This window comes from Oncorhynchus mykiss, chromosome 9 (assembly GCF_013265735.2).
Source record: "Oncorhynchus mykiss isolate Arlee chromosome 9, USDA_OmykA_1.1, whole genome shotgun sequence".
Classification (NCBI taxonomy): Eukaryota; Metazoa; Chordata; class Actinopteri; order Salmoniformes; family Salmonidae; genus Oncorhynchus; species Oncorhynchus mykiss.
Window position 1 is genome coordinate 36,975,469 of NC_048573.1, and position 106,626 is coordinate 37,082,094.

Sequence of the window (106,626 nt, forward strand, 5' to 3'; positions counted from 1 at the left end):
ATAGCCTCCTGGTATTGTCAGTGGCATTAACAAAATCAGTAAGAGCCCTTGACAGAGGTCGTATCAGCTCTCTAGGGGACTTTCAAGGAGACATTCAAGTGGAGAATACTGGCCCGTTCTAACAGCCCCTGTGGTTGAGAAAGCTCCTGAAATATGTAATCAGGACACAGTAATGCATCTGAGAAATGAGACCTTTGAGTGCACTGTTTAACGACTGCCTTTGATGATTGTGAATGAGCTGTGGAATATAATGCAGTATCTTCAAAAGATCAGAGCGGCCCCATATGATACTTTTCCTTTTTTTCTCTGCGAGTGGTTTGAAACAGGGTAGGTTATGGAGGACCCTCATGCCTGCCCCTCTCTGACAACGTCACCTGAGTCAAGCTTACAGTAATCCGCTGACGTCCTGGGCATCCTGACACGGGATGTTTTGAACAAAAACACTAAACTCAGAGACTCTTGGGAAATATCCCTGATCTTCCTCCAGCAACGTGCCAGCCAGCCAGCAAGCCAAGCTGCCCTGAAAACAATAAAAACTGTAATCTCCTATCGTTGGATTTTTCCTCTTTGGTTGACAGTGCAACAGGTTCATAACTAACCTCAGAGTCGCGCAGGCTCACTTTTTTGTCAGTAGTTGCCGACGGATTACAAAAGCCCTCTCCAAATAGGCTTCACCTCACCGGTTCAACACATAACCCTGTGATCTGGGAAGAAGAAAGGAACAGTATCAAGCTTCAAATTGAGACTGAGCCAAATCTTCTCCACATTTTAATTACAGAGACTCATACTCTTACGACTACGTACATATTCATAAACATATCAAATGTCCCGTTTCTTTGATATTCAAGTGGTGATGACCTGCTTAAGGAATGACGAGCAAAGGTGCACAAATAAGTCATTGTGAAGTAAATATTCTGTGTGTTCTTTACCGATGGTGTCATTGCTTCCAAACCCTGTCACTTGGCTGAGGGGTTCAGAGGGAGTTGCAAGGTATTCTCTCCTCCAGCATCTTGCTACCTGCCCGGACTTGCTCCTAAATGTATCATTGCAGGGAACCATGAAACAATTTGAGCTGATGCTACCAGTTTAAATAACTAAACCGTGTGGTCAGAGCTATTATATCATTCATCTTCTGATCCTCTACTCATCCTGTGCCAAGCGATGGATAACACCCTCACGTTCACCCTAAATGATACTCTAAAGTATTTTGTTTGATACACAACACCTTCACGTAGGTATTGAATGTGTGCTAACAATTCTTGAAAACCTAGAACACTTCGGGCAAGTTTCAACTTCATATTTTAGCAGACACTCTCATCTAGTGTGATTTACAGTAGTGTGAATACATATATTTTCATATGAGTCACCTGTGGGAATTGAACCCACAACCCTGGATTTGCAAGCACCATGTGCTACAAACTGAGCTACATGGGATCCTCAAACAGCATAATAACAGGGGAATTTCAACTTGGTAGGTGTTTTCAGAGCCAAGCCTTATTTAGCTGTAACAACACAATCTGTTAGCAGAGAAAATGTGTTCTGCCCAATTAAAAAGAGATTGAAAATCACCCTAGAATTCAAATGATAAAAGAGTAGAAACATAACAGTAGATCTGTTAAGGGGAGAATCTTCCCTCCAGAGTAGTTCTACATTCCCGATTCCCTCCCTGTAAATAATCGGGCAAGTGTTTGCTGTAAACAGCTGAAAGTAGAGAAGAGCTCTGATGAGTGGTACCTCCGGTCATTCTCTCTAGAGACACTGGACTGGTTGTTAGGCTATTCAAAGAAATATCCGTATCCACCATGTAACAGTGTACTGAATAAGGTCCAGTGTGGGAACGGCCCCTTGTGACAGTTCTAGATGGTTCTACAGTTCAGATGGAGGCCAAAGGTTGTTGTGTGGGGCAGAGTACCACAGCTGGATGCACTGCTCTGAGGTCAGCCTAAGTAATGGTAATAAGATAATAAACGGGACAAAAGATGGAGGATAAAGAGAGAGATGGGGGAGAAGAGGATAATTGTATCATCCAGACACTAATCAGAGGTTAGTTTGTCTCTCCAGAATGATTCCATTGATGTATTCTAAGAACCATATGTTTCTTAGAGCTAGGTGAAGGCGTAGTTGTCTTATGGTTATTTTGCATACAACTTTCCCACAACTTTCTGGGAATGGTGCATACTTCCTAAAATGAATGTAATAAAAATGTTGGTAATGTTCTAGGAACGTTCTCCAACTGGTTTTACATTGGGAAGTTTCTCAAATAGTTCAGAGAATGTTAAGAAACAATTTTCTTCTGTGAGAGTTTCAGTACTTCAGCATAACGTTTCCTACAGGTTTCCTCAAGGTTTTATTTAATGTCATGTTCTCAAATTGTTCTGGGAACATTAAGAAAACTTTCCATAAAAAACACAAGAAAACTTCAGTCATGTTCAGAGAACGATCTAAGAATTGTGTTTAAAAACACTCCGTTCTCAGCATCAACAAAACTCTCTCTGTCCTCTGTCTTGTTAAGTGTGTTCATGTGTGTGTGGGCCACACCTGAACCCTTAATGAGTGCTTGTTTCCTTTGAAATAGGGTCTGTTTGAATGGAATAAAATGAACAGCTTTGTATGCGTTAAAAAAAACACAGCACACCAGCCCCATCCTGGCGGCACAGTGGACTAATTCAATGGATAGGAACAGAAGATTATAGGTTTGAATCTCACTGATGCTATGTCGCAATATAAAATAAATGTGTTTGCATGATTAATGCCTTATGAAATTAATTTCCATGTGTCCTATCTGTGGTTGTAGTTTACAAAAGTAACCCAAAATAAGGTGTTATTATATTCAAAAACCTCCAAATAATTTCCGTTGTCAGTGCGTTAATAAAACCTTCAAAGATAACTTTCAAGGAACCGGAATAAAATGTTCTCAGAACCTCCCTGCAACCTAAAAATAAATGTTCCCAGAACAGTCAAAATCTTGACTTCTAAAATATGTTTAGTTTAACCGGTCACGAAACATATGGCTTAGCTCCTAGAACCGATGGGAAACCAAAAACTTATGTTCCCACAACTTCAAAGGAACCAAATGTGCTAGCTGGGTCTGTATCATTAGGATGGACATGATCAATCATGAAAAAGAGATGTTGAGTCATAATTACAGTACTTGGTATTTAGGCATACATTATTTGAGTATGACAACCACAGGCTGGTAAACGGTGACACTGCATTAAGAGCTAGACAGTTCCAAACTCCCCATGAGGGGTTTCTGACAGGAAGTGTTAAGACTGGAGGCTGTTCTGCAATCAAGAGACCAGCCCCTCTGACATGCACTGAGGAGAGGAAGACATTAGTGGCACATGTCAGGGTGGTTAGAGCGAGGCTTAATAAATGAGACGGTGTGGAAGGATGTGTCTATTGAAAGGCCCGTCCCACAGGGGGGAAGGTATACTCTTATCACTATGAATTATTGGCACCACTGTCTTCTTCAGATGAAAAAGAGAGGTTGAGTATTGTCAGCCAGCACAGATACCAGTGCTATCACTTCCATCATAAATTATACTTCTTCAAAAGCACTGATCTCTGATTACAGGAAGAGTAGTCCAGCTGGTAGTCTGGTAGTCCAGCTACAGTAGCATCTCAATGGGAGGAGCGGGATGGTTTAACACCACAAGTAATGGCAGGTGTTAGAGGGACAACTCACTGAGTTGAATCAGGTATGTTTGTGTGGGGCTACAACAAAAATGTGTGCTGTTGGGGATACTCGAGGACTGGAATTGGGAACCACTGCTCTAATTCATAGAATTTCTACTTTAACGGTTTCCTCTCACAGCAAGCCTACCTTGATGATGACACAATATTTCCTGACTGAAAATCTTCCCTGAAATACAGTGCCTTGCGAAAGTATTCGGCCCCCTTGAACTTTGTGACCTTTTGCCACATTTCAGGCTTCAAACATAAAGATATAAAACTGTATTTTTTTGTGAAGAATCAACAACAAGTGGGACACAATCATGAAGTGGAACGACATTTATTGGATATTTCAAACTTTTTTAACAAATCAAAAAGGTCACAAAAAAAAAAAAATTGGGCGTGCAAAATTATTCAGCCCCCTTAAGTTAATACTTTGTAGCGCCACCTTTTGCTGCGATTACAGCTGTAAGTCGCTTGGGGTATGTCTCTATCAGTTTTGCACATCGAGAGACTGACATTTTTTCCCATTCCTACTTGCAAAACAGCTCGAGCTCAGTGAGGTTGGATGGAGAGCATTTGTGAACAGCAGTTTTCAGTTCTTTCCACAGATTCTCGATTGGATTCAGGTCTGGACTTTGACTTGGCCATTCTAACACCTGGATATGTTTATTTTTGAACCATTCCATTGTAGATTTTGCTTTATGCTTTGGATCATTGTCTTGTTGGAAGACAAATCTCCGTCCCAGTCTCAGGTCTTTTGCAGACTCCATCACGTTTTCTTCCAGAATGGTCCTGTATTTGGCTCCATCCATCTTTCCATCAATTTTAACCATCTTCCCTGTCCCTGCTGAAGAAAAGCAGGCCCAAACCATGATGCTGCCACCACCATGTTTGACAGTGGAGATGGTGTGTTCAGCTGTGTTGCCTTTACGCCAAACATAACGTTTTGCATTGTTGCCAAAAAGTTCAATTTTGGTTTCATCTGTGGCTTGTGGCAAACTTTAAACGACACTTTTTATGGATATCTTTAAGAAATGGCTTTCTTCTTGCCACTCTTCCATAAAGGCCAGATTTGTGCAATATACGACTGACTGATTGTTGTCCTATGGACAGAGTCTCCCACCTCAGCTGTAGATCTCTGCAGTTCATCCAGAGTGATCATGGGCCTCTTGGCTGCATCTCCTTGTATGAGCTGAAAGTTTAGAGGGACGGCCAGGTCTTGGTAGATTTGCAGTGGTCTGATACTCCTTCCATTTCAATATTATCGCTTGCACAGTGCTCCTTGGGATGTTTAAAGCTTGGGAAATCTTTTTGTATCCAAATCCGGCTTTAAACTTCTTCACAACAGTATCTCGGACCTGCCTGGTGTGTTCCTTGTTCTTCATGATGCTCTCTGCGCTTTTAACGGACCTCTGAGACTATCACAGTGCAGGTGCATTTATACGGAGACTTGATTACACACAGGTTGATTGTATTTATCATCATTAGTTATTTAGGTCAACATTGGATCATTCAGAGATCCTCACTGAACTTTTGGAGAGAGTTTGCTGCACTGAAAGTAAAGGGGCTGAATAATTTTGCACGCCCAATTTTTCAGTTTTTAATTTGTTAAAAAAAGTTTGAAATATCCAATAAATGTCGTTCCACTTCATGATTGTGTCCCACTTGTTGTTGATTCTTCACAAAAAAATACAGTTTTATATCTTTATGTTTGAAGCCTGAAATGTGGCAAAAGGTCGCAAAGTTCAAGGGGGCCGAATACTTTCGCAAGGCACTGTATGTGTCTGTTTAAGACTGAATAAGCACCACTATTTCTTTACTATTTTCCTTCCTTACCCACTATAATGTAGTACATCATAGCCCAGTAAGCAGTATGCAGGTTGATACAAGATTATGCACTGCAGCATGTGGCTTCTTTTGTATTTCAATCATCCATCTATGAAAAATACACAATTTGGCCCAGGGGTTGCTGATTTTCATATGATTGGTTCATAAAATTGACAGATTCTCACAGAATGTGAGTCCCTTACTAGAGCTTGCATATATCTGGCTTGCTTTGATTATGATATTTATGAAAATGGTGATGAGCATTGGCAAGAGAGCTACAATCCGCTACAAGATGAAGCATGACACAGAGTTCTTCCAGGTGAAGGCTGGAAACATCTACACTACTGATGCCTTTAACAGGTGGAAGCTTGCTGCAGGTGGAAGGCCTTCAAAGGCAAGAAAGGGAGACAAGTTTAGACATCAAGAAAACGCTAGGCCTACTGTAATACATGCAGTCTATGGGGGAGGCTGCATGCAAAGATAATGTAGTCATACACACATAGTGATTCACTAAAATTGAAGGTAAGATGAGAACTACAGTATAACCTTTACATGTTTGATATGGTATATGGGTCATGGGTCGTGGACGCAAAAACAGTATCTTTCAAAAAAGTATTACATTTACTTATTTAGCCATACATAATAGTACACTGCCCAGAATAGAGATGCCATGAATGTAAAATGCCTTGCCCCAGTGATCATAAATACTCCCTTTAAAAATGTTGTATGAGGAACACAATCTGAGTTGTTATCATCATTTGAGGGCATGAACTTTCTCATGATAGATACATCATGGGTTTCTAACCCAATAGTGTATTTCTAAAGGGCTCTACATGTTGTTTGTCTGGCAGGCAGATTCAGTCAAATTATTTATAAGCGTTGTACTCCAAGTTTCAGAAGGCTATGACAAAAGTCTATGGTAACTTCTCCACTCCTCTGTCCCGGGTAGTACTGTAGGGCAACCCTTCAAAGACCTGCTGAAGTAAAGGCATTAATAAACAGCCTAGAGTGGTTACACTCCATCAGCCTGTATGGAGACAGGGCCCACTTTTTCCTAGGGGATTCATTCATAAAAGTCTGAATGAGTGACTAGTCATCACAGGACAAATCCCTCCCATTCGATGGGTAATACAGACATGTTCAGAGATCTGGGCTCCTGGTTGTTATTTTGGAATAGAGAGAAAGGCTGGCCACTTGGAGCCTAATCCACACCCTTGAAGGTGTTTTTTTTTAAGTGCACTGAAAGGGAGAGTATAAGACAAATAAAGATAAAGAAGATGGATGAAAATACTAGTCAGTCTCAAATAAAGGAGTTCTGCTGAGAGAGGGGGCGCTGCTTGCGTGGCAGAGAGAATGGAAAGGGAGTGTCGCCCCCTTGGGTTATGGACAAGTATAACATCACCCTGTACTCAGCATTTCTGCCTATTGTTTGTCAAATATGTCAGTACATTAACCGTGTCAATACAGTATTACTTACCATGAGTAATTTAATTACTGTATCAAAGACAGAGGAATAACAATGCTAGGATGTGAGCTAGATCCTCAACACTCCAATAACTGGATGAGACTACACCACAGGTATTTCCCAGGTGATTGAGAAGGTGACAGAGACAAACAGACAACAAGCCGTCTGTGGTTGTTGGAGCTGAGCTCTGCTCTAACCCAAAAGACCGTGAGCAGCCATCTATAGACAGTAGAGATCTATCCTGGGGGGAATTCCATTCCACCAATGCCCCTCTCTGAACAGACTGCAGTTGTCAACATTTGGTCATATGATGATATATATATGTGTACAATGTCAGTGGAAAGATTCCACTATTATTATTATTAAAAAAAAAAGAATTTATTGGCATTTTTTACAATTTAACAATCAGCAAAATATTCCTTCCACCTACACAAAACAGTGTGCCTTCCCTCCACAGCACATGAACACCCTGGCAAAAAAAAAAAAACTGGCATCAATGATTGTTTAATTTTTTTATTTTACCAGGTTAAGAACATATTCTTATTTTCAATGACAGCCTAGAAACAGTGGGTTAACTGCCTGTTCGGGGGCAGAACGACAGATTTGTATCTTGTCAGCTTGGGGGTTTGAACTTGCAACCTTCCGGTTATTAGTCCAACGCTCTAACCACTAGGCTACCCTGCCGCCCCAGGGTGACAACAAAAAAAGAAAAAGATTCACCTTCACATTCAATGCTAGAAAATAATTTATTCAATGCAAAAACAAATAATAATAATAATATATTAATGAAGAAAATAACAATTAGGAGGCTAAGGTGACGTCTCTAGAAACTGCTGAAAGTCCCCCTAGACATCAGTAAATTCATAGGGTTATTTCAGATGGAATATAGGAAGTTAGTTCTTTTAGCCACATCTGCTTGCTTGGCAGAGTGTCACTCTTCCATATACTAGTTGTGCATTTATTGGCTGCAATGACTGCCAATGAAATGAATCTGGTTTTGCTACCAATATTAACTGGTAGAACAGAGCCATCTCCAAGAAGAATAAGGGAATGATCTGCTGGTATCGTCATATTAGTAACCTCTGATAAGATCTGAACAATGTCTTTCTAATAATTACCTAGTTCAGGGCAGGACAAAAACATATACATAAGTGTGCCCACCCCCGTTTTACACCTTGGGCAAAATTTAGAATGTTAAGAATTGATCTTATACAGTCTCTCTGGTATAAAGTAGACACTATGTAAAATACTTAATTGCATCAACTTGCCTTGTGTCAATCTAAAAAGAGCTTTCCCCATTTCTCATCCTCAAAAATGAGACCAAGGTCATCATGCCACTTCATGCAAGCCTTGAGAGCTTCATCGTTCCCCAACAGAGCTTGAAGACTAGAGTACATGTAAGAAATGAAACCTTTTGCCCCTTTCTCCCCCAGCCACAGATTATCAGTTTTAGGTTCACTCATGGGCTAAATCCTACCTCCCTGCTGAGTGGCAATATAGTGCATAACCTGTAGGTACTTGAAGAAATGCGTTTAAGGTAACTGGAAATGAGATGCCTGTCACGTTCTGACCTTAGTTCTTTTGTTATGTCTTTGTTTTAAGTATGGTCAGGGCATGAGTTGGGTGGGTTGTCTATGTTCTTTTTTCTATGATTTGGGATTTCTGTGTTTGGCCTGGTATGGTTCTCAATCAGAGGCAGCTGTCAATCGTTGTCATCTGATTGAGAACCATACTTAGGTAGCCTGGTTTCACTTTTGAGTTGTGGGTGCTTATTTTCCGTGTTAGTGCCACACGGGACTGTTTTGTTTGTTTCGTTCATTCTCAGTTGTTATTTTGTAGTTTAGTGCTCTTGTAAATAAAGTAACGTTATGGACACTTACCACCCTGCACATTGGTCCGATCTCTCCTACTCCTCGTTAGAGGAGGAAGACGAACGTTAAAATGTCAGTTGTTGAAAGGATAGTAGTCACTTTCTCTGAACAGATGACCAAAGGTTCTAAATCCTTTGTTCAACAAAGAAAATGTAATACCATCTCTCAGGGCTTTGGGTAAGATGTGGTTATTATAGAAAGGTGTTTGTTCATATATACAGTTGAAGTCGGAAGATTACATACACCTTAGCCAAATACATATAAACTCAGTATTTCACAATTTCTGACATTTAATCCGAGTAAACATTCCCCGTTTTAGGTCAGTTAGAATCACCACTTTATATTAAGAATGTGAAATGTCAGAATAATAGAAAATATAATTATTTATTTCAGCTTTTATTTTTCATCACATTCCCAGTGGGTCAGAAGTTTACATACACTCAATTAGTATTTGGTAGCATTGCCTTTAAATTGTTTAACTTTGGTCAAACATTTCGGGTAGCCATTACTCCTGGCAGAGCTGGTGTAACTGAGTCAGGCTTGTAGGCCTCATTGCACACACACACTTTTTCAGTTCTGCCCACAAATTTTCTATGGGACTGAGGTCAGGGCTTCGTGATGGCCACTCCAATACCTTGACTTTGTTGTACCTCAACCATTTTGCCACAACTTTGGAAGTATGCTTGGGATCATTGTCCTTTTGGAAGACCCATATGCGACCAAGCTTTAACCAAGTGACCAAGCTTGAGATTTTGCTTCAATATATCCACACAATTTTCCATCCTCATGATGCCATCTATTTGTGAAGTGCACCAGTCCCTCCTGCAGCACAGCACCCCCACAACATGAACATGATGCTGCCACCCTGTGCTTCACAGTTGGGATGGTATTCTTCAGCTTGCAAGCGTCCCCCTTTTTCCTCCAAACATAACGTTGGTCATTATATGGCAAAACAGTTCTATTTTTGTTTCATCAGATCAGAGGACATTTCTCCAAAGAGTGCAACTTTTGTCCTCATGTGCAGTTGCAAACAGCAGTCAGTTTTTTTATGGCAGTTTTGGAGCAGTGGCTTATTCCTTGCTTAGCGGCCTTTCAGGTTATGTTGATACAGGACTAGTTTGTGGATATAGATACTTTGTACCGGTTTCCTCCAGCATCTTCACAAGGTCCCTTGCTGTTGTTCTGGGATTGATTTGCACTTTTCGCACCGAAGTACGTTCATCTCTATGAGACAGAACGCGTCTCCTTCCTGAGCGGTGTGATTGCTGCGTGGTCCCATGGTGTTCATACTTGCGTACTATTGTTTGTACAGATGAACATGGTACCTTCAGGCGTTTGTAAATTGCTCCCAAGGATGAACCAGACTTGTGGAGGTCTACAATTCAGTTTCTGAGGTCTTGACTGATTACTTTTGATTATTTTCCCATGATGACAAGCAAAGAGGCACTGAGTTTGAAGGTAGGCCTTGAAATACATCCACAGTTACACCTTCAATTGACTTAAATGATGTCAATTAGCCTATCAGAAGCTTCTAAAGCCATTACATAATTTTCAGGAATTTTCCAAACTTTTTAAAGGTACAGTCAACTTAGTGTATGTAGACTTCTGACTCACTGGAATTGTGATACAATTAGTTATAAGTGAAACAATCTGTCTGTTAACAAATGTTGGAAAAATGTACTGTGTCATACATATAGTGATGTCCTAACCGAATTGCAAAACTATAGTTTGTTAACAAGAAATGTGTGTAGTCGTTGAAAAGTGAGTTTTCATGACTCCAACCTAAGTGTATGTAAACTTCTGACTTCAACTGTAGATCTATAGCCTTCTGTTTGTTTACATACTTCAATCCAAATATTTAAAGTGTTTTTAATGAAAGGGTTGTTTATGAGACCTAGCAAAGCTTTAGGTGGGCTAATATAAGGTATAGATGCCGATGTAGCAGGGTTCAGACACCCTTCCTCTATCTGTCTCCAAGAGGGTGAACTTGTTGTATTTTTCCATACCCACACAGTCTATTAACTGAGAAGACCAGTAATAAGTCAGGAAGAGTAAGTCCTCCTTCTGAATATGGTTTGCATAAAGTTGTAAGATTCACTCTGGGGGGCTTCTCTTTTCACAGAAATTAAGAAAACTTCATATTAAGTTGTTTGAAAAAAAATTTGGGGAATAGGAAAGGACAATGTTTGAAAAAGGTACACGAATTTTGATAATATATTAATCTTTATACAATTGACCTTCCCAATAAAAGAAATTGGTAAATACCACCACTGTCACACCCTGATCTGTTTCACCTGTCTTTGTGATTGTCTCCACCCCCCTCCAGGTGTCGCCCATCCTCCCCATTATCCCCTGTGTATTTATACCTGTGTTCTCTGTTTGTCTGTTGCCAGTTCGTCTGGTTTGTTCAAGCCTACCAGTGGTTTGTCTCAGCGCCTGTTTTTCCCTAGTCTCTCTTTTTCTCATCCTCCTGGTTTTTGACCTTTGCCTGTCCTGACCCTGTACCCGCCCGCCTGACCAATGCATGTACCTGATCCTGAGCCTGCCTGCCATCCTGTACCTTGGCCTCTGCTCGGAGTGTGGTGTCAGGAAAATAACCTCACACTCAACGTTAACAAAACTAAGGAGATGATTGTGGACTTCAGGAAACAGCAGAGGGAACACCCCCCTATCCACATCGATGGAACAGTAGTGGAGAGGGTAGTAAGTTTTAAGTTGCTCAGCGTACACATCACAGACAAACTGAATTGATCCACCCACACAGACAGCATTGTGAAGAAGGCGCAGCAGCGCCTCTTCAACCTCAGGAGGCTGAAGAAATTCGGCTTGTCACCAAAAGCACTCACAAACTTCTACAGATGCACAATCGAGAGCATCCTGTCGGGCTGTATCACCACCTGGTACGGCAACTGCTCCGCCCACAACCGTAAGGCTCTCCAGAGGGTAGTGAGGTCTGCACAACGCATCACCGGGGGCAAACTACCTGCCCTCCAGGACACCTACACCACCCGATATACTGTACTCTATATCATCTACTGCATCTTGCCATCTTTATGTAATACATGTATCACTAGCCACTTTAAACTATGCCACTTTGTTTACATACTCATCTCATATGTATATACTGTACTCGATACCATCTACTGTATCTTGCCTATGCCGCTCTGTACCATCACTCATTCATATATCTTTATGTACATATTCTTTATCCCCTTACACTTGTGTCTATAAGGTAGTAGTTTTGGAATTGTTAGCTAGATTACCTGTTGGTTATTACTGCATTGTCAGAACTAGAAGCACAAGCATTTCGCTACACTCGCATTAACATCTGCTAACCATGTGTATGTGACAAATACAATTTGATTTGGATTACCAACCCCTGCCTGCCTTGACCTGTCGTTTGCCTGCCCTGTGGTTACAATAAACATAGTTACTTCACACAGTCTGCACTTGGGTCTAACCTTGATTTCTAGTATAGTTCAGTTGATATGTCTTAATAATTTCAGAAGGAATTTGCAATCCAAGATATGTCATTTTCTGAGTCCTCCATGAAAACGGCTGCTCTAAGATTGGGATCTGCATAGCTGCCCTGTTAAAAGGCATAATTATACTCTTTGATATGTTTATTTTTTATACTGAAAAGTTCCCATATTCTTTCAGGGTGTCAACTAATGCTCGGAGTGAAATGTCTGGTTCAGTGAGGTAAAGCAAAATGTAATCAACATATAGTGACACCAGATGTTCATGCCCAACTATACGAACACCATGGATGCATGAGATCTAAAAGCTAACTCTGGATTTTCCCACAGCAGTGTTGAAAATGGATTCTCTAATTTCCCTGGACGTAATCTCTTTCTCCAAGTACTCTCTATCCTCATCAGTTACATTGAGTTTGTTCAAAACTCGTGCATTGTGACAGTGGCATCCCTTTCAGACTTGTACAATGTTTCATAAAACTCCCGAAGACTAGATTAATTTCCCCAGGACTGTGAACAACTGTGTTATTGGGCATCTTAATAGAGCTAATAACTCTACTAGCTTCCTCTTGCCTTATCCGCCAAGCAAGCAACTTTCCTGCGTTATCTCCATGTTCATAGTAGTTTTGTTTTGTTCTCCTAAGAGCGTTTTTCGCTTTGTGGGTCGTCAGGGTGTTATTTTCCAATCGCTTTGAGTCTAATTTTTGTTGAGTTGAGTCGTTTCCAGATCTCTAATTTCTTTCTCCAAAAAAATCTACTTGAGCCTTATACATCTTACGAGCACCTGAACTAAAGTATATTATTTGCCCCCTCAGATATGCAAGGAGAGGTGCCCATAAAATTATAGGGGAGGCAGAGTTGTTATTGGTGCTACAAGATATGTCAATATGAGTGTTCAGAAATGTTACAAATGTGAGATTAGTACTTACACCAAGTAGTTAAGCTTCCCTTGCCTGCAGGAATAAGAAACAAGTAAATTCTAGAGTAACTGATGTGGACAGGGGAGAAAAATTAGTATTATTTTACCTTTTGGTTGTGAAATCCAACATTTTTCATTTCTGCTTTTAACATTTTAGCTGCCTGTGTGAGGTTAATACTATAAGAGGAAGATCTATCACTGGAAGGGTCCAGTACCAAGTTAAAATCATTATTATGCCATTATTATCTCTGATGATGAGCATGTTAACTTCAAAAAGATGTCTTGGTCAAATTTAGGATCATCATGGTTAGACCCTTACACAATCAAAATGATAATGGTCTCAGTGTTAGTGAAACCTTGAATGATCACAAACCTACACCTTTGTCTTTAATCTGAGATTGTAGCTGAAAGGGACAATGCTTATTAATAATGAGTATGGCCACCACTCTTGCCCGAGAGGTGAAAGATGAATACACTTGACAAACCCACTGTCACATTCTGACCTTTATTTCCTTTGTTTTGTCATTATTTAGTATGGTCAGGGTGTGAGTTGGGGTGGGCAGTCTATGTTTGTTTTTCTATGATTTGGGTATTTCTATGTTTCGGCCTAGTATGGTTCTCAATCAGAGGCAGGTGTCATTAGTTGTCTCTGATTGAGAATCATACTTAGGTAGCCTGGGTTTCACTGTGTGTTTGTGGGTGATTGTTCCTGTCTCTGTGTTTGCACCAGATAGGACTGTTTTTTGGTTTTCCACATTTATTGTTTTGTAGTCTGTTCATGTATCGTCGTCTTTATTAAAAACATGAATAACCACCACGCTGCATTTTGGTCCGCCTCTCCTTCACCTAAAGAAAACCGTTACAGACTCATTAAATACATTGTATTAATCCAAATCAAGGTGAGTAAATCGCTGTTCTGATGTCCAGAAGCTCTTCTCGGTCATAAGAGACGGTAGCAGCAACATTATGTACAAAATAAGTGACAAACAATGCGAAAAAAGGCACGGTTGGTTAATAGCCCATAAAACGGCAGCCATCCCCTCCGGTGCCATCATAATGATACATATCTGAGTGAGAGTAACTAACAAAATCAATGAGGGCCCCCTGGAGGTCAGGGCCCCTGGGCATGTAACCTGGGTGCCAGGTCGGTATATGGCTATGATTACTACAAGTTTAGATAACAGACTGGCGGCACTGGCGGCTCCTTGCAGACTGGCGGCTCCTTGCAGACTGGCGGCACTGGCGGCGCTGGGCAGACGGGTGGCTCAGGCGGCGCTGGGCAGACGGGAGGCTCAGATGGCGCTGGGCAGACGGGAAGCTCCGGCAACGCTGGAGAGGAAGGCTCTGGCAGCGCTGGACTGAGTAGCTCTCGTAGCGCCGAACAGGCGGGAGACTCCGGCTGCGCTGGAGAGGAGGAAGGCTCTGGCAGCGCTGGAGAGGCGGGAGACTCCGGCAGCGCTGGACAGGCGGGAGCCCCTGTAAGGATGAGACGGAGAGACAGCCTGGTGCGGGGGGCTGCCACCGGAGGGCTGGTGCGTGGAGGTGGTGACGGATAGACCGGACCGTGCAGGCGCACTGGAGCTCTTGAGCACCGAGCCTGCCCAACCTTACCCGGTTGAATGGTCCCGGTCGCCCTGCCAGTGCGACAGACAGACAGACAGACAGACAGACAGACAGACAGACAGACAGACAGACAGAGAATGAGAAAGAAATAGAGACAGACCTGGCTTTAAAGGCTCTCCCATCCCTCTTCTTTAAGGTGTATTGGCCCTATTAGATACCTGAACTAGACACAAAAGGAGGTTCAAGCTGAAGTAATTACAGTAAAAAAATATGCTTGAAATGAATGATTAATGAATGATGATTATGTGAAGCATGACACTTTTATTTGACTTTACCTTATGATGGTTTCGACTAAAAAACAATGATATTTTGGTCAAAAAAGACCTATCAGACATATGTAGAAAATCCATAAATAAAACAAGCCTGCGGTAAAAGTGGGCAATAAAATCTCCCCTTCAATTGAAAGTGCACAGCAACGTTTTCAGTGTAAAATGTCTAGTGTTGAGTCAGGAGTTACATTAACTCTAAGTGTTAAATTAACACTCCTTGGTGCAAAATAACCCCAGTGTTGGTGTTAATAACCAGAAAACCATCATCACCACCATCATTATCATTTCTCAGCATGCTCTATTGCAGGTTGATTTTTAGAATTGTTTGTTTCAATATCTATGTTTTTGTATGTACATTTATTGATTAATTAATCTTATGCTACTCATATATAAATAACCTGATTTATATATGAGTAGCAAGTAATCTAATCTGTGACTTGGATTTATTGCACCTGTTACTGAAATGGTTGTTCCAGTTTAGATTCTTTAGGTAGTCTCATATCTGATAATTCCATTTTGACTTAGGATCTCACTACGTGAAGGCCACAGAATTGAAAATGAACAATGCAACAACCATGTCTCCGTCACAAACAAATACAGTCATGGGTAGTAACTCTACAATTCACTTGAAAGGCAAGGCACACTGGGAAATATGCAAATAAGGCTTTACACTAAGCATATTGTTAATTTAATACTGAAATGTGTGGACCAGTATAGACACTGGAACAGCGTTTAAATTACCACCCTCAGTGTTGATTTAAAAGTGGAGAATTTGATGTGTACAGGACTGAGAAAAGAAATGAGAGGGCCCAGACTACATAGAGAGATGTATGTGACCCATTATCCTCTGGCCTACAAGAAATTCAAAGAGTTTAATCAGTCGATTGATTTCAAAATGATTTTCTGTTCAGGAGTGTACACATGGAAACAACATACAGTGCCTTGCGAAAGTATTCGGCCCCCTTGAACTTTGCGACCTTTTGCCACATTTCAGGCTTCAAACATAAAGATATAAAACTGTATTTTTTTGTGAAGAATCAACAACAAGTGGGACACAATCATGAAGTGGAACGACATTTATTGGATATTTCAAACTTTTTTAACAAATCAAAAACTGAAAAATTCAGCGTGCAAAATTATTCAGCCCCTTTACTTTCAGTGCAGCAAACTCTCTCCAGAAGTTCAGTGAGGATCTCTGAATGACCCAATGTTGACCTAAATGACTAATGATGATAAATACAATCCACCTGTGTGTAATCAAGTCTCCGTATAAATGCACCTGCACTGTGATAGTCTCAGAGGTCCGTTAAAAGCGCAGAGAGCATCATGAAGAACAAGGAACACACCAGGCAGGTCCGAGATACTGTTGTGAAGAAGTTTAAAGCCGGATTTGGATACAAAAAGATTTCCCAAGCTTTAAACATCCCAAGGAGCACTGTGCAAGCGATAATATTGAAATGGAAGGAGTATCAGACCACTGCAAATCTACCAACACCTGGCCGTCCCTCTAAACTTTCAGCTCATACAAGGAGAAGACTGATCAGAGATGCAGCCAAGAGGCCCATGATCACTCTGGATGAACTGCAGAGATCTACAGCTGAGGTGGGAGACTCTGTCCATAGGACAACAAATCTGGCCTTGATGGAAGAGTGGCAAGAAGAAAGCCATTTCTTAAAGATATCCATAAAAAGTGTTGTTTAAAGTTTGCCACAAGCCACCTGGGAGACACACCAAACATGTGGAAGAAGGTGCTCTGGTCAGATGAAACCAAAATTGAACTTTTTGGCAACAATGCAAAACGTTATGTTTGGCTTAAAAGCAACACAGCTGAACACACCATCCCCACTGTCAAACATGGTGGTGGCAGCATCATGGTTTGGGCCTGCTTTTCCTCAGCAGGGCCAGGGAAGATGGTTAAAATTGATGGGAAGATGGATGGAGCCAAATACAGGACCATTCTGGAAGAAAACCTGATGGAGTCTGCAAAAGACCTGAGACTGGGACGGAGATTTGTCTTCCAACAAGACAATGATCCAAAACATAAAGCAAAATCTACAATGGAATGGTTCAAAAATAAACATATCCAGGTGTTAGAATGGCAAAGTCAAAGTCCAGACCTGAATCCAATCGAGAATCTGTGGAAAGAACTGAAAACTGCTGTTCACAAATGCTCTCCATCCAACCTCACTGAGCTCGAGCTGTTTTGCAAGGAGGAATGGGGAAAAAATTCAGTCTCTCGATGTGCAAAACTGATAGAGACATACCCCAAGCGACTTACCGCTGTAATCGCAGCAAAAGGTGGCGCTACAAAGTATTAACTTAAGGGGGCTGAATAATTTTGCACGCCCAATTTTCAGTTTTTGATTTGTTAAAAAAGCTTGAAATATCCAATAAATGTCGTTCCACTTCATGATTGTGTCCCACTTGTTGTTGATTCTTCACAAAAAAATACAGTTTTATATCTTTATGTTTGAAGCCTGAAATGTGGCAAAAGGTTGCAAAGTTCAAGGGGGCCGAATACTTTCGCAAGGCACTGTAAGTCTAAGAGACTGAGCCTGATCTATTGTACAGACCATAGGTTGTGTTACATTCTAAGGACGTCAGGTAAGAGTAGAATCTGTCAAAATATCACCAACACCAGCTGCTTTAGTATCAACACTTCTTTCATCACTTTAAGACAGTCATCCTGCCAACCATGACAGTAATTCTGTCAGAGAGAGGGCCACACTCAATGTCTCTTCATCTTAAAAAACAAAGGACCGGATTGGCTGAGAGCTGCTGCATATATTTACAGTAGATAATGGCGTGCGTTTGGAGGTTTTCTGGGTAGCAAGTCATTCTAGATTTATGTTTTCAATAAGAAGAAGAGTGGTGCATTCCTTCGAGGCGACCGTGCTCAAGAATGCACAAATAATGTCACTAGGAGAATAAAAACAGATTGACTGCCATGATTGCAGGTTAATCCATTTATTAACACCCAGGAGCTGGATGATTTAACATCATATCTTCAGATGCTTAGGTAAAGCAAAAACAACAGAGTCAACAACAGCCCAATTATTCCTCTGGATTAGTTAAATAAACTGTCATACACAAACAACCCAACTCTTTCTCTGGCACTGTGTTAGGTTTTACAGCTATACAAACAAGTTTACACTGTGTTGCATACTATAATCAACTAATAAAGCTTCATATTTTCATATGATGTTCAGATAATCTCTCTCTTTCTCTCTTAGCAGGTAGCCTAGCGGTTAGCGTGTTGGGCCAGTAAACGAACAGTCGCTGGTTTGAATACCTGAGCTGACAAGGTGAAAAATCTGTTGATGTGCCCTTGAGCAAGGCACTTAAGTCTTGTTCACACAGCAGGCCTTTCCAAATCTATTTTGGAATTCTGTCCAAACTGCAAGTTACAAGTGACCAAATCAGATGTGTGTGTGTTCAGACAGCAGTCATTTGCTGACATGGCTACGCTAGTTGTCAAGGTAACGTCGGGTGTGTGCGCAGTGGTGTAGGCTGATTGGTGTTGGAGCTCGTGCTTCCTATCACTCAGAAGTTTTGTAGCAAGCTAACGTGACAACAATGCCTGCCATGGACGATTACCAGTTGCTTTGAGTGTTCAACATTATACTGTAAGAACGCTTTTAAAGCCTCAAAGGATCATCCAACTTTCAAAACAAGTCCTCCTTGGCTAGTCAACTAACTGCTGTGGCTAAATCAGGGTCACCCAAGTGTTTCTTGGTTGTCTTAACATATCTACTTTGAAACCTAAGTATACATACATCTCACACACATGGTTATGGGCTTAAAAAAGAGAAGACACCTGTACCATGTCATATATAGAGTTGAAATGTATCACAATTTGAGTTTGCGTCCCAATATTACACTTTATATACCTCACAGAAGGCTGAAATATAACAAAACCGTTTGACATAGAAACACTGGATTTACGAAATTATTAAAATATTAAAAACATTGCACCCATGAGGCCACTAGAAGGCGATTTGGTCATTTGACTCAGGAAAGGGTTTTAACAAGCTAGTTAGCTACCACATGTTGAAGATGGCCCGAAGGGGATGGCTGACGTTTTACATGCTCCTAACCAACTGTACTATTTATTTAGTTTTTTGCGTTGTTTGTAACATACTTTTTTTAAACTTAATTTGTACATGATGGTGCTGCTATCATCTCTTAAAACCTGTTAAGGATATGGCAGACATATGCCCCCTTTGGAGAGATTGGGTACCCCTAGTAAACTGAAAAAAAAATCTGTAAAAAATTGCTAATATATGCAAAAATATTATTGGATAGAAAACACTCTAAAGATTCTAAAACCGTTGGAATTATGTCTGTAAGTATAGCAGAACTCACAGGGCAGGCATTCTTCCAAACTAGTTTTTGTGGCCATGAAAGTTGGAGCAACTTTGACGTCATGGCCCCCACCCTTCCCAACCAGTTATGATTCTGGGAAAATAGGCTGTGCGTAGGGGCGCGAATTGGTCCCAGCCATTCCTTTGTTCCAGCACTCAAGAGAAGGGCAGACGATGGCCGATTGAAGTTTGTTTTGTGTGTCTAAAACATCATAAAGCTTGCTTCTGCACTTAGTTTGACCTGTTTAGTCGACATATAATATGTAATTTTGAAGTTTTGATGCGCAACTTTTCCGGACCAGAGGACGTTTTGGGTGCATTTCAGCTGATGTTATTAGCAGTAGCTAATACAAAGACGCAAGACTTGAAACCAAACGATGTATTGGGTAAGTATGAAGCCTTCCAGAACATTCTGAACGAAGACCATCGAAGGTAAGGGAATATTTATGCTTAAATCTGTGTTTCTGTTGACTCCAACATTACGTAGAAATGTAGCTTGGAACTGAGCGCCGTCTCAGCATATTGAATAGTGTGCGATTTCTGTAACGTTAAAAATAAATCTAACAAAGCGGTTGCATAAAGAAGCAGTGTATCTTTCTAACTATATGTAGAACATGTATATTTAGTCAAAGTTTATGATGTCTATTTACGTTATCTTGCCGCGCTACCTAGATTTCCTGGGGGAATTTTTGAGTAATTTCTGAACGTGAACTCACTGTAAATGGACATTTATGGATATAAATGGCATATTATTGAAAAAAAAAATGTACTGTGTAACATGTCATATTACTGTCATCTGATGAAGATTTTCAAAAGGTTAGTGAACGATTTATTTTTTAATCCTGCGTTTCTTGATTGCATGTTTTGGCTATTCAAATGAGCTGTGTCTGGTGGTGGTTTTACATATATATGTGCTATGTTTTCGCCGTAAAACATTTTAGAAATCTGACTTGCTGGCTAGATGAACAAGGTGTTTATCTTTCATTTGAGCTATTGGACTTGTTAATGTGTGGAGGTTAAATATTTTTAAGAATATTTTTGCGTTCCATGCGCCACCGTTTCAGCTGAACGTGGGAGGGTTGATTTCCAATTGGGAACCAATATCGTAGACAGGTTTTAATACTAAAAATAACTTCTGGACATCAGAACAGCGATTGCTCACCACAAACTGGAAGAAGCTTTTTCCTTTAACTTCTTGATGCACCCATCCCGTTAGCGGGATCATTTTCGTCAACATCCGCTGAATTGCAGAGCGCCAAATTCAAATTAAATACTAAAAATATGTAATTTTCATGAAATGCAATATAGCAAAACACAGCTTAGCTTGTTGTTAATCCACCTAGCAAAGTAGATTGGTCACAAAAGTCAGAAAAGCAATCAAATGAATCGCTTACCTTTGATGATCTTTGGATGTTTGCACTCACGAGACTCCCAGTTACACAATAAATGTTCCTTTTGTTCGATAAAGATTATTTTTATATCCAAAATACCTCCATTTGGTTGCCGCGTTATGTTCAGAAGTCCACAAGAAAGAGCGGTCACGACGGGGCAGACGAAAATTCCAAATAGTATCCGTAAAGTCCATAGAAACATGTCAAACGTTTTTTGATAATCAATCCTCAGGTTGTTTTTACAATGTATAATTTATAATATTTCAACCGGACTGTATTTTCTTCAATAGGAGAGAGAGAGAAAATGTCTGCTCCACTCTGTTGGCGCATGGAAAACGCTGCTGGCACCCAGCCATCCAATGACGCGATGTGATCTTTCTCGCTCATTTTTCAAAATAAAAGCCTGAAACTATGTCTAAAGACTGTTTACACCATGTGGAAGCCATAGGAAAAGGAATCTTGTTGATATCCCTTTAAATGGAGGGAAGGCATGCAATGTATCAGAGAGCTTTCTGGAAAAACAGCACTTCCGGGTTGGATTTTCCTCAGGTTTTCTCCTGCAATATCAGTTCTGTAATACTCACAGACAATATTTTGACAGTTTTGGAAACTTTTGAGTGTTTTCTATCCTAATCGGACAATTATATGTATATTCTAGATTCTGGGCCTGAGAAATAGGCAGTTTCATTTGGGTACATTTTTCATCCAAACATCAAAATACTGCCAACTACACTCAAGAGGTTCTGCTTTCCCGGGAATAGGCCCAAATCCCCCATCATTTGCGTGAAGAAAAGACAGAGGAAAAGAAGGCGGTGATCGAGCTGCTTTCTGAGATTCCGTAGGTGAGCGAGTTAACTCCCACTGCCATCCGTTCTACTTGCTAATATGCAATCATGGACTTCCTGATGGGCCAGCCCCAGATGGTAAGCGTAGGCAACAACACGTCTGCCACGCTGATCCTCAACACTGGGGCACCTCAGGGGTATGTACCTAGTCCCCTCCAATACTCCCTGTTCACCCACGACTACGTGGCCAAACATGACTCCAATAGGATTAAATTTGCTGACGACACAACAGGCCTGATCACTGACAACGATGAGGCAGCCTATTGGGAGGAGGTCAGACAACTGGCTGTGTCAAATCAAATCAAATTGTATTGGTCACATGCACATGGTTAGCTGATGTTGATGCGAGTGTAGCGAAATTCTTGTGCTTCTAGTTCCAACCGTGCAGTAATATCTAACACGTAATCTAACAATTTCACAACAACTACCTCACAAGTGTGAATGATTAAGAATATGTACATATAAATAGATGGATGAGCGATGGCCGAACGGCATAGGCAAGATACAGTAAATGGTACAGAGTACAGTATATACATATGAGATGAGTAATGTAGGGTATGTAAACATTAAAGTTGCATTGTTTAAGAGACTGGTGATGCATTTATTACATCCAATTATTCATTATTAAAGTGGCTAGAGATTGAGTCTCTATGTTGGCAGCAGCCACTCAATGTTAGGGATGGCTGTTTAAGAGTGTGACGGCCTTGCGATAGAAGTTGTTTTTCAGTCTCTCGGTCCAAGCTTTGGGTGGTGTAGGTGTCCTGGTGGGCAGGTAGTTTGCCCCCGGTGATGCGTTGTGCAGACCTCACTACCATCTGGAGAGCCTTACGGTTGTGGGCGGAGCAGTTGCCATACCAGGCGGTGATACAGCCCGACAGGATGCTCTCGATTGTGCATCTGTAAAAGTTTGTGAGTGTTTTTGGTGACAAGCAAAATTTCTTCAGCCTCCTGAGTTTGAAGAGGCGCTGTTGCGCCTTCTTCACCACGCTGTTTGTGTGGGTGGACCATTTCAGTTTGTCTGTGATGTGTACGCAGAGGAACTTAAAGCTTTCCACCTTCTCCACTACTGTCCTGTCGATGTGCATAGGGGGGTGCTCCCTCTGCTGTTTCCTGAAGTCCACAATCATCTCCTTTGTTTTTTTCACGTTGAGTGTGAGGTTATTTTCCTGACACCACACTCCGAGGGCCCTCACCTCCTCCCTGTAGGCCGTCTCGTCGTTGTTGGTAATCAAGTCTACCACTGTAGTGTTGTCTGCAAACTTGATGATTGAGTTGAAGGCGTGCATGGTCACTCAGTCATGGGTGAACAGGGAGTACAGGAGAGGGCTGAGAACGCAGCCTTGTGGGGCCCAGTGTTGAGGATCAGTCGGGTGGAGATGTTGTCTCCTACCCTCACCATTTGGGGGCAGCCCGTCAGAATGTCCAGGACCCAGTTGTACAGGGCGGGGTCAAGACTCAGGGTCTCGATTTTAATGACGAGTTTGGAGGGTACTATGGTGTTAAATGCTGAGCTATAATCGATGAACAGCATTCTTACATAGGTATTCCTCCTGTCCAGATGGGTTAGGGCAGTGTGCAGTGTGATTGCGATTGCGTCGTCTGTGGACCTATTGGGCCGGTAAGCAAATTGGAATGGGTCTAGGGTATCAGGTTGGATGGAGATGATATGATCCTTGACTAGTCTCTCAATGCACTTCATGATGACAGAAGTGAGTGCTACGGTGATAGTCACTTAGCTCAGTTACCTTAGCTTTCTTGGGAACAGGAACAATGGTGGCCCTCTTGAAGCATGTGCGAACAGCAGACTGGGATAGGGATTGATTGAATATGTCCGTAAACACACCAGCCAGCTGGTCTGTGCATGCTCTGAGGACGCGGCTAGGGATGCCAGCCGGGGGGGGATATACACGGCTGTGATTATAATCAAAGAGAATTCTCTTGGTAGATAATGCGGTCGGCATTTGATCGTAAGGAATTCTAGGTCAGGTGAACAAAGGGACTTGAGTTCCTGTATGTTGTCATGATCACACCACGACTTGTTAATCATAAAGCATACACCCCAGGACAACAACCTCTCCCACAATGTGAGCAAGACAAAGGAGCTGATCGTGGACTACAGGTCTTCCTGCCATCCAGGTCCTATATAATTGATGGTGTCAGAGGAAAGCCCATAAAATTGTCAGAGAATCCATTCACCCAAGTCATAGACTGTTTTCTCTGCTACCACACAGCAAGCGGTACCGGATCATCAAGTCGAGGACCAAAAGGCTCCTTAACAGCTTCTACACCAAAGCCATAAGACTGCTGAACAATTAATCAATCATTTGAATCATTTGATTTTAATCCACCTTTTGACTGTTCAGACTGCAGGAAAAATAACAGATTCTAATCAAATATGCAAAAATAAATGATTTAAGTCACCTCAAACTGCAATGCGAACAAAGCTTGAACCATGATTTGCTCCAGGGGCGCCATACTACTATGGCTGACCCTGTAAAACAACACAATTCACTGCATCTATCTGGTGTATGTGATAATAAAACATCCACAGTACTAGTCAAAAGTTTGGACACACCTACTCATTCAAGGGTTTTTCTTTATTTATACTATTTTCTACATTGTACAATATTAGTGAAGACACTATTAGTGAAGTATGAAAAGTGAAAACTATGAAATTACACATATGGAATCATGTGGTAACTAAAAAAGTGTTAAACAAATCAAAATATATTTTATATTTGAGATTCATCAAAGTAGCCACCCTTTGCCTTGATGACAGCTTTGAACACTTTTGGCATTCTCTCAACCAGCTTCACACCTGGAATGTGTTTCAATTAACAAGGTGTGCCTTGTTAAAAGTCAATTTGTGGAATTTCTTTCTTCTTAATGCCTTTGAGACAATCAGTTGTGTTGTGACAAGGTAGGGGTGGTATACAGAATATAGCCCTATTTGGTAAAAGACCAAGTCCATATTATGGCAAGAACAGCTTAAATAAGCAAAGAGAAACAACAGTCCATCATTACTTTAAGACATGAAGGTCAGTCAATACCGAACATTTCAAGAACTTGCAGTCGCAAAAACCATTGAGTACTATGATGAAACTGGCTCTCATGACAACCGCCACAGGAAAGGAAGACCCAGAGTTACCTTTGCTGCAGAGGATAAGTTCATTAGAGTTACCAGCCTCAAAAATTGCAGCCCAAATAAATGCTTCATAGAGTTCAATTAACAGACACATCTCAACATCAACTGTTCAGAGGAGACTGCATGAATCAGGCCTTCATGGTTGAATTGCTGCAAAGAAACCACTACTAAAGGACACCAATAATAATAAGAGACTTGCTTGGACCAAGAAACACGAGCAATGGACATTAGACCGTGGGAATCTGTCCTTTGGTCTAATGAATCCAAATTTGAGATTTTTGGTTCCAACCGCCGTGTCTTTGTGAGAATCAGAGTTGTTGAACAGATGTTCTCCGCATGTGTGGTTACCACCATGAAGCATGGGGGAGAAGGTGTAATGGTGTGGAGGTGCTTTGCTGGTGACACTGCTGTGGATTTATTTAGAATTCAAGGCACAGTAAACCAGCATGTCTACCACAGCATTCTGCAGTGATACTCCATCCCATCTGGTTTGCGCTTAGTGGGACTATCATTTGTTTTTCAATAGGACAATGACCCAACACACCTCCATGATGTGTAAGGGCTAGTTGACCAAGAAGGAGAGTGAGTGCTGCATCAGATAACCTAGCCTACACAATCATCCAATCTTAAACCAATTGAGATGGTTTGGGATGAGTTGAACCGCAGAGTAAAGGAAAAGCAGACAACAAGTGCTCAGAATATATGGGAACTCCTTCAAGACTGTTGGAAAAGCATTCCTGGTGATGCTGGTTGAGAGAATGCCAAGAGTGTGCAAAGCTGTCATCAAGGCAAAAGGTTGCTACTTTGAAGAATCTAAAATATAATATTTGTTTAGCACTTTTTTGGTTACTGCATGGTTCCTTATGTGTTATTTCATAGTTTTGATGTCTTCACTATTATTCTACAATTTAGAAAATAGTAAAAAATAAAGAAAAACCCTTCAATGAGTAGGTGTGTCCAAACTTTTGACTGGTACTGTATTTTTTTTTTTTTTTAACTTTCTCTCCCCATCATTAGCTATATTTCTCTAACATTTTATTAGTTACATTTAGTTGCCTGCAAGGTATACTACTTCCCCTAGCCAGAGGTGTGTTGGTGGGTAAGCTTGTGTATGCGACACAGTGTTTTATGGGAATAATAAGTGGCCCATGCACATTGTAGAGAGAGAGGAGATGACATGGTTTGGTTTGACTACTCTTGGTTATGTTCACCACTGCCAATTTCACTGTGGTAAACAGTTTGGTTTGTTAGTCGTTGTTTATTGTTGTTCCGTGTCATTAAATACAACATTTTGGTAAAACTATTGTTGTTTACCTGTCATGGCTGAACAGTATCTGGTCGGTCATTCCTTCCTGTACTTGCATTATAAACCAATATAATAAGGTTGCCTATGTAATTTGGAGCTGACTATTCAGTGTGCATCCATTAATTTCCTTATCTCAATCCTACAAAATGTTTGTATTTCAGTAATATTACAGAAAATTCCAATGACACACGATTTTCCCAACTTAAAATGATATTTGGAGATGAACATGTCGCAGCAGTCTTGTAATGTGACAACGTTTGCACCTCGAAGAGGAAAAATGCCTTTTAGAAATAACAAACACTTGATCTCATTACTCCAGCAGCGACACTGTTTCTCCTGAGACAAGCCCCAACTCTCCATCATACAGAAAATGTATTACTCTCAAATCCACTTACTGCCCTAGATCATGACTCTCAGTTACATTACTTTACACATAAGAATCAATGGACGAAGGTGTCTTCTGTATGGGGGAGTTTTGTTAAGAGCCCAGAAGCTTGGCCTGAGCATTAACATGTATCGCTTTGCAGTATGGTTTTGGAAGCATAAGGACTTTGCCTGTCATTTCAGCGAGAAATCATTTTCAAAAAACAGAAGGTTAAATTGATACACACCTTTATAGGGTTAGGGTTAGTGTTGCTCCCCGGCCATATATCCATGTTACAGCGCTTCTTTACGGAAAACAGAAGGAGGAAGGAGTACAGAGACGACCACCTGTGATAATTATCTATCTAGCGTGCTCCGAACACCTGTGTGTAAGCATAATTCTGGAAGTGTGGCTGAAGTGTAGTTTCGTCAGATGGAGGCACTCATAGCTGAATGGATCTGTGCAAAACTACTACAGTAAGTCTTAAATATTTTTTACTTAAAGGATTATTTCTTGCTGATATGAAAGATAAGGGCCATATGTTTCAAAAGTTGTATCGCAAGCAATGATTATTGAGGTTTCTAAACGTTAAAACAAAGCGTAGGGATTGTAGTTCACATGAGCCAGTTGTGGGCGACGTTGAAGGCAGAGAAATGTAAGGAGAAGGCAGAATGCCACCTAAAGCAGACAGACTGTAAGGGATTTCTTCCATTGACGGAGGAGAAGCGGACCAAAGCGCAGCGTGGTGGTTATTCATGTTTTAATAAATCACTTCACATGAACAAACTAACAAAAACAAGAAATGTGAAAACGCAAAACAGTCCTATCTGGTGCAAACACAGAGACAGGAACAATCACCCACAAACACACAGTGAAGCCCAGGCTACCTAAGTATGATTCTCAATCAGAGACAACCAATGACACCTGCCTCTGATTGAGAACCATACTAGGCCGAAACATAGAAAAACCCCAAAACATAGAAAGACAAACATAGACTGCCCACCCAACTCACGCCCTGACCATACTAAATAAATACACAACAACGGAAATCAAGGTCAGAACGTGACACAGACAGTGTGCATTCCACAGCCTTCAGAGCATAGACATTTAAACCATTAGATAGGGATGGCGCTGACGTCATCCATGTATTCCTATGGAAAACCCCCTATGGTGCATGAAGCTGGAAGTATTTGAATATAAACATCGCCATTTTGCTGAATGGAGCTAAATGGCCCGCAAAAAATCGTTAAGTATCATGGTGAAAGTGGCCGTAACTAGTGTAACCGCTGTGAAAAGGCTATCTAGTGAGCGGCGCACACTAGTAGCCTTTCAATCGGTGACGTCACTCTCTCTGAGACCTTGAAGTAGTTGTTTCCCTTACTCTGCAAGGGCCGTGGCATTTGTGGAGTGATAGGTAAGGATGCTTCGAGAGTGACTGTTGTCGATGTGTTCAGAGGGTCTGTGGTTAAAACCCAGGCTGGGGCGAGGAGAGGGATGGAAGCAATAATGTTACAATGGTGCCGAGTCCGGTGTTCTTGTCTACGCTGGACGTGGCATCGAGGGATCCACGAGTCGACGTCAAGAAGTATCATGGTTGCTGATGCACACCTAGGGTGTGCATATGAACTGTGTCAACTTTCTTGCACGAGCTGCATTCTCAGTTATGGGGAGATTGCGAACGTAAATTCTTTCCAGTCTGATATTGACATGCAAGCGAATCTACAGCCATCAACATCCTTGAGCTATGCGCATCTGATATCCTTTGTCGCAGAATAAACTACAGATCAACTACGTCTACCATGGATAGGTGAAAACAACATGACCGACAGTTCTCCGTTGTATTGCTTTCACCTATCCAGTCTTTTTCAAGCAATAAAACAATATTGATCAACTCCTGTAGTTGATCAATACTTTTTTATTGTTGCAACAGAGAGGGAGAGCAGAGAGAGCTTTTGTCACGTTCTGACCTCTATTTCTGTTGTTTTGTATTTATTTAGTATGGTCAGGGCGTGAGTTGGGTGGGCAGTCTATGTTTGTTTTTCTATGTTTTGGGGCATTTCTATGTTTTCGGCCTAGTATGGTTCTCAATCAGAGGCAGGTGTCATTAGTTGTCTCTGATTGAGAATCATACTTAGGTAGCCTGGGTTTCACTGTGTGTTGGTGGGTGATTGTTCCTGTCACTGTGTTTGTTGTCACAGGATAGGACTGTTTTGCGTTTTCACATTTCTTGTTTTTGTTAGTTTGTTCATGTGTAGTGATTTATTAAAACATGAATAACCACCACGCTGCGCTTTGGTCCGCTTCTCTTCCTCCTACAGACGAACGCCCTTACAGAATCACCCACCGCAACAGGACCAAGCGGCGTGGTATGGGCAACAGCGGCACAAGGAGGAATGGACTTGGGATGATGTGTTGGACGGCAAGGGTTGCTACACATGGGAGGAGATCCTGGCGGGAAAGGATCGCCTTCCATGGGAACAGGTGGAGGCAGCGAGGAGAGCAGAGGCATCCGGAGAGAGGAGCCGGCGATATGAGGGAACACGGTTGGCAAGGAAGCCCGGGAGTCAGCCCCAAAAATTTCTTGGGGGGGGGCTAACAGGGAGTATGGCTACGCCAGGTAGGAGACCTGAGCCAACTTCCTGTGGTTACCGGGGGGCTAGAGAGACCGGGCAGGCACCGTGTTAAGCTGTGGAGCGCACGGTGTCCCCAGTGCGGGTGCACAGCCCGGTGCGGTACATTCCAGCTCCGCGTATCAGCCGGGCTAGAGTGGGCATCGAGCCAAGTGCCATGAAGCCGGCTCTACGCATCTGGTCTCCAGTGCGTCTCCTTGGGCCGGCTTACATGGCACCAGCCTTGCGCACGGTGTCCCCGGTTCGCCTGCATAGCCCAGTGCGGGCTATTCCACCTCGCCGCACTGGCAGGGCGACCGGGACCATTCAACCGGGTAAGGTTGGGCAGGCTCGGTGCTCAAGAGCTCCAGTGCGCCTGCACGGCCCGGTCTATCCGTCACCACCTCCACGCACCAGCCCTCCGGTGGCAGCTCCCCGTACCAGGCTGTCTCTCCGGCCCATCCTTGCAGGGGCTCTCTCCTCTCCAGCGCTGCCGGAGTCTCCCGCCTCTCCGGCGCTACCAGAGCCTTCCTCCTCTCCAGCGCTGCCGGAGTCTCCCGCCTGTTCGGCGCTACGAGAGCTACTCAGTCCGGCGCTTCCAGAGCCTTCCTCCTCTCCAGCGCCGCCAGTGCCGCTCGTCTGCCCAGCGCCGCCAACGCCGCCCGTCTGCCCAGCGCCAGCTGAGCCGCCCGTCTGCCCAGCGCCGCCAGTGCCGCCCGTCTGCCCAGCGCCGCCAGTGCCGCCCGTCTGCCCAGCGCCGCCAGTGCCGCCCGTCAGCCAGGGGCCGCCAGGGCCGCCCGTCAGCCAGGGGCCGCCAGTGCCGCCCGTCAGCCAGGGGCCGCCAGTGCCGCCAGTCAGCCAGGGGCCGCCAGTGCCGCCAGTCAGCCAGGGGCCGCCAGTGCCGCCAGTCAGCCAGGGGCCGCCAGTGCCGCCAGTCAGCCAGGGGCCGCCAGTGCCGCCAGTCAGCCAGGGGCCGCCAGTGCCGCCAGTCAGCCAGGGGCCGCCAGTCAGCCAGGGGCCGCCAGTGCCGCCAGTCAGCCAGGGGCCGCCAGTGCCGCCAGTCAGCCAGGGGCCGCCAGTGCCGCCAGTCAGCCAGGGGCCGCAAGTAAGCCAGGGGCCGCCAGTGCCGTCAGTCAGCCAGGGGCCGCCCGAGCAGCTGCCCCTCTGTCCCGAGCAGCTGCCGCCCCTCTGTCCCGAGCAGCTGCCGCCCCTCTGTCCCGAGCAGCTATCGCCCCTCTGTCCCGAGCAGCTATCGCCCCTCTGTCCCGAGCTGCTATCGCCCCTCTGTCCCGAGCTGCTATCGCCCCTCTGTCCCGAGCAGCTGTCCCTCTGTCCCGAGCAGCTGTCCCTCTGTCCCGAGCAGCTGTCCCTCTGTCCCGAGCAGCTGTCCCTCTGTCCCGAGCAGCTGTCCCTCTGTCCCGAGCAGCTGTCCCTCTGTCCCGAGCAGCTGTCCCTCTGTCCCGAGCAGCTGCCCCTCTGTCCCGAGCAGCTGCCGCCCCTCTGTCCCGAGCAGCTGCCGCCCCTCTGTCCCGAGCAGCTGCCGCCCCTCTGTCCCGAGCTGCTATCGCCCCTCTGTCCCGAGCTGCTATCGCCCCTCTGTCCCGAGCTGCTATCGCCCCTCTGTCCCGAGCAGCTGTCCCTCTGTCCCGAGCAGCTGCTTCACCTCTGTCCCGAGCTGCCCCTCTGTCCCGAGCAGCCCCTCTGTCCAGTGGGGTCATTGAGAGGGGTGGTCATGGTGAGTAAGCCAGGGAGGCGGACAATAAGGCAGACTAAGACAATGGTGAAGTGGGGTCCGCGTCCCGCGCCAGAGCCGCCACCGCGGACAGACGCCCACCCAGACCCTCCCCTATAGGTCAAGGTTTTGCGGCCGGAGTCCGCACCTTTGGGGGGGGTACTGTCACGTTCTGACCTCTATTTCTGTTTTGTATTTATTTAGTATGGTCAGGGCGTGAGTTGGGTGGGCAGTCTGTTTGTTTTTCTATGTTTTGGGGCATTTCTATGTTTTCGGCCTAGTATGGTTCTCAATCAGAGGCAGGTGTCATTAGTTGTCTCTGATTGAGAATCATACTTAGGTAGCCTGGGTTTCACTGTGTTGGTGGGTGATTGTTCCTGTCACTGTGTTTGTTGTCACAGGATAGGACTGTTTTGCGTTTTCACATTTCTTGTTTTTGTTAGTTTGTTCATGTGTAGTGATTTATTAAAACATGAATAACCACCACGCTGCGCTTTGGTCCGCTTCTCTTCCTCCTACAGACGAACGCCCTTACAGCTTTTCTGTGTGTAGAGTAGGGATGAGTGAAGCAGCATTCCTGACACAAACTAAGTGAGTAACAACATGTTCTACTGTAGGTAGACTCATTTGTGGTGAGTGGCATTTACTCCATTGTTTGATAAGGGGTTTTAGAACAACACAAATCAAGTTGTTTTACAACCTAAGCTTCTCCTCGTTTCCATGATGTGTCCTTTACAAAGTTGAGTCATTGGCTCCTGTGGGAACAAGAGAACCTATAGAGGAATCCCATGTTAAAGTAAATGAGGCAGAATAGGAAAAACAGAGAGCCCTTTAGGTGGCACTGCTCATTCCAAAGACTGGGCCTGTTCAATTAGTCAATACAGCTACTACAGAAATACAACACTTCAAGTTATTCCTCAATTATGAAATCAGAGCTTCAACAAATAGCTGCATACCTAAGGAAAAAAATATTCCTAGTGATTGCGACATAACTCAGCAGCCCAGCCAAATGAGGGGTTTCTAACACGATTGATAGGCAGTGATACTTCATCACCTAGACCATGTATCACTTCCGGTGTCAAAGGTCAACATTTCTCATCCTTAGACAGCTGAGGTTTTGAAGAAAAACACATCCAACACCATTCACAACATACTATCACTACACAAGTTACATCCCACCAGACCGGGTCAATTGATATAAAAAGGGTGCCATTGCTTTAAGATAATGAACAGGTTTCCGGAGACTTCAAAGTTTGATTGAAATTTGCCTAGATTGGCAGAGTTGTATCAAAGCATCACCTCGCAAAGACCTTTGAGGCCACCCAGAACTATGTCTCTCATAAGGAAGATGAGCGCCAAGGTAAGTATGGACATTGTATCACTGTTTGTCTGGAGGGGATTGTGGTGGGAGCCAACAAGTGTCATCAGAAGGTTGCACAACACAACACAGTCATCTAGACTGGAAGATGTTATTTCTCAGATGATGCATAAAAGAGTCACCAAACCACTGATGGCCCTGTGTGGCATTTCAGTCTCATTATTGTGTAATATCATGCACATAAGTATAATTTGTAATGTTTGAACAGTAAATGTAAAATGTAATGATAGCACGTTATTGCCATGTTTTATTAGGGTATCACTGAAAAGAGGACCATGTATTGACATCAAAACATCCTGAAATAAGATGATTTCAACTACCTGTTAAGTGTTGTTGTTTTGATTGACTTTATTTAACTAGGAAAGTCTGCCGGGGACGTGGGCTGAGATTAAAAATTCAAATAAATTAAATAGAAATATAGGACAAAACACACATCACGACAAGAGAGACAACACTACATAAAGAGAGACATAAAGACAACATAGCATGGCAGCAACACATGACAACACAGCATGGTAGCAACACAACATGACAACAACATGGTAGCAACACAACATGGCAGCATCACAAGATGGTAACAGCACAAAACAGTGTACAAACATTATTGGGCACAGACAACAGCACAAAGGGCAAGAAGGTAGAGACAACAATACATCACATAAAGCAGCCACAACTATCAGTAAGAGTGTCCATGAGTCTTTGAATGAAGAGATTGAGATAAAACTGTCCAGTTTGAGTGTTTGTTGCAGCTCGTTCCAGTCGCTAGCTGCAGCGAACTGAAAAGACGAGCGACCCAGGGATGTGTGTGCTTTGGGGACCTTTAACTAAATGTGACTGGCAGAACGGGTGTTGTATGTGGAGGATGTGGGCTGCAGTAGATATCTCAGATAGGGGGAATGAGGCCTAAGAGGGTTTTATAAATAAGCATCAACCAGTGGGTCTTGTTATGGGTAGACAGAGATGACCAGTTTACAGAGGATAATAGAGTGCAGTGATGTGTCCTATAACCAGGCCAAAGACCCCTGAGAGACAACAATACTCCTTAGCCGGCCCACAAGAATGGAATTGTCTACCGTATCAAAAGCTTTGGCCAAGTCAATAAAAATAGCAGCACAACATTGCTTAGAATCAAGGGCAAAGGTGACATCATTGAGGACCTTTAAGGTTGCAGTGACACATCCATTACCTGAACGGAAATCAGACTACATACCAGAGAGAAAACTATAGACATCAAGAAAGCCAGTCAGTTGTTTATTGCCAAGTTTTTCCAACACTTTTGATAAACAGGGCAAAATAGAAATAGGCCTATAACAGTTAGGATCAGCTTGATCTCCCCCTTTAAATAAAGGACGAACCGTGGCTGCCTTCCAAGCAATGGGAACATCTCCATAGTGAAGAGACAGGTTAGAAAGGTCAGAGACAGGCTTGGCGATGATAGGGGCAGCAACCTTAAAGAAGAAATGGTCTAAACCATCTGACCCAGATGTTTTTTGGGGGGTCAAGTTTAAGGACCTCCTTCAGCACCTCGGACTCAGTGACCGTCTGCAGGGAGAAACTTTGTAGCGGGGCAAGGGGGAAAAAGAGGGAGGAGCATCGAGGCAAGTCACATTAGAAATGGTGGGAGATTATGAAATGTTGGACGGGCAAAGAGGCATGGCTGAGTCAAATAGGAATCCTGACGTAATGAAGTGGTGATTATAGAGCTCAGACATGTGTTTCTTGTCAGTAACAAACACATCATCAACTTCAAGGGACATGGGCAGCTGTGAGGGGGAGGGTTTATTCTCCAGGTCTTTAGTCATTTTCCAGAACTTCTTGGGGTTAGACCCACAGAGAGAGAACTAACCTTAGCCATCCAGATAGCCTGAGTGCACTTATTTCTCATTTGCCTGAATGAGAGCCAGTCAGCCTGAGTATGCGTGTGCCAAGCCTTTCGCCAAATCAAATTCTTGCGGGGGAGTAACTCTTCAAGATCACGGTCGAACCAGGGGCTGAACCTGTTTATAATTCTAATTTTCTTATTGGGACGTGTTTGATAACAATACCACTGAAAATATCAAAAAGTAGGTCCAAGCATCTTTGACAGAGGGTATCAAGCTGGTTCTATACCAATTTACAGTGGTCAAGTCATGAAGGAAGGCTTGCTCATTAAAGATTTTTAACAAGCGTCTATGACAAATCAGGACAGGTCGTTTCACTGAGTAGTCATTTCGAACACAAGCTGTAAAACAATGATCCCCAAGGTCATTACAGAGAACACCAGACTGATACCTTTCAGGATTATTTGTGAGGATAACATCGAGGAGAGTAGCCTTTTCTGGGTGTTTGGAGTCATACTTTATGGGATTGGTAATAATCTGAGACATATTTCGGGAGTCCCAATGCTTTAGGACTTAGTGTAAGGGGCCAGGAGAGAGCTTAGGGCAGGTAGGGTACAGACCGGTGCTGATGGGGGACGATAACTCCCAGCAACAGTCAACAAAGATCTATTTGAAGGTTTAATGCTTAAAACCAGCCAATTAAATTGTATGGGGACAGACTTGGTAGAGACAACCGAGCACTGAAGGTGATCCTTGGTAAAGACTGTCACTCCCCCACCTTTGGAAGAGCCGTCAGTAAGGTTAATATCAGTATTCAAATCACTCTTCCTTAACTACAGTACGTCTCAGTAATGACCAACACATCTGTATTGGCGCTGTGAACCCACACTTTCAATTGATCCATTTTAGGTAATATGCTTCTAGTATTAACGTGCAGAAAACACAATATTTTATGAGAGCATAAATTAGTGAAGCAGATATCAGAGCACAAGTCAGAATTGTGGCTAGCAACAGTAGATGGACCAGGGTGTACATGCACATTTCCAGATATCATCAACAGTAATACAATCAAGGCACAGAATAGGACAGGGAGAGCTCTACAGAGTTGATTTATGACATTTGGATGGCAACAATATCATATTGTACAGCAATTTCATCAGGCAACATGAATACAAAGCCGGCGAGAGGTGGTTAAAATAGGATGGGAGGCCAAAAGTCTGTGTAGCCAATAAAGAGTTAGAATCCTGAGTGTGGGAACAAACATAGTCTGTCCCACGGTTGGATAAACAAGAAAGTTCATAGTCAACAAAGCATGCAGGAGTCATGAGGCAAACATCAAAATAACAAAATGCACAAGAAAACAAATGTAACAACTTGGGGCAAGCCATTGTAAGTTCAGAGTCACTTGCACCAATAGTGCCTGTGTGCCGGAGGCGATCGAAAGCTCGGGAGAGAGGGGGGAGTGTAGTGGGGGTACCTGTACCAGACAGGGGAGACAAGCCAGGGCAGACGGTGAACAGATCGCCAGATGGAGTCCAAGCAGCAGTGCAGCAGGCAACGGGAGTAGGTGTCACACTGACTATGGAGAAGCTGTTATTTCTGGAGGCAGATTTCTTGTAGAAAATGCCAGTGGATGGTCTCTGAACAGTGGGAAAGGGCTTCAAAGGCCTCTGAATTTGGGTGGGGTAGCCTGTGAGACTCCTGCCATTTGTTGGGCTCAAAGGCTTTGGCACCTCTCACTTCACACCTCACTGCTATTTGACAGTTGGTCTGTCTCAGTTCCAGGTTGGATGGTGTCCTCAGGTCTCTGCAGTTTGTTTGCCAGAGCACCCTCTGTATAGCTTTGTAAAAGGAATCCTTGGTAGTAGTAATCCTTCAAGGTCATTTTGTCCAAAATTAGGTTGTAGGTTTGGAGTTTTGAATCTGGAGTGAAGGGTAGCATCATGTTTATGTCCCTGCTGAAAAATCCAAGTTTATCTAACTCCAAATCTATCTTTTTGTAAAAAACATGTTGAAAAATGCGAGCACTCACATGCTGCTGTGTCTCTCTCCCTCCCTCCCTCTCTCATCATGCTTGGTGTTACACAAGTTCAACAGACTGGCTATACAATGAAAAAAGAACTAAGTATAGACAACTAGAATTGTTTTTTTTGTGTATTGGTCTTTGATAGAAATTAATTCGCCATGTTACCACGGACAAGATGGAAAGGAATTCCTGTGTGCATTTTCAGTGAACAGCCCCTCTCTGTCTGGTTCAGTGCGATGCATTTGAATCTGAGTACAATCAGGTGTTTTCAGGATTCTAAGGAGATATGCATCTTCAGGCTCTGGCCACGGTACAAGGCCTCGTTTCCATGGAAACAGCTGGCTCCGAGCGGCTCTGGCTGTGTGTGTGTGCGCCTCCCTTCTCCCAGATCACACAGGGTCCAATGGCAGGTTAAAAAGACCTGTGCAGAGTAACATGCAGACAGACAAGCCATCAGGGGCCAGGGGTTTCTTTGTCACTGCACAATTATATCTGGCTGTTATGGGATATTATATGCACATAATGTCATACTGTATATCATAGTAGCTGTGTGTGTGTGTGTGTGTGTGTGTGTGTGTGTGTGTGTGTGTGTGTGTGTGTGTGTGTGTGTGTGTGTGTGTGTGTGTGTGTGTGTGTGTGTGTGTGTGTGTGTGAGTGTATGTGTGTGGTAAATAAACTCTGAAACACACATTGAACACGCTTGAATTTGCATCTCAAAGAAGCCCTTGGGCTCAACCATATTTTCACTGAAGCTCCCGACATAGACTCATATAATTTTAACATGGTGATTGAAGATTTAACGCTTTGATCATCCGTGGTAGGTCCCCTCGAACTGTAACATGACTCCTACCTTTCTTTATACTCCATTTCTATTTGATCAAGAAAATGCCTCATGCTCATCTCTGATCAAGTTAATTCCTAAAAATATTAGACTCTGCTTTTAAATCGGGCAGAATGGAATGCACGTCTACAGTCAGTTTAGCCTCGGGGCTTTGCTTGCACCAAACATGTTTTTGTGGTGGAGAAAGGAGCACTAATAGTACCCACTGGGGAACTCATTTGCTATGAGTAGCAGATACTGCTACCATGGCTCCACTCCAATTCTCATCTCAGACAGTATACAGTATTTTATAGCAATGAACTACAAATTACAAACAGAAATGTCCTATTACTGTATGTGCAAATAGACTGATTGTTGATGTACATGTTATTAATGAGATGCAAAGCTTGTGAAGGCCTGACAAAGTTCATGGCTGTAATAGAAGTCATGAAACCACCAGAAAGACAGACAGATGTGCGCACGATTATTGCATCCATATTTCCATGCAACCACTGTCATGACGTTGTCTTCTCTCTACCCTACTGAGGTTACATTTGCAAAACCCTTGGTTAACATAGAGACTCTGGGAACATCAGTAGGTGGGGGGGGGGAAATTAACTATATTCTGGTAATCCGAACAATTGAACATATGCGTTGGTACTTAATGAATATGATGTCAGTTCGGTTGTCATCTGAGACATTCTCATCCATGATAAGATGACATAAACTCTACAGTGGAAAGTCTACACATCAGTTATCAGGTTCACATGGAATTGTTGTTCAATTTAAATGTTTGAATATGAAATTATTTGGGATGGGATGAAATGTGATTTTAGCTTCTAAAATGAGAGATTTGGATTTTCATAAGATAGGGCTACTCAATCAGTGGCCCGCCCTGTGAAGGGACATGGGCTATAAAACTTTTCAAACACACTCTCCTCTCGCTTCCTATATAAGCCCTTGACGACAATATAACTTCCTGTTCCGGGGATGTAGGACGACGGTCCTATGTCAGAATGGTTCAGATAATAACTACAGAACGAAGGCAAATCAGCGTGAGCTTTGGTTGCAAATGGTATAAACTTTGAACTCTTATTCACTACAGAAGTGATACCTCCTAGCCGTTGAGTTAGCGACCGCAGCTGCAAACGCAGGTTTAAGTTTTCGTTTATTTAATTTTACAGGGACAGTGCACATTAATCAACGTTTCAGTAAAAGTGCCGGTTTGAGCCAGCCGGGTAATTTTCAGCCGCAATCCCTGGGCAGGTTATTAAAAACAATTACAATATAGACAATAGCAACATAGGACAAGCAAGACATAGCATAGGTTAGGAAGGAACAGACAGAGTATCCCGTCTACCACACAACGATGTTACTACAACATATTCAATTGACCACCAGAGACATTCTTCAAAGGACTCGGTTGGGCAACACGGCCTTCCATCTACCACCAACCTACCGAAGCGCAGCTCAGATTAAATATTTATTCTATTTCCCTTTTCCAAATGGGCGGTAATTTAGAATGCATAAGATACTGTATTTACGATAGCACAGCTTCTTCCCTTTGTTCCTCAGTCTTCCCGCTTCTTCACTCAACCCAGCCCCTTTTATTTTGTGTAACAAGCTGTCATATCTGTTCCGCCCGCTAGGGACGTTTTCCTTTATGACGTAATTTGTAATCAAGTTATGATTAATTGCGTGTATGTGTAAGTCTGTGTGATTAGTTAGGTATTAGGTAAATTAAACCCAATTTTGTATTGCTGATTCAACTTGTTGGCCAGGGTTCGTGCAGATAAAATAATTTACAACTTTCAGATGAGACTGAATTAAGATGACGATTGATATTGACTGCTATGGATGTAAAATATTACTAGGTCTTTAAGAGTTTATTTGGAAGATAACAGCTCTACAAATATTATTTTGTGGTGCCCGACTCTATAGTTAATTACATTTACATGATTAGCTCAAAAAAAAATTATTTTATAGAATAGCAATCAATTAATCCGGCATAGCCAAAGACACGACACCACGCATCCTGCGCCTTGAACTTGTGGTTTACGGGTGAACCCAGCCCTAACCATAACATTCGCAGTTTAATAAATCCCTACAGCTAAGCCATCAGACAGAGAGAGGTGGCACTCAAGTTCTCCAACACTCTCACGATTAATTTGCCTTCACACCTGAACAATCCCACAAAGAAAATCACTTAGATTAAAGTCGTTGCTCAAATTAAACATTGTGTTACACTCTGATCTGTTTCACCTGTCCTTGTGCTTGTCTCCACCCCCTCCAGGTGTCACCCATCTACCCCATTATCCGCTGAGTATTTAAACCTGTGTTTTCTGTCTGTCTGTGCCAGTTTGTCTTGTATGTTCCAAGTCAACCAGCGTGGTTTCCCGTGCGCTTGCCTTTTCTAGTCTCTTTTGCTAGTCCTCCTGGTTTTGACCCTTGCCTGTTTTCTGGACTCTGTACCTGCCAGGGTGTTTTCACAGCTGCACACACAATTCAAAGTTAGCATGGGAGAAAGGAGTCTGGGAGTATGATGGACAGCACATTCACGTGGATATGGATATTGGGTTTTCAGGGGGAAAGCTGTAATAAGTTGGCTTGATGTCTTTAATTGTACACCACTCTGTGAGTCATAACCTCTGTAAAAGTGAGGCTCTCTGAACAGTCTCAATTGTCTTGAAACTCTATCCAAACCCTCTATATTGGGGACACGCAATGTAGAATTAAATGCAATTATGAACATTTTTTCCAACCGGTGATGGGGATGTACTATGAGAGAGAGAGAGAGAGCGAGAGAGAGAGAGAGAGAGAGAGAGAGAGGGCGTGGAGTGAAAGGAGTGGGAAGCAAGAAAGGTGCATTCATTTCCTACAGTCCTGGGTTGTCAGAGAGTATATGGGACTCTCTTTCACAATGGCAGCTGCTTAACTAGCCTCGGTGCAGCAAAGCAGAGCTCTCTCTCTCTTGCTGTAGCTGGTGGTAGTATCTAAACTTCTCAGCACATTCAAAGGAGCCACCATTCTCCAAGGCACTGCAGGCGCTTTCCAAAAACACAGGTGAATTAGTTCTGCATACTGGGACGAGCATTCTCACTTTGGCCTGCATTTTTTTATTTTGCATACTGTAGGAGAAGGAATTGTTGTAGGCCTACTGACTAAAGCATCATTTTATCGTTAGAAAATTATTTTGTTGTTTTATCATACATCTTAAAACAGTGTCTATCATACTTTGAGGAAGTAGATATGCTACTATGTCCTTACCCAATCTGTCAGTATGAGAACTTGGAATGTGACACAAATACAGTAAGTGCATGCTTTGACACCATGTTGAAATTTCTGTGGAGATCTTAACTCATATCATTCATCGTCACCGAGATACAGACGTGCAAAAATAAGTATTTGCTATGGGAGAGAGCAGAGGGGAGTGGGGGGACTAATCGCTACTTCTCAACTTAACCTGTTTTAACCACGGTCACGGGCAGTGAATGAGGGGACAGGGAGTACTTGCACGTCTCTTTTTGGTGTTCATCATGGTTATCAGGACTGTAGAAGATGACTGATAAAGAAGGAGAGAGAGTGTGTGTGTGTGTGTGTGTGTGTTCATACGTACGATCTGACTGACTGCACAACAAAGCGTCTGAATGGATTTGAGTCAAAGCTCAAACAGTGATGCAGCTGCATTCCGAGAGGTTTATGATGTGAAACACCAAAGGGAAGGAAACAATGATCACATTCATGAGATGTCATTTTCCTCCCCTTTTCATTTGAGGAATTTGTTGGGGGGTTTTCATAACGTAATATGCCCACCTCAACCAAAGTGGCACTTTGTTAAAGGGCAGTGTTCGAGACTTGACCTTATGCTCACTGAAACAGGGACAGAGTGAATAGGTATTGCCCTCGGCAGGTAAATAGCCTACTTGCACAATGCTAGGCTGGCCATTTTGTTCATTACCATTTTTCTCAACCTAATAGCAATATAGCAATAATGATGTTCCCATTGAATGTCAGAATCAAAAAGTAATGTAGAATACCATGACTGTAACAGAACAGTACGCTACCAAGGAGACAACTCTAATTCAATAAAACAAATGATGTGGCTTTTTTTTCATGCTGTGCTTTTGCATTATCAACTTTATAGTGTGACACTGTGCAATTTTCTTCTCTCTACTACAATCTTCTCACGTTAGAAAGAGCAGGAAGCCACTGAAGGTGGTTCTATGATATTGGCCATCCCATATGTGGGTTCCAAGCATAAGCCTTATTTATACCACATCTCCCACTCCTAAATGCAGAACAACACCTTTGGACGCATTGGAATGGCGCTGTTTTATGGCATCATAACCAATTATGCTATTGTGTATGTTTTTTTGCGTTGTTTGCAACTTATTTTGTTCATAATGTTTCTGCCACTGTCTATTATGACCGAAAAGAGCTAATGGATATCAGGACAGTGATTACTCACCTCGTAGTGGACGAAGATTTGATTTACTTCAGACACCCGACAAGGCCCAAATCCCCGTCATTTGCATGAGAAAGAAACTGAGATAGAGGACGGCGAACTGAGATATTGTAAGGATCTGGTAATCTGCCTCTACCATCAGCTCTATTAGCCAACGTACCATCATTGGATAACAAAATAGATTAGCTACGATCACGAATATCCTACCAACAGGACATTAAAGTTACAGAACAGCTGCCTCTGGTAGGACAAGAGATGGCTGTCTGTGTATATTTGTAAACAACAGTTGGTGCACAAAATCTAATATTAAAGAAGTCTTGAGGTTTTGCTCGCCTGAGGTAGAGTATCTCATGATAAACTGTAGACCACAATATTTACCAAGAGAGTTTTCATTTATATTTTTTGTAGCTGTCTATTTACCACAAACTGATGCTGGCACTAAGACCACACTCAATGAGTATAAGGCCATAAGCAAACAGGAAAACGTTCATCCAGAGGCAGCGCTTCTAGTGGCCGAGGACTTTAAAGCAGGGAAACTTAAATCCATTTTACCTCATTTCTATCAGCATGTTAAATGTGTAACCAGAGGAAAGAAAATCTAGATCACCTTTACTCCACACACAGAGACCCGCTATGTCCTCCAACGAACCATTAGGCAAAATGTTGATAAAGGACTAAGATCGAATCATACTACACCGGCTCCGACACTCGTCGGATGTGGCAGGGCTTGCAAACTATTCCAGCGACAAAGGGAAGCACAGTTCGAGAGCTTCCCAGTGACACGAGCCTACTAGACGAGCTAAATTAATTCTATGCTCGCTTTGAGGCAAGTAAAACTGAAAGATTCATGAGACGACTGTGCGATCACATTCTCCGCAGCCGATGTGAGTAAGATCTTTAAACAAGGCAACAGACGGATTACCAGGATGTGTACTCTGAGCATGCGCTGACCAACTGGCAAGTGTCTTCACTGACATTTTCAACCTATCCCTGACTGAGACTGTAATACCAACATGTTTCAAGCAGACCACCATAGTCCCGGTGCCCAAGAACACTAAGGTAGCCGGCCTTAATGACTACCGACCCATAGCCCTTACGTTTGTGGCCATGAAGTGCTTTGAAAGGCTGGTCATGGCTCACATCAACACCATTATCCCAGAAACCCTAGACCCACTCCAATTTGCATACCACCTTAACAGATCCACAGATGGTTTTTATTGTATTTTTTATTTCACCTTTATTTAACCAGGTAGGCCAGTTGAGAACACGTTCTCATTTACAACTGCGACCTGGCCAAGATAAAGATAAGCAGTGCGACAAAAACAACAACACAGAGTTACACATGGGATAAACAAACGTACAGCTGACCACAACTCCATTTTGTTGATCCCTGCCTACAGACAGAAACTAAAACAAGAAGCTCCCGCGCTGAGGTCTGTTCAACGCTGGCCCGACCAATCTGATTCCACACTCCAAGACTGCTTCCATCACGTGGACTGGGATATGTTTCGTATTGCATCAAACAACAGCATTGATGAATACGCTGATTCGGTGAGCGAGTTCATCAGAACGTGCGTTGAAGATGTCGTTCCCATAGCAACGATTAAAACATTCCCAAACCAGAAACCGTGGATTGATGGCAGCATTCGCGTGAAACTGAATGTGCGAACCACTGCTTTTAATCAGGGCAAGGTGACCGGAAACATGACCGAATACAAACAGTGTAGCTATTCCCTCCGCAAGGCAATCAAACAAGCTAAGCGTCAGTATAGAGACAAAGTAGAATCTCAATTCAACGGCTCAGACACAAGAGGTATGTGGCAGGGTCTACAGTCAATCACGGATTACAAAAAGAAAACCAGCCCCGTCACGGACCAGGATGTCTTGCTCCCAGGCAGACTAAATAACTTTTTTGCCCGCGTTGAGGACAATACAGTGCCACTGACACGGCCCGCAACCAAAACATGCGGACTCTCCTTCACTGCAGCCGAGTGAGGGAAAACATTTAAATGTGTTAACCCTCGCAAGGCTGCAGGCCCAGACGGAATCCCCAGCTGCGCCCTCAGAGCATGCGCAGACCAGCTGGCCGGTGTGTTTACGGACATATCAATCAATCCCTATCCCAGTCTGTTGTTCCCACATGCTTCAAGAGGGCCACCATTGTTCCTGTTCCCAAGAAAGCTAAGGTAACTGAGCTAAACGACTACCGCCCCGTAGCACTCACTTCCGTCATCATGAAGTGCTTTGAGAGACTAGTCAAGGACCATATCACCTCCACCCTACCTGACACCCTAGACCCACTCCAATTTGCTTACCGGCCCAAATAGGTCCACAGACGATGCAATCTCAACCACACTGCACACTGCCCTAACCCATCTGGCCAAGAGGAATACCTATGTGAGAATGCTGTTCATCGACTACAGCTCGGCATTTAACACCATAGTACCCTCCAAGCTCGTCATCAAGCTCGAGACCCTGGGTCTCAACCCTGCCCTGTGCAACTGGGTACTGGACTTCCTGACGGGCCGCCCCCAGGTGGTGAGGGTAGGCAACAACATCTCCACCCCGCTGATCCTCAACACTGGGGCCCCACAAGGGTGCGTTCTGAGCCCTCTCCTGTACTCCCTGTTCACCCACGACTGCGTGGCCACGCACGCCTCCAACTCAATCATCAAGTTTGCGGACGACACAACAGTGGTAGGCGTGATTACCAACAACGACGAGACGGCCTACAGGGAGGAGGTGAGGGCCCTCGGAGTGTGGTGTCAGGAAAATAACCTCACACTCAACGTCAACAAAACTAAGGAGATGATTGTGGACTTCAGGAAACAGCAGAGGGAACACCCCCCTATCCACATCGATGGAACAGTAGTGGAGAGGGTAGTAAGTTTTAAGTTCCTCGGCGTACACATAACAGACAAACTGAATTGGTCCACCCACACAGACAGCATCGTGAAGAAGGCGCAGCAGCGCCTCTTCAACCTCAGGAGGCTGAATAAATTTGGCTTGTCACCAAAAGCACTCACAAACTTCTACAGATGCACAATCAAGAGCATCCTGTCGGGCTGTATCACCGCCTGGTACGGCAACTGCTCCGCCCACAACCGTAAGGCTCTCCAGAGGGTAGTGAGGTCTGCACAACACATCACCGGGGGCAAACTACCTGCCCTTCAGGACACCTACACCACCCGATGTCACAGGAAGGCCATAAAGATCATCAAGGACAACAACCACCCGAGCCACTGCCTGTTCACCCCGCTATCATCCAGAAGGCGAGGTCAGTACAGGTGCATCAAAGCTGGGACCGAGAGACTGAAAAACAGCTTCTATCTCAAGGCCATCAGACTGTTAAACAGCCACCACTAACATTGAGTGGCTGCTGCCAACACACTGACTCAACTCCAGCCACTTTAATAATGGGAATTGATGGGAAATGATGTAAAATATATCACTAGCCACTTTAAACAATGCTACCTAATATAATGTTTACATACCCTACAATATCCATCTCATGTGTATATGTATATACTGTACTCTATATCATCTACTGCATCTTTATGTAATACATATATCACTAGCCACTTTAAACTATGCCACTTTGTTTACATACTCATCTCATATGTATATACTGTACTCAATACCATCTACTGTAAATTGCCTATGCCGCTCTGTACCATCACTCATTCATATATCTTTATGGACATATTCTTTATCCCCTTACACTTGTGTCTATAAGGTAGTAGTTTTGGAATTGTTAGCTAGATTACTTGTTGGTTATTACTGCATTGTCGGAACTAGAAGCACAAGCATTTCACTACACTCGCATTAACATCTGCTAACCATGTGTATGTGAAAAATAAAATTTGATTTGATTTGACAATAGAAAAAATCTATATACAGTGTGCATATGCAATAAGACTATGGAGGTAAGGCAATAAATAGGCCATTTCTGCGAAATAATTACAATTTAGCATTAACACTGTCGAGATAGATGTGCAGATGACGACGTGCAAGTAGAGATACTGGGGTGCAAACCAGCAAAAATGAATAACAATATGGGGATCAGGTAGTTTACAAATGGGCTATTTACAGATGGGCTGTGTACAGATGCAATAAACGGTATGCTGCTCTGACAGATGATGCTTAAAGTTAGTGAGGGAGATACAAGTCTCCAGCTTCAGTGATTTTTGCAATTCGTTCCAGTCATTGGCAGAGTTGGCTTTGGGGATGGCTAGTGAAAAATACTTGCTGGAGCGCATGCTGTGGGTTGGTGTTGCTATGGTGACCAGTGAGCTGAGATACCGAGCAAATGAGAGCATACAGGTCGCAGTGATGGGTAGTATATGGGACTATGGTGACAAAACGGATGGCACTGTGATGGACTACATCCAATTTGCTGAGTAGAGGGTTGGAGGCTATTTTCTAAATTACATCGCTGAAGTCAAGGATTGGTAGGTGTCATGACGTTGGCCTCTTTGGGTATAGCAACCCCATCCCCCTCTCCCTGCCTCCCCCTTGCCTCCTTCATCTAGGCTGTTGTGGTCAGAGGTCGTAAATTCCTGAGAAGACCTCCTCATGGACACACAGTATAGAGAGGGTAGATTTTCATGGAGCACAATGGAATTTCTTCCACCTCACAGAACTTGAGGTACGAACAAATTTCATGTTCCGGAGAAAGTAGAATCCAGCTACGAACTGGTCCGTTTGTCACAACTTGGGAAGTTCATGGGAGATGGTGTGGCCACATTACCATAACGCTATTTATACAATAGCCTCAGATATGAGGTTTGCATCTAATTGTTGTATAATATGAATGAGTGAGTATGATACTGTTTGTATAATTGTGTAATATGATTTTTGACTGTTTAATTAAGAAAAATACAATTCCCTTTTGATTTGAACTAAATCAGAGGACCGCCCCTCAGCCCAGTTAGGGTCAGACATCCTGGGACAGCCCTCTTCGGCCAATCCGAATAAAACCCCCACTCGTGTTTTCGATCAGCAGACCGAGCTTACCTCAATTACGAGATGGCTAAAGGTTGCAGACCATGTTTTTCTCCATTAGGAGAGTACAAAGGATCTAGACCATTGCTGAATCTTTTAACCATACCACGTGGTTAAACTCTTAGACTATCGATACCGATAGAATAAGAACAAGTCTTTGATATTAATAACTAGTCTGCAGCTAGGAATTCGATATCATTGAACGCAAAGAACGACAACCGCCGACACATCCATTCTATAACGAATGTCACTCTGAACAATCCCCTCTAACCACAACCGAGAGAGAGAGAGAGAGAGAGAGAGGGAGAGAGACGGACAATTCTACAAAAGAAAATAACTTTTCACCAGCGATCAAGACGATACACTGAGTGTAAATATATATATTGATTGCAATTGTTCCCGAATGAGTGAGCGTTCATGTGCAAAGGATTAGCATTTCAATTGTTATAATTATCACTCTGTCGTGACTTCTTAGTCGACCCCCACTTCCCCTTTTTGTCTAACAAGCCGCCATGATGGTTTAGCCCACTAGGGCACATTCTCCTATAATTTCATGTAACCACATTTACCTTGTTTGTTTATGCATTTCTGTGACTTACTTAGTTAGTAATAAATAAATGATTTAAGACAATTGATGTATGGATGACTCATAGTGAAGACTGGGTTCGTGCAGATAACCAACAATTTACGAAGTTTGGAATGAGACTAACGGGAGGTAAAGTAAATAATTCATTAATTCAAAGACTAATTGATCAGATAAAATATCTGAAAAGTTATTTTAGGTAATGATAACTTTGTAATCTGAATATTTTTCCTTGGTGCACCGACTTCCTAGTTAATTAGTTACATGATTAATCAGTTGATCGTGTAATAACTAATTACAGAGAATCTTTGATAAAAAACTATCAGTCTCCAGTTAATGACAGTAAAGACACGACATAGGATAGTCATTTTTACGAGGGTATGTTTAGCGGTATAAGTGAAAGAGGATTTGTCGCGAAATAGAAGCTGATTCTAGATTTAATTTTGGATTGGAGATGCTTAATGTGAGTCTGGAAGGAGAGTTTACAGTCTAACCATTTGTTTACAGACAGATTATTTAATTTATAATTCACTGTATCACAATTCCAGTGGGTCAGAAGTTTACATACACTAAATTGACTGTGCCTTTAAAAAGCTTGGAAAATTCCAGAAAATTATGTCATGGCTTTAGAAGATTCTGATAGACTAATTGGCGTAATTTGAGTCAATTGGAGGTGTACCTGTGAATGTATTTCAAGGCCTACCTTCAAACTCAGTGCCTCTTTGCTTGACATCATGGGAAAATCAAAAGAAATCAACCAAGACCTCAGAAAAAAAAGATTTAGACCTCCACAAGTCTGGTTCATCCTTAGGAGCAATTTCCAAATGCCTGAAGGTGCCACGTTCATCTGTACAAACAATAGTACGCAAGTATAAACACCATGTGGCCCTGCAGCCGTCATACCGCTCAGGAAGGAGACGCTTTCTGTCTCCTAGAGATGAACGTACTTGTGCGAAAAGTGCAAATCAATCCCAGAACAACAGCAAAGGACCTTGTGAAGATGCTGGAGGAAACAGGTACAAAAGTATCTATATCCACAGTAAAACAAGTCCTATATTGACGTAACCTGAAATCCCGCTCAGCAAGGAAGAAGCCACTGGTCCAAAACCGCCATAAAAAAGCCAGACTATGGTTTGCAACTGGACATGGGGACAAAGATCATACTTTTTGCAAAATGTCCTCTGATCTGATGAAACAAAAATAGAACTGTTTGGCCATAATGACCATCGTTATGATCGAAAAAGGAAAAAGGGGGAGGCTTGCAAGCCGAAGAACACCATCCCAACCGTGAAGCATAATAGGGGTAGCAGCATCATGTTGTGGGGGTGATTTGCTGCAGGAGGGACTGGTGCACTTCACAAAATAGATTGCATCATGAGGATGGAAATTGATGTGGATATACTGAAGCAACATCTCAAGGCATCAGTTAGGAAGTTAAAGCTTGGTCGTGAATGGGTCTTCCAAATGGACAATGACCCCGAGCATACTTATGTAACAGTATAAATTTATACCGTCCCCTCGCGCGAACTAGGGACCTTCTGCACACATCAACAGTCACCCTCGAAGCATCGTTACCCATCGCTCCACAAAAGCCGCGGCCCTTGCAGAGCAAGGGGAACTACTACTTCAAGGTCTCAGAGCAAGTGACGTCACTGATTGAAACGCTATTTAGCGCCCACGCTAACTAAGCTAGCCGTTTCACATCCGTTACACTCACCCCCCTTTTGACCTTCCTCCTTTTTTTCCCGCAGCAACCAGTGATCCGGGTCAACAGCATCAATGTAACAGTACAAATTTAGACCGTCCCCTCGCCCATACCCGGGCGCGAACCAGGGACCTTCTGCACACATCAACAGTCACCCTCGAAGCATCGTTACCCATCGCTCCACAAAAGCCGCGGCCCTTGCAGAGCAAGGGGAACTACTACTTCAAGGTCTCAGAGCAAGTGACGTCACTGATTGAATCGCTATTTAGCGCCCACGCTAACTAAGCTAGCCGTTTCACATCCGTTACACTCACCCCCCTTTTGACCTTCCTCCTTTTTTTCACAGCAACCAGTAATCCGGGTCAACAGCATCAATGTAACAGTATAATTTTTAAACCGTCCCCTCGCCCATACCCGGGCGCGAACCAGGGACCTTCTGCACACATCAACAACTGACGCCTACGAAGCGTCGTTACCCATCGCTCCACAAAAGCCGCGGCCCTTGCAGAGCAAGGGGAACTACTACTTCAAGGTCTCAGAGCAAGTGACGTCACTGATTGAAACGCTATTTAGCGCCCACGCTAACTAAGCTAGCCGTTTCACATCCGTTACACTTACAAAGTTGTGGCAAAATGGCTTAAGGACAACAAAGTCAAGGTATTGGACCTCACAAAGCCCTGACCTCAATCCTATAGAACATTTGTGGGCAGAACTGAAAAAGTGTGTGCGAGCACTGTCAGGAGGAATGGGCCAAAATTCATCCAACTTATTGTGGGAAGCTTGTGGAAGGCTTCCCGAAATGCTTAACCTAAATTAAACAATTTAAAGGCAATGCTACCAAATGATAATTGAGTGTATGTACACTTCTGACCCACTGGGAATGTGATGAAAGAAATAAAAGCTGAAATAAATCATTCTCTCTACTCTTATTCTGACATTTCACATTCTTAAAATAAAGTGGTGATCCTAATTGACCTAAGACAGGGAATTTTTACTAGGATTAAATGTCAGGATTTGTGAAAACTGAGTTTATATGTATTTAGCTAAGGTGTATGTAAACTTCTGACTTCAACTATAGGTATTTGTAATTGTCCACATATTCTATATCAGAACCGGCCAGAGTAGTGATGCTAGTCGTACGGGCAGGTGCGGGCAGCCATCAGTTGAAAAGCATGCATTTATTTTATTTATTTTATTTATTTTACTAGCGTTTAAGAGCAGTTGGAGGCCATGGACTGAGTGTTGTATGGCATTGAAGCTTGTTTGGAGGTTTGTTAGGGCCAGATGTATACCGAATGGTGTCGTCTGCGTAGAGGTGCATCATGGAATCCCCCGCAGCAAGAGCGACATCGTTGATATATACAGAGAAAAGAGTCGGCCCAAGAATTGAACCCTGTGGTACCCCCATAGAGACTGCCAGAGGTCCGAACAACAGGCCCTCCGATCTGACACACTGAACTCTATCTGAGAAGTAGTTAGTGAACCAGGCGAGGCAGTCAACTGAGAAACCAAGGCTGTTGAGTCTGCCGATAAGATTAAGGTGATTGATAGTGTCGAAAGCCTTGGCCAGGTCGATGAAGACGGCTGCACAGTACTGTCTTTTATCGATGCGGTTATGATATCGTGTAGTATCTAGAGCGTGGCTGAGGTGCACCCGTGACCAGCTCGGAAACCGGATTGCACAGCGGAGAAAGTACTGTGGGATTCGACATGGTCAGTGATCTGTTTGTTATCTTGGCCTTCGAAGACTTTAGAAAGGCAGGGCATGATGGATATAGGTCTTTAACAGTTTGGGTTTAGAGTGTCACCCCCTTTGAAGAGGGGGATGACCGCGGCAGCTTTCCAATTGTTATGGATCTCGGACAATACGGAAGAGAGGTTGAACAGACTGGTAACAGGGGTTGCAACAATGACTGCGGATCATTTTAGAAAGAGAGGGACCAGATTGTCTAGCCCAGCTGATTTGTACGGGTCCAGGTTTTGCAGCTCTTTCAGAACATCAGCTATCTGGATTTGGGTCACGGTGAAGCTGGGGAGGCTTGCGCAAGTAGCTGCGGGGGGTGCGGAGCTGTTGGCCGGGGTTGGGGTAGCTAGGAGGAAAGCATGGCCAGCCGTAGAGAAATGCTTATTGAAATTCTCGATTATCGTGGTGACAGTGTTTCCTAGCCTCAGTGCAGTGGGCAGCTGGGAGGAGGTCCTCTTATTTTCCATGGACTTTACAGTGTCCCAAAACTTTTTGGAGTTAGAGCTACAGTTTGCAAATTTCTGTTTGAAAAAGCTAGCCTTTGCTTTCCTAACTGACTGCGTGTATTGGTTCCTGACTTCCCTGAAAGGTTGCATATCGCGGGGGGGACTGTTCGATGAAAGTACATTCCGCCACAGGATGTTTTTGTGCTGGTCGAGGACAGTCAGGGCTGGAGTGAACCAAGGGCTATATCTGTTCATAGTTCTACATTTTTTGAAAGGGTCATGCTTATTTAAGATGGTGAGGAAATTACTTTTTAAGATTGACCAGGCATCCTCTATTGACGGGATGAGGTCAATATCCTTCCAGGATACCCGGGCCAGGTTGATTAGAAAGGCCTGCTTGCAGAAATGTTTTAGGGAGCATTTGACAGTGATGAGGGGTGGTCGTTTGACCGCAGACCCATAGCGGATACAGGCAATGAGGCAGTGATCGCTGAGATCCTGATTGAAAACTGCAGAGGTGTATTTGGAGGGCAAGTTGGTCAGGATAATATCTATGAGGGTGCCCATGTTTTCGGATTTAGGGTTGTATCTAGTGGGTTCCTTGATAATGTGTGTGAGATTGAGGGCATATAGCTTAGATTGTAGGACTGCCTGGGTGTTAAGCATATCCCAGTTCAGGTCACTTAACAGAATGAACTCTGAAGATAGATGGGGGCAATCAATTCACATATGGTGTTCAGGGCACAGCTGGGAGCTGAGGGGGGTCTATAACACGCGGCAACAGTGAGAGACTTATTTCTGGAGAGATTCATTTTTTTAATTAGAAGCTCAAACTGTTTAGGCATAGACCTGTAAAGTATGACAGAACTTTCCAGGCTACAATTGAGACATGGATTGTGTATGTGTGCCATTCAGAGGGTGAATGGGCAAGACAAAATATTTAAGTGCCTTAGAACATGGTATGGCAGTAGGTGCCAGGCGCACCAGTTTGAGTGTGTCAAGAACAGCAACGCTGGTGGGTTTTTCACGTTCAACAGTTTCCACCCAAAGGACATCCAACCAACTTGACACAACTGTGGGAAGTATTGTAGTTCCTGTGGAGTTCCTGTGTAACACGTTCAAAACCTTGTAGAGTCCATGCCCCGATGAATTGAGGCAGGTCTGAGGGCAAAAGCGGGTGCAACTCAATAGTAGCAATGTGTACTTAATGTTTTGTACACTCAATGTACACACTGAATATACTACATAAACATGTCTCTTTTCTCAGCTCACCTTCAATCTCTGTCTGCAGTTGGTTCACGTGGCTGCTCTTAGCAGCTCCACTCTCTGCTCCACAACCATGTCTCTCAGATGCCCTCAGCTCAGCCCAGATCACAGTCTGTCCCATCAGCTCAGAACCGGTGTCATCCTCAGCTTCAGTTCCCAGCCTGTCAATCTGCTCTTCATCCACCCTACTCTGGCTTTCTACATATGTTAAGACACCTGGGGAATGATGTCTTTCACTCTTCATGGCTATCTTTCTGAACATGCGACCCAGGGACACCAGCAGAACTGGCATAGTCTTCCTATTTTAACCGGCAGCTCCAGGGCTTGGTCAGTTTTAGAGTGGTAAAACCAGCTTTTATACTAAGATTGTGTGATATGTGCACATGTAAAGGGATTTTAAGGATGAAAAGGGGGAGGGAGGATAGTGTGTTTGTCTGTTGCCAAGTAATTGATGTCTCACTCTCTCAGGTCACTGTTTGACATACTAACTAATTGAACTATACAAAATGTAATGTAAGTAAGTAGTAGCTTGATGTACAAGTATAGCCCGTGGATAGGACACGAGTCGATTACAGGGCCTTACCCTAAATCTATCTCCTTAATGCTGAATGCCAGCAGAGACACATCAGGTCCCATTTTTAGCCGTTAGTATGACTTGGCCAGGGATTGAACTCACAACCTTCCAATCTCAGGGCAGAGATAACCACAAGGCCACATAGTTCAATTACACAATAGTTCAACTGGAACATAGGAAACGTAAAGGACATGTACACTACAGCTTACTGTGAATGAGTGCTGTCCATTGGCTTAAATCAGATTATCTGTTATGTGGGCATTGTGGCATAAACACAATATTTTACAATACTTAACACAATCCATGACCTAAATTCAAAGTCTCGAGACATCCATGTGACGTTGCTGACATGCAAGACTGCTGAGGTACTGACAAGCCTACACTGTGACACTGCATAAGTCTGATGGCTCGGAGTGTGTCATGAGACATTGTTGAATGTCAAGTTTCTTGTTTTCCAAGACAGAGGTTGTGGATCCTCTAGGCTGTAGACAGGTGTCTACAGCCTAGTGATCAGTCCACATACACGTCCACAGGCTTTTGGGTAGATAAGTTAATGTGAAGAGTTAGGGAAATTTCCCCTCTAACAAAACCATTATCTGGGCGTGTTTGGTATGAGTCATAAGAGCGTGCATCAGTGACAAGTTATATAATTAGATAGAAATCACAAGGAATCAGGCTCGTCTTTAGAATAATATTTCTTCAAGCGTATTGTAAAGAAGTAGTGACAAGATTTATGCTGATTGCTATTTGTGTTTATGAATAAGCCTCTATTGAATAACCAGTCACTCAGAGAGAGGATAGATAAACACACAGGCATCAATCTCTCTAACAGAGCAGTAAACTTATGACAGAGACAAGAACAATGGCAAGTGGAAATGTTCATTTGCTAATGAATCCGAGACCCTACGGCTGCTCAGGTAAGGTATGAGATCTGTAGGTTATGTCGGTCTTTTTCAAAAACACTTCCTCTAGACCCGTGGTTCCCTACTTCAGCCCTCAAGTAACCCCAACAGCATGTATTTTTGTTGAAACCCTGGACAAACTCACCTGAATCAACTGATCGAGGGCCTGATGATTAGTTGACAAGTTGAATCAGGTGTGCTTGTACTGGGCTACAATAAAAATGTGTACTGTTGGGGGTACTCGAGGACCGGAGTTGGGAACCACTGCGTCTAGACTCCAGAGATGTAAAAAGAGGCTCCTTTCAGAACTCAATGTTCACTCTCTAAATGGAAGGCTGTCAACTGCCATGAAAAGACGTTGCTTTAGGCTTAAAAACAAACAAATGTACACATCCCGAAGAAGTGGAGGGTTTTTTGGAAGGAATACACAGAGAGAGAGCCGGAGGGGGGAGATGAAGAGAGTAATAGTTAGACTGCTCTGCGGTCACCCTGGTATGCAGACAGCCTTGAAAGCATTACAGTACCTGCTGCATCTTGTAAAATTCAGATTCTGAAATGAACAAATTTACCAGTTATCCAAACATTTATTTTGTGTTAGACAACACAACATGAATTACATTCTAAATGTATGCCTCAAAGTAAGCATTGAATATAGTAGTTTTATTTTACTTATGTCTATACTGTTTATGGAGTTGTAATTTCTCTCTAAATCACTTTTAATTTGATATTTACCGTAAATCAATAATGAAACACAATTAATCAAATGTTGTCGTTACAAATTAAACAAAACAATCTACTCTGCATGAAGTGTATCAATGGTGAAAGGTCAAAAGTCACACATGCCACAGATGTCTGGCATTGCACACTGTCAGAATGGCAGTTAACGAAGCAACTCTTCATCTTCACTTGCCTCGCTTTGAACAGAGGGCCTGCTGAGGTGTAGACCTGTGATTAGGACTGCAGTAACTCTCCCCACCCAGGGAGCAGTGGGCTGAAATCCCTCCAGGTCAGGCCTCTTCAGTGATCAACACACCTATGCATGTCTAATTAAAGCCCTACGGTGGACTCCAATATGCTCCCTTGCTCATTCCCTTGCTCTCTTGTTCACTTTCCTCTGCCCTTGTCCACTACTTCCTAGTGCTGAGCGATTAACCAGCTTTTTGTCTTCTTCTGTTATTTAACAACTAATTGACCAACATCGGTTCAATTACTTGAATTATGAATTTTTTGCCGTTTCACTAGAGAGAAAACAAATAATTCACAAAATAAATGAGTGCAGCGTTCATGTTCTAGTCGTAACTAGGAAATTCCGAAATTTCAGACTTGCTAACCTTGGCAGAAGAGTCGGATCCCAAAATCAACCAATAGGAAGCTCTATGCAAATAATTTACCTTAATTTGAATTTGGAGGTTCCGCTTTTGCGATAGCACCTGAAAGTGGCATAGGTCAAGATCTTTGTAGAACACTAGGCTGAAGGGAATTGTAGTTTTTATTAGTCAAATATTCAATCTAGTTTAGTGCAGAAATGTGCTACTTAACTACAATGACCATAACCCATTACTCCTGTTCTTCCTGGATTGGACAGAGAAGTATAGCCTATGCACAGACACATGAGAGGAATGTACACAACCCAATGACCAGAGGGATAGAGACAGTTTGTGAGGTAGGGCTACCCAATTGATAGTTGTAGTAATTGGTAATAAGCAGTCTTGAAAGTATGCCCTATGTACTTTAAAGAACTAGTAAAATTGTTTTATCAGAGAGCTCTTCAGCATACTTAGGCAGCTACTAGCTAGCTACTAGCCTAGCTAAATAGGATGACTCAAAGACGGTACGTGTGGGGAGCACAGAGATAATGTTGGATGGTTGTCTGGCTGGCTGGCTGGCTGGCAGAGATGAGATGTTGAATTTAAGGAATTAAAAATGAAATACACAACTAAAATATTTTATTATTTCATAGTAATTTCCGCTTTCTGTTCATTTGGACCTGACAATGGGATGTTTTCAATGTTTTGGCAATTTATTGATCACTATTTTGGGCTTTGGAATTTCCATTTAAAAGCTTTAAAATAATTTGAAAGTCATTATTTCATAATTAATTGTATGTTTTAAAAAAGTCATTGTCCTTAAAAGCACTAATCGCTCAGCACTTCTACCCTCTGTCCCAGATCTGCCCAGTTTGGATAGAGATGTAAGAACTATGACAATGAATAGCATTTGGCCCACCAGAAGGGTAAGTAGAGCTATTATCCTATTTGTTATTTGATACGGTCCAGTCCTTTGTGATCAGAGAGAGGGGTAGAGATAAAGGTATCGGACTGGAACCCAACCAAGAAACAGCACACACAGGAGCCCCGGTGTAACATATACTCTCACATACCTTCCATCATGCAAGCAAATGTGTCTGTCTGTCTGTCTGTCTGTGAGACAACTGGGCTAGTGACGGGGTCGGCCTAAGCACCAGAACTCTGTGTAGTTAGGAACTCCAGTGTCTCTAATGATGCATACTTCCCTCAGTGTAAGACAGCCAGAGGAGAGGGTGCACTAGCCTGTGCTTGTCTGGAGCTGAGAATGCCCATTAACACTCTTTCCCCCCTCAGGTGGTGACCACCTGAGCTATCAAAGACAACCGTGTCTGAAACAACCCCCCTCCCCCTACATATCCCCTCCTCACAGACCATAGATAGTGACATTGATAGTGAGTCATGTAAAGTACAGTAAAAACCAATAAACACCCTCAAATCTGCGTTTGTACTTACAGCTTGACACAACTCTTCTGTACAGTATGAGAAAACAAACTATCTGCATTTACTTGATCCAATTCACCCAAGAGAGAGAGCTCTACACTTGGGAGGTAGGCCTAAGCTTCTGAAATAATCACATTCGATTTTGGTCATCATATTTCTGCTTATCGTCATGTTAGGACAAGGATGCTGAGGTGGCGTCTGATTAGTATAAGGAATGTGTTTGGTTTTTACATTTTTATTTAACCCTTATTTGACCAGGTGAGTTGACTGAGAACACATTCTCATTTACAGCAACCACCTGGGGAATAGTTACAGGGGAGAGGAGGGGGCATGAATGAGTCTTTTGGGGTTATAGTATATACGGCTAAAGATTCCGTCAGGTTCATTCCAAACAAATGGAATTTCAAACAGTCTCATTAACATTCATTTGATGCTGCCTTGTTTAAATGTAAACACTGTCAAGGCTTCCCCTGAAACACAAATGCCAAAACACTACTTGCCTTCTGACCTGGTATAATTTTCATTGGCCTAATGTCTCCACATTATCTATCCTAGAACTTTCTCTTGTCCCTCTCCCTTCGTTTCATAACTTCCTGTGACTGTCCTTTGAAACCATTATAGCCGCATGTCTCCTAACTTCCCCTCTCTGGGATGTGTGATTCACTGTGTCCCTGAAACACAACACAAGCCAATCTAGAGCAGCAGATAAAGCTAATTGTGGAAAAGGACCATCGATCAAGGCCAGTGCACTCATAAGTACGTGTCGGATGGCACCTCAATGGCAGGAAGTGCTTGGGCTTGACTCTAGTGAACACGGAGGGGAGAGCCGCCCAATACACCCATGTAGTGTACTGTAGGGTTGGTCACTATAGCTAAAACTGCTGGCCACTTATCTTTTTTTTTTAACCTTTATTTAACTAGGCAAGTCAGTTAAGAACAAATTCTTATTTAGAATGACAGCCTACACCGGCCAAACCCAGACAACGCTGGGCCAATTGTGCACCGCCCTATGTGACTCCCAATCACAGCCGGTTGTAATACAGCCTGGATTCAAACCTTCTGTAGTGACGCCTCAAGCACTGAGACGCAGTGCCTTAGACAGCTCTGCCACTCGGGAGCCATCTTGTGTTGAACACCTTTATAAGAGAAAGAATGTCAGTATGATAGCATAGTCATCATATGGACATGACTGTTTGTGTATGTTGATATTTGTCGTTGTGTAGTAGGTTTTGTTCTGTGTACTAGGCTACAGAACGACACAGGTAGGCACAGTGCTAGTTATCTTACCTCACTATAGCTCAGTATCTCCCCTGTGTGGAAGACACAGTTTAGCTATATGCCTAATAATTGCTATCACATTTTCTCTCAGAGCCAAGAGAAGGCCTCTGGACTAAAATTAGACCAGGGAGAGTGGAAAACTAAATGAAATTTAGATTCTTTTGTTGAAATGACCTTTGGAAATATAACTCATTCTAATGAGCAGATAACTGGCAAACGTCTCTCTTTGGATGTGCAATATACATTTATACAGTTGCCAAGGAGCCACTCACACCCTTTCCGTGTTTACAATGGTAAGGGAGGTCCTCAGAGCCCAGGGCTAGTAGAGCAGATGACCTTAGCGCAAACTGAAGCTCATAAAAAAAAAACAGGGAGGGCATCTAATATTTTTTATACACTCCATTTAAAAAAAGTTTCCATCCTGAGATTCTAATTATAGTCCCACATTCTGTACTCTTTCTGACCTTCAGATAAAACCAAAATAATCCAAATGTAAAAAAAAAAACAAGATTCCACTTTCAAGTGGCAAACATTTCAGTAGCTATGGGCTCAATCGAATCAAACCTGCATTGTGGGATTAACACAGTAGCTCTGTGCCATGTTCAAACAAAATCACAGAATTCATTTTGGATTCTGTGAAAAACTACTATTGTCCCAGGTGGTGTATGTGGGCAGCAGTTTGTCAACAGACACTAAACATTTCCAACGTGAGTTTGATTGAATTCCAGCCATGCATCACTGGTGTATACACTACAGACTGTGTAGAACACACTGTGTCCTGTAGATGGAGATGTTACTCTTTCAAAAAAAGTGCTACAAAATCAGAGAGGAAGTGGGAGAAAGAAGATCTGCGTCATATAGTGATTAATTATATTATTATACGATAAGATCATTACATGTTTATATTACAAGCATTTCGCACTATGATTTTAGCTTGTTTTTATTAGTCATTGTAAAACGTGTGTCTTTATATTGTGGGTAGATAGTGTAAATGAAGGCCTCTCACGGCGGTGATCTCACTAGGAAGGTGTGACAAGGTATGGAAATAGGCATGTATATTTGCAGTGTGACATGTTCTGACGTATCGTAATCACGTCACCCAAGTCTAACACAAGTTAGAAAATGATTGTCTGGATTCACTTGTACTTTGTGAACCAGGAGTAGCAGTAACTTGGTTTACTTTTAAGTAAATTGAATTGATTTCTTTTCAGAAGTTGGATTTTATGTGTCCAAAAATGTGCCTGGTATTTAATTTGAATCTGTTCACCATATATGGATACTGTTATAGGTTATATAGACACGGAACATCAAACAGTTTGTGTAGTTTTAGTTAAAAAATACAATAATTTGCAGCTTACAAAACCAGCAGAAATATGATACATCCAGGCATAATGTGTCTGAATAATACACAGGTACAAATACATGTCATAATATACTGTGATATTAAATTAGCATAGTGGTACAAAATTCTTCAAGAGGATAGAAGGGAACAGCAGCATAAGGGATTAAAAAAAAAGAGATAAAATGGTCATTTGGAGTGAGGCACTGATGCTGTAACTTTTTGACTGACAACACAACCTGTCTTAGTGGGTTAAAGACACTCTAGACGAGGGGTCAGCAACATCCGGCCCGCGAGCCAAAACCATCCCGCAAGTGATTTAGTAAAAAAAATACAATTAGGAAATGTATTCCCAAGTATTTCCACAACAATCAAAAAAAATAGACATGTGATCATGTTTCAACGTAATCAAGGTATGAAATTATTGTTATTTTCAAATACAATCTCTTTTTGGGTCTAGTTGTAGTCAATTTGCAGTGTACAAATTGCAATAATTATGTTCCAGCCCGCCGACCATCAGCTCTGACAAAAATCGGCCTGCGGCTGAATCTAGTTGCCTACCCCTGCTCTAGGCTGTAAAAACTAGTGGTACCTCTAGCCCACTGACTTAAGATTTCAAGGTAAATCAACTAATGTCACTCATTTTACGTTTTGTCAACTCATCTTCACCTACTGAGTGGACATAACCAATTCTAAGGCAGCCAGGTCACTTGTTTTTTTTTAAAGTTCAAACATATTTATTTTTACAGTGCAAAACGACCTTTGCTATTACCAGTAGGGTTCCAAAATCCCTGGAACTTTCTATAAATTCCCTGGTTTTCCAGAAATCCTGGTTTGAAATTGTATTTCCCGAATTCCGGATTTCCTGCTTATTCCCTCCTGATTCCGGGAATCCTCCATTCAGGATTTCGGGAACACCAGGGAATTTATAGAAAGTTCCAGGAATTTTGCAACCCTAATCATCAATGTGTTATGAAATTGGGCAACTGGTATGATTATTGAAGTTGACTGACTTATTGTCAAAATTCATACTGTCCATTGAGGGGTATGGGGTCAGAGGGGAACTGGCTGTCCATTAGGGATGTGGGTAGGAGCAAGGGGAGGCTGGGGGCCAGTCTGTTAGAGTGAGTTGGCTGTGATGAAGACGTAGAGCCTGGCCAGGAACGTAGTGAAGGTGCCCTGTCTCCACAGCTTCATCTCCACGTCAATCAGGAAGTCCCGGGGCTCATGGACCTGCCTGTGCAGGTACACTGCGCCTGTGTAGGCATTCAGCTTCCGCGTGCTAAAGTAGTTATCCTCATTGCCCTGGGTGATGCTGATGATGACATTGTCCCCGGAGTAGGCAGGGGAGGGGCCAATGCGGAAGATCTGGGCAGGGATGACTATGTTGGTCTGGAAGCTCAGGTGGTAGTAGGTGATCCTCAGGGGAGAGTTCTGACAGTCCAGGAAGTTGGGGCAGCTCAGTCGTTCACAGCGGCTAGAGGACCAGCCAATGAGAGTCAGAATCACACAATCACTATAATGAAAAACAATATTAATAAATAAAAAAATGTTTACAAAAACGAACGAGTATAGTAAAAACACGAGTCAGAGAGCCAGAGTCATGAAATCAAAACATAAAATAATAGTGGTCAGAATCTTATATGCAAAACATGTCTGTTTGTCCAGGTCATTTCAAAATAAGACCAAAGAGAAATAGAAGAGAGATGAAGCCATAAACTCAATAATGTGATTCCAGACAGATCTTCCTAGTCCTGTCATGGCCTCTGTCCCAGGTGGGCTTTCTGTTTCACAGCTTAGATCAGATTACCCAGCCTGACACTTTACCCTTAAGGGAAGCATCGTTCCCTCCCGCGTACACTGCGCCAGATTGGAGAAATACCTCAAAAGAACTTTGAGCTTCGAGAAAATCAAGAGAACACAGTTGACCAGCCCCAGAGGGCAACACAAAAACACTGTTGAAAATGCCCATATTTTTTTGTATGAACTTTTCCAACGACACAGAAGCTTAAAATTCTTCAATTCAACTGCCCGGATAATGGATGACTTGACATACAGTAACTTACGTGTCAGAGGATTTACGGTAGTTCTGTGGACAGTCGAAGGACAGACAGCGGAAGCCTCCCTGGATGTTGTAGCAGGTCTCAGCCAAGGAGCAGTTGTGGGCCCCGGTGGTACACTCGTCTATGTCTGTAACCCAAACCCATAGTCAGCTCAGAGGTCGTGTGTGTATGTATTAGGTGTATGGCATGTGTCCATCACTGTTTCCTCACCTCTGCAGGCGCGTCCATTGGGAGACATTGTGTAGCCGTAGTCAGGGCAGGCACACTGGTAGCTCCCTGGGACGTTCACGCACTTAAAGGAACACAGGTGGCCAATGCTCTGGGCACACTCATCAATGTCATCACAGGTGTGTCCATCTTCTCTCAGGTAGTAGCCTTGTCTGCAGTAACACTGGTAGGAGCCATAGATGTTGGCACACTCCTGACTGCAGGGGTTGGTTAGACACTCATTCACATCTGTAAGACATTCAAGGATGGAATTAAACCGTCGCTATAGCGTTTCAAAGTAACTCATGAAACAATGTCATGATGTCCATGGCGTCACAGAATGCAATATGTTTAAGGCTCTTATGTCTCTCCGCCAACAGCCACTACTGGCTTTAGACTATCAGTCCAATCTCGCAGTCCTCTAGAGGTGTGACGGTGGGGAACAAAAGCCTTCTCTGTCCTGCTGGGGGTGTATAACAGGACACACACACACACTCTCACCTTCACAGTTCTTGCCATCGCTGGATAAGCTGAAGCCAGCGGTGCAGGAGCACTGATAGGATCCCGGGGTGTTCTCACAGGTCTGGGCACACAGGCGGCCGGGGTAGCGCCAACACTCATTCACATCTGACGAGAGTGGAGGGAGATTGTGTGTGAGTGAGAGAGAGAGAGAGAGAGAGAGAATGTGGGTGTGAGAGAGAAAGTGTGTTTACAAAACGCATGTATGTGTTTTTGTACACCTCCTTAGTGCGTGTATGTGTGTGTGAATAGGGGTGTGAAGTGGAGGGGCCAGCTGCCTGCTGATAGTCTAAACATCCCACTGGAGTCCATTATTATTAAAGTCACAACCCAGTGAATCAGCACACTGTTCTCTGCAGAGGCTGCCTGGCTGGCTGACTAGCTGCCTGGGAGACCAACTGCAGCAACTCTGACACAATACAGAGAAGACCAGGCGAGGAATAAAATAGGCTTGGGCGGTATACCATATATGTACCGTAAAAAAACAGAACAGCATCTGAACATTTGAATCCATATTGCAGCAGCCTACCAAAATGATCCAGAACTATTCTGACAAAGGGTTCATTTCAATAAGCAAGTGAAAAGCGTGAACTTCTTTGCTTGAGGTCAGTAGGCCACACAGTACCTACCCACACACATCTTCCTGAACATGTCGTACTGGTAGCCCGTCTGGCAGTCACAGCGGTAGGATCCGGGCAGGTTGTGGCAGATCTGTCCCTCCCCACAGCGATGCAGAGCGCTCTGACACTCATCCACATCTGGACACAGGAAGTGAGGGACAAGGGGAAGAGAGGAGAGATCTTGTTGGTGGTAACCATGAAAATGAAAACCACAGATCTGTATACTACTCCACCTCTTACCTATGCACCTGCCTCCGTCAGGGCTTGCGTGGTAACCACGGTTACACATGATGATTTTCATCTGGCAGCTGTAGGATCCCACTGTGTTGATACAGTTAAAGCCATGACTGCAGGGCCGGCCTACTACACCACATTCATCTATGTCTGATAGATGGAGGGAGGATGAACACGGAGGGAAGAGAGAGGGTCGGTCACATAGGGGGAGGAGGGAACAGAGGTGTGTGGAGGGACAGTTTGAGAAGGGAGGATGGAAAAGGAAGAACAGGAAAACCAGAGGACAGGGCGAAAGAGGGGACAAAGAGAGTGAGAGAGAGTGGCAGCCATTTAGTTAAACTGTGTTACTCTGGCAGACACAGCATACACTTCCATTCCTTGGGATCATTTTGGTGTGTGTGTGTGTGTGTGTGTAACTCTAATTTCTAATCTTCTAACTGTGTATTTTACAATGTTTTACAGTGGTTCAGAACTGCCTAGACATGCCCCAGTTCCTGTCCCTCGGGCTCATTCCTCAGCATCAGAATGTACTGACTGGAGGAGGAGGGTTGGCTTTCATCCGCCCGGCTGCAGTCTGCTGTGCTCCCCTCTAATCCCCTGCCTGTGTGGCATTTAACCCCTCTGTACCTGATCTGGTCTGCTGGGTGTTGGTTTAAACCTCACTACCTGTGTGGCATTTAACCCCTCTGTACCTGGTCTGGTCTGCTGGGTGTTGGTTTAAACCTCATTACTTGTGTGGCATTTAACCTCTGTACCTGGTCTGGTCTGCTGGGTGTTGGTTTAAACCTCATTACTTGTGTGGCATTTAACCTCTCTGTACCTGGTCTGCTCTGCTGGGTGTTGGTTTAAACCTCACTACCTGTGTGGTGTTTAACCCCTCTGTACCTGGTCTGGTCTGCTGGGTGTTGGTTTAAACCTCACTACCTGTGTGGCATTTAGCCCCTCTTTACCTGATCAGGACTGGGTAAACCATTACGTTCATTTTGACACACTACTATAGTTATGTTCATATTGTTTTGTGCATACTATTGCACCTGTTAACAGTGTCCCAGGTCTGCCCAGGCCTAGCCCACCCAGTCAGTGTGGACAGCCCCTCTTACCGATGCAATTCCCACGTGTGTCCTGTGTGAAGCCCATGGAGCAGTGCGGTTTGGCGTTACACCTGAACGAACCCTCACTGTTCACACACTCAAAGCCTGGCCCACAGTTATGAGTCCCCTGAACACACTCGTCAATATCTGTGGACAGAGACGGTGATTATAAACAGGATGAAGGTTAGAAATCAAAGCCTAATACACGACACATTTTTTTGTTTGGTGAACTAATGTCAGCTTGTGATCCATTTGTAATCCATTGAGTTGAAGAGAAGCAAAACTACTCAAACGTTGCGAGCCTGTTAGTGTCATGTCTACTGTAACCACTGGGTGTCACTGTGGCTTTGAGATAGTGTGCCAGATAAATCATTTCACATAGATCTATCCAAACACCCTTCTTTGCCTCAACAATAAAATGGTTTGTTCTCCAACGTCAGAGAGGATCTTAGGAATGATCCCACTATCAATCATCCTCATTGCAGTAGTTCTACAGCAGGTAGAATGATCATTTATACATGATGAATTGTCTCCATTGAGTCAGCCCGTCAGACAATAGTGTGCATTATTAGTCTGGCTGTTCTCTAGTGTTCTCAGGGTGGATGATAACAGGGTTGACGATTTCATCTTAATCAGACATAAATCCCCTTGTGACAGGGGAAATGGAAGCTTGTGCGCAACAGGGAGTGGCAATTAAATGCAAGCTTCACAAAACAAATGGAATTGTTAAAAAACATTCTAGCCTGTCTCTATCTATTGGGAACAGGGTTGACGTGTAATGCTCGACCTGCTCAGCTTTCCACCACAAAACACCAGGAATGGCCAAGAAGAGTAGGACTAACTCACGTGCTTTTACACAAAAAAATCAGTTCACTTAGCAGGGTTCACCTTAAAATGAGGGACAGATGTAAATGAATCACTAACCACATAAAATAAATAATATTTCTTCGGAAATGACTTTCAAAGCAACAAAATAACTAGGGCTTTACCAGGATGGTGAATGATGTTGGGGTTATAAGTGGGTCAAAGTCTTCGTAGAGGTGACACAGGGTTGACATGTCAAAATGCTGCATTTTGTCCCTTTAGCAAGTCAATTATCCATGTGGTCCACATTCAAGGCTACTTCATTTAATATAACAGGCTTTTTCAAATGCAATATTGGTGCACAATTTCTACTTAAAATATAAAAGGGACCACCCATTTCCACCCACCCAGCTCTGTGCTGTAGCTCCTCCAGCTGTCTACACTGGGATTCCCCAGCTGTCTACACTGACATATCTGCTGCTGTACAGAGCCTCATCACTGTAGGGAAATCACATCTGTCATAAACAGGACTTAGAGACAACTGTGTGTGTGTGTGTGTGTGTGTGTGTGTATGTGTGTGTGTGTGTGTGTGTGTGTGTGTGTGTGTGTGTTTAACTATACTTGTGGGGAACAGAAGCCCCCACAAGAATACTAAACAAACTGGGGACTTTTTGTTGTTGTTGCCACAAGCTCAAATGCTATTTCTAGGGGGTTTAGGGTTAAGGTTAGAGTTGGTGTTAGAGTCAGAATTAGGTTTAGGGTTAGGAGCTAGAGTTAGGTTGAGCTAGGGTTAGGGTTAAGCTTAGGGATAGGGTAAGGGTTAGGGGTTAAGGAAAATAGGATTTTGAATGGGACTGAATTGTGTGTCCAACAAGGTTAGTTATACAAGACTATGTGTGTCTGTGCGTGTGCGAGTGCATGCAGCAAGCAACCAAGTGTGTGTCCTAGTCTGTGCATGAAACCACATGTACTGTATTCGTGCGTGATGCTCCATGATCCCTGTAGGGAAATTATACAGTATGTACCACGCTAAAGCCCCAGTATGTCCCCTGGGTAGGGCAGGGCTTAACTAGCTTATTAACACCATCCCGGCCCTGAGACATGCCTGGTAAGGCTAGCACAGGCCTGACAGAACCAGGCACACTGAGACAGAGAGAGACTAGGGATAAACGTGTGAGAGATTGGCAGGGTGTTCAGTCGCAGTGAAAGCAATACTGTAGGAAGGTAATTGGCTCACAACAAATCAAGGAGGGAACTGGCTCGATGAGCTCACAGAGACCAGGGAGTTCACTCTTCCCCCCAAGCAGGGATTGCAATTATTGGCTAAGAAATTGGGGATGGCAATCAACTCCTGGAGTAAGCAACGAGGAGAGAATTTTGCTCTCTCTGTAAGATGCGGGAGGGGTTGTGGACTTCAGTCGATGAGAGGGAGATTGGTCGATGTGTAGGAAGTCATGGGCAGGGAATTCAAAGGGGAGAAGAAACACACCTCACTCCAACCAGCCGTCTGATGTGTCAGCCGTTATGAGCCCTGTTTAAATGCTCATTTGGTTCACCGCTGTGTTAGTTTCATTTACATTGAAGCCTCTACCAGAGCCCATTGAGACTCATCCTTCAGTGATCACCAACAGGACTTTAACAACCCGCTCATCTCACAGATCTATCTCAGAGCACACTGGCTGTGTGTAAGAGCCCGGCGTTAGCATACTCTGCCAAGTGTGGGTTATGGAAATAATGAAGAACGCTCTGAGGTTTACCCTCAGACATTGGAGCCGTGGGCACAACCAACATAAACACAAATCAAATGAGTTCTTCGTACAGAGACAGAGCAAAACCGAAACTACAGCATAATGCTATTATCTAGTTTGTAATCATATTCAGTATCAAAAACACTTGCTTGTGTGGTCAGTCGCGAAATTGTGTTATAACTGCACTGTAGCGGACATGACGAATGGTTACAGGTCTGATAGGCAGCTTCCAACCTTTGACTCGTAGTCACTCTCCCAAGGGTGGCAACTGTGATTGTAAAGCTAAACAGTGTGCTTTCCTCACATTGTGAAAGGTCAAGTTAATGCACAGTTGTTGTGTTGCTACAAGTTACACCTATACATGTGCCTACTGGAGAGTGAATGCTTTGGGCGCTGCTACAGATTGCAGATACAGTACCTTCACAGACATCGTTGCTGATCTGGTAACCCAGAGGACAGGTGATCTGACGCCGACACACAAAACTCCCAGCCGTATTCACACAATGCTCATTCATCTGACAGGTATGGGTGGACATCAAACACTCATTGATATCTGTGTGGAAAGAGAGTGAGGGGGGGAAAGAGGAAGAGACAGAGAGAGAGGTGGAGAGGGAGAGAGAGAGGAGTGCAAATGGGAGAGGGGGATATAACAGTGGAAATACAGAATAGGGGCAGGAGAGAGAGAGTGTGTGAGAGAGAGAACAGAGAGAAAGTAAGCACATTAGAATAACCCCTGTAGTCACCTCTAGTCATGTGTAATTCTCAGTGCAACACAGTGCCAGTCCCAGATAGATTAAGCAGCCTGCATGGCCCTGGCCTTGGCCTCCACAGAGAGGAGGGATTGGGGGCACGGCCACTGGGTATAAATCTCACACAATGAGAGATCTGTCCACACACTGCACCACCATTCACCACGTCACAACAGAACAGTCCACCGCCACCAAGCAGGAAGTCTAGGTCTGCAAGAAGAGATGGCTTCATCGTAAGAACCATACAACCATACAGCTATACAACCACACCAGTGAGGGCTCCTCAGAGGTGTAAGGGGAGGACCATATTCTTCAGTGAATTTCATAAAACATAAAACTATAGTCAATAAATGTACAGTGCATTGCGAAAGTATTCGGCCCCCTTGAACTTTGCGACCTTTTGCCACATTTCAGGCTTCAAACATAAAGATATAAAACTGTATTTTTTTGTGAAGAATCAACAACAAGTGGGACACAATCATGAAGTGGAACGACATTTATTGGATATTTCAAACTTTTTTAACAAATCAAAAACTGAAAAATTGGGCGTGCAAAATTATTCAGCCCCCTTAAGTTAATACTTTGTAGCGCCACCTTTTGCTGCGATTACAGCTGTAAGTCGCTTGGGGTATGTCTCTATCAGTTTTGCACATCGAGAGACTGAAGTTTTTCCCCATTCCTCCTTGCAAAACAGCTCGAGCTCAGTGAGGTTGGATGGAGAGCATTTGTGAACAGCAGTTTTCAGTTCTTTCCACAGATTCTCGATTGGATTCAGGTCTGGACTTTGACTTGGCCATTCTAACACCTGGATATGTTTATTTTTGAACCATTCCATTGTAGATTTTGCTTTATGTTTTTGGATCATTGTCTTGTTGGAAGACAAATCTCCGTCCCAGTCTCAGGTCTTTTGCAGACTCCATCAGGTTTTCTTCCAGAATGGTCCTGTATTTGGCTCCATCCATCTTCCCATCAATTTTAACCATCTTCCCTGTCCCTGCTGAAGAAAAGCAGGCCCAAACCATGATGCTGCCACCACCATGTTTGACAGTGGGGATGGTGTGTTCAGGGTGATGAGCTGTGTTGCTTTTACGCCAAACATAACGTCTTGCATTGTTGCCAAAAAGTTCTTAATTATGACAACTTCTGGAGGACGTCCTCCAACCTATCAAAGCTCTTGCAGCATGAACTGTTGTCCACCCAATCAAAGGATCAGAAAATTAATTTAGTCCTGAAAGCATAAGCTACAGCTAGCTAGCACTGCAGTGCATAAAAAGTGGTGAGTAGTTGACTCAAAGAGAGAGTAAGACAATAGTTGAACAGTTTTGAACAAATACATCTCTTCCAAAATGGAGAGGCGAGAGAGACTGTCATTATTTTTCAGTTTCACTTAACTTGAAAATGCAGCTCGCTAGTTTAGCCTGCTCAAACAGAGGGATGCTATGTTAGCTACCTGACTATGACTATCCAACACAACACTGGAACTCTTCCAAGTCAAGGTAAGCTTTGGTTTTACTAATTTATTGCCACCGGGGTATGTGCTAAACTGCTTACTGACTGTACACTAACGTTAATGCATGATTTCTGCAGGTATATTAAGGCATTAGTTATATTAGCTATGTTGACACTTTAGCTAATATGGTGACAACGATGTGGGCTGTGTGTAGCGATTATGATATGGTTTGGCTTGGAATGTTTTTTTTTGCCTGGTCACATACCATAGCTGATGTATTGTACATTGAAGTCCACAAGAGAAGGGAAAAGGTGAGAGGAGTAGAGCGCATAGATTGTGAGAAGAAATATAACGTGGCTACTATGAAAGTGAACTGTGTTTACGCGTGATCAGGGGTGTATCCATTCCGCCGATACTGTTGAAAAACATTTCTTAAACGGAACGAAACGGGGATAAACAAATGTTTCCAATAGAAATCTCATTTGCAACTGTTGGACTAATGATTACACCCTAGATCAGCTAGATGCAGGCAAGAGTGTGCAAGGCGGTATTGAATGTGTCACTGTCTGTCACCTCAAATGCTTCTCTCGACCTGTGTGCATCTACATTGTAAACTTTCATTCATAGGCTAGGTTGTAGCAACCTCATGGTGGGTATAGGGAAAATGTGACCTATCGCTGTTACATTGAACTGGGTGAATGGAATATGAATGACAGTCATCCAATATGCTGTAATAGAAATAAGACCATGCTCGTGAAAAGAAAAATCGTCCTCCCTCGTCTTAAATGTCACCGACCGCCACTGAACAATCCCATATTGTGTGTTGATTTGATTTGGTCAGGGAGATCTCAACCGGTAGACATGTGTGACGTGTAGTAGTGAAGGAACAGTGTGAGATCACATAGATAGAAACTAATTTAATCCCATAGTGGAGCCTGCTTCTGAATATGAGGTTCTGTCTGTCTGCAGCTGAGCATCTCCTCTAGTGTCATGATGAGAAAAGGGGATTAGTGCTCTGTGTGTGTGCGTGCGAGTCCCTTACCTTCACAGGATTGCCCGTCAGCCATCAGAGAGAACCCTGGGAAACAGGAGCAGTGAGGCCTTCCGGCCACTGAGGAGCACTGTTGCATACAGTGGCTATTTCCTGCTCAGAGGGGCACAACATCACACCAAAACACACTGTAATCAGGGTGACATAAGTCAGAGTGGGCAGGTCCCTGGCCTTGCATGTGTGTGTTAGATAACCTCTGTGTGATTTACTGTATCCCTGTTCACTCATTTCCTGTTTCCACTTTGACCCCTGACCTGTTTGTATTGTATTTCCTCCTGCGGCCACTGGGACCGGACCCCACCCTGGAGTTATGGAGGCAAACACACACCCTGAGGAGACCCACACTAGATATCATATGCTGGACTACACAGGGATGGCTGGAGACTTCTCAATACACACAGGAGCTTCATGGCCTTAGATGCAATCGGAATACTTTTATGTGACATTTAAACCACAGGAGGTTGGTGGCACCTTAATTGGGAAGGGCTCATGGTAATAGCTGGAACGGAACTAATGGAATAGTATTACAATGGTATCGAGGAACAAACTGTCATGTGAAGGAATGTGACATGAATCACACTAGAAGGGTGTATAACTGAAAACCTTCTGGGCCTTGGAGTCTCTTAAGGGCTGTCTAATGATTTACATTTCTGTTTCCTACCTAATAGGCTGTTCCCTAATGGGACTACTTTCACACACTGATTCCAGACATGCGTTTGGCTTCTCCTATCAAGACTAATAACTGATTTTAAGATGTGAAAACACAGTAGACATTGTGGTCTGCCAGGTTTACAGTAGAAAGGCACCACCCTGGCCTACAGTGAGGTTGTACTCACCCTCACAGGGGTTGACAGGGGTTGTAGTGGTGGGGGGTGCAGTGGAGGTAGACCCAACCTCTGGCCTGTCATCCTCTCTCAGTCTGTTCTCTTCATCCACCGTCTCTGTGAAAACAGGAATAAACTCATCACGGAAAATACTAATTAAACAGCATAACCAACAAACCGCCAAGTCATCCAATCTTTGTGGATAAGGAGAAATCTGTGAAATGCCTTCAATTCATCCACAGATATGAGGCTAGACAGCCACGGAGCACAGATAAAAGTTCCCTCAGCGAGAGAGAGAGAGAGTTGGGGTACAATAGGAAAAGGCATGGCCTGCAGACAAACCTGTGTTTTTATTAGGGGGACTCACTGTAATTTTCTGTAAAGTAGGTCTCACATCAGATTCCTGTTGAGACAGGCTTGTGCTGGTGAAAGCCCCATTAAAGGTCTAATACACTTACAGTAGGTTGGAAATATCTGGAAATACTTTCTTTACTCATCTAAATGTATGTAGGCTACTGTTGTAATAACTGTGACAAGAGGCTTTATCGAAACAGTATGAGACGTTAATGATATGCAGGTACAACATCTATCTATTCCAGTAAAAAAGCTTCATCTCCAAGATCAGTCTCTACAATCTAAACGTGTTCAGTTGATGGTGAGCATTAGCCTACTAGCTATTAGGTGAGCACCTCTACGAGATCAGGAAGTGATTCTGAATGTTCCTATATCGATAACAATGACCATTCAATCAGACCGTAGACAGGAACTCTTTCCAGTTAGAGCAGGAAAATCATATACGGTCAAAGTGTGGATAAATATAGACAGATAGATAGAGACTAGCGGGTATCTGAAAACACGGAATGCCGTCAATCATACTGTTTGCTTTGGCACAATGTACTACCTGGAACAAAGGTACTACACTCCGGAATCAGTCCTCTTAAAGTGGTTTTATGGACTTACATTTACATAACTGTTCTATACTTTAGGGTTGCCAATCTGTTTCCACTTTATCCAACTTGCCGTCCTCTTGCCAATTAAGGGAACTGTGTGCCATTATTCAATGGCGAAACAGCCAGACACCCAGGTATATTTGTGAAGTGATCTTGCACATACAGTATTGTGGAGTACTGTAAGGTGCATGGTCTGACATACTCTAATAACCTACGAAAAGTTTCCCTTTACCTGGTACACAGCTGGCCGCGTCCTGCTGCAGCACATAGCCAGGGTAGCAGGCACACCTGAAGGACCCGGGGGTGTTGATACACCTGTGGTGGCACAGTGTGCTCTGGTACACCTGACACTCATCTACATCCTCCATCTCTGGAGGGCCCTCCACCGTGTTCTCCCTCTCTTGCTCCTCCTCTTCCCTGATGGAGAAGGCCTCTTTAGGGAACGGGGTGTCTGACACTACAGGACAAGGAGAGAGGACTGTCACTAATAGCCTGTGTGTTGTACAGTATAATAGAGTCAAGTAGAGCAGATGAACCAAGGAAGTTGGATACAAGAGAATACAGAACAGGAACTCTATCCCTTATAAAAGAGTGTACAGTATAGTAATAACCTGCCCTCACTCAGGCAGGGTAGTGTGGTGCACAAAGTGGGAAGAGTTCACTACAAAGCCTCTCTTTAGTAAGGAGAGGTAAAGAGGCTCTCGTTTATGCCTTTCTCTGGCAGTACACTGGTGTGCTACACTACCCCTTGACAGTGCAGTGGTGTGTGTGTAGTGTTTGCATGCGTGTCTGCACGACTCTACCTCTTTTTGGCACTGCAGTGGGGTCCAGTGCGGGCCTTTCTTTGAGGTTGTTCCAGCCATCTCCCTCTCCTCCCTTTCCCTCCTCCCCTGCCTCCCCCTTCTCTCCCTCACAGCAGGTGAGGAAGACGTGGCTGCAGGGGTAACCCAGGTACTGGTGAGCCTCACAGCGGTAGCTCTCGCTACGGAACCTCAGCCCCAGAGAGCAGCAGCTACAACACTCCTATAGGGTGGACAGATTCAACATCGACAGATTCAACATCTACATGTACCATATCCATTGTGCCTGATTGGAAGAAGGCTGTACGGTCAAACAATATACTGTATGCTATGTTTAAAGGGTTTCATATAAAACGCGGAGCTCAAAGTTCCCCTTTCACATCTATCCCCACCTCTCTCAATTATTTCAACTCCCTATCTTCCGTCTCAGCAGGATATCGTTCAGGCTACAAGGGGGAGAGTGAAACATAAAACTGAAATAGTGACCATTGAGAAATAGTGTGGCTGTGCAGAAGTGTTATACGACTTGAGTTATGTAGAGCCCATGTTGGGGTGGTGAAAGACAATATTTAACATTACACCAAGGCCTTGAGTATACAGTCGTGGCCAAAAGTTTTGAGAATGACACAAATATAAATTTTCACAAAGTCTGCTGCCTCAGTTTGTATGATGGCAATTTGCATATACTCCAGAATGTTATGAAGAGTGATCAGATGAATTGCAATTAATTGCAAAGTCCTTATTTGCCATGCAAATGAACTGAACCCCCCCCCCCCCAAAACATTTCCACTGCATTTCAAAAGGACCAGCTGACATCATTCAGCGATTCTCTCGATAGCACAGGTGTGAGTGTTGACGAGGACAAGGCTGGAGATCACTCTGTCATGCTGATTGAGTTTGAATAACAGACTGGAAGCATCAAAAGGAGGGTGGTGCTTGGAATCATTGTTCTTCCTCTGTCAACCATGGTTACCTGCAAGGAAACACGTGCCGTCATCATTGCTTTGCACAAAATAGGGCTTCACAGGCAAGGATATTGCTGTCAGTAAGATCGCACCTAAATCAACCATTTATCGGATCATGAAGAACTTCAAGGAGAGCGATTCAAATGTTGTGAAGAAGGCTTCAAGACGCCCAAGAATGTCCCGCAAGCGCCAGGACCGTCTCCTAAAGTTGATTCAGCACCACCAGTACAGAGCTTGCTCAGGAATGGCAGCAGGTAGGTGTGAGTGCATCTGCATGCACAGTGAGGCAAAGACTTTTGGAGGAAGGCCTGGTGTCAAGAAGGGCAGCAAAGAAGCCACTTCTCTCCAGGAAAAACATCAGGGACAGACTCATATTCTGCAAAAAGGTCTGGACTGCTGAGGACTGGGGTAAAGTAATTTTCTCTGATTAATCCCCTTTCCGATTGTTTGGGGCATCCGGAAAAAAGCTTTTCCGCAGAAGACAAGGTGAGGCGCTACCATCAGTCCTGTATCATGCCAACAGTAAAGCATCCTGAGACCATTCATGTGTGGGGTTGCTTCTCAGCCAAGGGAGTGGGCTCACTCACAATTTTACCTAAGAACACAGCCATGAATAAAGAATGGTACCAACACATCCTCTGAGAGCAACTTCTCCCAACCATCCAGGAACAGTTTGGTGACAAACAGTGCCTTTTCCAGCATGATGGAGCACCTTGCCATAAGGCAAAAGTGATAACTAAGTGGCTTGGGGAACAAATCATCAATATTTTGGGTCCATGGCCAGGAAACTCCCCAGACCTTAATTCCATTAAGAACTTGTGGTCAATCCTCATGAGGCGGGTGGACAAACAAAACCCACAAATTCTGACAAACTCCAAGCATTGATTATGCAAGAATGGCTTGCCATCAGTCAGAATGTGGCCCAGAAGTTAATTGACAGCATGCCAGGGCGGATTGCAGAGGTCTTGAAAAAGAACGGTCAACACTGCAAATATTGGCTCTTTGCATCAACTTTATGTAATTGTCAATAAAAGCCCATGACACTTATGAAATGTTTGTAATTATGCTTCAGTATTCCATAGTAACATCTGACAAAAATATCTAAAGACACTGAAGCAGCACACTTTGTGGGAATTCATATTTGTGTCATTCTCAACCTTTGTCCACGACTGTATATATAATGGCCCCCCACTGTTCCGGGCGCTTTGGGTACTTCCTGAAACACAGGTATGATGGCAGATAAACGGTTCTGTATGGGCTAATACACTTCCAAGTCCACAATGCCTGAACTCTCACTGATGGCCATAACAGACCTTGAGCTACATTTTCCCAGAAATTTTAAATATTGTTGCTGTTTTCAAAATACCAGCGAGTCCAAGTTATTGATCTAGAGAGGATGCTGAAAACGGCATGAGACATCTCCTGCAGTATTGCAACCGCGTTTCATGACTGTGAACCATAAAGTTGTGGGAACCTTGACCACAAACATGGTCCTCCCTCTGTTATTTGTCTTAATTGAATAAGAGGTAATTGAATCACAGAGCGATTCTAAACGGTCCTTCTGATTGGTGTGGTCTTCAATGGCAATAACTAGGGCCAGTCGAAATCTGCAGGGAGGTTTTCTTTAAACTACTTTTAAAGTTGTCTCTGTACTGTACATTTGAATCGATGAAACTGTGGCTATTAATGTCTTGTAGAGATAGGTGGTTTGATTTAAATTCATTCCAGGTAGGCTATGTTTGACCTTAAATCATTCTGGGGACTGACCCTGCAAATTCGGTCAGCTCTCTTAACAGTTCAGGAAACAGGGTCAGATATGAATATATGGACATTTAACAAATGATTTCATCCAAATCCAAGCACATATATTCAGTGTTAAAACAGAAGTAGGAGTTGGTTGTGGCAAGAACAACAGAACTTTACTCACTATATGTAATGTGGCCTATGTGGGAATCAAACCCACAACTCTGGTGTAGCACCAACCAACCAACAGAACCATGGGAAGCACCTTTACCTTGTAGGAGTCAGCTCCACACTGGTCATTGTTGTCCACCTCACACACAGTTCCTTTTCTGGCTGCATTCATACCAGATAAACAGTGACTCTCCTTCAGAGAGCCCAGACAGCACTGTCTCTGAGCCGTCCTGGCAGAGAAAGAAAGAAACACAGGAGGGATGTTAGAATGTGAGGCAGTGTTTTGACTGTACCTATGCCTAACTGGTCTTAGACTAGTAGTAGGTTGGCTATCTTTGCCTAGCTCTAGCCAAAACCAGCATCGTCTGGAATTGTTATAGAACCAAATTGGAAGTCTATTAAGGCAAACATTAACAGTATTATGTTGTGTAATATAATAGCATTTTCAAAAGATTATTTTTGTTATTGTCACTTGTAATCAAATTGTAGATAGAAAGCCATATAATTCTCTTCATATACAAAACATCAATGACAACTTTCATTGAATCATGCTATACAATAATGACATGGGCCCAGAAAGCGAAATCACATACTGTAAGAATGCATTTCTAAGATGATCATGTTTTAAGTAGGCTAAAAAAGTACACAAATTAGAATGAACTAAACTAATGCATAGTGGCCTTGCCATCCACGACAAGTTGGCTGAAGCAGAAGCAGACAGGCCATCCCTCATTGGCATGGTGAAAGCAGTAAAGCTGACATTTCTAAGACATTCTGTAGCTAAGTAGGACCCTGAGCATGACCAGGAAAAACTCAGGTTTTGAGTTGAGGAATTAAGGAATTACTACACAAAAATTGGGCATCCTAGTACTTGTGTCCAGTGTGTCTCCATGGGCTTACCGACAGATGGAGTGTCTGTCCTCTCTGGGGAGCTCCATGTTTCTGCAGTGGCCGTTGGCTGAGGCCCACTTCTCCCCAGTCTCACAACAGATCTCCACCAACTCCTTGGAAGAAACTACAGAAACAGACAGACAGACATGGTTGTAGTCAGTGTTTCAGAGGGACCACATGAAATGAAAAAAAAAAAGTTATAGAAGATAATGAAGAGATCACCATTGGACAGCGCAATCTCAGACTGTATCATTCACGCTATAGATCTCACTCAGTCCTTCATGGAAGGCAGCTTTTAATGTGTACGATTGTAGTCTATGCAATATAAAAATAGAATAAAACCTAGCAAGTTTATTGAGAGTGAGTCTGCACAATGTATTTTAAGAGTTGTTGACCTTGTCTGAATGTGTTTTTGGTGAATAGACTGAATACACATTCAACAGAATGAGGAACAAATTGTTATTCTTTTCCACCTCTGTGTGTTTCCCTGGCAGGGAGCACTGTGAAACCTTAAGACTCTATAAAGTACATTTCAGAGGCAATACATCCTACATTTTTAGCTTGAAGGCTAATCAGTGCTCAGGCAACACGTTATCACATCACTAGGAACAGACAGAGGAAAAAACATACAGTAGCATCTCATTTAGAGTTAAAATATGCTTGGCCTCCTCAGTGGTCATGACTATGATGACTCCAGATCATCGATTCCAACTTTCATTGGTGCCTCCTGTGCTGTATTGTAGTTCATTTGGACAGACTGAACCTAACCCTCCAGGATAAAGATATGTTTCAGAGTGTAGCCATGCCTGCTGAAAAGGTAGGCCGGTAGCCTACAATACTGTATCTCTCTGGTTGGTATAATTAGGTGAATCTATGATGTGCCTCTTTCAGGACATTTCTCCCACACAAACTCATTGTTTGCTACAAATTGTGTTGCTAACGTAACATGTTTTCTAACCAAGGTGTCCCACTGGGCACACTATGTCATTTCAACGTGGATATGTGGGTAATCTTTGGTTGAGACGTTGATCAATGAGATTTCAACCTTTATTCACCCACTCAAAAAGACAGCCTGAAGTTTGTTGAATTCCCAATGTGGCATCACTATGCTTTCAATCATCTGAAAGCACAACCAAATTTCAATGGAATAACAATGTCTGATTGTTGGCTTTAGTTGTCATCTAAATGTGTTTTCAGTGCACATTAAACCATTTAAAAGCACAACAAAGAGCGAATGGGAATACAATGTTAGATATTTTGAATTTATATAAGAACTGGTTCTGCCCCTGAACAAAGCAGTTAACCCACTGTTCCTAGGCCGTCATTGTAAATAATAATTTGTTCTTAACCGACATGCCTAGTTAAATAAAATAAAGGTTAAATAAAAAAAACGACAAAAAAAAAACGTGATCTGCCTCATCCAATATCATAACCAAGTGACCTTGATTGCAGTCGAGATTACATTACAAGTACATAGTGCAAGTGATCAATGTTGTTTGAGCTTCTGCACAGATATTTATATTGTGCAGAACCCACAGACCGGCGACCTTTGCACGCTATCTTGAACATGCACACTTTCCATCATTACATAATACTACTTTTACAGTTACAGTAAGCTCAAAATGTGGCCGTGGATCTGTTACTAATTTTAATGTTGAATAAAAACTGTTACATTAGTTTGTAAGATAGCCTTACCTTTAGGCTATTACCTGTATTACAAAAGTCCTATCGAATTGACAATGCAACCAGATATTCAAATTTAAAAGGAGATGTAATCCAATGCTTGGGTCGTTTCTTCATCCTATTCTTTAACTTTTGTTTTAGTTGGAGCCGTGAATCCAACATATCATTTGTTAACTTGTCGACAAGTTCATAGGTTATTTTATTTACTGCATTGCAAAAGGGATATTGAATTGTGTTTAGTTGTCAACGCAACCAAATATCAACATTTGAAGGAGATGTATCATCTGCTTGGATTGTTCCATCAGTGCCACTGATTTATTCTGACTTTAATTCCAGTTTGTCTACAAATGAATAACTGATATGTTGGATTCACATCTCCATCTCAACCAAAAATCTAAGTTAAAGAGTAGACCCTAAATCAACTCGAACTTTATTTAAAGTTAATTTAATGTTTGATTTATTCCTATTCTTTAACTTCGGTTTTTGGTTGAGATGGAGATCTCAATTTTATACTTTGTATTTCTTTACCCTACCACCCCTGTCCTAATTGAAGTAAATTAATGGATAACATCACTTAGGCTTCTACTTCCATCTTATACATACTATATACATTTTATGGACACAGTATATTCTACAATAGTTATCTTTTATTTGTTTTTATTCTCATCCTGCAGCTATCCTCATCTGTCTCTGAAGACCATCCAGTTTGATTTCTATTTGGCATATATTTTTTAACTGTGCTGTGATGTTTCACAGAAGTTCTGATCCTTTCTATTCTCATAGTTTCTACATATTGTATATTACAGATACACATTTTTGCTAAGAGTATTATTGATCGATTGACTATGACTTTTTAAAATCACCCAGCATTGCTATTTGCAGAGTTAGCTCCAGGTAAATGTTGCAATTCTTCAGACATTCCTGAACCTGTGACCAAAAACAATGTACCCAATGGACAGTACCAAAACAAATGATCTAACGATTCTGTCTTTTCGCAGCAAAATCTTCAGAGCTGGGATATTCCACAGATATTTAACGTTATTTTAGTTGAAAGAATTTTGCATCGTATTTTAAATTGAAATAAACCATGTGCCATGGAATCGGTACATCGAAAAAATATCTTCCTAAATATTTTGCAATCTATATGGTACAGCTGTCAATTTTTTTGGTGCTTAAATTAAACGGGTATACTTTTTCATTTATCACAATTTTCAATTTTGGTCTTTAATGCAGGGCCGACAGACAAGTTCCTTACTTCCACTTTTGAGTAGAGCAGACATTTCCATATATTTTTGTTAGTTGCATGTGTGACATAACTCCATCCAACAATTGCTTTTTATAAAAAATACATTGTTTTTTATCAATTAGTATATTCAAGTTTAACCATAATATTTGTTCTGTCTTTTCTGGCGGATTAAACTGAAATTGCAACCAACTTTCTATGGCTTGTTTTAAAAATAGCGATATTTTGGAGATGATTTCATTTTCTGAGCCACACAAATTACGTTGAAACAACGTTCATACAACCAGTTTGTGCCCAGTGGGCTGTGCCTTCAGGCCCCATATTGCTATAACATATCATATGCTTAGCTGATATGTAAAATACCTATCCAGATCTGGCTTGCGTCAACAATATAGTCAGGCAGGAACACGCTCATTAGGGAGTATACATTATTTATAATAAGGGTTACACGAAGAAAATCGACCTCTCTGAAATGAAAAGGGATGGCCCTCCTTTCAGCTAAATATATATTTACCTAAACCCTCCCCAAAAGTTTGAAAAACAAAACAGGTGACCCTCTCCTATACACAATATAATAATTAAAACAAAGTGGATAGCAGAGTTTTAGAAACTGTTATTCGTCCTGTAAGCATTAAATGGCAACACGGGAACTTTGATTGTGCACAGGGCTGCGAGCCAGAAGGTTGTCGGGTTCGCAGACCACCGTTGACAAGAGTAGGGATGGAAAGATCTCCTTTAAAGTAAAATCATTGCATGAATCTCACATCGTATTTGCATGTCTGAGAAAATGTGACATATTAGCAGAATATTTTTTAATACCACACAAATGACCGACATTACAGGCCAAATCAGTGTCTTGTTTGCAACGAAACTGTCCCTGCTTGCAAATAATTACATCTTGACACCATTAGGCGTCTGAGCATTGTACTTTCAAAAGTTAGGCCTACCTTTCCACCCCAGACAGAGTAGGCCTACCGACGCAGAAATATTTAAGCTTTAACTACTTGCTACTCTTCTTCCGTGGTTTAACCTAAAGCGAGAAGGTCAGAAGTGCTTCCCTAAAATCTGTCTGGGTTTAAACATCTTCTATTGTACAGAAAGGGAACAGCTTAATAAATTGATAGTGACAGAATCAGATTACTTCACAAGACAAGACAATGTTTTGTCTCCCAGGCTATATAAGGTTGTATAGCTCAGCCTCTGAATGTCAAAGAAACTAAACAATGATATTCCCATATACATCGGATAATAATGAAGACGATATAAATGAATTATGCCTACTCGAATTTGCCTACTTTCAACACCATGAGCTGTCATTTCTGATTCTGCAGTGCCTGCTTTACCAGTTTCAGCGCCTCAAGCATATATTACTTGAATCTGGCTTATTGTGAGGTCAATGACTCCGATAAATACATCATGGGCAAGCAACATATACAGTGGGGCAAAAAAGCATTTAGTCAGCCACCAATTGTGCAAGTTCTCCCACTTAAAAAGATGAGAGAGGCCTGTAATTTTCATCATAGGTACACTTCAACTATGACAGACAAAATGAGAAAGAAAATCATATTATAGGATTTTTAATGAATTTATTTGCAAATTATGGTGGAAAATAAGTATTTGGTCACCTACAAACAAGCAAGATTTCTGGCTCTCACAGACCTGTAACTTCTTCTTTAAGAGGCTCCTCTGTCCTCCACTCGTTACCTGTATTAATGGCACCTGTTTTAACTTGTTATCAGTATAAAAGACCCCTGTCCACAACCTCAAACAGTCACACTCCAAACTCCACTATGGCCAAGACCAAAGAGCTGTCCCTGTTGCGCTGCCGTGCTAACTCCTCATATCACCGCCACTCGGCTTTAGCTGCCTTCAGCTCTTCCCTGGGGCGGCGATATTACTGTCCAAAATCTCTTCCCATGTCCAGGAGTCCAGAACCCTCTGCTCCTGGTTACCACGCTGCTTGGTCCGGTTGTGGTGGGTAGTTCTGTAAAGGTTGTCGTAGGTGGAAGAAGGAGAGGACCAAGGTGCAGCGTGGTAAGTGTTCATGTTGTAAATTTAATCAAAGCTGAACACTAAACAAAATAACAACGAGGAATAACGAGAACAAAACAGTTCTGTCTGGTACAGATACGAAACAGAAAACAACTACCCACAAATCGTAGTGGGAACACAGTATGGTTCTCAATCAGAGACAACGATTGACCTCTGATTGGGAACCATACCAGGCCAAAAGCAGAAATACAAAACATAAAACTAAATCATAGAATGCCCACCCCAACTCACGCCCTGACCAAACTAAAATAGAGACATAAGAAAGGAACTAAGGTCAGAACGTGACAGTACCTAAACCCATAGGGGAGGGTCTGGGTGGGCATCTGTCCGCGGTGGCGGCTCTGGCACGGAACGTGGACCCCACTCCACCATAGTCTTGGCCCACTTAAGTGGCACCTTTGGAGGGTCCCCAGTCGCCGCCGACCTCGGACTGGGGACCCTTGCAGCGGGCCCCCGAATAGACAGGAGAGTCTGGCAGCGCCGGAATGAAGGGCGACTCTGGCAGCGCCGGAGTGAAGGGCAGCTCTGGCAGCGCCGGAGTGAAGGGCGGCTCTGGCAGCGCCGGAGTGAAGGGCGGCTCTGGCAGCGCCGGAGTGAAGGGCGGCTCTGGCAGCGCTGGAGTGAAGGGCGGCTCTGGCAGCTCCTGACTGACGGGCGGCTCTGGCCCTTCACCGCATAACACGGTGCCTGCCTGGTCACTCTCTCTCCACGGTAAGCACGAGGAGTTGGCTCAGGTCTCCTACCTGACTTAGCCACACTCCCCGTGTCCCCTCCCCCCAAAACATTTTTGGGGCCGCCTCTCGTCCCTGTTGCGCTGCCGTGCTAACTCCTCATATCGCCGCCACTCAGCTTTAGCTGCCTCCAGCTCTTCCCTGGGGCGGCGATATTCTCCAGCCCGTGCCCAGGGTCCCTTACCGTCCAAAATCTCTTCCCATGTCCAGGAGTCCAGAACCCTCTGCTCCTGGTTACCACGCTGCTTGGTCCGGTTGTGGTGGGTAGTTATGTAAAGGTCGTCGTAGGTGAACGAAGGAGAGGACCAAGGTGCAGCGTGGTAAGTGTTCATGTTGTACATTTAATCAAAACTGAACACTAAACAAAATAACAACGAGGAATAACGAGAACGAAACAGTTCTGTCTGGTACAGATAACAACTACCCACAAATCATAGTGGGAACACAGGCTACCTAAGTATGGTTCTCAATCAGAGACAATGAAAATACAAAACATAGAACAAAAACATAGAATGCCCACCCCAACTCACGCCCTGACCAAACTAAAATAGAGACATAAAAAAGGAACTAAGGTCAGAACGTGACATGTATTGACACCTCTAGCACTGCCTTACTGCGCCACTCGGGAGGAAACAGATTGTTTTTAATCAAATAAACTATAGTAGTAGTAAGCTATCAAAGTTAACCTCTGGTCATCCTTCTTCGTGCTCTCCTTCTCAAATTGAACAGAACATAGGCTAGTCGGCGCGCAATATTTTTTTTGACTACGCCTAATCCCCCCCCCAAAAAAATTCTTGACTAGGCCTAATAAAAAAAATTTAATCTGAAGAAGCCTTTGACTCTCCTGAACTGCCACTGCAGGTCTACACAGCACAGCCATTGGTTAGGCAGCACACAACTTTTTGATCAGCAAGAGAAGAGCAGGCTGGAATGAGGGTTGGGATATCCATTGCAGTGTGTAATGCAGCCTAGTTATATTTACACCATCCCAGCAGCTGTGTGCTTCTCTGAGCATTTCATAGTCTATAGCCTATAGCCTAGGGATAATTTGATTGAGACCACACTAAATAGCCTATAGACACACTAGATATTGTGCGCCTAGTGATGAATCAGAGATGAGGGGCAGCATCTGGCACACATGGACATATAGCCTAATAAGCAACTAATTCTGAAACACTTGAGAAATATGGAAATGTAATCAATTACAAATTGCATTACCCCCCTGGACTAAACTAAAACACAGAGAAATATAGAAATAAAAAATATATCCTCCCATTCACTGAAATTGAAAAAGCATGGCCCTCCCCCATTTTCCTCCAGGTAACCATTCTGTCAATTTCTATCCATCCCTGAGCTTTATTATTTATTTTGTTCCACTGCCAACCTTTTCTAATCTACTCATGTGAGGTGCACGCACTGGTCAAATTCACCTTCTAGCCACACGTTGCACCTCTCCTTCTTTGGTTTATCCTGTTTCATGTATGTTTTTTAATGTTTCTCATAAACTTTCATATTTATGTTTTTATTGTTTCAGCATTAAGTATTGTCCTTCAGTATGTGTAGTGTGCAATATTATTGCCTGTGTATTATGACTGCTGCCTATTGGTATTATACAGTTGAAGTCGGAAGTTTACATACACCTTGGCCAAATACATTTAAACTCAGTTTTTCACAATTCTTGACATTTAATCCTAGTAAAAATTCCCTGTCTTAGGTCAGTTAGGATCATTACTTTTATTTTAAGAATGTGAAATATCAGAATAGTAGAGTGAATGATTTATTTCAGCTTTTATTTCTTTCATCACATTCCCAGTGGGTCAGAAGTTTACATACACTCAATTAGTATTTGGTAGCATTGCCTTTAAATTGTTTAATTTGGGTCAAAAGTTTGGGTAGCCTTCCACAAGCTTCCCACAATAGGTTTGGTGAATTGTGGCCCATTCCTCCTGACAGAGCTGGTGTAACTGAGTCAGGTTTGTAGGCCTCCTTGCTCGCACACGCTTTTTCAGTTCTGCCCACAAATGTTCTATGGGATTGAGGTCAGGGCTTTGTGATGGCCACTCCAATACCTTGACTTTGTTGTCCTTAAGCTATTTTGCCACAACTTTGGAAGTATGCTTGGGGTCACTGTCCATTTGGAAGACACATTTGCGACCAAGCTTTAACTTCCTGACTGATGTCTTGAGATGTTGCATCAATATATCCACATCATTTTCCTGCCTCATGATGCAATCTATTTTGTGGAGTGCACCAGTCTACAAAAAGTACAATATTTGTCCCCATGTACAGTTGCAAACCGTAGTCTGGCTTTTTTATGGCGGTTTTGGAGCGGTGGCTTCTTCCTTGCTGAGCGGGCTTTCAGGTTATTTTGATATAGGACGTGTTTTACTGTGGATATAGATACTTTTGTACCTGTTCCCTCCAGCATCTTCACAAGGTCCTTTGCTGTTGATCTGGGATGGATTTGCACTTTTCACACCAAAATACGTTAATCTCTAGGAGACAGAACGCGTCTCCTTCCTAAGTGGTATGATGGCTGCGTGGTCCCATGGTGTTTATACTTGCGTACTATTGTTTGTACAGATGTACAGTGGTACCTTCAGGCATTTGGAAATTGCTCCCAAGGATGAACCGGACTTGTGGAGGTCTACAAAACAAATTCTGAGGTCTTGGCTGATTTCTTTTGATTTTCCCATGATATCAAACAAAGAGGCACTGAGTTTGAAGGTAGGCCTTGAAATACATCCACAGGTACACCTCCAATTGACTCAAATAATGTCAATTAGCCTATCAGAAGCTTCTAAAGCCATGACATCATTTTCTGGAATTTTCCAAGCTGTTTAAAGGCACAGTCAATTTAGTGTATGTAAACTTCTGACCCACTGGAATTGTGATACAGTGAATTATAAATTAAATAATCTGTCTGTAAACAATTGTTGGAAAAATTACTTGTGTCAGGCACAAATAGCATGTCCCAGCCGACTTGCCAAAACTATAGTTTGTTAACAAGAAATTTGTGGAGTGGTTGAAAAATGAGTTTTAATGACTCTAACCTAAGTGTATGTGAACTTCAACTGCACCTGTTCTTGGTGTTATTTTATAACAGATTAGGGCTGCGTGTTCTGTTGCTGCTCCAGACCAACTAGGCTCCTCTGCTGCCAACTGCAGCCATCTCCGACCATGTCTTTCTGTTGAAATATTTTATATTATTATGGGACCAGGGTTGGGTATTAATGGATTACGTTTAACTGGGATTACGTAATCAGGTTACAGAAATAAAGTAACTGTAATCTGACTGGATTACTTTAAAAAAAATGTTTTTACATTCTTAAAAACAACTGATTATATTTTGGATTAGGCCTACTTCCTCTAATATCAAAATGTGGGCTGCAAGTGTTTGCCTAAAAACGCACAAATATTTACTATTTTTGAACATCTTTGAAAGCTTTGCTGAGCCACACAGCTTGGAAGTCACCTTTCAGTGGGAATGAAAGTTTTCCCCTTCTGCTGCAATCTGTTTGAAATCTCCAAAAAGGTCAAATTTGTTGTCTCGTTGATTTCCACAAAAAACGTGTTTTTAACCAAAAACTTCAGACCCCCACTTACTGAGAACTGAATCATACCACATTTCATCAGGATCGTTGTGTCAAAAGAACATTTTCCATTAGTCAACACAGCTCCACCCTGTTCACTTCCTAAGAAGTAAGGGTAAGACACTCAAATCACCATTTCCTCTTTTACTGGCCACAATCTGCTTGGTGGTTGAGTGTAATAGGCCCATATTTTCACAATCAAAAAAGGACTGTTGGGAACGCTTTCCTTGGAACTTGACAGTGAAGCTGACCTTTTAGCAGTGATGCCATTTCATCAAGAAGATGCAGCAGGAATTTGAGACAGTACTTGCCCAAGGATGCAGGGGGTTGGGTGGGCAGAATTAGAGAGCAAGAGGAGGATGAGGAAGGACAGTTGTCTCAGATGAGATCAGGGCCACATTGGTTGACCATGTGCTCAACCATGGATTGGCATGGTGATGGAGGACGCCTTGCTGGTTAACGGCTGCTCACACGGTGATATTCCCTCCACGCTGTCCAGGGACATTCACGGTGGCCAATAATGGCACGGTGGCCAATAATGTTCCGTCCCCGTCCCCAGTAACAAAAACATTTGACATTTATTTCCAAAATGCAGTATTTTTTAACACTTGTGTTTTGTATGTAACACTTTCCATACCCAACAGGAGAAAACCAGGGAAAACATTCAGTAAGATAAAGGGTTTTCTGTACACAAATATAAATGAAAGTGGCTCATTCTTTCAAAACTCTAAACACAAAAAGACAAAGACACCTGCAAAATGTAAGAAAAAAAGACATTAGGCTGCATCCTGCCTCCTATTTCGGTCTGGCCACAGCACAACTCATCTACATCACAAGCGATGTTCTCCCTGGCTAAACAGCGGGGAAGAATCTTCTGGAGTGACGGATCCAGCCGCCAAAAGCCCCAACATCAACTGCACCACATGCATCCTCCACTGTCCGGAGAAGAGACATGCGTGCGAGGGGAGGTCGGTCATACACCTTCCATCGCATGCAGAAAAAAAACTATTCAATTGTGGGTGGTTGATAAACCAGATGTGGACCATTGCAGCCTGTTGGAAACTCACGTTGTCCCCAGATGACAACATACCTGGGCTGCTCTGGTCCACCCCTCTGCTCGGTTGGAATGAGGATGCCATGTTGTGTGTCCAGGAATGTGAAGAGAAGGGGGTGCGTTGTAGGGACCAAGGTTGGCATGGTGATGGAGGACGCCTTACTGGTTAACGGCTGCTCACACGGTGATATTCCCTCCACGCTGTCCAGGGACATTCACGGTGGCCAATAATGTTCCGTCCCCTTCCCCTTCTTTTGGCGAGGTTGAAGCCAGCCTCATAAATGTAAATAGAAACGTGCTGAATTGCAGCGGCATCCAGCTCCAAGACTCTCTGAAACAGAGAGCAAGACAATATGTGGCATAAACCTAGAGCAGTCAATATGGTGAGGCACTTTACACTGGATTACAGTACTGTACATACAGTGCTGATAGGATAGTAAATTCGTGTAGTACTTAGTGTAGTACTTACTTGCACATATTTATAGCGCTGTTCTTTAACCCACTATGAGCTTCGCTCAAATGGCACCCTGTAGACCTGTTTCATCCGGATTCGGTTGCGCTGTAATACACGGTCCAATGTAGACAAGCCCACCTGATGAATGTTATTGAATATTGTGTTGTCTGCATTTATGTGGTTCTGGATTTCTCCTAGTCTAATGGTGTTGTTTGCCACCACCATGTTCACAATAGTGGTCTCCTGTTCTGGTGTGAAACAGCCAGTGTCTTCCACCATAGCCCGGCATGCATGCACACGCATTTGTGTGTGTTTATTTATGTATATTTGAGTAGGTATACATTACTGTAGCAATCTTTTACAACCGGCTACAGTGTAACACTGAAAAGGCAAAAGGCATAAACCTACTGATGGGATATTCATAGTGTTTTTTGTTGAGCACATCAGTGTGTTGTTGGTTAGTAGACAGATCTATTCATATGACGCGTGTCATTTTGATGCACAAAAATAACATTTTGGAAAGAGATAAAACAGTTTTGAATGCAGTGTTTGCTTTTGCTAGAGATTTGTAGAGTTTTGCATTTGGTGTTTGTGGTTTTTGTGTTTTGTGTTTCTAGTTTTGGGAAAATGTGCCAAAGATTCAGCAAGCGTGTGTAAACAGTTGTGGAAAACTGTAAGACTGTCACAACATCATTGAAGGCAATTGGCATGAAGTGGTTTACCCTTGTGAAACACAAAACTGGGTCATTGTTCCAAAACTGTTTTATGTTTGTGGACCTTACAGCTGCCCTGTTTCTAAACCAGCAGACTGGAAAAAAAACACATTTCTACATCTTTTAAACTCATTTGTGAATTATTATGTAGGCTGATTCAAATTTAGCATTTGATTTAACAGAATGAGCAGCTGGAGGAGGGAGGGGAAAAGGTGCCAAGTGGAGATTTTTGATCCATTTCCACATGATTAAACTCCACACAGACGTGAAAACTTCACAAGTCTACACAATCAACTAAAACACAAGTCTAATTAAAGAAACAGGCAGAAAGGAGAAATAACGACAAGTTTGCATAGTATAACACGTAAGCAAGAAAAAAATCTGAACATTTACCAACAAAAATATTCATCTGTTGAGGGAGCTTACATTAACTCGTCATTAATTCTCTCTGTTTATTCACCATACCCCTGCCTTAGTGATTTACTTTCCTTTGTTTTAGTCCTAATGGTCCTCTCTCCTTGACATGCCTTTTCATGTGAGCACTAAGCCGTTCATTTCCAGTGGAGAATGCGCTGCACAGCAGTGCATAATTTATAGGTTTAGAAATGAGAAGATATGAAAACTTTAGAGGATGCAAAAGCCTCTTTGATTCATAAATATCTGTCCCCAGTCACACCATATGACAAGCTTCTTTGAACCTGCATGAATTTGTTATTATTAGAAGACAGAGTACTTCATCAGTCATCCATTTCATTTGCATCCTATTCATTTTCTCTCCAGGTGGGATCACTGCAGTCATCATGAAACACAGTACAGAATGGTCCCATGTGCTCATCAATAAGGTAAGATATTAACAGCAGTTTGACTTGAATTCAGTTAAACCTGCCAAAACAATGTTTGTGCACTGTCTTTATTTACAAACACATACTTCTTATTCGGGAAATCTGGAAGCATCTACCAGTGTGGAGAGTATACCTGGTAATAATAGCGAGTCTTTACAGAACCCAAGACCATTCTACATTTTTATTTGACCATGGGAAAAAGAGCTACTGTGAAAATACCACAGTGCGGGTTTGATTGAATTGAGCCCTTTGAGTAACTTCAAAAAGGCTCTGAAACGGGACTGTGCAGATAAAGGTCAAACATTAATACTGAAACAGCCACTTTACAGTGATGGTTTTGAAACAAATACCTGGAGTAACTGAAAATATGTCTAAGCTCAGCCTGTGAATATCCCGCATCCCTCTGACAAGCCTTCTGATCAAGGAACTAAAGCAAATGTGTTCCATTCAGGTGTGTAATCACCCACATGGTGGATTCATCATGTTAGGAGGAGAGTTGTGGAGGTGGGCTTGATAGGTGGTTCGAGGTACATCTCTATTTTCTTGGCCTGTCATTACATCTGTCTGTTAGCCTTTACAGTTTTTTACAATATTTTATACACTGAAAGTGGTACTTGAGGCACACTCAGTGAAACCATTAACTCATGTACCTAATCTTCAGACCAAGTCTGCAAAACTGCAAGGACATTATCTGCTTTACACTCAGTTTGCAAATTGTTAAAACACACTTTTTGCAAAACACTAAACACAGTTCTCTACATTAGACACATCACTCAAAAGTAACAGGTCTCGTGTTTCGTTTGGAAAACGCTGCCATTTAAAAATGCCACACCTTTACCGATTACCTACACCCAGTGTTCAAGTGTGAAAACACTTATAGCTCATTTATTCACTGAGAAATCAGATCTTGAGCACTGTAAATAAGCTTCAGGTTCGGCTTTCTTGGTTTCTTTGATTCTCTTTCAAAAACAAGGACATTTCTAAGTGACCCCAAACTTTTGAACGGTAGTGTACTTGTACGAGTGAGTGCTATGACAAACTGCCGTGGACTCCACTGCACACTGAACATGCAAAAGACACAAGATAGTAGTGTTCTACCTTTGTCACATCATTTGATGGTTTGTGTGTAGAGTTTAGATGCAAAAACACCATTTTGAGAAGAGTTTAAATAGTTTTGAACGAAGTGTGTGAGATGTGTGACGTCTTGCATGTTGTGCGTGTGTTTTGGGGTTTTGTGTGCAGAGTCTAGAGAAAAGGAGCCATAGTTTCAGAAATCATTTGTAAGCAATTGTCAAAAACTAAGTTACGGTGACATCAACCACACACGGCACTATCGCCCCCACATCCGACATCATCCTCTGAGAGGAGCAAAAAAAGAGCAGCTCCCATCCTCGTGCCATACATTGGTGGCCGTCGCTGCCATACAGTTCACCTTGGTGTTATTGAAAACGAATGGATCATTCCATCTTTCCCTTTCCAGGAATGCCACTGATTTACAGTCCAGGTGGGGTGTCCACAGTCACACAAAACAAATTAATGGATGCTCTCTTCCTCACTCAGAAATGGTTGGTACACGTGAACATGCTCCATCCAGGTAAGCTATATTGGGATGATCGTATGCACATGTGTGAGCGAATAAGCCAACATGTTACATAAGCTAAGCAGATACATTGGAGCCATGCTGTTTTACACCTTTGACATCACAGTCAGAGATGACTCCATCTTGTAAATAAAATACATCACCCTGTCCTAGTTGCACTGCGTGGCCTGTCCATCAAAAGCTGTCCATGACATAACAGGGAAGAGGGGCTTCCCCCCATGTGACTCCATTTCCATGGACAACATGTTGAAGAAGACAGTGAATCGACAGCTATTTATCCTAATCTCCCTGACAGTGAGACTGATAGTAGAACAGATAGCAGGACATGTGTGATCCATCCATCTCTCTGAAGTCTGAACTCTTGACTGGGCTGTTTTTTGTGGACAGGAGACCTGAGGGCCATCCAGACTACACTGTCTTTGATGGTTTCCCTCTCTATAACCTCCAATCCCATTGCAGTTCCATGTGGTTGGATGGATGACCAGACCAGTATGCGGCACAGACACACACCGAAGTGTGCCCGATTGGCTCTGGTGATCTGAAGGAGCCCCATAAGGTTCGAATTGACAGGTTTGCAACCAATGTTACAGTGTGGAGAACAAGTATTTGATACACTGCCAATTTTGCAGGTTTTCCTACTTACAAAGCATGTAGAGGTCTGTAATTTTTATCATAGGTACACTTCAACTGTGAGACGGAATCTAAAACAAAAATCCAGAAAATCACATAGTATGATTTTAAGTAATTAATTTGCATTTTATTGCATGCCATAAGTATTTGATACATCAGAAAAGCAGAACTTAATATTTGGTACAGAAACCTTTGTTTGCAATTACAGAGATTATACGTTTCCTGTAGTTCTTGACCAGGTTTGCACACACTGCAGCAGGGATTTTGGCCCACTCCTCCATACAGACCTTCTCCAGATCCTTCAGGTTTTGGGGCTGTCGCTGGGCAATACGGACTTTCAGCTCCCTCCAAAGATTTTCTATTGGGTTCAGGTCTGGAGACTGGCTAGGCCACTCCAGGACCTTGAGATGCTTCTTACGGAGCCACTCCTTAGTTGCCCTGGCTGTGTGTTTCGGGTCGTTGTCATGCTGGAAGACCCAGCCACGACCCATCTTCAATGCTCTTACTGAGGGAAGGAGGTTGTTGGCCAAGATCTCGCAATACATGGCCCCATCCATCCTCCCCTCAATACGGTGCAGTCGTCCTGTCCCCTTTGCAGAAAAGCTTCCCCAAAGAATGATGTTTCCACCTCCATGCTTCACGGTTGGGATGGTGTTCTTGGGGTTGTACTCATCCTCCAAACACTGCGAGTGGAGTTTAGACCAAAAAGCTATATTTTTGTCTCATCAGACCACATGACCTTCTCCCATTCCTCCTCTGGATCATCCAGATGGTCATTGGCAAACTTCAGACGGGCCTGGACATGCGCTGGCTTGAGCAGGGGGACCTTGCGTGCGCTGCAGGATTTTAATCCATGAAGGAGTAGTGTGTTACTAATGGTTCTCTTTGAGACTGTGGTCCCAGCTCTCTTCAGGTCATTGACCAGGTCCTGCCGTGTAGTTCTGGGCTGATCCCTCACCTTCCTCATGATCATTGATGCCCCACCAGGTGAGATCTTGCATGGAGCCCCAGACCGAGGGTGATTGACCATCATCTTGAACTTATTCCATTTTCTAATAATTGCCCCAACAGCCTTCTCACCAAGCTGCTTGCCTATTGTCCTGTAGCCCATCCCAATTTTATCCCCGATGTCCTTACACAGCTCTCTGGTCTTGGCCATTGTGGAGAGGTTGGCGTCTGTTTGATTGAGTGTGTGGACAGGTGTCTTTTATACAGGTAACGAGTTCGAACAGGTGCAGTTACTGGTTCTTACTGGTTTTACTGGTTGGTAGGTGATCAAATACTTTTGTCATGCAATAAAATGCAAATTAATTACTTAAAAATCATACGTGATTTTCTGGATTTTTGTTTTAGATTCCGTCTCTCACAGTTGAAGTGTACCTATGATAAAAAATGACAGACCTCTACATGCTTTGTAAGTAGGAAAACCTGCAAAATTGGCAGTGTATCAAATACTTGTTCTCTGGTTGGGGATGCTTTACTCATAATTATGTAAAATATTTATGTGAAAAATGTAAATAAATACAACTAATTTGATTTATGTTGAAACAGACTAAAATAGATAGAGCTGTTGAATGTGATTATTTCCCTACATGTAGAGTAATGGTAAAATATGCAGCACACCCTCACCAGACCTATAATTTACTCTAACTCGAGGAGCCATTTCTTGTTGGTGTTCTTTGGGTAATATCTCACAGCCGGCCATCACAAGTCAACAGGCAGGAAATGATCTACTACCATGCCTTTACAAACCCATCCAAATCCAGATTTTGCATTTTGTGGACAACATAACACCAAATACCATGGGACAAAAATTGTCCAATTGCTCATGGTTGGATTTGCAAGCTGCAGTTAAAACAGTCTAATGTTACTATATAGAAAGAAAAAGGTTTTATTTCCAAAAGTACAGTATTAGTGTTTCCTTTTCATTACTGCCTTTATGCTAACAGTGCCCCCTTTTTATTGCAATACTGAAGATTACATGTATATTTCATAATACACCTACAAACCCAATTAGTCATACTGCAATAACTTTATTAAATATAAAGCGTGTGCACACACACACTCAAGAGGGTTGCATTTCGGGGAGCTGTCCATCTGTGGTCACGCAGGTAAACCTCTAATCTTATTAGGCCCATTGTAAATGTTTTACTGCCAAATCATAACATATCGATGAAGAATAATAAAGCATATCATCTTATCTTTAGCCATGAGAACAGATTTATGGTTGGTTGGAAATAGCTGGTCATTGGTCTTGACTGCAGCTGTTATTCAGTTGTAATGTATAACCAATCTCATGCTTTTTATAGATCTTGTTGACGATCTGGTTTCTGCATTTGGCCTTGTCGTCTTAGTATTTTTAATTATAAGTGGTTTTTGCAAATCCGTTTGCCGGTTTATGGCAAGGATATGTTGCAATAATGAGATATGCCTTAATTCCTGGAAATGACCTGGAAATCCCCCTAGATTAGATAGAGAGTCAACCACCTGCAAGCCCATCCTGACAGCAGTGGTAGAGATTAACCCTGATGTGGCCAGGTCTGGAATTCCCAGACTCCTTTTATCCTCACCAAAATTACATATCTGCCTAGTTCACTCCCAGATGCTACAGTATGTGTTTTGGGACAGTACATGTTGCTTTTTTTTTATTCTCTTTTTTTAACCACAGTTTTGGTTGTTGGGGGGTTTACAGGTACAATTTCAATTCATGTATTCGGTTTATATAACATGTACCCGTGGGCTGCCACGCAAAAGAAAAACAAAAGTAAGAAATACATAGAGAAATTATCATATTGATCAAACCGGATTTTGTAATTAGTAAAATTGGTATATAAAGAAAAATAAACAAAAAGGAGGTGGGCCTACACCCCCAACTCCCCATCCCATTCCCCCAACCCCACATATCTTAGTCCAACCGCCTGCATCTAAGAATTTAACTGCAGGGAACTACCACATCCTATGAAGGAATGTGCCTACCTGATTTAGGAGACACAGTAAACAGTTGGGAGTTGAGGCCAATTTCATTGTAAAACTTTTCCTTGGTGTTAAACACAGTCTGTGAACAAACTTAAAATGTATAGTTTAATGGCTTGCATTATGAGATGCAAAGTTCATATATCTCCATATTATGTTCCAGTTAAAGGGTTGTTCAGATTCACTAAGGTCTGTGGACCATGCTATTTTAATGGCTAGCTCATAATATGAGCTTTCCAAAAGTTGTTTATATATTATAGAGATCAGTCCTTTCGGGAGCCCAGATAATTTTCTCGTTGTAGGGTTCAGTAGTTGGGTTTCCCAAGGGACTCCATAGGCCAGCATAGATGACCTAAGTTGTAAATATAAGAAAAAAGGAGTTGCCTGGTAATATGTATGTGTCCTTCAAATCTTGGAATGTTCTTAAACCATTACTGTCCATGATATAGGCAAGGGTACGGATTCCTCATTTGGACCATTGGGGGGGGATGCAAAAGGCATTATTGCAACCCTCCAAATCGCAAGGCATTATTGTGAAGTAATGGAGTATGAGTCATTTTGATTTCCAGTTACATCGTTTTTCAATTAAATATTTACAGTTCCTTTGGAAAGTATTCAGACCGTTGACTTTGGCATATTTTGTTAGGTTACAGCTTTATTAGAAAATTTATTAAATAGTTGTTTTTCCCTCAATCTACACACAATACCCTATAATGACAAAGCAAAAACAGGTTTTTAGAAATGTTTGCAAATGTATAAAAAAAACAATTTAAATATTACATTTGCATAAGTATTCATACTCTTTACTCGGTACTTTGTTGAAGCATCTTTGTCAGCAAATCCAGCATAGAGTCTTCTTGGGTATCACGCTAAAAGCTTGGCACACCTGCATTTAAGGAGTTTCTTCCGTTCCTCTCTGCAGATCCTCTCAAGCTCTGTCAGGTTGGATGCGGAGCGTTGCTGCACAGCTATTTTCATGTCTCTCCAGAGATGTTCGATCTGGGTTCAAGTACTTTCGCAAGGCACTGTAAGTTCTCAGACCCTTTGCTACAAGACTCGAAATTAAGCTTAGGTGCATCCTGTTTCCATTGATCATCCTTGACATTTTTTTATTTTTATTTTTTTCAGTTTTTGATTTGTTAAAAAAGTTTGAAATATCCAATAAATGTCGTTCCACTTCATGATTGTGTCCCACTTGTTGATTCTTCACAAAAAAATACAGTTTTATATCTTTATGTTTGAAGCCTGAAATGTGGCAAAAGGTCGCAAAGTTCAAGGGGGCCGAATACTTTCGCAAGGCACTGTATATAACAAAATAACCAAATAATAGCCATTTTTTTTATATAAAACGTTTCTTATAATGGTTTTATCTAAGGAAGAAAATATATATACTCCTAAATATTTAATATGGGAAACAATTGGGATTCCATAAGTAGAGATGGAGTCCTCGTTCAGGGTCTTGTGAGGCAGTGGAGCAGATTTGGTTACTATTCATTTTATAACTTGAGACGAAGTTGAATTTATCTATGATCTTCAATGCGTTTGGGAGCGATTGAAATACATTGTCTAGATGTAGTCAAATATTGTCTGGGTATATGGAGATTAGGGAAATTGTTGTTATTTCGTTCGATTGACGAATTGCCTGGGCCAGGGGTTTCATGGATAATAAAAATAGCAAAGGAGGATATCGGCTCACCTTATCTACTGCTTCTTGTGATTCTGAACAGAGCAGATACTGCCTGTTATAACAATGTCTGAGGGATTTGGCATATACAATCAAGCCCATAAATATTTGGACATTGACTAAGTTATTATTACTTTAGCTGTCTACCACAGCATATTGGAGTTGAAATTAAACAATGAATATGATTTGAGTGTATTTACATCCAAATCAGGTGAACGGTGTAGGAATTACAGCACTTTATTTACGTGCCCATCCTTTTAAAGGGACCAAAAGTAATTGGACAATTTTCTGCTCAGCTGTTCCATGATCAGGTGTGTTTTATTCCCTCATTAGTTAATTTACAAGTAAGCAGATAAAAGGTCTAGAGTTGATTTCAAGTGTGGCATTTGCATTTGGAATCTGTTGCTGTTAACCCTCAATATGAAGTCCAAAGACCTGTCACTGCCAGTGAAACAGGCCATCATTAGGCTGAAAAATCAAAACAAACCCTTCAGAGAGATGGCAAAAACATTAGGTGTTGGCAAATCAACTTTTTGGTACATTATTAACAAGAAAGAACACACTGGTGAGCTCAGGAACACCAAACGGCCCTGAAGACCACGGAAAACAGCTGTGGTGGATGACAGAATAATTATTTCCCTAGTGAAGAAAACCTCTTTTCACAACAGTTGTCCAGATCAAGAACACCCTCCAGGAGGTAGGCGTAGCTATGTCAAAGTAAAGAGAAGACTTCACCAGAGTAAATACAGAGGGTTTACCACAAGATGTAAACAGGAAGACCACATCTAAAAAAGCCTGTACAGTTCTGGAACAACATCCTATGGATAGATGAGACAAAGATCAACTTCTACCAGAATGATGGGAAGAGAAGAGTATGGAGAATGGAAGGAACTGCTCACCATCCAAAGCATACCACCTCATCTGTGAAGCTTGGTGGAGGTGGTGTTATGGCGTGGGCATGTATGGCTGCCAATGGAACTGGTTCCCTTGTGTTTATTGATAATGTGACTGCTGACCAAAGGAGCAAGATGAATTCTGTGTTTAGGGCTATATTATCTGCTCAGATTCAGCCAAATGCTTCAAAACTCATTGGATGGTGCTCACAGAAATGTGGGCAATGACCTGAAGCATAGTGCGAAAGCAAACCAATATTTTTTATGGCAAAGAAGTGGAATGTTCTGCAATGGCCAAGTCCATCACCTGACATGAATCCAATTGAGCATGCATTTCACTTGCTGAAAGCACATCTGAAGGCAAAATGCCCCAAGAACAAGCAGGAACTTAAGACCGCTGCAGTAAAGGTCTGGCAGAGCATCACCAGGGGAGAAACCCAGCAGCTGGTGATGTCTATGGGTTCCAGACTTCAGGCAAAGAATTTGCAACCAAATATTAAAACTCACAATTTAATTTATGATTACGTTAGTTTGTCCAATTACTTTTGAGCCCCTAAAATTTGAGAGAAAATGGTTGCAATTCCTACATGGTTCATACAATACTTTTGACAAAGATCTTAAATTAAAGTCTACACTTAAAGCACATCTTGATTGTTTCCTTTCAAATCCATTGTGGTGGTGTACAGAGGCAAAATTATGCAAATTGTGTTACTGTCCAAATACTTATGGACCTGACTGTAGTATTTTAATCATATAAATAACATTGGAGCCACTAACATTGGAGCCACTAACATTGGAGCCACAGTTCCAAGACAGACCAGTGATATGACCATTCTAGTCTATCAAAAACTTTTTCTGCATCGAGAGATAAAACAGCCCAAGGAGCTGTTGTTTCTGATGAAGCATGTAAGATATGTAATAGTCAATGGTTATCCGAGGAAAAAAGTTTTTGAGCAAAGCCTATTTAATCCGTGTGGAACAATTTTGGTAACTAAGTCTCGAGACGTGACAACATTTTGTAAAAGAGATGAATATCTGTGTTTATCACAAAAGTGAGAACACTGGGTGGCATCTTTACCTTTTTCTAATGAAAGCGGAATTAGTGCTGTATTTACATCTCTCAAAAATTAACCTACGGGGGCCTCCCGTGTGGCACAGTGGTCTAAGACACTGCATCGCAGTGCTAGTTGTGCCACTAGAGATCCTGGATCGAGTCCAGGCTCTGTCGCAGGCGACCAGGAGACCCATGGGGCAGCGCACAATTGGCCCAGCGTCGTCTGGGTTAGGGGAGAGTTTGGTCTGTCCTCCGACACATTGGTGCGGCTGACTTCCGTGTCAAGAAGCAGTGCAACTTGGCTGGGTCGTGTTTCGGAGGATGCATTGCAGCAATGGGACAAGACTCTAACTACCACAAAAAAGGGTAAAAAAAAACAGCTGTGTTAATCATTTTGAGCAATAGTGAACTGGTTGAGAGAAGAGGAGTTCTTAATTCGTCGTCTGGCTTGGTGTGGATTAACAATCATAGGTGTATAGTTCTTTATAGTAGCGGGAGAATCTTTGATTGATTCATTTGGGTTCTGATAGTAGTTTCTGCACAGCTTGTTGGCCAGTTAAAGATTGGTACGATTACCATGGAAGTAATGGTTGAGTCTATAACTCGATGGATGGCAAATTCTGCTCTCTGTCTTACCAACGTTCTCTCTTGACTTTGGAAAGAGCAATAGCTACCTGATCTGAAAAAAAGTGTTGAGAACGCAGTTAAGAACATTTCCAATTTGGATATCTTCTTTAACTGTGATTAATTCAACTCAGATTCAAATGTATTTGCATATTTTTTTTCCATGTGCGTCAGTCTAAGTAACATACTAATTTTGAGTATCTTATGCATCATTATGATTATACCTTTAGTTGTATTTGGGGCTGATGGAAAAGCAGACAGCTTGTACAAACTGATTCTTCATTATACGTGCGTCCTTACGGAGCATTGTTATGTCAATATGGTTTCTTGCTAGAATATCAAGACAGCTGGAACACTTGATAGGATGATTTAGGCCTTTCAAATTCCAAGAGAGAATGTTATATCAATGATATCATTGTTATCTTTAGCCCATGGATGTGTAACTAAAAGCAGGACCTTTTAAGCAGTATCTGTTTTTGGTCTTTAAGGCATTGAAACATATAAATAAAGTTAAACATAAAACAAGTAACCATTTTCAGACCATTACAGTTTAGTTAGTAGATGTGATGTGTTAGCGTGAATAATGAAGAAAAATATCAAATATAATCTTAAAAAGTAGGCTAAATATAACAGATATGCAAGCCTGACCACCATATTTGAAGAAATGTCAAATAGGAAGGTTGTAGGAGCAATAGTTATTGATCCATTATCCTCATTGTTATTAGTAAAATGGCTTAAATGACCTTAAACATAACCTGACCCTCAATATGTATTAAGCATTTAAGTGCTCTATACAATGTACAAAAAGAAATAGGGTATGTGGATTAAACGCAGTCTATAATCGACATCTCACAATACTTAATCGTGGCCTGTAGGCCGAGTCCTCCCTGGGAAATACATTTTGTCGCCTAAACGGAGGGGGACAGACATCAACATGAACTGAATTGAGCGGACTGGCCATCTCGGACTGGCCATCTATCCAACACAGAATAAATACAAATATTAGGGGAATAGCTTCCAATTTAAATTGACATATTTAGCCCTTAAGGATGCAATGTGATGTAGCCCCACAAGGAAGCAGCCCCAATCTGTATACACTTCGATATATTGTCCGTTGTTCATTAATTGGTATGGTGTCTGTCATCATTGGCTAAATGTCTTGGGCCATAAATAATGTAATAATAGCCAAGTCCAATGTGCAGTAATAATAATAACAGCAACAATAATAGTGTTCCTTTCACCCAATTGAGGGGGTGTCCTTATCATTGTCTTATGCTGAGTTCACCACCATAACCATAGGCTAGGCTGTATGATTGTGTGTGGAAGCCTACCTGAATACTGAGCCAGTGTTGTCTGACACCAATACTGAGGGTGACAATTACAGCAGAGTGGCCACTGAAAATGATAGTTTTGCACGAAAGTCCAAAATGGACTTGAACCTTTGTACACGTCTAACATTTTCCCATGCCTGTTTAACAGATCAATCCCAAAATGGCTTCAGCTTGGTTGAGTAGGGTAAGTGGGTTCCCTAATGAGCAGGAGGAGTGAGTGTGAAGGTGTAGTCTAGCTGAGCTCCAGTGATTACTGGTTGGATTGGGAGGCCCAGTGCCTTGTGGGAGAAGAGTAATCAAAGCGGGTCATGAGAGAGCAATGAGTATCGTCTGGCAATCAGGCCACAACAGAGGTCTCATTCATCACTTCCATATTATGCCCTTTTCAAGTACAACCCCCCAAGACATCCTACACCACCACGACCATGACCACCACGGAGTGCCTAGAAATCCCCATACTGTGTAGTTGGTAGAGGGAGGGACGTAGCCCAGACTCTAGATGGAGCAGGGTAGTTTTCGACTCTTTACCTTGGACCGCTTTCCAATAGAAACCAGGCCTGTTTATGTGTAGTGGACATATTTTGTGTTTTTGCAGTGCATGCTTTCTCCTTTCCTCTCCGAATGACTCTGGCAAGCTGCCCTAATGGGGGTTGATAACAGGCATAACTCAGGGACCTTATCGATTGAGTCTCTTCCTGTCCTTAAGGATGTCACCATGCTGGACCCTCTTTCCCTTCACCCAGTGACCATGACTTCTGACCCTTAACAATGTCAGCTTGACCCAGGGGGCTGGACAGTAGCCAGGCTAGTCATCTTTGTCTCCACTGCCCCTGGGAATGAGCTGCTCCAAATGGGACAGAGATACTCAGAGTGTGCTGGACAGACATTTACGTGAATGAACTTAGACTCTCTGTCAACCTACTCTGAAGCAACAGTAATCTACCATTTCATTCTTGGATCATACCCTAATATTCAGATATGCAGCGTAAAAAACAGCTGAGGGCATCTGTCACAACAAATATATGTGTCGCACTGCATCCAAGGCAAGCTGGGGGGATATTAACTCATAGGCACTTACAAGACATACTGGAGAAGTTGACTTTGGCCTTGCCTTTATAAACAAATCGTGTGAATGGTAAACACCAATGCCAATAATGACCTGGCATATTTCAATCTTCTCGCTCTCATGAATCCTTGCTGCATGGAATGTACGTGATAGGTATCTCTCATGCTAACTCCCAAAGAAACACCCCATACAGCTAATACATACACTATACATTCCTATGGAGGACAAGTGCTGAAAGCAGAAAAAAATCCCAACAGGTCTCAACAGTTATAGTATAGTAAAGAAGGGTGGCTAGTCAAAGCTGGGAAAATCCACAGTTGACTGTCACACACACTACCTACTTACAGTATAGTGCAAGAGTCTGAATTCCTATAGCTCTGACCTAGTTTGTACTGTAATTCAGTAGCTGTGGCAGTGCTAAAATCAGGAGGAGATTATTACATTTTAGTGCAGTACACTGAAATCCTATTATGTGTAATCCATAGTAGTACTGTGGATATTATGAAAGGTAAACCCGTAAACCCTATTGGAATCTCAAGAACTGATTGAGGATTTTTTCTTCCAGTGGGAAACCTAGATTTCATGAGAAGATGATGCAACATATTGGAGGCCCCTTACAGTGGTCATTTGGAGGTCATACACAATCACAGGTATTACCTATGAATATGTGTGTTACAAACAACCCCAATCTCAAAGCAGAGATGGGTTCTCTATTATAGAGAACCCAACTGGTGGCCCGCTGACCTCAATCTTGTTGATGATCCCTGCTCTATGAATACTGTACTCTTAACCCATCCTCCAGACATTTAGCTAGTCTCTTCATGATCTGTTCTCCATCTCAGAAGCTCCTCTCGATGTACAGTATTTATGCCTTGGGGAGGGCTGCTAATGCTGAGCCTACTGATGATTGTACGCGAGGGACACTGCTACAGAATCTACAGAAACTGAGTGGGTGGCAGGTAGCCTATCTGTTAGAGCGTTGGGCCAGTAACCGAAGGACGCTGGTTTAAATACCTGAGGTGACTATGCAAAAATTTGCTGATGTGCCCTTAACCTAATTTGCTCCAGGGGCACTGTACTGCTACGGCTGACCCTGTAAAACAACACATTTCACTGCAGCTATCTGATATACACTTTAAAAATATAAAAACATTTGGGTGTTCAGGAGGCTACTGGGAAGAGGGAAGACCTGATAAAGACGCCACAAGGAAGATGTCACATTACTGTATCTGTCACTTTGGGTTTGAATTAACGCAAACATGGAAACAATCCCTGAATTCTCCAGATGACTCGATTGTAGTCCTTTATTGCGAGGTTATCCTAAGGAATTTCTATTTGATAAAATGAAGTTGAACTTTCTAGAAAAGTGGAAGGCTCACTGTCTAGAGACCGTATGCTTTCCGTGAAGCCTAGTTTTTACTGGACCAGTGTCAGCTCGCAGCTACTATATAGACTGATTAAGAATGTCATAGGATGTAAGAGAAGGAGGGCAGTACATCATCTGAGGTTCTAGTTCTTACACTGGGCTACTGTCTTCACAGGCACACATTTATAAACCATTACACTGGATGAATGTGGTTCCTATCTTTTAATGAACAAAATGCATATGAAAGAACTGCTTTTATGTATGGCCTTTAACTAGGTCTCAGAGGACATTGTAGGAGATTTGATTACCCTAAATACAAGTACAGTAATTATAAAAAATGAATACAAAAATATCAGCAGCACACTATTATTTTAGGCACTGGTAGAGTGGCCATATATTGCTGACTTACCCTCAGTGTTTCGAGACTGTTCGTTTGGGCCCTGGTAGTTGAAGAGGACCTGGGACTGTCTCCTGGCTGCCTGGTCTCCTTCCTCCCTCATGACAGGAGCTCTGCTGGTCGGGCTGAACTTCACTGCGAGAAAGTCCTGGTCAAGTTTACTCTGGGGCTTTGTGGGCTCCTCACGCTGCTCCTCAAGATGCTCCTCAAGGTGCTTCTCATGGTGCCACCCGTTGCTTTGGGATGAACGACTGCCATCATGGTGGTGACTGTTTTGGTTGTCTCTGTGTTTGTGGTGGCCAGTGTGTCTCACTCCCTTGTCACTATTGACAGTTTGTGTGATGTCCTTCGAAGTGTCACTCTTCATTACTACGTCACCATCTCTGTGATGCCTGCTGTCCCGGTCAACAACTTCCTGTTGATGCCTGTGGCTCTCTGAAGTCACTTCCTGTTTAGTTGTTGTTGTTGATGCTGTTGATGTTGTTGACTCCCCCTGGGCCTTTGAGGTGGTCTGGTCCATGTGATGGGGATCCGCGGTAACAGTCACCTCCTCTCTTGTCTCCTGATCATATGTTCCCAGTCTCTCTCTCAGCTCCTGCCTCAGGTCATTAAAGATCTCATAAGTAGGAAAGCTTGTCTCAGCATAGGATGGTGACACTGTGGTCGATTCTGTTGGCTGGACCAGGTCTTGTGGTATAGTAGAGGAGGAGTCAGGCAGTGTGTAGTCATAATCCTTATCTTCATCCAGGACAGGTGGGTCCTCTTTGTAAAGAGGTAGGGTGTTACCGGGGGCGAGTGGGTCTAATGGGCTTGTCTGTTTATTGTCATGCGGTTTGCTGAGGTCTCTCAGAGAGATGTTTTTCTGTCTGGTTGTTGCTAACATGGGCTTCTTAATATGACGAGGGTCGCAGTCAGGGATAGGAGAACACATCAGGCTCCCGCCATGGTTAGGACAGTGACACACCTGACACGGGTCCATCTGGAAGGAGTGACCCGCTTCATACTTCAGGTTGCCTCGGACACAACCGATGCTCTCACACTGCGGACACCCATCCGCAGGTTCCACGACAGTGATGCAGTTGGGAGGGATCTGGGGACATGGGATGAAATGGCACCCGATCCTCCCACCTCCCTGTGGACAAGAACATTCTGTGCTTCCGAAATCCACAAAGTAAGATTCTCCCTCTGGAACTTTCCCATTCCGGAAGCCTGCGTGGATGCAGTCATAGTACTGGTAACCTTCACATGAGCATCCTATTTTAACGCAGGTGGCACAGCAAGCGTCCTTCTCCAAAACCTCCTCAATGCAGTTGTCCAACACTGGACAATCCATGCCTGTACAGTCCCTTTGGCTTAGACAGGTGCCCAGGCACAACAGGAGCACACATTGAAACAGCATCAGTTTTTCTTGGTTCATTTTTCATAAAAGTCCCAGAGCCCAAGAACAATTGTTGAAAATTGAATGACAACTATTGTCCACAGTCTTCTGCAGTCGACCTGGAGTGAGAATGATGTTGAAGGTTTGATTTCAAATGGCCTCCTTTAACCTGTGACAATGAAAGAGAAATAACATGACATTACTGTTATGTCAACTTACTGTAGTGACAGAACCACAAGATCATCACCAAGTTCATCACCAAGGCATCACCAAGTTGTTTGTCATTGAACTGGGTGCCACCAGTCTCCACTGTTTAAACTAGCTATCATTACTGTCATTAGGCCAATAATAAAATTGACCATTGGGCTAATGTATGTTTTTCCATGCCCATTCTCTGGTCACAGGACAGCTCGTGATGCATACTGTGGTTTGCATTACATTGGTATGGAAATGTGGCTACAGGTAACGCCGGATAGGGATAGGGGGAAATATGGACAACCCTAGACAAACCGTCCAAAGTTAGAAAAGAAAGGCACTGTACCTGACAGCTCCTACACACAGAATAACACAGATAAGAGAGGACGAAGCTCATGCACTACAGTAGGCTTAATGTGGTTGCTAGTGTCAGATATTTTCCAAATCTGCAATTCAAAATGTGTCCTTTCTAAGAAGTACGTTCTGTAACTTTTAATAAGATGCATTTCTTACACTACTGTACGGAGACTGAACAATATTTGCAGTGATCCATATCCAGCCAATTCTAAACTCGTGTGTGCGATCCAAGTCAGTGATGGGACTACAAATCAGAGAATATATTGAAAACCAGGTGTTTTCTATTTCACTTTTCCTGTTTTTCCCCCCAACTGTTCGTGTGCTTGATCCAGTCCTAAGAAACACTAACGTTTCAATCAAAGAAATCTGTTGGTACGATTATTTTTTATTTTCAAAATGCATTCCAGTTCTAAGTGAAACATGATGTGTTTAAAACAAATATTAGATCCATTCCTAACATTTGACTAATCTTTAACACCGAGCTTAACCCAGTTGAGGAATATGAACAGTGTTAGACTCAAAAGACACACACATAGCACAACAGCCCAGACTCATTGCCCCCATAATGCTTAGAAACAGCTTGCTGGTGCATGGATTCCAACATGTGGTGGAGCAGTTTGGGAGGGCAAAAGTCACCCAGTGTTGACATGGTATATTTTCCTCAATAGACACCCTTCACGCTCTATGTGTGCGTTGGTTGTATGGAGAAGCCTGCACTGACACGTCTTTAAACTCCCAGCAGCAACTCATAACTCTTCATACAGTCCCTCTGTTTTCTATATCAACATATTCAAAATACTATAATCCTGCCATATGATGTCCTGATTCCATGACTATATTTTAATGAGAATGTTGAGTTTATATATAGAGTTATGGTGTGCTGCTCTGTGTTGAGGAATCCTATTATCTTGGCGCAAATTTGCCCTTCAGTGCTGATTATGTAGGGGACCATGCACTTCCTTTCAGTGAGGATTCTATCACTAGCACAACCCCTCTGTGTCAAAGTCAACCAATCACAGGTTATGGCAGTCACAGCCAATTGCAGAGGTTTTCTAAATGAAATATTACAACCCCCCCCCCCCCCCCCCCCCCTTCCAAATTCAACATTTCTTCAAATGATACGTTTTTGAGAGCCATTAGACATCCAACTGGAAGGAAAACATTGGTTCTGGCTACTTCTCGCACATCTGGGGCTACGTCTCTCTCACTTCATCATACCAGACCACAGAATGAGAAGGACTGCAGCACAGACGAATGCACCACTTAGACAGTCAATGATGGCTTTGTATGCAGTGGATAAGGAATCATTTTAACAGGTCTCACAGTCTTGACTGGCATGTGCCCCACTGGTTTGGTGTTTTAATGATGTTGAATTCAGCACATGGCATGCAACGACATGGCATGATGTACTGCATCAAAGGCTGAGGCTCAGAGTTCCTATGTCTGCCACAGCTGACAGTGAGATTCAAAAAAAAGAAAAAGAAAGTTGGGTCTGGGCGAATCAAACTAATTGTATAAACATGTGTCACTCACTCACAACCACTATCATAATCTGTGATAAGAGGATAAAGTGAATGGAAGACACATCTAGCCGCTGTATCTTTGCTGACCTATGTAAGATTAGTTTATTTAAATGAAACAAATTATCGTTTTTTTTTTCTATCAGCTAAAAAAAATTCCAAGGTTTTCCAAACAATGTTTGTGTACATGGTTTGCTCATGTACCTCTCCTAGTACCAAGGAGTTTGAGCCAGGATACAGAAAACATTGTTGTCATGTGATTTAACAGGAAAAGTTCTCAACAGTAATGTTTATCTTCGCGTTTTTAAATACTATATTTTCTGACTGGTGTAAAGATTTAAAGATATCATACAAGATAATGTCAGCCTATCTGCTAGGCTGCGAATAATGACTTGAATGTAATAAAGTCAGTAGCCTGAGGTTTGATAAGGTGCACAAACTCACATAGAGCCAAATCACTTTTAACAAATATTACTGTTTACGTTTTGTCATTACATACAAATGGACATAAGCAATAGACTTCAGGGCTGAGAATACTCCATAATTTGATATTGGAAACAGGACTTAAACACATTTTTCTCTCTGTGTTTTAACAATAAACGTTAAGTGTGAAAGTGAAATAGGCATAATTTAATAGAGGATAAATAAAATCCTGAAATGTTCTTAGTTATGTGGAGAATTAAATGTCAATATAACCTGCCATGCACATAACTGATGGGTAGAAATGTTGGAAAGGAAAACCATAATTTTTTACATGTTACATGCAGTCTCTTATAAGGTTAGCACATAAACACATTCTCACAAACAAGCGTGCAAAGGCAGTGAGGCAGTGATTGAAAAGTTTTTCTTTACCTTACTTCTCAGTTCTGTCAGTGTGCGACCGGTATCTTGTATGCTGGCCCAAAGTTAGCTGAGTGCATTCTGAAGAGAAGGGGGATGTGCAAGCGCTCTCTGAAAACTGAGAGAGGATAGGGGCGGAACAAAAACTTTCTTTGCCCTCTGAATACTTCAGCAAATTACTTATGAGGTCAGGAATACTTTTGCGCCTCTATTTCATTAAGCTGCTGATTCACGTTAGAACGAATTCCAAATCGCTTCAATCTGTATCTAGCTGCTGTTTTACTTTATTGAAATAGGCTGCTTGCTGTCACATTCCAATATTAATCTTTGCACTTGTGTTTATTTGACGAATGCAGTCATTTTCCCCATTTACATTGTCATTATTGTGCCGTTGTATATTGTAATTCCAGATGATTCACCCAAAAGTAGGTTGTGCTGGTGAATAACTCTAACTATTATACCCATGTTATGCCCATCTAATGTCCATAACTT

The 106,626-nt window shown here is 42.7% G+C and overlaps 1 protein-coding gene and 1 long non-coding RNA gene across 4 annotated transcripts; one reads left to right on the forward strand and one right to left on the reverse strand.

Moving 5' to 3' along the window:
• Window positions 1–55,291: 55,291 nt before the first annotated feature.
• On the forward strand, window positions 55,292–88,216 carry LOC118966039. The gene is made up of 3 exons (XR_005053235.1): window positions 55,292–55,448; window positions 55,786–55,850; window positions 88,165–88,216. It is a non-coding gene; the product is annotated as an uncharacterized LOC118966039 (long non-coding RNA).
• Window positions 58,831–106,301, reverse strand: LOC110531988 (fibulin-1). 3 transcript variants are annotated; one of them, XM_021615543.2, is made up of 16 exons: window positions 106,147–106,301; window positions 101,857–103,391; window positions 75,871–75,985; window positions 75,071–75,200; window positions 72,095–72,314; window positions 71,524–71,748; window positions 70,354–70,458; window positions 69,509–69,610; window positions 66,686–66,820; window positions 63,725–63,862; window positions 62,631–62,774; window positions 62,400–62,528; window positions 61,753–61,878; window positions 61,255–61,500; window positions 61,048–61,171; window positions 58,831–60,458 (listed from the first exon to the last, which is right to left on the reverse strand). In XM_021615543.2, the coding sequence occupies exons 2-16, from the start codon at window positions 103,259–103,261 to the stop codon at window positions 60,101–60,103; spliced, it is 3,702 nt and encodes a 1,233-aa protein (XP_021471218.2). In that variant the 5' UTR covers window positions 103,262–103,391; window positions 106,147–106,301; the 3' UTR covers window positions 58,831–60,100. The 3 variants fall into 3 exon arrangements, with proteins under 3 accessions (XP_021471218.2, XP_021471219.2, XP_036843808.1); XM_021615544.2 differs by having other exon boundaries at window positions 106,152–106,231; XM_036987913.1 differs by lacking the exon at window positions 71,524–71,748.
• Between the last annotated feature and the right edge of the window lie 325 nt (window positions 106,302–106,626).

Coding starts and splice junctions, on each gene's coding strand:
- LOC110531988 (XM_021615543.2), bottom strand. CDS start 103,261: ATGAACCAAGAAAAACTGATGCTGTTTCAATGTGTGCTCCTGTTGTGC. Junction 61,501..61,752: donor CGATGGCAAGAACTGTGAAG/GTGAGAGTGTGT, acceptor AATGTCTTACAG/ATGTGAATGAGTGTCTAACC. Junction 61,172..61,254: donor CAATGGACGCGCCTGCAGAG/GTGAGGAAACAG, acceptor TTTGGGTTACAG/ACATAGACGAGTGTACCACC.